Consider the following 122,823-nt stretch of genomic DNA (forward strand, 5'->3'; position numbering starts at 1 on the left):
CCTTGTCATACGTTGCCGCCCCCCTTGTCATACGTTGCCGCCCCCTTGTCATACGTTGCCGCCCCTTGTCATACGTTGCCGCCCCCATGTCATACGTTGCCGCCCCCTTGTCATACGTTACCGCCCCCTTGTCATACGTTGCCGCCCCCTTGTCATACGTTGCCGCCCCCTTGTCATACGTTGCCGCCCCCTTGTCATACGTTACCGCCCCCTTGTCATACGTTGCGCCCCCTTGTCATACGTTGCCGCCCCCTTGTCATACGTTGCCAGCCCCCTTGTCATACGTTGCCGCCCCTTGTCATACGTTACCGCCCCCTTGTCATACGTTGCCGCCCCCATGTCATACGTTGCCGCCCCCTTGTCATACGTTGCCACCCCCTTGTCATACGTTGCCGCCCCCTTGTCATACGTTGCCGCCCCCATGTCATACGTTGCCGCCCCCTTGTCATACGTTGCCGCCCCCTTGTCATACGTTGCCGCCCCCCTTGTCATACGTTGCCGCCCCCTTGTCATACGTTGCCGCCCCTTGTCATACGTTGCCGCCCCCTTGTCATCACGTTGCCGCCCCCCTTGTCATACGTTGCCGCCCCCTTGTCATACGTTGCCGCCCCCTTGTCATACGTTGCCGCCCCCTTGTCATACGTTGCCGCCCCCTTGTCATACGTTGCCGCCCCCTTGTCATACGTTGCCGCCCCCTTGTCATACGTTGCCGCCCCCTTGTCATACGTTGCCGCCCCCTTGTCATACGTTGCCCGCCCCCTTGTCATACGTTGCCGCCCCCTTGTCATACGTTGCCGCCCCCTTGTCATACGTTGCCGCCCCCATGTCATACGTTGCCGCCCCCTTGTCATACGTTGCCGCCCCCTTGTCATACGTTGCCGCCCCCTTGTCATACGTTGCCGCCCCCTTGTCATACGTTGCCGCCCCCTTGTCATACGTTGCCGCCCCCTTGTCATACGTTGCCGCCCCCTTGTCATACGTTGCCGCCCCCTTGTCATACGTTGCCGCCCCCTTGTCATACGTTGCCGCCCCTTGTCATACGTTGCCGCCCCCTTGTCATACGTTGCCGCCCCCTTGTCATACGTTGCCGCCCCCTTGTCATACGTTGCCGCCCCCTTGTCATACGTTGCCGCCCCCTTGTCATACGTTGCCGCCCCCTTGTCATACGTTGCCGCCCCCATGTCATACGTTGCCGCCCCCTTGTCATACGTTGCCGCCCCCTTGTCATACGTTGCCGCCCCCTTGTCATACGTTGCCGCCCCTTGTCATACGTTGCCGCCCCCTTGTCATACGTTGCCGCCCCCTTGTCATACGTTGCCGCCCCCTTGTCATACGTTGCCGCCCCTTGTCATACGTTGCCGCCCCCTTGTCATACGTTGCCGCCCCCTTGTCATACGTTGCCGCCCCCTTGTCATACGTTGCCGCCCCTTGTCATACGTTGCCGCCCCCTTGTCATACGTTGCCGCCCCCTTGTCATACGTTGCCGCCCCCATGTCATACGTTGCCGCCCCTTGTCATACGTTGCCGCCCCTTGTCATACGTTGCCGCCCCCTTGTCATACGTTGCCGCCCCCTTGTCATACGTTGCCGCCCCCTTGTCATACGTTGCCGCCCCCTTGTCATACGTTGCCGCCCCCTTGTCATACGTTGCCGCCCCCATGTCATACGTTGCCGCCCCTTGTCATACGTTGCCGCCCCCTTGTCATACGTTGCCGCCCCTTGTCATACGTTGCCGCCCCTTGTCATACGTTGCCGCCCCCTTGTCATACGTTGCCGCCCCTTGTCATACGTTGCCGCCCCCTTGTCATACGTTGCCGCCCCCTTGTCATACGTTGCCGCCCCCTTGTCATACGTTGCCGCCCCCTTGTCATACGTTGCCGCCCCCTTGTCATACGTTACCGCCCCTTGTCATACGTTGCCGCCCCCTTGTCATACGTTGCCGCCCCCTTGTCATACGTTGCCGCCCCCTTGTCATACGTTGCCGCCCCCTTGTCATACGTTGCCGCCCCCTTGTCATACGTTGCCGCCCCCTTGTCATACGTTGCCGCCCCCTTGTCATACGTTGCCGCCCCCTTGTCATACGTTGCCGCCCCCTTGTCATACGTTGCCGCCCCCTTGTCATACGTTGCCGCCCCCTTGTCATACGTTGCCGCCCCCTTGTCATACGTTGCCGCCCCCTTGTCATACGTTGCCGCCCCCTTGTCATACGTTGCCGCCCCCCTTGTCATACGTTGCCGCCCCTTGTCATACGTTGCCGCCCCCTTGTCATACGTTGCCGCCCCCTTGTCATACGTTGCCGCCCCCTTGTCATACGTTGCCGCCCCCTTGTCATACGTTGCCGCCCCCTTGTCATACGTTGCCGCCCCCATGTCATACGTTGCCGCCCCCTTGTCATACGTTGCCGCCCCCTTGTCATACGTTGCCGCCCCCTTGTCATACGTTGCCGCCCCCTTGTCATACGTTGCCGCCCCCATGTCATACGTTGCCGCCCCCCTTGTCATACGTTGCCGCCCCCTTGTCATACGTTGCCGCCCCCTTGTCATACGTTGCCGCCCCCTTGTCATACGTTGCCGCCCCTTGTCATACGTTGCCGCCCCCTTGTCATACGTTGCCGCCCCCTTGTCATACGTTGCCGCCCCTTGTCATACGTTGCCGCCCCCTTGTCATACGTTGCCGCCCCCTTGTCATACGTTACCGCCCCCTTGTCATACGTTGCCGCCCCCTTGTCATACGTTGCCGCCCCCTTGTCATACGTTGCCGCCCCCTTGTCATACGTTGCCGCCCCCTTGTCATACGTTGCCGCCCCCTTGTCATACGTTGCCGCCCCCTTGTCATACGTTGCCGCCCCCTTGTCATACGTTGCCGCCCCTTGTCATACGTTGCCGCCCCCTTGTCATACGTTGCCGCCCCCTTGTCATACGTTGCCGCCCCCTTGTCATACGTTGCCGCCCCCTTGTCATACGTTGCCGCCCCCTTGTCATACGTTGCCGCCCCCATGTCATACGTTGCCGCCCCCTTGTCATACGTTGCCGCCCCCTTGTCATACGTTGCCGCCCCTTGTCATACGTTGCCGCCCCCTTGTCATACGTTGCCGCCCCTTGTCATACGTTGCCGCCCCCTTGTCATACGTGGCCCTGTCAACGTTGCCGCCCCCTTGTCATACGTTGCCGCCCCCTTGTCATACGTTGCCGCCCCCTTGTCATACGTTGCCGCCCCCTTGTCATACGTTGCCGCCCCCTTGTCATACGTTGCCGCCCCCTTGTCATACGTTGCCGCCCCCTTGTCATACGTTGCCGCCCCCTTGTCATACGTTGCCGCCCCCTTGTCATACGTTGCCGCCCCCATGTCATACGTTGCCGCCCCCTTGTCATACGTTGCCGCCCCCATGTCATACGTTGCCGCCCCCTTGTCATACGTTGCCGCCCCTTGTCATACGTTGCCGCCCCCTTGTCATACGTTGCCGCCCCCTTGTCATACGTTGCCGCCCCCTTGTCATACGTTGCCGCCCCCTTGTCATACGTTACCGCCCCCTTGTCATACGTTGCCGCCCCCTTGTCATACGTTGCCGCCCCCTTGTCATACGTTGCCGCCCCCTTGTCACACGTTGCCGCCCCCTTGTCATACGTTGCCGCCCCCTTGTCATACGTTGCCGCCCCCATGTCATACGTTGCCGCCCCCTTGTCATACGTTGCCGCCCCTTGTCATACGTTGCCGCCCCCTTGTCATACGTTGCCGCCCCCTTGTCATACGTTGCCGCCCCTTGTCATACGTTACCGCCCCCTTGTCATACGTTGCCGCCCCCTTGTCATACGTTGCCGCCCCCTTGTCATACGTTGCCGCCCCCTTGTCACACGTTGCCGCCCCCTTGTCATACGTTGCCGCCCCCTTGTCATACGTTGCCGCCCCCCATGTCATACGTTGCCGCCCCCTTGTCATACGTTGCCGCCCCTTGTCATACGTTGCCGCCCCTTGTCATACGTTGCCGCCCCCTTGTCATACGTTGCCGCCCCCTTGTCATACGTTGCCGCCCCCTTGTCATACGTTGCCGCCCCCTTGTCATATGTTGCCGCCCCCTTGTCATACGTTACCGCCCCCCTTGTCATACGTTGCCGCCCCCTTGTCATACGTTGCCGCACCCATGTCATACGTTGCCGCCCCCTTGTCATACGTTGCCGCCCCTTGTCATACGTTGCCGCCCCCTTGTCATACGTTGCCGCCCCTTGTCATACGTTGCCGCCCCCTTGTCATACGTTGCCGCCCCTTGTCATACGTTGCCGCCCCCTTGTCATACGTTGCCGCCCCCATGTCATACGTTGCCGCCCCCTTGTCATACGTTGCCGCCCCCATGTCATACGTTGCCGCCCCCTTGTCATACGTTGCCGCCCCTTGTCATACGTTGCCGCCCCCTTGTCACACGTTGCCGCCCCCCTTGTCATACGTTGCCGCCCCCTTGTCATACGTTGCCGCCCCTTGTCATACGTTACCCGCCCCCTTGTCATACGTTGCCGCCCCCATGTCATACGTTGCCGCCCCCTTGTCATACGTTGCCGCCCCTTGTCATACGTTGCCGCCCCCTTGTCATACGTTGCCGCCCCCTTGTCATACGTTGCCGCCCCCTTGTCATACGTTGCCGCCCCCATGTCATACGTTGCCGCCCCCTTGTCATACGTTGCCGCCCCCATGTCATACGTTGCCGCCCCCTTGTCATACGTTGCCGCCCCTTGTCATACGTTGCCGCCCCCTTGTCATACGTTGCCGCCCCCTTGTCATACGTTGCCGCCCCCTTGTCATACGTTACCGCCCCCTTGTCATACGTTGCCGCCCCCTTGTCATACGTTGCCGCCCCCTTGTCATACGTTGCCGCCCCCTTGTCACACGTTGCCGCCCCCTTGTCACACGTTGCCGCCCCCTTGTCATACGTTGCCGCCCCCATGTCATACGTTGCCGCCCCCTTGTCATACGTTGCCGCCCCTTGTCATACGTTGCCGCCCCCTTGTCATACGTTGCCGCCCCCTTGTCATACGTTGCCGCCCCTTGTCATACGTTGCCGCCCCCTTGTCATACGTTGCCGCCCCCTTGTCATACGTTGCCGCCCCCTTGTCATACGTTGCCGCCCCCTTGTCACACGTTGCCGCCCCCTTGTCATACGTTGCCGCCCCCTTGTCATACGTTGCCGCCCCCATGTCATACGTTGCCGCCCCCTTGTCATACGTTGCCGCCCCTTGTCATACGTTGCCGCCCCTTGTCATACGTTGCCGCCCCCTTGTCATACGTTGCCGCCCCCTTGTCATACGTTGCCGCCCCCTTGTCATATGTTGCCGCCCCCTTGTCATATGTTGCCGCCCCTTGTCATACGTTACCGCCCCCTTGTCATACGTTGCCGGCCCCTTGTCATACGTTGCCGCACCCATGTCATACGTTGCCGCCCCCTTGTCATACGTTGCCGCCCCTTGTCATACGTTGCCGCCCCCTTGTCATACGTTGCCGCCCCTTGTCATACGTTGCCGCCCCCTTGTCATACGTTGCCGCCCCCTTGTCATACGTTGCCGCCCCCTTGTCATACGTTGCCGCCCCCATGTCATACGTTGCCGCCCCCTTGTCATACGTTGCCGCCCCCATGTCATACGTTGCCGCCCCCTTGTCATACGTTGCCGCCCCTTGTCATACGTTGCCGCCCCCTTGTCATACGTTGCCGCCCCCTTGTCATACGTTGCCGCCCCCTTGTCATACGTTGCCGCCCCTTGTCATACGTTACCGCCCCCTTGTCATACGTTGCCGCCCCCTTGTCATACGTTGCCGCCCCCTTGTCATACGTTACCGCCCCCTTGTCACACGTTGCCGCCCCCTTGTCATACGTTGCCGCCCCCTTGTCATACGTTGCCGCCCCCATGTCATACGTTGCCGCCCCCTTGTCATACGTTGCCGCCCCTTGTCATACGTTGCCGCCCCCTTGTCATACGTTGCCGCCCCCTTGTCATACGTTGCCGCCCCTTGTCATACGTTACCGCCCCCTTGTCATACGTTGCCGCCCCCTTGTCATACGTTGCCGCCCCCTTGTCATACGTTGCCGCCCCCTTGTCACACGTTGCCGCCCCCTTGTCATACGTTGCCGCCCCCTTGTCATACGTTGCCGCCCCCTTGTCATACGTTGCCGCCCCCATGTCATACGTTGCCGCCCCCTTGTCATACGTTGCCGCCCCCTTGTCATACGTTGCCGCCCCTTGTCATACGTTGCCGCCCCCTTGTCATACGTTGCCGCCCCTTGTCATATGTTGCCGCCCCCTTGTCATACGTTGCCGCCCCCTTGTCATACGTTGCCGCCCCTTGTCATATGTTGCCGCCCCCTTGTCATACGTTGCCGCCCCCTTGTCATACGTTGCCGCCCCCTTGTCATACGTTGCCGCCCCCATGTCATACGTTGCCGCCCCCTTGTCATACGTTGCCGCCCCTTGTCATACGTTGCCGCCCCCTTGTCATACGTTGCCGCCCCCTTGTCACACGTTGCCGCCCCCTTGTCATACGTTGCCGCCCCCTTGTCATACGTTGCCGCCCCCTTGTCATACGTTGCCGCCCCCATGTCATACGTTGCCGCCCCCTTGTCATACGTTGCCGCCCCCTTGTCATACGTTGCCGCCCCTTGTCATACGTTGCCGCCCCCTTGTCATACGTTGCCGCCCCTTGTCATATGTTGCCGCCCCCTTGTCATACGTTGCCGCCCCCTTGTCATACGTTGCCGCCCCTTGTCATATGTTGCCGCCCCCTTGTCATACGTTGCCGCCCCCTTGTCATACGTTGCCGCCCCCTTGTCATACGTTGCCGCCCCTTGTCATATGTTGCCGCCCCCTTGTCATACGTTGCCGCCCCCTTGTCATACGTTGCCGCCCCCTTGTCATACGTTGCCGCCCCCATGTCATACGTTGCCGCCCCCTTGTCATACGTTGCCGCCCCTTGTCATACGTTGCCGCCCCCTTGTCATACGTTGCCGCCCCCTTGTCATACGTTGCCGCCCCCTTGGCCGTCACTTGTTGCGTTCCTTTGCATTGATAGAGCGCGGAAAGTGATCTCAAATGTACATTATGGAGCTCCAGAGCTTTCAGAGTCCACAAACTCCATGGATGAGCTACACAGAGGTCAATATTTAGAAAAGCTGCGATCAATCAACTCAGATCAATATGTTATACCTAAATCATGACTCTTCCAGATATCTCCAAGCCACTGGTCCCATGGTTCACAAGTCACAATTTTGATTAAACGCTCCACGGCTGAATAAAACTGAAGTTAATTCTACAGCGTGCGCAGAACAGATTATATATATATATATATATATATATATATATATATATATATATATATATATATATATGTATATATATATATATATAAAAGTATATGTCCATCACGCTCTTATTTCCGGGTTTCTCGGTATCGGATAGAACTTTATCTTCTTTATTTTCCCGGTTGCTGCATCAACTGCCACATAAACCTTCACCATTGTGATAATAGTAAAGAGTGCGATATCATTCATGAAGTTTTGAGCCTCTTTGAGCCGTGTTTCCTCGTAAATCGAAGCAGAAAAACTCCGGTATAGAATGGGCTTGTATAGGGGGACACGCACTGATGACGGCCAAGAGCCTGGAGGAGCCTGGGGGAGCGTGGGAGGAGCCTGGGGGAGCGTGGGGGAGCGTGGGGGGAGCGTGGGGGGGCGTGGGGGGCGGCAGTGTGACGTCACGTGAGTGCTCTCTACAGGAGGTGGAGCGGCTGGTGCAGCGGTAACAACCTGGAGTACAACGCCCAGAAGACAGTGGAGATGATGGTGCAGTTCTACACGGCCTTCACCTCCTCCGTCACCTCCTCCATCACCTCCTCCATCACCTCCTCCATCACCTCCTCCATCACCTCCTCCGTCACCTCCTCCATCACCTCCTCCATCACCTCCTCCATCACCTCCTCCGTCACCTCCTCCATCACCTCCTCCGTCACCTCCTCCATCACCTCCTCCATCAGCGTGTGGTTACGCTGGAGCCACAGACAGGGACAAAAAGAGACTACAGTGCCCTCTGCTGAGAAGATGATCGGCTGCAGACTTCATCTCTGCAGGAGGCCACTCCCCTCAGGCAGGAGGACACTCCCCTCAGGCAGGAGGCCACTCCCCTCAGGCAGGAGGCCACTCCCCTCAGGCAGGAGGCCACGCCCCTCAGGCAGAAGACCACTCCCCTCAGACAGGAGGCCACTCCCCTCAGGCAGGAGGCCACGCCCCTCAGGCAGAAGACCACTCCCCTCAGGCAGAAGGCCACGCCCCTCAGGCAGGAGACCACTCCCCTCAAGCAGGAGGCCACTCCCCTCAGGCAGGAGGCCACGCCCCTCAGGCAGGAGGCCACTCCCCTCAGACAGGAGGCCACTCCCCTCAGGCAGGAGGCCACTCCCCTCAGGCAGAAGACCACTCCCCTCAGACAGGAGGCCACTCCCCTCAGGCAGGAGGCCACGCCCCTCAGGCAGGAGGCCACTCCCCTCAGGCAGGAGGCCACGCCCCTCAGGCAGGAGGCCACTCCCCTCAGACAGGAGGCCACTCCCCTCAGGCAGGAGGCCACGCCCCTCAGGCAGAAGACCACTCCCCTCAGGCAGGAGGCCACGCCCCTCAGGCAGGAGGCCACTCCCCTCAGGCAGGAGACCACTCCCCTCAGGCAGGAGGCCACTCCCCTCAGGCAGGAGGCCACGCCCCTCAGGCAGAAGACCACTCCCCTCAGGCAGGAGGCCACGCCCCTCAGGCAGGAGGCCACTCCCCTCAGGCAGGAGGCCACGCCCCTCAGGCAGAAGACCACTCCCCTCAGACAGGAGGCCACTCCCCTCAGGCAGGAGGCCACGCCCCTCAGACAGGAGGCCACTCCCCTCAGGCAGGAGGCCACGCCCCACAGGCAGGAGGCCACGCCCCTCAGGCAGGAGGCCACTCCCCTCAGGCAGGAGGCCACGCCCCTCAGGCAGGAGGCCACTCCCCTCAGGCAGAAGACCACTCCCCTCAGACAGGAGGCCACTCCCCTCAGACAGGAGGCCACTCCCCTCAGGCAGGAGGCCACGCCCCTCAGGCAGAAGACCACTCCCCTCAGGCAGGAGGCCACTCCCCTCAGGCAGAAGACCACTCCCCTCAGACAGGAGGCCACTCCCCTCAGACAGGAGGCCACTCCCCTCAGACAGGAGGCCACTCCCCTCAGACAGGAGGCCACTCCCCTCAGGCAGAAGACCACTCCCCTCAGACAGGAGGCCACTCCCCTCAGGCAGAAGACCACTCCCCTCAGGCAGGAGGCCACTCCCCTCAGGCAGAAGACCACTCCCCTCAGACAGGAGGCCACTCCCCTCAGACAGGAGGCCACTCCCCTCAGGCAGAAGACTACTCCCCTCAGACAGGAGGCCACTCCCCTCAGACAGGAGGCCACTCCCCTCAGACAGGAGGCCACTCCCCTCAGACAGGAGGCCACTCCCCTCAGGCAGAAGACCACTCCCCTCAGACAGGAGGCCACTCCCCTCAGGCAGAAGACCACTCCCCTCAGACAGGAGGCCACTCCCCTCAGGCAGAAGACCACTCCCCTCAGACAGGAGGCCACTCCCCTCAGGCAGAAGACCACTCCCCTCAGGCAGGAGGCCACTCCCCTCAGGCAGAAGACCACTCCCCTCAGACAGGAGGCCACTCCCCTCAGACAGGAGGCCACTCCCCTCAGGCAGAAGACCACTCCCCTCAGACAGGAGGCCACTCCCCTCAGGCAGAAGACCACTCCCCTCAGGCAGGAGGCCACTCCCCTCAGGCAGAAGACCACTCCCCTCAGACAGGAGGCCACTCCCCTCAGACAGGAGGCCACTCCCCTCAGACAGGAGGCCACTCCCCTCAGGCAGAAGACCACTCCCCTCAGACAGGAGGCCACTCCCCTCAGACAGGAGGCCACTCCCCTCAGACAGGAGGCCACTCCCCTCAGACAGGAGGCCACTCCCCTCAGACAGGAGGCCACTCCCCTCAGGCAGAAGACCACTCCCCTCAGACAGGAGGCCACTCCCCTCAGGCAGAAGACCACTCCCCTCAGACAGGAGGCCACTCCCCTCAGGCAGAAGACCACTCCCCTCAGACAGGAGGCCACTCCCCTCAGGCAGAAGACCACTCCCCTCAGGCAGGAGGCCACTCCCCTCAGGCAGAAGACCACTCCCCTCAGACAGGAGGCCACTCCCCTCAGACAGGAGGCCACTCCCCTCAGGCAGAAGACCACTCCCCTCAGGCAGGAGGCCACTCCCCTCAGACAGGAGGCCACTCCCCTCAGGCAGAAGACCACTCCCCTCAGGCAGGAGGCCACTCCCCTCAGGCAGAAGACCACTCCCCTCAGACAGGAGGCCACTCCCCTCAGACAGGAGGCCACTCCCCTCAGGCAGAAGACCACTCCCCTCAGGCAGAAGACCACTCCCCTCAGGCAGGAGGCCACTCCCCTCAGGCAGAAGACCACTCCCCTCAGACAGGAGGCCACTCCCCTCAGACAGGAGGCCACTCCCCTCAGGCAGAAGACCACTCCCCTCAGGCAGGAGGCCACGCCCCTCAGGCAGGAGGCCACTCCCCTCAGACAGGAGGCCACTCCCCTCAGGCAGGAGGCCACGCCCCTCAGGCAGAAGACCACTCCCCTCAGGCAGGAGGCCACGCCCCTCAGGCAGGAGGCCACTCCCCTCAGGCAGGAGACCACTCCCCTCAGGCAGGAGGCCACTCCCCTCAGGCAGGAGGCCACGCCCCTCAGGCAGAAGACCACTCCCCTCAGGCAGGAGGCCACGCCCCTCAGGCAGGAGGCCACTCCCCTCAGGCAGGAGGCCACGCCCCTCAGGCAGAAGACCACTCCCCTCAGACAGGAGGCCACTCCCCTCAGGCAGAAGACCACTCCCCTCAGACAGGAGGCCACTCCCCTCAGGCAGGAGGCCACGCCCCTCAGACAGGAGGCCACTCCCCTCAGGCAGGAGGCCACGCCCCACAGGCAGGAGGCCACGCCCCTCAGGCAGGAGGCCACTCCCCTCAGGCAGGAGGCCACGCCCCTCAGGCAGGAGGCCACTCCCCTCAGGCAGAAGACCACTCCCCTCAGACAGGAGGCCACTCCCCTCAGACAGGAGGCCACTCCCCTCAGGCAGGAGGCCACGCCCCTCAGGCAGAAGACCACTCCCCTCAGGCAGGAGGCCACTCCCCTCAGGCAGAAGACCACTCCCCTCAGACAGGAGGCCACTCCCCTCAGGCAGAAGACCACTCCCCTCAGACAGGAGGCCACTCCCCTCAGGCAGAAGACCACTCCCCTCAGGCAGGAGGCCACTCCCCTCAGGCAGAAGACCACTCCCCTCAGACAGGAGGCCACTCCCCTCAGACAGGAGGCCACTCCCCTCAGACAGGAGGCCACTCCCCTCAGGCAGAAGACCACTCCCCTCAGACAGGAGGCCACTCCCCTCAGGCAGAAGACCACTCCCCTCAGACAGGAGGCCACTCCCCTCAGGCAGAAGACCACTCCCCTCAGACAGGAGGCCACTCCCCTCAGACAGGAGGCCACTCCCCTCAGGCAGAAGACCACTCCCCTCAGACAGGAGGCCACTCCCCTCAGACAGGAGGCCACTCCCCTCAGACAGGAGGCCACTCCCCTCAGACAGGAGGCCACTCCCCTCAGACAGGAGGCCACTCCCCTCAGACAGGAGGCCACTCCCCTCAGGCAGAAGACCACTCCCCTCAGACAGGAGGCCACTCCCCTCAGGCAGAAGACCACTCCCCTCAGACAGGAGGCCACTCCCCTCAGGCAGAAGACCACTCCCCTCAGACAGGAGGCCACTCCCCTCAGGCAGAAGACCACTCCCCTCAGGCAGGAGGCCACTCCCCTCAGGCAGAAGACCACTCCCCTCAGACAGGAGGCCACTCCCCTCAGACAGGAGGCCACTCCCCTCAGGCAGAAGACCACTCCCCTCAGGCAGGAGGCCACTCCCCTCAGACAGGAGGCCACTCCCCTCAGGCAGAAGACCACTCCCCTCAGGCAGGAGGCCACTCCCCTCAGGCAGAAGACCACTCCCCTCAGACAGGAGGCCACTCCCCTCAGACAGGAGGCCACTCCCCTCAGGCAGAAGACCACTCCCCTCAGGCAGAAGACCACTCCCCTCAGGCAGGAGGCCACTCCCCTCAGGCAGAAGACCACTCCCCTCAGACAGGAGGCCACTCCCCTCAGACAGGAGGCCACTCCCCTCAGGCAGAAGACCACTCCCCTCAGACAGGAGGCCACTCCCCTCAGGCAGAAGACCACTCCCCTCAGGCAGGAGGCCACTCCCCTCAGGCAGAAGACCACTCCCCTCAGACAGGAGGCCACTCCCCTCAGACAGGAGGCCACTCCCCTCAGGCAGAAGACCACTCCCCTCAGACAGGAGGCCACTCCCCTCAGACAGGAGGCCACTCCCCTCAGACAGGAGGCCACTCCCCTCAGACAGGAGGCCACTCCCCTCAGGCAGAAGACCACTCCCCTCAGACAGGAGGCCACTCCCCTCAGGCAGAAGACCACTCCCCTCAGACAGGAGGCCACTCCCCTCAGGCAGAAGACCACTCCCCTCAGACAGGAGGCCACTCCCCTCAGGCAGAAGACCACTCCCCTCAGGCAGGAGGCCACTCCCCTCAGGCAGAAGACCACTCCCCTCAGACAGGAGGCCACTCCCCTCAGACAGGAGGCCACTCCCCTCAGGCAGAAGACCACTCCCCTCAGACAGGAGGCCACTCCCCTCAGGCAGAAGACCACTCCCCTCAGACAGGAGGCCACTCCCCTCAGGCAGAAGACCACTCCCCTCAGACAGGAGGCCACTCCCCTCAGGCAGAAGACCACTCCCCTCAGACAGGAGGCCACTCCCCTCAGGCAGAAGACCACTCCCCTCAGGCAGGAGGCCACTCCCCTCAGGCAGAAGACCACTCCCCTCAGACAGGAGGCCACTCCCCTCAGACAGGAGGCCACTCCCCTCAGGCAGAAGACCACTCCCCTCAGACAGGAGGCCACTCCCCTCAGACAGGAGGCCACTCCCCTCAGACAGGAGGCTACGGTCCATCTGGACCAGAACCTCCTGCCACAAATGTACAACTGTAAATTTCTGTACATATTAAGCCTATTTTTTTAACTTTATTTTTACTTATTTCTTATATCTGGTTGTTGTTATGACTTTGTTCATTGTTCATTGTTTTATTGTTTTGTGTTGCCCTGTATCACCAGGACAAGTTCCAATGTTTGTGAATTTTGTTCAATGACAATAAACCTGTGATTCTGAGTTTGAACTGGTTCTTTAGATGAGAAATATAATGATGTCATGTTTTCTCTAAAGACTGAACCTGAAGTCGAGGAGGGAGCGTTCTACACCACCGTCAGCTACAGCAGAAGTACACGCCCCAGGTAAGGACTAAAGCAGGACTAAAGCAGGACTAAAGCAGGTCTAAAGCAGCACTAAAGCAGGACTAAAGCAGGTCTAAAGCAGGACTAAAGCAGGACTAAAGCAGGACTAAAGCAGGACTAAAGCAGGACTAAAGCAGGACTAAAGCAGGACTAAAGCAGGACTAAAGCAGGTCTAAAGCAGGACTAAAGCAGGACTAAAGCAGTTCTAAACCAGGACTAAAGCAGGACTAAAGCAGGACTAAAGCAGGACTAAAGCAGGACTAAAGCAGGACTAAAGCAGGACTAAAGCAGGACTAAAGCAGGTCTAAAGCAGGACTAAAGCAGGACTAAAGCAGTTCTAAACCAGGACTAAAGCAGGACTAAAGCAGGACTAAAGCAGGACTAAAGCAGGACTAAAGCAGGACTAAAGCAGGTCTAAAGCAGTTCTAAACCAGGACTAAAGCAGGTCTAAAGCAGGTCTAAAGCATGACCATACAATGCCTCCTTTTGTTGTCTGCTCAGGTCAGAGAGAGCGAGGAGACCGTGACCTACAGCTCAGTGAGATGAACTAAAGCCTCTGAGGATCAGCTCAACGCAACTGACGTCAATTGATTGATTCACCAGCACACAACCAACACAACTCAACACAACCGACTCAACCAACACAACTCAACACAACCAACACAACTCAACACAACCAACACAACCGACACAACCAACACAACCGACACGACCGACACGACCGACACGACCGACTCAACCAACACAACCAACACAACCAACACAACCGACACGACCAACACAACGCAACACAACCAACACAACCGACACAACCGACACGACCAACACAACCACCTCAACACAAAACTGAGGACATGTCAGCTCTGTTCTTTTACGTCACAATCATCAAACCAAACCAAGCACAAGCCACTGTTTCCTGAAAACCTTTGGACCAGAGTTGAGCAAACAAGTGTATTTGAAAGGTTTTGTGATTTATTTGAATTTATTTAAAATGTGTTTTTGTGTTTCAGAATAGGATCATAACAGTGCCTGGCTAGCTCGCAGTTAGCCCACAGTTTTGCTACGTTCCTATGAGGGGTCAAAGTAACAAAAATTAAATTGAACTATGTTTGATGTAAAATCTCAATCATTGAACGTTAATGTGTTAATAATGTTGTTATGAATCGTTTGACTTGGTTAATTTTGATTTCCTAATCACGTAATTACAATCAAATGTAATGTTTTTTATAATTTAATGTAACATGTTCATCATTCAACGTTCGCGTCTACACCATTCATCTATCCAGAGCGTTCGCGTCTACACCATTCATCTATCCAGAGCGTTCGCGTCTACACCATTCATCTGTCCAGAGCGTTCGCGTCTACACCATTCATCTATCCAGAGCGTTCGCGTCTACACCATTCATCTGTCCAGAGCGTTCGCGTCTACACCATTCATCTATCCAGAGCGTTCGCGTCTACACCATTCATCTGTCCAGAGCGTTCGCGTCTACACCATTCGTCTGTCCAGAGCGTTCGCGTCTACACCATTCGTCTGTCCAGAGCGTTCGCGTCTACACCATTCTTCTGTCCAGAGCGTTCGCGTCTACACCATTCATCTATCCAGAGCGTTCGCGTCTACACCATTCGTCTGTCCAGAGCGTTCGCGTCTACACCATTCGTCTGTCCAGAGCGTTCGCGTCTACACCATTCGTCTGTCCAGAGCGTTCGCGTCTACACCATTCATCTGTCCAGAGCGTTCGCGTCTACACCATTCATCTGTCCAGAGCGTTCGCGTCTACACCATTCATCTGTCCAGAGCGTTCGCGTCTACACCATTCGTCTGTCCAGAGCGTTCGCGTCTACACCATTCGTCTGTCCAGAGCGTTCGCGTCTACACCATTCATCTGTCCAGAGCGTTCGCGTCTACACCATTCATCTGTCCAGAGCGTTCGCGTCTACACCATTCGTCTGTCCAGAGCGTTCGCGTCTACACCATTCGTCTGTCCAGAGCGTTCGCGTCTACACCATTCATCTGTCCAGAGCGTTCGCGTCTACACCATTCATCTGTCCAGAGCGTTCGCGTCTACACCATTCATCTATCCAGAGCGTTCGCGTCTACACCATTCATCTGTCCAGTGCAGAGTGGGTCAATATGGCATCAGTTAAATACTTTAAAATTAACGACATATTGAACCATTCAAATAATCAAACATTTTAACAAAAATGAGAAAAGACAGAATGAACATTATATATTTACATTTCAATTCGACATAAAACAAACCAACAACATGTTGTTTTATTTCATATCGACATAAAAATGCATCAAACACAAATATATACGACTTTTTAAGTTTGTTTTTGGCGCTTTGTCCTCCTAACGTCACTTCCACTTCCGTAAAACGAGCCGCCCCTGAAAACCGGCGGCGGAGACCCCGCGGCCGCTATACGTCACGGGCCGCCATTTTGTGTCCGGAGTTACCGCCAGCGCACCGCAGCAGCCTGTTTTCTTTACTTTTCTTTTATTTAAGCAGCTCTACTGCGGACCCCCGGGACCCCACGCTCACGACTGATCCGTGCGGGTACGTGCGCGTCTTTGTGCCGTGTAATGTCGCTTATGCGCCGGGTTCGGAGCACGTTTGGCCGCTGACTGTGGAGAGCACGTCGTGTGCGCTTTGTACCCGGCTTTCCGGAAAGCTGGGCCTTTGGAGCCTTTGCCGCGCGTCCTCCTGCACCAAACTGCCCCAGAGCAGCCCGCGCGCTCCAGGGGCCGCAGCCCGCGCGCTCCAGGGGCCGCAGCCCGCGCGCTCCAGGGGCCGCAGCCCGCGCGCTCCAGGGGCCGCAGCCCGCGCGCTCCAGGGGCCTCGCCATGTGGAGTTTGTGTGTGTGTTTAGCGCGTTAGCCCCGCTCGGAGCCCATGTGGAGCAGTGCGGCCTGTGGAGCCTGTGTCTCCAGAGGCTCCAGAGGCGTGGTGTGTGAGGAGCTGCAGGGAGAGGAGAGCTGCAGAGAGAGGAGGGAGAGAGCTGCAGGGAGGAGCAGGAGGGAGAGAGCTGCAGGGAGGAGCTGCAGGGAGGAGCAGGAGGGAGAGAGCTGCAGGGAGGAGCTGCAGGGAGGAGCAGGAGGGAGAGAGCTGCAGGGAGGAGCAGGAGGGAGAGAGCTGCAGGGAGGAGCAGGAGGGAGAGAGCTGCAGGGAGGAGCAGGAGGGAGAGAGCTGCAGGGAGGAGCTGCAGGGAGGAGCAGGAGGGAGAGAGCTGCAGGGAGGAGCAGGAGGGAGAGAGCTGCAGGGAGGAGCTGCAGGGAGGAGCAGGAGGGAGAGAGCTGCAGGGAGGAGCAGGAGGGAGAGAGCTGCAGGGAGGAGCAGGAGGGAGAGAGCTGCAGGGAGGAGCAGGAGGGAGAGAGCTGCAGGGAGGAGCTGCAGGGAGGAGCAGGAGGGAGAGAGCTGCAGGGAGGAGCAGGAGGGAGAGAGCTGCAGGGAGGAGCAGGAGGGAGCTGACTCTGCAGAGCCATTTAAAGAGTTTAAACTTTCACTCCTTTTGTCTCTGCTGCTCCTTCTTTTCCTCAAACTCTGACAAAGTCCTGGACACGTTTGGACTGTTTTTCTCTGAACAGGAAGTCCTCCCGGCTCCTCCCACATTCTCCCGGCTCCTCCCACATTTCACTCATGGATGAATGGAGCTGTCGTTATGTCACATGTGCAGAAGAGATGAAGCTGGAGAACGTTTGTCTCTGGTTCACAAAATGTGACAGTCCATTACACCAAATGTGTTATGGACTGTTTCTGCTGAGGGGGCGTGTCCTGTTTCTGCTGAGGGGGCGTGTCCTGTTTCTGCTGGAGGGGGCGTGTCCTGTTTCTGCTGAGGGGGCGTGTCCTGTTTCTGCTGAGGGGGCGTGTCCTGTTTCTGCTGGAGGGGGGCGTGTCCTGTTTCTGCTGGAGGGGGGCGTGTCCTGTTTCTGCTGAGGGGGCGTGTCCTGTTTCTGCTGGAGGGGGGCGTGTCCTGTTTCTGCTGGAGGGGGGCGTGTCCTGTTTCTGCTGAGGGGGCGTGTCCTGTTTCTGCTGGAGGGGGGCGTGTCCTGTTTCTGCTGGAGGGGGGCGTGTCCTGTTTCTGCTGGAGGGGGGCGTGTCCTGTTTCTGCTGGAGGGGGCGTGTCCTGTTTCTGCTGGAGGGGGGGCGTGTCCTGTTTCTGCTGGAGGGGGGGCGTGTCCTGTTTCTGCTGGAGGGGGGCGTGTCCTGTTTCTGCTGAGGGGGGGCGTGTCCTGTTTCTGCTGAGGGGGGGCGTGTCCTGTTTCTGCTGAGGGGGGCGTGTCCTGTTTCTGCTGAGGGGGGGCGTGTCCTGTTTCTGCTGAGGGGGCGTGTCCTGTTTCTGCTGAGGGGGCGTGTCCTGTTTCTGCTGGAGGGGGCGTGTCCTGTTTCTGCTGGAGAGGGGGCGTGTCCTGTTTCTGCTGGAGGGGGCGTGTCCTGTTTCTGCTGGAGGGGGCGTGTCCTGTTTCTGCTGGAGGGGGGCGTGTCCTGTTTCTGCTGGAGGGGGCGTGTCCTGTTTCTGCTGGAGGGGGCGTGTCCTGTTTCTGCTGGAGGGGGGCGTGTCCTGTTTCTGCTGAGGGGGCGTGTCCTGTTTCTGCTGAGGGGGCGTGTCCTGTTTCTGCTGGAGGGGGCGTGTCCTGTTTCTGCTGAGGGGGGGCGTGTCCTGGGGGGGGCGTGTCCTGGAGGGGGCGTGTCCTGTTTCTGCTGGAGGGGGCGTGTCCTGTTTCTGCTGGAGGGGGGGCGTGTCCTGTTTCTGCTGGAGGGGGCGTGTCCTGTTTCTGCTGGAGGGGGCGTGTCCTTTTTCTGCTGGAGGGGGCGTGTCCTTTTTCTGCTGGAGGGGGCGTGTCCTTTTTCTGCTGGAGGGGGCGTGTCCTTTTTCTGCTGGAGTGGGCGTGTCCTTTTTCTGCTGGAGGGGGCGTGTCCTGTTTCTGCTGGAGGGGGCGTGTCCTTTTTCTGCTGGAGGGGGCGTGTCCTTTTTCTGCTGGAGGGGGCGTGTCCTTTTTCTGCTGGAGGGGGCGTGTCCTTTTTCTGCTGGAGGGGGCGTGTCCTTTTTCTGCTGGAGGGGGCGTGTCCTTTTTCTGCTGGAGGGGGGCGTGTCCTGTTTCTGCTGGAGGGGGCGTGTCCTTTTTCTGCTGGAGGGGGCGTGTCCTGTTTCTGCTGGAGGGGGCGTGGCCTGTGTTTACATGATTCTGAAAAAAACGTTTTTTATAACATTGTGTTTTGAGGTGTTGGACGAGCTCTGTCCACCTCCTGAGGGGCGGTGTCCTCCTGAGGGGCGGTGTCCTCCTGAGGGGCGGTGTCCTCCTGAGGGGCGGTGTCCTCCTGAGGGCGCGGTGTCCTCCTGCGGGGGTCATGGGTCAGCGGGTGTCATGGGTCAGCGGGGTCAGCGGGTGTCATGGGTCAGCGGGTGTCATGGGTCAGCGGGGGTCATGGGTCAGCGGGGTCATGGGTCAGCGGGGGTCATGGGTCAGCGGGGGTCATGGGTCAGCGGGGGTCATGGGTCAGCGGGGGTCATGGGTCAGCGGGGGTCATGGGTCAGCGGGGGTCATGGGTCAGCGGGGGTCATGGGTCAGCGGGGTACTTGTAGCCTAGTAGCCGAGGCAAAACTCTGTTGGTTCCTGACAATTGGTGCGTCCATTGCACTGCAGGATTGACCCATCTTGTTTTCGTGCGTCATGTATGTCATGTATGTCATGTATGTCATGTATGTCATGTATGTCATGTATGTCATGTATGTCATGTATGTCATGTATGTCATGTATGTAGCCTCGGCTGCTAGCGCGCTGCTAGTAGCACGTAAACACACCTGAAACATGGCAGATTTCGGCTAATATTGGAGTCATCCTGCCGCGGCTACAAATAGCCCTACATAATGTATTTTGCACATTTTTTGTGGCAGTAGAACAGGCTGTGAAATAGATGGGGGCCCGTAGGCCCTCAAATGGCCGGCGGGCCCCGGGTTTGAATTAGGAGGGGCCCCCCGTATCAAAATTCCTTGAAAAAAATCAAGATTTAACCAGTAATTTGTCCATATTTGGGGCATTTTCATGGCTTAAGTTTCAATTTGACAGAAATGCCACTTCACAGTATCCTCGCTTCTCATTGGCCGAGCTGTATCCGTGATCTAATTTCGATAAAAGCGGTGCATCTGATTGGCCGCTGCGTTCGGTTGTACTTGGAAATGTTTGTTCTAACTTTGCCCCAAACGTGAAATCTCTGTTGGCGACGTCAATCTACAATTCAGTCTTTTTAAAGTTGTTTGCAACAAAAGCTGTGTCAATGTAGAAGTATCCAAGGGCCCCAAGGGCCCCGCCCTTTCAGGCTGAGAAATAGATTTTCAAAGTTAGGCCCCAGCAATTTCAGGGGCCCACAAGTGCGCGGCATCGCAGCGTCATAATAACAAGATAAATGTGTTTTAAAGCTGGTTATTAGCACGTAAAACAATTTAAACACTTTTATCTTTTATTTGATATGAAGAGCACGAATACTGAATCATCTAAACCAGAGATCATGATCTTTAAAACAGTTTAATTCAATATAATCATGTTTCTTAGATACAAAATGAATACTGTTTACAGCATTTGACACAAGGAGATCTTATATGTTCTGTTCTGTTATAATAAATATTCTAGAGCTGCAGCTATCGATTCTTTTAGTAATGAACCGGTTAAAGTTTGAATGGACGATTTTTTTTGACCCAAATCTGAGTCTTATTTCCTCGTGGCGTGGACGGCCGATTAGTCCTGCCACGTGTCAATCATCAAACGCACCTGTCGCTCACCTGCAGCCGCGTGTGGCTCGTCCCACATTTCCACGTGTCTAAGCGCATTGATCTATCATAATATAGTTCCCTCAGTGTACGGGGCAAAATGAAGACGGAGAAAGACTGTTTTAGCTGTCTCATAAGACCTGGAAATCTGCGGGAGACGAGAGATGTGATTCTAGTCGCACCTGTAATAGATCCATGTGTCGCACCTGTAATAGATCCATGAGTCGCACCTGTAGTAGATCCACGAGTCGCACCTGTAGTAGATCCATGTGTCGCACCTGTAATAGATCCATGTGTCGCACCTGTAATAGATCCATGAGTCGCACCTGTAATAGATCCATGAGTCGCACCTGTAATAGATCCATGTGTCGCACCTGTAATAGATCCATGTGTCGCACCTGTAGTAGATCCATGTGTCGCACCTGTAATAGATCCATGTGTCGCACCTGTAATAGATCCATGAGTCGCACCTGTAGTAGATCCATGTGTCGCACCTGTAGTAGATCCATGTGTCGCACCTGTAGTAGATCCATGTGTCGCACCTGTAGTAGATCCATGTGTCGCACCTGTAATAGATCCATGTGTCGCACCTGTAATAGATCCATGTGTCGCACCTGTAATAGATCCATGAGTCGCACCTGTAATAGATCCATGAGTCGCACCTGTAATAGATCCATGTGTCGCACCTGTAATAGATCCATGTGTCGCACCTGTAATAGATCCATGTGTCGCACCTGTAATAGATCCATGTGTCGCACCTGTAATAGATCCATGTGTCGCACCTGTAACAGATCCATGAGTCGCACCTGTAACAGATCCATGTGTCGCACCTGTAATAGATCCATGTGTCGCACCTGTAATAGATCCATGTGTCGCACCTGTAATAGATCCATGTGTCGCACCTGTAATAGATCCATGTGTCGCACCTGTAATAGATCCATGTGTCGCACCTGTAATAGATCCATGAGTCGCACCTGTAATAGATCCATGAGTCGCACCTGTAATAGATCCATGTGTCGCACCTGTAATAGATCCATGTGTCGCACCTGTAATAGATCCATGTGTCGCACCTGTAATAGATCCATGTGTCGCACCTGTAACAGATCCATGTGTCGCACCTGTAACAGATCCATGTGTCGCACCTGTAACAGATCCATGTGTCGCACCTGTAACAGATCCATGAGTCGCACCTGTAATAGATCCACGTGTCGCACCTGTAACAGATCCACGTGTCGCACCTGTAACAGATCCACGTGTCGCACCTGTAACAGATCCATGAGTCGTGCTTCAGCTCCGTGGGAAACAAAAGCGCCACAGATTCACCTGTTTTTAATGAAATATGTAAATTAAACAAAGCATCAAAGCAATAAAATAATAAATTAAGCTTTTTTGTAATCAAATTATTCGATTAACTCGAATAATCGTTGCAGCCCTAAAATATTCTGATTCATAATCTTCTTCAGGAACAAATCAAGTGTCAGTATTGTTCAAATAGAAGCTGTGAGAGTTCTGGTCAATACCACCACCTGTCTCACCGCTCCATATACTGTCTGTCTCACCGCTCCATATACTATCTGTCTCACCGCTCCATATACTGTCTGTCTCACCGCTCCATATACTGTCTGTCTCACCGCTCCATATACTGTCTGTCTCACCGCTCCATATACTGTCTGTCTCACCGCTCCATATACTGTCTGTCTCACCGCTCCATATACTGTCTGTCTCACCGCTCCATATACTGTCTGTCTCACCGCTCCATATACTGTCTGTCTCACCGCTCCATATACTGTCTGTCTCACCGCTCCATATACTGTCTGTCTCACCGCTCCATATACTGTCTGTCTCACCGCTCCATATACTGTGTCTCACCGCTCCATATACTGTCTGTCTCACCGCTCCATATACTGTCTGTCTCACCGCTCCATATACTGTCTGTCTCACCGCTCCATATACTGTCTGTCTCACCGCTCCATATACTGTCTGTCTCACCGCTCCATATACTGTCTGTCTCACCGCTCCATATACTGTCTGTCTCACCGCTCCATATACTGTCTGTCTCACCGCTCCATATACTGTCTGTCTCACCGCTCCATATACTGTCTGTCTCACCGCTCCATATACTGTCTGTCTCACCGCTCCATATACTGTCTGTCTCACCGCTCCATATACTGTCTGTCTCACCGCTCCATATACTGTCTGTCTCACCGCTCCATATACTGTCTGTCTCACCGCTCCATATACTGTCTGTCTCACCGCTCCATATACTGTCTGTCTCACCGCTCCATATACTGTCTGTCTCACCGCTCCATATACTGTCTGTCTCACCGCTCCATATACTGTCTGTCTCACCGCTCCATATACTGTCTGTCTCACCGCTCCATATACTGTCTGTCTCACCGCTCCATATACTGTCTGTCTCACCGCTCCATATACTGTCTGTCTCACCGCTCCATATACTGTCTGTCTCACCGCTCCATATACTGTCTGTCTCACCGCTCCATATACTGTCTGTCTCACCGCTCCATATACTGTCTGTCTCACCGCTCCATATACTGTCTGTCTCACCGCTCCATATACTGTCTGTCTCACCGCTTCATATACTGTCTGTCTCACCGCTTCATATACTGTCTGTCTCACCGCTCCATATACTGTCTGTCTCACCGCTCCATATACTGTCTGTCTCACCGCTCCATATACTGTCTGTCTCACCGCTCCATATACTGTCTGTCTCACCGCTCCGTATACTGTCTGTCTCACCGCTCCGTATACTGTCTGTCTCACCGCTCCGTATACTGTTTGTCTCACCGCTCCGTATACTGTCTGTCTCACCGCTCCGTATACTGTCTGTCTCACCGCTCCGTATACTGTCTGTCTCACCGCTCCGTATACTGTCTGTCTCACCGCTCCGTATACTGTCTGTCTCACCGCTCCGTATACTGTCTTGTCTCACCGCTCCGTATACTGTCTTGTCTCACCGCTCCGTATACTGTCTGTCTCACCGCTCCGTATACTCTCTGTCTCACCGCTCCATATACTGTCTGTCTCACCGCTCCATATACTGTCTGTCTCACCGCTCCATATACTGTCTGTCTCACCGCTCCATATACTGTTTGTCTCACCGCTCCATATACTGTCTGTCTCACCGCTCCATATACTGTCTGTCTCACCGCTCCATATACTGTCTGTCTCACCGCTCCAAATACTGTCTGTCTCACCGCTCCATATACTGTCTGTCTCACCGCTCCATATACTGTCTGTCTCACCGCTCCATATACTGTTTGTCTCACCGCTCCATATACCGTCTGTCTCACCGCTCCATATACTGTCTGTCTCACCGCTCCATATACTGTCTGTCTCCTGTCTCACCGCTCCATATACTGTCTGTCTCACCGCTCCATATACTCTCTGTCTCACCGCTCCATATACTGTCTGTCTCACCGCTCCATATACTGTTTGTCTCACCGCTCCATATACTGTCTGTCTCACCGCTCCATATACTGTCTGTCTCACCGCTCCATATACTGTCTGTCTCACCGCTACTGTCTGTCTCACCGCTCCATATACTGTCTGTCCCACCGCTCCATATACTGTCTGTCTCACCGCTCCAAATACTGTCTGTCTCACCGCTCCATATACTGTCTGTCTCACCGCTCCATATACTGTCTGTCTCACCGCTCCATATACTGTCTGTCCCACCGCTCCATATACTGTCTGTCTCACCGCTCCATATACTGTCTGTCCCACCGCTCCATATACTGTCTGTCTCACCGCTCCATATACTGTCTGTCTCACCGCTCCATATACTGTCTGTCTCACCGCTCCATATACTGTCTGTCTCACCGCTCCATATACTGTCTGTCTCACCGCTCCATATACTGTCTGTCCCACCGCTCCATATACTGTCTGTCTCACCGCTCCAAATACTGTCTGTCTCACCGCTCCATATACTGTCTGTCTCACCGCTCCATATACTGTCTGTCTCACCGCTCCATATACTGTCTGTCCCACCGCTCCATATACTGTCTGTCTCACCGCTCCATATACTGTCTGTCCCACCGCTCCATATACTGTCTGTCTCACCGCTCCATATACTGTCTGTCTCACCGCTCCATATACTGTCTGTCTCACCGCTCCATATACTGTCTGTCTCACCGCTCCATATACTGTCTGTCTCACCGCTCCATATACTGTCTGTCTCACCGCTCCATATACTGTCTGTCTCACCGCTCCATATACTGTTTGTCTCACCGCTCCATATACTGTCTGTCTCACCGCTCCATATACTGTCTGTCTCACCGCTCCATATACTGTCTGTCTCACCGCTCCATATACTGTCTGTCTCACCGCTCCATATACTGTCTGTCTCACCGCTCCATATACTGTCTGTCCCACCGCTCCATATACTGTCTGTCCCACCGCTCCATATACTGTCTGTCTCACCGCTCCATATACTGTCTGTCCCACCGCTCCATATACTGTCTGTCTCACCGCTCCAAATACTGTCTGTCTCACCGCTCCATATACTGTCTGTCTCACCGCTCCATATACTGTCTGTCTCACCGCTCCATATACTGTCTGTCCCACCGCTCCATATACTGTCTGTCTCACCGCTCCATATACTGTCTGTCCCACCGCTCCATATACTGTCTGTCCCACCGCTCCATATACTGTCTGTCTCACCGCTCCATATACTGTCTGTCTCACCGCTCCATATACTGTCTGTCCCACCGCTCCATATACTGTCTGTCCCACCGCTCCATATACTGTCTGTCTCACCGCTCCATATACTGTCTGTCTCACCGCTCCATATACTGTCTGTCTCACCGCTCCATATACTGTCTGTCTCACCGCTCCATATACTGTCTGTCCCACCGCTCCATATACTGTCTGTCTCACCGCTCCATATACTGTCTGTCCCACCGCTCCATATACTGTTTGTCTCACCGCTCCATATACTGTCTGTCTCACCGCTCCATATACTGTCTGTCTCACCGCTCCATATACTGTCTGTCTCACCGCTCCATATACTGTCTGTCTCACCGCTCCATATACTGTCTGTCTCACCGCTCCATATACTGTCTGTCCCACCGCTCCATATACTGTCTGTCTCACCGCTCCATATACTGTCTGTCTCACCGCTCCATATACTGTCTGTCTCACCGCTCCATATACTGTCTGTCTCACCGCTCCATATACTGTCTGTCTCACCGCTCCATATACTGTCTGTCTCACCGCTCCATTTGACGCTCGCCAACCTAGATTTCACTTTTGGTGCAAAATTAGTCCGGGCATTTCCGAGTACACCCTACGGGCCCCGGGGCCCTGTCTATTTTGCAGCCTGGTGTGCGTGTACTGTGTATCTGTGTACCGTGTGTTTGTATCCGTGTACCCCTGCGCGTGTACCGTGTATTGGATTAAAGCAACGATTTGCTTTTTGGTTTCCATGGAAACGCCCTGACTGAGACCGCTCCGCAGGACCGGATCTGGACTTGTAAAAACGTTTCGGTTCAGGTCCAAAAGAAACGAAACCCGGTGATTCGGTTCTGGACTCATAACAAATCTAGCTCTCACATTCTATATCCTTTACGTTCTAGAATCTAAACCATCTTAAAACTTCCATAAATCGCCAAATTTGCGTTGGAAAAGACGTAAACTCTGACATGGCTGTCACTGGCCCGGAGCATCAGCGACGCACGAGTCTTCACCGCCGCAGAAGTTGAAGCCGGCGAAATTAGACGCGAGACCGAACACTGAGGCGGCTGTAAGATCAAGGGCTTTATTTGAAGCGTTTCAAGCCGCCGCTTGTGCCGCTTGTGCCGCTTGTGCCGCTCCGTGAGTTAACTTAAGACATTGTTAAAGGAGCAGGTTGTGCTCTGGTTTGGGTGTAAATATTGTAACTTCTCGCTCAGGTCAGTGAGGCTGGTTTAATGTCACAAGTTGTCACTTTATTTCTTGAACAGAGTTGGTTACTGTTGGCCGTAACCATGGTGATGGAACAGGAACATCAGAAACCACCTGGTCTCCTGAGCCGCTCTTAGCTCCGCCCCAGAGACCACACACACACACTAGAGACTAGAGACACTACAATATGAATGAAATAACTGTTATGTTGTGATGTAGCATTTATTTAGGTGGGTTAATGTGCAATATACATATTTATACATCTAAGTAAATACTAAGTCAAAGTAATATTGTTTTAATTGCTGGATTAATTCATTGGAGCTTATATTTTGTAATAGTATTTGTATTCTACAGTTGTTAAATATGGTCTTGTGTTTAATGCTGTTAATATGATGTATTGTGTAAAATATTGTCATTTTTTTGATACTGCTAAAGTTGATTGATTTATAGTGATTCTAGTCGAGTTATGAGGTTTTTACATGACTTTGATGCCAATGGATCTGAAAATTAAAGAGTGTAAATGTATCTAAAGCATTAAACTTCATGTGTGGGAAACAGCCCAGTCAAACCAGTAACACACTTACACACCAGTAACACACTTACACACCAGTAACACACTTACACACCAGTAACACACCTACACACCAGTAACACACTTACACACCAGTAACACACTTACACACCAGTAACACACTTACACACCAGTAACACACCTACACACCAGTAACACACTTACACACCAGTAACACACTTACACACCAGTAACACACTTACACACCAGTAACACACCTACACACCAGTAACACACTTACACACCAGTAACACACTTACACACCAGTAACACACTTACACACCAGTAACACACCAGTAACACACTTACACACCAGTAACACACTTACACACCAGTAACACACTTACACACCAGTAACACACTTACACACCAGTAACACACTTACACACCAGTAACACACACCAGTAACACACTTACACACCAGTAACACACTTACACACCAGTAACACACCTACACACCAGTAACACACCTACACACCAGTAACACACCTACACACCAGTAACACACCTACACCTACACACCAGTAACACACCTACACACCAGTAACACACTTACACACCAGTAACACACTTACACACCAGTAACACACTTACACACCAGTAACACACTTACACACCAGTAACACACTTACACACCAGTTACACACCAGTAACACACTTACACACCAGTAACACACTTACACACCAGTAACACACTTACACACCAGTAACACACTTACACACCAGTAACACACTTAGACACCAGTAACACACTTACACACACAGTAACACACTTACACACCAGTAACACACTTACACACCAGTAACACACTTACACACCAGTAACACACTTACACACCAGTAACACACTTACACACCAGTAACACACTTACACACCAGTAACACACCTACACACCAGTAACACACTTACACACCAGTAACACACTTACACACCAGTAACACACTTACACACCAGTAACACACTTACACACCAGTAACACACCTACACACCAGTAACACACCTACACACCAGTAACACACTTACACACCAGTAACACACTTACACACCAGTAACACACTTACACACCAGTAACACACCTACACACCAGTAACACACCTACACACCAGTAACACACTTACACACCAGTAACACACTTACACACCAGTAACACACTTACACACCAGTAACACACTTACACACCAGTAACACACTTACACACCAGTAACACACTTACACACACAGTAACACACTTACACACCAGTATCACACTTACACACACAGTAACACACTTACACACCAGTAACACACTTACACACCAGTAACACACCTACACACCAGTAACACACTTACACACCAGTAACACACTTACACACCAGTAACACACTTACACACCAGTAACACACTTACACACCAGTAACACACTTACACACCAGTAACACACCTACACACCAGTAACACACTTACACACCAGTAACACACTTACACACCAGTAACACACTTACACACCAGTAACACACTTACACACCAGTAACACACTTACACACCAGTAACACACCTACACACCAGTAACACACCTACACACCAGTAACACACTTACACACCAGTAACACACCTACACACCAGTAACACACTCGACTTGCTCTTGTTCCTCAAGTGTCTGAACTGTTAAGTTATAGTTAAGCTGCTTGTGATTTGTAAATTGTATTTTCTGTTAAAAACAGTGAATAAATCAGACAAGTTGACTTTATTTCACTGTAGTTAATCCTTGTGTTTGACAGTCGTCCTTGTTCAAGTGTCTAGTGTTCTGTAAAAATGGCCTGTGTTCAGGTCCCGACTCATTAGATCCGGACCTGAACCTGAACGTAGCTTTAGCGCTGCATCCCGGACTGAGAACACCTTCTTCTTGTGTTCAGAGATGGCCACTGATCATGTGAACGGGAACGGCACCGAGGAGCCCATGGAAGCCTCCTCCTCGTCCACCCAGCGCTCCGAGAGCTACCCCGCCCTGCTGGAGGCGGGGCTCCCAGAGGCGGTGGCGGAGAAGCTGGATGACCTTTACGTGGCAGGTCTGGTGGCTCATAGCGACCTGGACGAGCGCGCCATCGAGGCTCTGAAGGAGTTTAACGAAGAAGGAGCGCTGCAAGTCCTGCTGCAGTTCAAGGAGAGCGACCTTTCACACGTGCAGGTCAGTGAGCGCCTAAAACACCACGCAAGAGGCTCATTTACACACGTGCAGGTCAGTGAGCGCCTAAAACGCCACGCAAGAGGCTCATTTACACACGTGCAGGTCATTTACACACGTACAGGTCATTTACACACGTACAGGTCATTTACACACGTACAGGTCACTTACACACGTACAGGTCACTTACACACGTACAGGTCACTTACACACGTACAGGTCATTTACACACGTACAGGTCACTTACACACGTACAGGTCACTTACACACGTACAGGTCACTTACACACGTACAGGTACAGGTCATTTACACACGTACAGGTCAGTGTGAGTCCGTCTTAAACCTCATGTTCCGTCTGTAGAACAAAAGTGCCTTCCTGTGTGGCGTGATGAAGACGTTCCGACAGAGGGAGAAGAGCGGGACAAAGGTCTCGGACACAAACAAAGGTCCAGACGAGGCAAAGATCAAGGAGCTGCTGGACCGGACCGGCTACACTCTGGACGTGACGACGGGTCAGAGGAAGTACGGCGGTCCACCACCCGAGAGCGTGTACGCGTGTGCACAGCCGCCTGCAGGGACGGAGGTGAGGTCACCACACAAGGTCATGCAGCACTAAAACTGGGCTGAACAATGACGGGGGACAGAACAATGACGGGGGACAGAACAATGACGGGGGACAGAACAGTGACGGGGGACAGAACAGTGACGGGGGACAGAACAGTGACGGGGGACAGAACAATGACGGGGCGGCAGGACAATGACGGGGGACAGAACAATGACGGGGGACAGAACAATGACGGGGGACAGAACAGTGACGGGGGACAGAACAGTGACGGGGACAGAACAGTGACGGGGGACAGAACAGTGACGGGGGACAGAACAGTGACGGGGCGGCAGGACAATGACGGGGGACAGAACAATGACGGGGACAGAACAATGACGGGGGACAGAACAGTGACGGGGGACAGAACAGTGACGGGGGACAGAACAGTGACGGGGGACAGAACAATGTGACGGGGGACAGAACAATGTGACGGGGGACAGAACAATGTGACGGGGGACAGAACAATGTGACGGGGGGACAGAACAATGTGACGGGGGACAGAACAATGACGGGGCGGCAGGACAATGACGGGGGACAGAACAATGACGGGGGACAGAACAATGACGGGGCGGCAGGACAATGACGGGAGACACCTTTGACCCTTCGTAGGTCTGTGTAGAAGTGTGTAGTGTCTGTAGAAGTGTGTGTGTGTGTGTGTAGAAGTGTGTGTGTGTGTGTGTGTAGAAGTGTGTGTGTGTAGAAGTGTGTGTGTGTGTGTAGAAGTGTGTGTGTGTAGAAGTGTGTGTGTGTGTGTGTGTGTGTGTAGAAGTGTGTGTGTGTAGAAGTGTGTGTGTGTGTGTGTGTGTAGAAGTGTGTAGTGTAGAAGTGTGTGTGTGTAGAAGTGTGTGTGTGTGTGTGTAGAAGTGTGTGTCTGTAGAAGTGTGTGTCTGTAGAAGTGTGTGTGTGTGTGTAGAAGTGTGTCTGTAGAAGTGTGTGTGTAGAAGTGTGTGTGTGTGTAGAAGTGTGTCTGTAGAAGTGTGTCTGTAGAAGTGTGTGTGTGTAGAAGTGTGTGTCTGTAGAAGTGTGTGTCTGTAGAAGTGTGTGTCTGTAGAAGTGTGTGTCTGTAGAAGTGTGTGTCTGTAGAAGTGTGTGTCTGTAGAAGTGTGTGTCTGTAGAAGTGTGTGTGTGTAGAAGTGTGTGTGTGTAGAAGTGTGTGTCTGTAGAAGTGTGTGTGTGTGTGTGTAGAAGTGTGTGTGTGTAGAAGTGTGTGTGTGTAGAAGTGTGTGTGTGTGTAGAAGTGTGTGTGTGTGTAGAAGTGTGTGTCTGTAGAAGTGTGTCTGTGTCTGAAGTTCAGGCCTTTGTCTGCTTCTGCTGCAGATTTTCGTGGGGAAGATTCCTCGGGACCTGTTCGAGGACGAGCTGGTTCCTCTGTTTGAAAAGGCCGGTCCGATCTGGGACATGCGGCTCATGATGATGCCTCTGAGCGGAATCAACCGCGGCTACGCCTTTGTCACCTTCTGCTCCAAGGAGGCCGCCATGGAGGCCGTCAGACTGGTGAGAGAAAGATTACTCCCCTTAAAGTTCTGCTTCATAAGCCTTGATGAACATCTCAGTCAGAGGTTATAAAGGTCATGACTTTGTTTATTGTCTTGGTTATAATAACTCTATGTGTAAAAACCTATAAAAGTCCTGTTTCTCTTAACATATCAAAGCTTTTCATCTGAACATCTGTTTAGTTTGTATGTTCTGATCAGCTCCTTCCATGTTGCGAGCACAGATTTGACCCAGGGATTCTTCACTTCCTCCGTCAGACTCAAGCGTCTGTCATCTGCAGTAAAACCTGTACAGGAACTTCCGGCACCACAAGACTCTCAGTATAAGACCTGTACAGGAACCTCAGGCACCACAAGACTCTCAGTAGAAGACCTGTACAGGAACCTCAGGCACCACATGACTCTCAGTATAAGACCTGTACAGGAACCTCAGGCACCACATGACTCTCAGTATAAGACCTGTACAGGAACTTCCGGCACCACATGACTCAGTATAAGACCTGTACAGGAACCTCAGGCACCACATTACTCTCAGTATAAGACCTGTACAGGAACCTCAGGCACCACATGACTCTCAGTATAAGACCTGTACAGGAACCAGCGGCACCACATGACTCTCAGTATAAGACCTGTACAGGAACCTCAGGCACCACATGACTCTCAGTATAAGACCTGTACAGGAACTTCCGGCACCACATGACTCAGTATAAGACCTGTACAGGAACCTCAGGCACCACATGACTCTCAGTATAAGACCTGTACAGGAACCAGCGGCACCACATGACTCTCAGTATAAGACCTGTACAGGAACCAGCGGCACCACATGACTCTCAGTATAAGACCTGTACAGGAACCCCCGGCACCACATGACTCTCAGTATAAGACCTGTACCTGGGGTCGGAGCTCGGTGGGTCGGAGCTCGGTGGGTCGGAGCTCGGTGGGCGGAGCTCAGGGGGGCGGAGCTCATGGGGGCGGAGCTCAGGGTTCTGGCGTTATGTTGTAGTTGACGTGCTTTTGTCGTGTGGCGAATGAAGACGGCGTAAACAAAGGTTTAAACAGACTTGACAAAGTCCTGTAGGAACTGAATCATCCACAATCTGCAGCAGGTCTTGGATCAGCTGAGATGTGAGTCCAGCTTATCACAGTTTGCTGCATGTCCTTCCCTCTCTCATCCCCATTTCACACTACTGTTAAACCCTGTGAGTCCACCTAACCGCTTTTGTCTCTTGTCTCAGTACAACAACTACGAGATCCGCCCGGGAAAACACATCGGCGTCTGCATCTCTGTGGCCAACAACCGTCTGTTTGTGGGTTCAATTCCCAAGAGCAAGACAAAGGAGCAGATCCAGGAGGAGTTCGCCAAAGTCACAGGTGATGCTTTCAGAGTTTACATTCAGCTGAAAGTGCAGTGTCTTGACTGTGTTTCTGCTGGTGTCCACCAGAGGGCCTGACGGACGTGATCCTGTACCATCAGCCCGACGACAAGAAGAAGAACCGCGGCTTCTGTTTCCTGGAGTTTGAGGACCACAAATCTGCGGCGCAGGCTCGACGCAGACTCATGAGCGGGAAAGTCAAAGTTTGGAACAACGTGACTGTGACGGTGGAGTGGGCCGACCCCATCGAGGACCCCGATCCCGAGGTCATGGCCAAGGTCAGGGCGTAGACACACGCACGCACACAGAGTACTAACCGGAACCAAACCTTTAGAACCCACAGGCGGGTGGGGGGGGCTGCACACTTAAGCGTCAGTTCTGTCTGTCCAAAACACGCTAAATCTACTGTTACACGCTCCTGCGCGCCGCGTCCCCTCCCTCTCCTCACGTGGTGCGTTTTAGGCAAAACATCTTTTGAAATTGAAATTATATTTATATTCATACACCGTCCGCCTGTGCAATATTTCATTAAAAAATCCGTAAACCAAGTAATAAAATGGCGGCCTAATGCTGCACTGACATAAGTCATAAGTGTGTCAAGACATTTACAGATGGACTGATGTCAACTTTTATTCATTCATTCTCTACCTACCGCTTGTTCCCTTTCGGGGTTGCGGGGGACTGGAGCCTATCCCAGTGACTTTGGGCCTTAGACGGGGTACACCCTGGACAGGGAGGAGCCCGAGAACCCATGGTAACACGGAGAGAACATGCAGACTCCACCCAGAGAGATCATGTGATGTTTGTCTGGTCCGGGAATCGAACCCATGATCTCCTTCTTGGGAGGCTAGCCGCCTTTGCCACCGTGCACCGGTCAACTTTTAATTCAGTTCCACTTTTAATATCAGCTGATCATTGTTTACATTACCCTATATGTGACGCCCAAGTTTCTAGAATAAGTTAAATTGGCTGTAAAATAAAATGGACCCAAGCTTTGATCAATCTGTTAAGTCCCAGTTTGCTCTGGCAACGCCTAACCCTTTGCCCCGACTTTGGTCCCGCTTTGGTCCCCCTTTGCCCCGACTTTGGTCCCGCTTTGGTCCCCCTTTGCCCCGACTTTGGTCCCGCTTTGGTCCCCCTTTGCCCCGACTTTGGTCCCGCTTTTCCCTCTGTTTATGGAATGTGAGGGTTGAACTGAACTCGCTTGTCGTTTCCAGGTGAAGGTGCTCTTCGTGAGGAACCTGGCGAATGACGTGACTGAAGAGGCTTTGGAGACGGCCTTCGGTGAGTTCGGGAAACTGGAGCGAGTTAAGAAGCTCAAAGACTACGCCTTCATCCACTTTGAGGAGCGCGACGGAGCTGTGAAGGTGCAGAGTGTTTTCTTCAGGGTTCTGGGCCTAAACTGTTCTGAGATTCTTGTTTTAACAGCATTTTGTGTCTTTGGTTCAGGCGCTGGAGGAGATGAACGGGAAGGAGCTGGAAGGAGAACAGATCGAGATCGTGTTCGCCAAACCTCCAGATCAGAAGAGAAAAGAGCGTAAGGCCCAGAGACAAGCAGCCAAGACCCAGATGTGAGTTCAGACCGGACAAACTGTAAATATGTGCTGCACATGTGTACCGAGACCCAGAGAGCGCTGCCATGACGACGGACTCACGGCGACGGACCCACGGCGACGGACTGTAGTGAGGCCCACACGTGAGGCCGCTCTAGTGCATCTGAGGACTGTAACGTGACTAAACATGTATGTAACGTGTAGTGAGGCCCACACGTGAGGCCGCTCTAGTGCATCTGAGGACTGTAACGTGACTAAACATGTATGTAACGTGTAGTGAGGCCCACACGTGAGGCCGCTCTAGTGCATCTGAGGACTGTAACGTGACTAAACATGTATGTAACGTGTAGTGAGGCCCACACGTGAGGCCGCTCTAGTGCATCTGAGGACTGTAACGTGACTAAACATGTATGTAACGTGTAGTGAGGCCCACACGTGAGGCCGCTCTAGTGCATCTGAGGACTGTAACGTGACTAAACATGTATGTAACGTGTAGTGAGGCCCACACGTGAGGCCGCTCTAGTGCATCTGAGGACTGTAACGTGACTAAACATGTATGTAACGTGTAGTGAGGCCCACACGTGAGGCCGCTCTAGTGCATCTGAGGACTGTAACGTGACTAAACATGTATGTAACGTGTAGTGAGGCCCACACGTGAGGCCGCTCTAGTGCATCTGAGGACTGTAACGTGACTAAACATGTATGTAACGTGTAGTGAGGCCCACACGTGAGGCCGCTCTAGTGCATCTGAGGACTGTAACGTGACTAAACATGTATGTAACGTGTAGTGAGGCCCACACGTGAGGCCGCTCTAGTGCATCTGAGGACTGTAACGTGACTAAACATGTATGTAACGTGTAGTGAGGCCCACACGTGAGGCCGCTCTAGTGCATCTGAGGACTGTAACGTGACTAAACATGTATGTAACGTGTAGTGAGGCCCACACGTGAGGCCGCTCTAGTGCATCTGAGGACTGTAACGTGACTAAACATGTATGTAACGTGTAGTGAGGCCCACACGTGAGGCCGCTCTAGTGCATCTGAGGACTGTAACGTGACTAAACATGTATGTAACGTGTAGTGAGGCCCACACGTGAGGCCGCTCTAGTGCATCTGAGGACTGTAACGTGACTAAACATGTATGTAACGTGTAGTGAGGCCCACACGTGAGGCCGCTCTAGTGCATCTGAGGACTGTAACGTGACTAAACATGTATGTAACGTGTAGTGAGGCCCACACGTGAGGCCGCTCTAGTGCATCTGAGGACTGTAACGTGACTAAACATGTATGTAACGTGTAGTGAGGCCCACACGTGAGGCCGCTCTAGTGCATCTGAGGACTGTAACGTGACTAAACATGTATGTAACGTGTAGTGAGGCCCACACGTGAGGCCGCTCTAGTGCATCTGAGGACTGTAACGTGACTAAACATGTATGTAACGTGTAGTGAGGCCCACACGTGAGGCCGCTCTAGTGCATCTGAGGACTGTAACGTGACTAAACATGTATGTAACGTGTAGTGAGGCCCACACGTGAGGCCGCTCTAGTGCATCTGAGGACTGTAACGTGACTAAACATGTATGTAACGTGTAGTGAGGCCCACACGTGAGGCCGCTCTAGTGCATCTGAGGACTGTAACGTGACTAAACATGTATGTAACGTGTAGTGAGGCCCACACGTGAGGCCGCTCTAGTGCATCTGAGGACTGTAACGTGACTAAACATGTATGTAACGTGTAGTGAGGCCCACACGTGAGGCCGCTCTAGTGCATCTGAGGACTGTAACGTGACTAAACATGTATGTAACGTGTAGTGAGGCCCACACGTGAGGCCGCTCTAGTGCATCTGAGGACTGTAACGTGACTAAACATGTATGTAACGTGTAGTGAGGCCCACACGTGAGGCCGCTCTAGTGCATCTGAGGACTGTAACGTGACTAAACATGTATGTAACGTGTAGTGAGGCCCACACGTGAGGCCGCTCTAGTGCATCTGAGGACTGTAACGTGACTAAACATGTATGTAACGTGTAGTGAGGCCCACACGTGAGGCCGCTCTAGTGCATCTGAGGACTGTAACGTGACTAAACATGTATGTAACGTGTAGTGAGGCCCACACGTGAGGCCGCTCTAGTGCATCTGAGGACTGTAACGTGACTAAACATGTATGTAACGTGTAGTGAGGCCCACACGTGAGGCCGCTCTAGTGCATCTGAGGACTGTAACGTGACTAAACATGTATGTAACGTGTAGTGAGGCCCACACGTGAGGCCGCTCTAGTGCATCTGAGGACTGTAACGTGACTAAACATGTATGTAACGTGTAGTGAGGCCCACACGTGAGGCCGCTCTAGTGCATCTGAGGACTGTAACGTGACTAAACATGTATGTAACGTGTAGTGAGGCCCACACGTGAGGCCGCTCTAGTGCATCTGAGGACTGTAACGTGACTAAACATGTATGTAACGTGTAGTGAGGCCCACACGTGAGGCCGCTCTAGTGCATCTGAGGACTGTAACGTGACTAAACATGTATGTAACGTGTAGTGAGGCCCACACGTGAGGCCGCTCTAGTGCATCTGAGGACTGTAACGTGACTAAACATGTATGTAACGTGTAGTGAGGCCCACACGTGAGGCCGCTCTAGTGCATCTGAGGACTGTAACGTGACTAAACATGTATGTAACGTGTAGTGAGGCCCACACGTGAGGCCGCTCTAGTGCATCTGAGGACTGTAACGTGACTAAACATGTATGTAACGTGTAGTGAGGCCCACACGTGAGGCCGCTCTAGTGCATCTGAGGACTGTAACGTGACTAAACATGTATGTAACGTGTAGTGAGGCCCACACGTGAGGCCGCTCTAGTGCATCTGAGGACTGTAACGTGACTAAACATGTATGTAACGTGTAGTGAGGCCCACACGTGAGGCCGCTCTAGTGCATCTGAGGACTGTAACGTGACTAAACATGTATGTAACGTGTAGTGAGGCCCACACGTGAGGCCGCTCTAGTGCATCTGAGGACTGTAACGTGACTAAACATGTATGTAACGTGTAGTGAGGCCCACACGTGAGGCCGCTCTAGTGCATCTGAGGACTGTAACGTGACTAAACATGTATGTAACGTGTAGTGAGGCCCACACGTGAGGCCGCTCTAGTGCATCTGAGGACTGTAACGTGACTAAACATGTATGTAACGTGTAGTGACGCCGCTCTTAACCTCTTCCCATCCTCCTGAGGCCGGTGCATTTTCTATATCTCAAATATTCTCTTACATCATCACTTTTATTTCCTGGTCAATACCATAAGTTATACATCATTTTAAAGATTATTTTCTCAACAAAACAAATATTTCATTGATTTACATTGAATAATTTGCCCCAAGAAGCAATTGCCAATAGTTTGTGAGAAAGTCTCAACTTTTACAAACTCATGTCCTGTTTGTGTTTATGACGGAGGAAACGGCTTTAATTCTGTTCATCCTTGTGCTCAGTCTGTCCGTAAAGAACCATTGAACAACAATATACACTTGTGTTTTTACTGAAGTTTTCACATTTCCAGATATTGTCAAGTAAACAAACTTTTCCTCGTTTGACCTATAAGATGGTGTTTGGCATCGATCTCTTCCTCAGACTGTTTCCTACAGAATGAGACCGTCCACTCCCGGGTTTGTTCTCTACAGCCTCTGGAGGAAAAAAATGCGGCGGTTCCGACGCGCGAAGCTAACGTGTTTGTAGCCACATAGCTAACGTCAGCAGTGACTGAGCGGACTTTGATTGACTTATTATTCTAGCCAATAAAAATAGCTTTCGAAAGAGGGGCGGGACTTAGGGGTCCCACACACAGAATCCTCTAATTCTCCTGCGTAACTGTAAAGAGAAGAGGGGACTAGAATTTGCGCGTAACGTTTTCTGATTTTATTAGCCTTTTGAACGCGCATTTTGTTAAATATATGTATTATATCAATACAAAAATAGAATAAAAATATTTTTATTTTTATTTTTAACCTCTATATGGGAAATTCATGGTTAAACTCATATTTACACATTTTCACATACATTGTTTTTAGCAGTTATAATAGGTATTAGTGGCCTACAAAACATCTAAATGTATGTTTTATGATCATAGAGGAGCTAAAATTGTAATAAAACAGTTTGGCACATATTTGGATCACTTGTTCCCAATATACTTTTTGATACAAAAAGGTCAAAGCACCAAAATGCTTCTGTTCTAGAGATCTGAAACTTGACACAGTTGTTGTCATGACAACAGCATGTGCAGTGAACAGCATAAACACAATGAAGTATGTCCTGCTCAGGACCTTTACAAATGGACAATATTCAGGCGAGACTAAAAAAGGATGTTTTGTTCATGTTTGTGCTTCTGTGGTGTAAGTTCTGAAGCCCTGACAGTGTCATAGTGTCATGTGCACATCTGCAGAAACTAGAAGGCCTAAGCTTTCTAATGATGCATCACACTCACATGTGGAACATAAGATCCTCTCTGACCAGTGTGCACAGGTCTGACCAGTGTGCACAGGTCTGACCAGTGTGCACAGGTCTGACCAGTGTGCACAGGTCTGACCAGTGTGCACAGGTCTGACCAGTGTGCACAGGTCTGACCAGTGTGCACAGGTCTGACCAGTGTGCACAGGTCTGACCAGTGTGCACAGGTCTGACCAGTGTGCACAGGTCCAAAGAGGCGGGTGGAAACAGGTTAAAGGAGAAGCCGGTTTGTGACTGAATTTACAGAATGTCTTAAATGTTAAACTTTGTTCTGTTTCTCAGGTACGACGACTTCTACTATTACCCTCCTCCGCACCACATGACTCCCCCTGCTCGTGGGCGTGGTCGCGGCGGTAACCGTGGCGGTTACGGTTACCCTCAGGACTTCTACGGTTATGACGACTATGATTACTACTACAGCGACTACCACAGCGGTTACCGCGGCTATGACGACTACTCTTACGGCTACGAAGACTTCCAGTCTCCGCCCAGAGGCCGCGGCGCACGCTCTAGGGGAGGATCCTCGCCAGCGAGGGGGCGGGGCATCGCGCCAGGAGCTCCCAGAGCCAGGGCGGGCTTCCAGCAGCGAGGGGCGGGGCTGCGGGGCAGGGGAGCCCCGCGCGGACTGCCCCCCAGAGGCCGAGGCGCGGTACGTGGTGTGCGCGGCGCTCGTGGTGCGAATGTGGCCGGAAAACGCAAAGCCGATGGCTACAACCAGCCAGATTCCAAACGGCGGCAGACAAATGCTCAGAACTGGGGCTCTCAGCCCATCGCCCAGCAACCGCTGCATGGCGAGCACGGTAACTATTCCGGATACAAATCCGACCAGCAGGAGTTCTATCAGGACTCTTTCGGGCAGCAGTGGAAGTGACAGGGCCAGGCCCATGTACATATTTTAATATGGACTCCACCTGCCGAACTGCTCCTCATTTTACTTTGCTTTTTTAAAATGGCCTTTTCCACAAGTCCAATTTTTAGCGGGAGTATGTGCTGGCTGAGTGTCGGCTCTAGTGTATGTTTTTACATGGTTCATGTTGAGTAACAGCATTGTCCTTCTGTATTTAAAAAAGTGTGATGTTTAAACGTGGACCTGGAGGTCCTTCGGGCTTTACATTGGCTTGTATTCTTTGCTGTCTGTTGCTTAAATAAACTACACGCACACGTGTGCAAAACTCAAATTGTGTTCAAATTCCTGTTTGGCTTCTTCAAATTCCTCAAATTCTCCTGGAGTGTCCTGCATGTGTCCTCTGCAGTGTGCACTGCATGTGTCCTCTGCAGAGTGCACTGCATGTGTCCTCTGCAGTGTGTCCTGCATGTGTCCTCTGCAGTGTGCACTGCATGTGTCCTCTGCAGTGTGCACTGCATGTGTCCTCTGCAGAGTGCACTGCATGTGTCCTCTGCAGAGTGCACTGCATGTGTCCTCTGCAGAGTGCACTGCATGTGTCCTCTGCAGAGTGCACTGCATGTGTCCTCTGCAGAGTGCACTGCATGTGTCCTCTGCAGAGTGCACTGCATGTGTCCTCTGCAGAGTGCACTGCATGTGTCCTCTGCAGTGTGTCCTGCATGTGTCCTCTGCAGAGTGCACTGCATGTGTCCTCTGCAGTGTGCACTGCATGTGTCCTCTGCAGCGTGCACTGCATGTGTCCTCTGCAGTGTGCACTGCATGTGTCCTCTGCAGCGTGCACTGCATGTGTCCTCTGCAGTGTGTCCTGCATGTGTCCTCTGCAGTGTCCATCTGTCCATCAAAACCAGACAGAGCATTTGGTCCCAAACGATCGAGTTGTAGTCGCTTTAGTTTGAGTTCCAGAAGATGAGCCAGAACTGGACTAATCTGCATGTTTCATCCCCATAACTGTCCTGCAGCTGTTCTCGGACGCTCACGGGGTTAAAACACTCTTCTAAAGGGTTTAAGACTCCTCTAAAGGGTTTAAGACTCCTCTAAAGGGTTTAAGACTCTCCTAAAGGGTTTAAGACTCTCCTAAAGGGTTTAAGACTCCCCTAAAGGGTTTAAGACTCCTCTAAAGGGTTTAAGACTCCTCTAAAGGGTTTAAGACTCTCCTAAAGGGTTTAAGACTCCTCTAAAGGGTTTAAGACTCTCCTAAAGGGTTTAAGACTCTCCTAAAGTGTTTCCTGAACCTTTCATTTGAGAGTCAAATATTCATCATTGAAACATTATTTTTGGAGGAATGAAAGTGATTTCGAGCGTCTGAGAACATCTGCTTCTGCTTCTGCTTCTGCATGTTCTGCTCTGTGATCTCTCCTCCTGCCCTTCTCCTCCTGCCCTTCTCCTCCTGCTCTTCTCCTCCTGCTCTTCTCCTCCTGCTCTTCTCCTCCTGCCCTTCTCCTCCTGCTCTTCTCCTCCTGCTCTTCTCCTCCTGCTCTTCTCCTCCTGCTCTTCTCCTCCTGCTCTTCTCCTCCTGCCCTTCTCCTCCTGCCCTTCTCCTCCTGCTCTTCTCCTCCTGCCCTTCTCCTCCTGCCCTTCTCCTCCTGCTCTTCTCCTCCTGCCCTTCTCCTCCTGCTCTTCTCCTGCTCCTGCTCTTCTCCTGCTCCTGCTCTTCTCCTCCTGCCCTTCTCCTCCTGCCCTTCTCCTCCTGCTCTTCTCCTCCTGCTCTTCTCCTCCTGCCCTTCTCCTCCTGCTCTTCTCCTCCTGCTCTTCTCCTCCTGCTCTTCTCCTCCTGCTCTTCTCCTCCTGCTCTTCTCCTCCTGCTCTTCTCCTCCTGCCCTTCTCCTCCTGCCCTTCTCCTCCTGCTCTTCTCCTCCTGCCCTTCTCCTCCTGCCCTTCTCCTCCTGCTCTTCTCCTCCTGCCCTTCTCCTCCTGCTCTTCTCCTGCTCCTGCTCTTCTCCTGCTCCTGCTCTTCTCCTCCTGCCCTTCTCCTCCTGCCCTTCTCCTCCTGCTCTTCTCCTCCTGCCCTTCTCCTCCTGCCCTTCTCCTCCTGCTCTTCTCCTGCTCCTCCTGTTCCTCTTCTCCTCCTGCTCCTCTCTTCCTCCTGCTCTTCTCCTCCTGCTCTTCTCCTCCTGCCCTTCTCCTCCTGCTCTTCTCCTCCTGCCCTTCTCCTCCTGCTCTTCTCCTCCTGCTCTTCTCCTCCTGCCCTTCTCCTCCTGCTCTTCTCCTCCTGCTCTTCTCCTCCTGCTCTTCTCCTCCTGCCCTTCTCCTCCTGCTCTTCTCCTCCTGCTCTTCTCCTCCTGCTCTTCTCCTCCTGCTCTTCTCCTCCTGCTCTTCTCCTCCTGCCCTTCTCCTCCTGCCCTTCTCCTCCTGCTCTTCTCCTCCTGCCCTTCTCCTCCTGCCCTTCTCCTCCTGCCCTTCTGCTCTTCTCATCTCCTCCTGCTCCTTCTCCTCCTGCTCTTCTCCTCCTGCTCCTCTCTTCCTCCTGCTCTTCTCCTGCTCCTCCTTCTGCTCCTGCTCCTCCTCCTGCTCCTCTCTTGCTCCTCCTGCTCCTCCTCCTGCTCCTCTGCATGTTCTGCTCCTTCTGTCTTTGCTCTCGTGTTGGTCGTTGTTCTAATTGTGTGTTTTGTCACTGGCTATAGCAGGACTCGGCTGTGCCCTCCTCCTGCCCTGAAGACTCCTCATGAAGCTCCTCCTCCACGTGGCTCCTCCCACACCGGCACGCTATTGGACCAGGGGTAAGGTCACCTGACTCCGCGGGCCAAAGGGAGACGAGCGTCGGCCCCCGGCGAGCGCTCCTTTACGGTCGCTCTACCTCAGTGAAGTGCGTCCCAAACGTGGCAGAGTGGTTAGCCCTCACCCCACAGCGGGAGGGTTTTGGGTTCGAGTCCCAGAGTTTATCGTCTGCTCCAAAAACATGTCCGATAGTTCTGAGTCTGGAGCTTTTATCCCGAAGCCTCAATGAAACACGTCAGCTTCACGTTTACGCCGTTATGTGTTTAAACGTGTTTAAAGTCTGTTCAGACTCTAATCCAACTAAGTTGAATAAAATGATTAAATCAGTTAAATTTGTGACTTGTTTTTTCTCAGTTGAAGAACAAAAGTGTCTCGTTTGTAGCTGGTTCCCTGAGGTTAACCACTCTGCCACTGCTTCACCTGGAGCTGTCCCTGGTTCTGAACATTTCACTCAAACCATCCAAACGTCTTCCAGTCCTCAGTGTGAACCGCCCGGGTGGCTCGGGGGGTGGGTCGGGTTTGACCGGCCCGGGTGGCTCGGGGGGTGGGTCGGGTTTGACCGGCCCGGGTGGGTCGGGTTTGACCGGCCCGGGTGGCTCGGGGGGTGGGTCGGGTTTGACCGGCCCGGGTGGGTCGGGTTTGACTGAACCTAGTCTGAGAGAAACACGTCCAGTTAGAAAAGTATTTTCAACAAAACAAGAAGGACTTTCAGATGTCATAAGCATTTACTGCGTTTCACTTTGAGCTGAAGCGTCTCAAGTTTGACCTTTATAACTTTGAGAGAATTCAAGATGAAATCGGCTTCGAGAGTTTCACAAATGAGTCGTAACTTTGACTCCTGAGACGAACTGGGATGGATCTGGATCTGGTCTTGGATCTGGATCTGGATCTGGTCCTTGATCTGGTCCTTGATCTGGTCCTTGATCTGGTCCTGGATCTGGACCTGGATCTGGATCTGGTCCTGGATCTGGTCCTTGATCTGGTCCTTGATCTGGTCCTGGATCTGGTCTTGGATCTGGTCCTTGATCTGGTCTTGGATCTGGTCCTTGATCTGGTCCTGGATCTGGTCTTGGATCTGGTCCTTGATCTGGTCTTGGATCTGGTCCTGGATCTGGTCCTGGATCTGGTCCTGGATCTGGACCTGGACCTGGATCTGGTCCTGGATCTGGTCCTTGATCTGGTCCTTGATCTGGTCCTGGATCTGGACCTGGATCTGGTCCTTGATCTGGTCCTTGATCTGGTCCTGGATCTGGTCCTGGATCTGGTCCTGGATCTGGTCCTGGATCTGGTCCTGGATCTGGTCCTTGATCTGGTCCTGGATCTGGTCTTGGATCTGGTCCTTGATCTGGTCTTGGATCTGGTCTTGGATCTGGTCCTGGATCTGGTCCTGGATCTGGTCCTGGATCTGGTCCTGGATCTGGTCCTGGATCTGGACCTGGTCCTTGATCTGGTCCTTGATCTGGTCCTGGATCTGGACCTGGATCTGGTCCTGGATCTGGTCCTGGATCTGGTCCTTGATCTGGTCCTTGATCTGGTCCTGGATCTGGTCCTGGATCTGGTCCTGGATCTGGTCCTTGATCTGGTCCTTGATCTGGTCCTTGATCTGGTCCTTGATCTGGTCCTGGATCTGGTCCTTGATCTGGTCCTGGATCTGGTCCTGGATCTGGTCTTGGATCTGGTCCTTGATCTGGTCTTGGATCTGGTCCTGGATCTGGTCCTGGATCTGGTCCTGGATCTGGTCCTTGATCTGGTCCTGGATCTGGTCCTTGATCTGGTCCTGGATCTGGTCTTGGATCTGGTCTTGGATCTGGTCCTGGATCTGGTCCTGGATCTGGTCCTTGATCTGGTCCTGGATCTGGTCCTGGATCTGGTCTTGGATCTGGTCCTTGATCTGGTCTTGGATCTGGTCCTGGATCTGGTCCTGGATCTGGTCCTGGATCTGGTCCTGGATCTGGTCCTTGATCTGGTCCTGGATCTGGTCCTTGATCTGGTCCTGGATCTGGTCTTGGATCTGGTCCTGGATCTGGTCCTTGATCTGGTCCTTGATCTGGTCCTGGATCTGGACCTGGATCTGGTCCTTGATCTGGTCCTTGATCTGGTCCTGGATCTGGACCTGGATCTGGTCCTTGATCTGGTCCTTGATCTGGTCCTGGATCTGGTCCTGGATCTGGTCCTTGATCTGGTCCTGGATCTGGTCCTGGATCTGGTCCTGGATCTGGTCCTGGATCTGGTCCTTGATCTGGTCCTTGATCTGGTCCTGGATCTGGTCCTTGATCTGGTCCTGGATCTGGTCCTTGATCTGGTCCTGGATCTGGTCCTGGATCTGGTCTTGGATCTGGTCTTGGATCTGGTCCTGGATCTGGTCCTTGATCTGGTCCTTGATCTGGTCCTGGATCTGGACCTGGATCTGGTCCTTGATCTGGTCCTGGATCTGGTCCTGGATCTGGACCTGGATCTGGTCCTGGATCTGGTCCTTGATCTGGTCCTTGATCTGGTCCTGGATCTGGTCCTTGATCTGGTCCTTGATCTGGTCCTGGATCTGGTCCTTGATCTGGTCCTTGATCTGGTCCTGGATCTGGTCCTTGATCTGGTCCTTGATCTGGTCCTGGATCTGGTCCTGGATCTGGTCCTGGATCTGGTCCTGGATCTGGTCCTGGATCTGGTCTGTGCTTTTCACCCTTGAATATCTAAATGTTTTAATTAAACTTGTAAAATATGATTTTGTAAATCTTTTGAATCTGTTTTTTTAAATAACATTTTAAACAAAGTGGATTTAGCAGAAAATCTAAAGCTTTGACCTGTTTTAACTTTGTAGATGTTTTTTAAATTGGTCAAAACCATTTCATCTTTTCAGAATCATGTGAAACGACCTGAACGTCTCTAAACTTCTGTTTCTTTAGCAACATTTGTGTTTAATCTAACGCTTATGGACTTTATTTTGAAGCTCAAATGTTTTATTTTGAAGCTCAAATGTTTTATTTTGAAGCTCAAATGTTTTATTTTGAAGCTCAAATGTTTTATTTTGCTAACGAGAGTGTTTTTACATCTCGTAAACTGTTTTATATTGTACAGAGACAAAACTTATTTTTCTAATAAAGTTTTTGACACAGACTTGTTTTTGATGCTTTTTTAATACATAAAATCTTTCATTGAATAAATGTAAAGAGTTATTTATAGAATAAAAACAAATGCATTTGCTCTTTTCACAATAAAAGTGACGACACTTTTGTCACTGACGTTTTTCATGAGTTTCAATAGAATTTAACAAATGTTTTTAAATTTAACTTTTACAAACGACAAACTCGACACGAGCTTCAAAAAAAAGCTTAAATCACAGAAGAAGCATCGGCGGAGCTGCACCTCCTCCACCACCTCCTCCACCTCCTCCACCTCCTTCACCACCTCCTCCTTCACCACCTCCTCCTTCAGCTCCTTCACCTCCAGCTCCTTCACCACCTCCTCCTTCAGCTCCTTCACCTCCTCCACCTCCTTCACCACCTCCTCCTTCACCACCTCCTCCTTCAGCTCCTTCACCACCTCCATCTCCTTCACCACCTCCTCCTTCAGCTCCTTCACCTCCTCCATCTCCTTCACCACCTCCTCCTTCAGCTCCTTCACCTCCAGCTCCTTCACCACCTTCACCTCCTCCAGCTCCTTCACCTCCTCCATCTCCTTCACCACCTCCTCCTTCAGCTCCTTCACCACCTCCTCCTTCAGCTCCTTCACCTCCAGCTCCTTCACCACCAGCTCCTTCAGCTCCTTCACCACCTCCTCCTTCAGCTCCTTCACCTCCAGCTCCTTCAGCTCCTTCACCTCCAGCTCCTTCACCACCAGCTCCTTCAGCTCCTTCACCACCTCCTCCTTCAGCTCCTTCACCACCTCCTCCTTCAGCTCCTTCACCTCCAGCTCCTTCACCACCAGCTCCTTCAGCTCCTTCACCACCTCCTCCTTCAGCTCCTTCACCTCCAGCTCCTTCACCACCAGCTCCTTCAGCTCCTTCACCACCTCCTCCTTCAGCTCCTTCACCTCCAGCTCCTTCAGCTCCAGCTCCTTCAGCTCCTTCACCACCTCCTCCTTCAGCTCCTTCACCTCCAGCTCCTTCACCACCACCTCCTCCAGCTCCTTCACCACCACCTCCTTCAGCTCCTTCACCACCACCACCTTCACCTCCTCCAGCTCCTTCACCTCCTCCAGCTCCTTCACCACCACCTCCTCCAGCTCCTTCACCACCACCTCCTTCAGCTCCTTCACCACCACCACCTTCACCTCCTCCAGCTCCTTCACCTCCTCCATCTCCTTCACCACCTTCACCTCCTCCAGCTCCTTCACCTCCTCCATCTCCTTCACCACCTCCTCCTTCAGCTCCTTCACCTCCAGCTCCTTCACCACCACCTCCTCCAACTCCTTCACCACCACCACCTTCACCTCCTCCAGCTCCTTCACCTCCTTCAGCTCCTTCACCACCTCCTCCTTCAGCTCCTTCACCTCCAGCTCCTTCACCACCTCCTCCTTCAGCTCCTTCACCTCCAGCTCCTTCACCACCAGCTCCTCCAGCTCCTTCACCACCACCACCTTCACCTCCTCCAGCTCCTTCACCTCCTCCATCTCCTTCACCACCTCCTCCTTCAGCTCCTCACGTCTCCATAGGATAGAACTGGTATTCTTCCTGTTTTAAGGAAGTGCAGGATTTTCAAAATAACATTAGACAGTTTCTAACGCTGTAGTTCTGAAACGTTTCGCTCTTTAAACTGCACTTTATGAAGAGCCAGCGCCATTTACTTTGAGTTCAAATGAATGATGAAAAATATAAAATACATTAGTAACTGGTACTACTGTAGTTTTCTCCTTATGTATTTTTACTTTGAAGTTCAGTTTTGGCTCGTGTACTTTTATCGCTGTTTGACTTTTTAGGACAAAGCTGTAAATGTAACTTTGCTCCTGATATTATCAGATGTTTCTATGAACTTTTAAGTTTAAAATATCCTCCACACTTTAAAAAGTCTATACATACAGTGTTTAGGATGATTAAAAGTAAATAGATAAAAAGTATTATATTCTGGCGGAAGTTGCGTCCGAGTATGTGACGTGTTTCCGGTGTGGATTAAAAACACTGCTTCTGTCAGTTTACGGCTGTAAAACTCTTTAACTTGGACTAAAGTGTATAAAAGTACACGTTACTTTACTTTATTTGTACTCGAGTCTCTCCGTGGCGCCGCGTTCACGATGGACCCGGCTTTGGAGCTCTTTTCTCGGCTTTAAAGGCGCGTTTGAGCCGCGGTTTGGCCGCATTCTGCCTCGCTAAGCGCTTTAGTCCCGGTATGTCCTGGTCTGGTCCGGTATGTCCTGTTCTGGTCCGGTATGTCCTGGTCTGGTCCGGTATGTCCTGTTCTGGTCCGGTATGTCCTGTTCTGGTCCGGTATGTCCTGTTCTGGTCCGGTATGTCCTGGTCTGGTCCGGTATGTCCTGTTCTGGTCCGGTATGTCCTGTTCTGGTCCGGTATGTCCTGGTCTGGTCCGGTATGTCCTGGTCTGGTCCGGTATGTCCTGTTCTGGTCCGGTATGTCCTGTTCTGGTCCGGTATGTCCTGGTCTGGTCCGGTATGTCCTGGTCTGGCCCGGTATGTCCTGTTCTGGTCCGGTATGTCCTGGTCTGGCCCGGTTCTGGAAGTGTGTGTATAATTATTTTGTGTTTTTATTACCAAAACTTTTATTGTTACACTGAATGTGTCATTTATTTCTTGTATTTGAACTTTGTGAACAACAGAGTCAAAATTCATGGCCTTCATGGTGTCATTGTGTGTCCAGGTCCTCCTAAACCATGGCCTTCATGGTGTCATTGTGTGTCCAGGTCCTCCTAAACCATGGCCTTCATGGTGTCATTGTGTGTCCAGGTCCTCCTAAACCATGGCCTTCATGGTGTCATTGTGTGTCCAGGTCCTCCTAAACCATGGCCTTCATGGTGTCATTGTGTGTCCAGGTCCTCCTAAACCATGGCCTTCATGGTGTCATTGTGTGTCCAGGTCCTCCTAAACCATGGCCTTCATGGTGTCATTGTGTGTCCAGGTCCTCCTAAACCATGGCCTTCATGGTGTCATTGTGTGTCCAGGTCCTCCTAAACCATGGCCTTCATGGTGTCATTGTGTGTCCAGGTCCTCCTAAACCATGGCCTTCATGGTGTCATTGTGTGTCCAGGTCCTCCTAAACCATGGCCTTCATGGTGTCATTGTGTGTCCAGGTCCTCCTAAACCATGGCCTTCATGGTGTCATTGTGTGTCCAGGTCCTCCTAAACCATGGCCTTCATGGTGTCATTGTGTGTCCAGGTCCTCCTAAACCATGGCCTTCATGGTGTCATTGTGTGTCCAGGTCCTCCTAAACCATGGCCTTCATGGTGTCATTGTGTGTCCAGGTCCTCCTAAACCATGGCCTTCATGGTGTCATTGTGTGTCCAGGTCCTCCTAAACCATGGCCTTCATGGTGTCATTGTGTGTCCAGGTCCTCCTAAACCATGGCTGGGCTGCTGGTCCGTCTGAAGCTGCTGGAAAAGGCTCTGAAGCTGGACGTGCTGCGGGAGGCGGCGCAGCAGTTTCCTCTCTCCTGCTTCCTCATGGGGGCGCTGCTCACACTCACCCTGCTGCTCAACAGGTGACACGCCCCGAGAATTACAGCCTCTGGTCAGGGTGGAGACAGGGGGAGACGAGTGTCTCTGGTCAGGGTGGAGACAGGGGGAGACGAGTGTCTCTGGTCAGGGTGGAGACAGGGGGAGACGAGTGTCTCTGGTCAGGGTGGAGACAGGGGGAGACGAGTGTCTCTGGTCAGGGTGGAGACAGGGGGAGACGAGGGCCTCTGGTCAGGGGAAGGTCTGCAGTGCTTTATAAAAGTGGTGTAATACCCTCTGCAGACAGTAGATGGAGCCAAAGCCCAGTCAGTCCCTGTGGAAACAGCAGAGATCAAATGTGATTTAGTTCTAAAACATGTGATGCCAAACTAAAGGTACAAGAACAGTTCTGTGACCGTCCCAGCAGCCAATCAGATTGCTCCGTGTCATTTCTTTTAGGTTCTTCTCATGTACCTCCACAGCCTTATGGTCTTTTTGGTTCTTCTCATGTACCTCCACAGCCTTATGGTCTTTTAGGTTCTTCTCATGTGCCTCCACAGCCTTATGGTCTTTTAGGTTCTTCTCATGTACCTCCACAGCCTTATGGTCTTTTTGGTTCTTCTCATGTACCTCCACAGCCTTATGGTCTTTTAGGTTCTTCTCATGTACCTCCACAGCCTTATGGTCTTTTAGGTTCTTCTCATGTACCTCCACAGCCTTATGGTCTTTTAGGTTCTTCTCATGTGCCTCAACAGCCTTATGGTCTTTTTGGTTCTTCTCAGGTACCTCCACAGCCTTATGGTCTTTTGGGTTCTTCTCATGTACCTCCACAGCCTTATGGTCTTTTTGGTTCTTCTCATGTACCTCCACAGCCTTATGGTCTTTTAGGTTCTTCTCATGTACCTCCACAGCCTTATGGTCTTTTAGGTTCTTCTCATGTACCTCCACAGCCTTATGGTCTTTTTGGTTCTTCTCATGTACCTCCACAGCCTTATGGTCTTTTAGGTTCTTCTCATGTACCTCCACAGCCTTATGGTCTTTTTGGTTCTTCTCATGTACCTCCACAGCCTTATGGGCTTTTAGGTTCTTATCATGTGCCTCAACAGCCTTATGGTCTTTTTGGTTCTTCTCAGGTACCTCCACAGCCTTATGGTCTTTTGGGTTCTTCTCATGTACCTCCACAGCCTTATGGGCTTTTAGGTTCTTCTCATGTGCCTCCACAGCCTTATGGTCTTTTTGGTTCTTCTCTGGTACCACCACAGCCTTATGGTCTTTTAGGTTCTTCTCATGTACCTCCACAGCCTTATGGTCTTTTAGGTTCTTCTCATGTACCTCCACAGCCTTATGGTCTTTTAGGTTATTCTCATGTACCTCAACAGCCTTATGGTCTTTTAGGTTCTTCTCATGTACCTCCACAGCCTTATGGTCTTTTTGGTTCTTCTCAGGTACCACCACAGCCTTATGGTCTTTTAGGTTCTTCTCATGTACCTCCACAGCCTTATGGGCTTTTAGGTTCTTCTCATGTGCCTCCACAGCCTTATGGTCTTTTTGGTTCTTCTCAGGTGCCTCCACAGCCTTATGGTCTTTTTGGTTCTTCTCAGGTGCCTCCACAGCCTTATGGTCTTTTTGGTTCTTCTCAGGTGCCTCCACAGCCTTATGGTCTTTTAGGTTCTTCTCATGTGCCTCCACAGCCTTATGGTCTTTTTGGTTCTTCTCAGGTGCCTCCACAGCCTTATGGTCTTTTTGGTTCTTCTCAGGTGCCTCCACAGCCTTATGGTCTTTTAGGTTCTTCTCATGTACCTCCACAGCCTTATGGTCTTTTAGGTTCTTCTCATGTACCTCCACAGCCTTATGGTCTTTTTGGTTCTTCTCATGTACCTCCACAGCCTTATGGTCTTTTAGGTTCTTCTCATGTACCTCCACAGCCTTATGGGCTTTTAGGTTCTTATCATGTGCCTCAACAGCCTTATGGTCTTTTTGGTTCTTCTCAGGTACCTCCACAGCCTAATGGTCTTTTGGGTTCTTCTCATGTACCTCCACAGCCTTATGGGCTTTTAGGTTCTTCTCATGTGCCTCCACAGCCTTATGGTCTTTTTGGTTCTTCTCTGGTACCACCACAGCCTTATGGTCTTTTAGGTTCTTCTCATGTACCTCCACAGCCTTATGGTCTTTTAGGTTCTTCTCATGTACCTCCACAGCCTTATGGTCTTTTAGGTTATTCTCATGTACCTCAACAGCCTTATGGTCTTTTAGGTTCTTCTCATGTACCTCCACAGCCTTATGGTCTTTTTGGTTCTTCTCAGGTACCACCACAGCCTTATGGTCTTTTAGGTTCTTCTCATGTACCTCCACAGCCTTATGGGCTTTTAGGTTCTTCTCATGTGCCTCCACAGCCTTATGGTCTTTTTGGTTCTTCTCAGGTGCCTCCACAGCCTTATGGTCTTTTTGGTTCTTCTCAGGTGCCTCCACAGCCTTATGGTCTTTTTGGTTCTTCTCAGGTGCCTCCACAGCCTTATGGTCTTTTAGGTTCTTCTCATGTGCCTCCACAGCCTTATGGTCTTTTTGGTTCTTCTCAGGTGCCTCCACAGCCTTATGGTCTTTTTGGTTCTTCTCAGGTGCCTCCACAGCCTTATGGTCTTTTTGGTTCTTCTCAGGTGCCTCCACAGCCTTATGGTCTTTTTGGTTCTTCTCAGGTGCCTCCACAGCCTTATGGTCTTTTAGGTTCTTCTCATGTGCCTCCACAGCCTTATGGTCTTTTTGGTTCTTCTCAGGTGCCTCCACAGCCTTATGGTCTTTTTGGTTCTTCTCAGGTGCCTCCACAGCCTTATGGTCTTTTTGGTTCTTCTCAGGTGCCTCCACAGCCTTATGGTCTTTTTGGTTCTTCTCAGGTACCTCCACGTCCTGATGGTCTTCTGGTCGTTCTTGGCTGGACTTGTCACGTTTTACTGCTCCCTGAGTCCAGACACTCTGCTGCCGAGCGTTTGGTTCTGCTCCAGACCTCGACACACGGTCAGTTTAGCAGAACCAGAACCATTAAACAGAACCAGGACCAGTTTAGCAGAACCTTTTGGACTCTGCTGGTGTTAAAGTGTGTTTCTCGCCAGCGTCAGGAGCCGGAGCTGTTCCCGTCTGGACTCTGCTGTGCCGTTTGTGGGAAGAACAAGTGCAAAAGACACCGGTATGTTGGGACCTGCAGGTCATTCACACGGGTCATTAACACGGGTCATTAACACAGGTCATTAACACAGGTCATTCACACGGGTCATTAACACAGGTCATTCACACGGTTCATTAACACGGGTCGATTAACACAGCTCAATAACACGGGTCATTAACGCGGGTCAATAACACAGGTCATTAACGCGGGTCATTAACACGGGTCATTAACACGGTTGATTAACGCGGGTCAATAACACAGGTCATTAACGCGGGTCATTAACGCGGGTCATTCACACGGTTCATTAACACGGGTCGATTAACACAGTTCATTAACACAGTTCAATAACACGGGTCATTAACACGGTTCATTCACGCGGGTCATTAACGAGGGTCAATAACACGGGTCATTAACGCGGGTCATTAACGCGGGTCATTCACACGGGTCATTAACACGGGTCATTAACACGGGTCATTAACACGGTTGATTAACGCGGGTCAATAACACAGGTCATTAACGCGGGTCATTAACGCGGGTCATTCACACGGTTCATTAACACGGGTCGATTAACACAGTTCATTAACACAGTTCAATAACACGGGTCATTAACACGGGTCATTAACACGGTTGATTAACGCGGGTCAATAACACAGGTCATTAACGCGGGTCATTAACACGGGTCATTAACACGGTTGATTAACGCGGGTCAATAACACAGGTCATTAACGCGGGTCATTAACGCGGGTCATTCACACGGTTCATTAACACGGGTCGATTAACACAGTTCATTAACACAGTTCAATAACACGGGTCATTAACACGGTTCATTCACGCGGGTCATTAACGAGGGTCAATAACACGGGTCATTAACACGGTTGATTAACGCGGGTCAATAACACAGGTCATTAACGCGGGTCATTAACGCGGGTCATTCACACGGTTCATTAACACGGGTCGATTAACACAGTTCATTAACACAGTTCAATAACACGGGTCATTAACACGGTTCATTCACGCGGGTCATTAACGAGGGTCAATAACACGGGTCATTAACACGGTTGATTAACACGGGTCATTAACACGGGTCATTAACACGGTTGATTAACACGGGTCATTAACACGGTTGATTAACACGGTTCATTAACACAGTTCATTAACACGGTTGATTAACACGGTTCATTAACACGGGTCATTAACACGGTTGATTAACACGGTTCATTAACACGGTTCATTAACACGGTTCATTAACACGGTTGATTAACACGGTTCATTAACACGGGTCATTCACACGGTTGATTAACACGGTTCATTAACACAGTTCATTAACACGGTTGATTAACACGGTTCATTAACACGGGTCATTCACACGGTTGATTAACACGGGTCATTAACACGGTTGATTAACACGGTTCATTAACACAGTTCATTAACACGGTTGATTAACACGGTTCATTAACACGGGTCATTAACACGGTTGATTAACACGGTTCATTAACACAGTTCATTAACACGGTTGATTAACACGGTTCATTAACACGGGTCATTCACATGGTTGATTAACACGGGTCATTAACACGGTTGATTAACACGGTTCATTAACACAGTTCATTAACACGGTTCATTAACACGGGTCATTCACACGGTTGATTAACGCGGGTCATTAACACGGTTGATTAACACGGTTCATTAACACAGTTCATTAACACGGTTGATTAACACGGTTCATTAACACGGGTCATTAACACGGTTGATTAACACGGTTCATTAACACAGTTCATTAACACGGTTGATTAACACGGTTCATTAACACGGGTCATTAACACGGTTGATTAACACGGTTCATTAACACGGGTCATTAACACGGTTGATTAACACGGTTCATTAACACGGGTCATTAACACGGTTGATTAACACGGTTCATTAACACGGGTCATTCACATGGTTGATTAATACGGTTCATTAACTTTGTTTGTTCCTCAGGCCGACGCTGCGTTTAGAGAACCATCAGCCCTGGTTAGATCTGAAGGTTCACTCCAAAGTGGACTCTTCCATTGCAGAGGTGGGGTCACAGGTCAGGGGTCACAGGTCAGGGGTCACAGGTCAGGGGTCTCACGTGCTCCTCTGTTCTTCTGCAGGTGTTCGAGCTGGTGCTGGAGAACTTTGTGTTCCCCTGGTACAGGTGAGAACTGTAGAGCGCTGAAGGCTGTGAGTCGTTATTTACAAGACTAAAGCAGGACTAAAGCGGGACTAAAGCAGGACTAAAGCGGGACTAAAGCGGGACTAAAGCGGGACTAAAGCGGGACTAAAGCGGGACTAAAGCGGGACTAAAGCGGGACTAAAGCGGGACTAAAGCGGGTCTAAAGCGGGACTAAAGCGGGTCTAAAGCGGGTCTAAAGCGGGTCTAAAGCGGGACTAAAGCGGGACTAAAGCGGGACTAAAGCGGGTCTAAAGCGGGTCTAAAGCGGGTCTAAAGCGGGACTAAAGCGGGTCTAAAGCGGGACTAAAGCGGGTCTAAAGCGGGACTAAAGCGGGACTAAAGCGGGACTAAAGCGGGGACTAAAGCGGGACTAAAGCGGGTCTAAAGCGGGTCTAAACCGGGTCTAAACCGGGTCTAAAGCGGGTCTAAACCGGGACTAAGCACGTTTAAAGCAGTACATTTGTGTGTTGGCGCCTCACTGTGGCCACGTCCCTCACTGCAGTTGTACATTTGTGTTTCAGAGACATCTCGGATGATGACGACTGTGTGGATGAAATCAGAATGACCTTCAGGTTCTTTGCCTCAGTCCTGGTCCGCAGAGCTCAGAAGGTGATGCAGCGTCTGCCATGATCCCATGTTCTAATGCGTGTGAAGGGGCCCCTCCACAGATCCGACCTGTAACTCTTGTGTAAACACTTGTGTCTCTGTCTCAGGTGGATGTTCCTGCTGTTTTTGCAGATAAAATGATGAAAGCTGCAATGAAACACCTCGAGGTTGTGACTGCAGCCAGAGAGAAAGGTCTAAACCAGGACTAAACCAGGACTAAACCAGGACTAAACCAGGACTAAACCAGGTCTAAACCAGGACTAAACCAGGACTAAACCAGGTCTAAACCAGGTCTAAACCAGGACTAAACCAGGACTAAACCAGGACTAAACCGTAGTACTTGTGTTCTAGTCTCTCGTGTGGAGGATCTACAAAAAGCCGCTCTGTTGGAGTACGGTTCTCAGCTCCACTTCGCCCTCCGCAGTCGCAGAGAGGAACTGCAGTACCTCAGGACTCTCACTCAGATGCTGTTCCCCTTCGTCCTCCCTCCAAAGGCCACGGACTGCAGGTGTGTCAGATGCCCCTCCCTGTGTCAGATGCCCCTCCCTGTGTCAGATGCCCCTCCCTGTGTCAGATGCCCCTCCCCCTGTGTCAGATGCCCCTCCCCTGTGTCAGATGCCCCTCCCCTGTGTCAGATGCCCCTCCCTTGTGTCAGATGCCCCTCCCTGTGTCAGATGCCCCTCCCTGTGTCAGATGCCCCTCCCTGTGTCAGATGCCCCTCCCCCTGTGTCAGATGCCCCTCCCTGTGTCAGATGCCCCTCCCTGTGTCAGATGCCCCTCCCTGTGTCAGATGCCCCTCCCTGTGTCAGATGCCCCTCCCTGTGTCAGATGCCCCTCCCTGTGTCAGATGCCCCTCCCTGTGTCAGATGCCCCTCCCTGTGTCAGATGCCCCTCCTTGTGTCAGATGCCCCTCCTTGTGTCAGATGCCCCTCCCTGTGTCAGATGCCCCTCCCCTGTGTCAGATGCCCCTCCCCTGTGTCAGATGCCCCTCCCTGTGTCAGATGCCCCTCCCTGTGTCAGATGCCCCTCCCCTTGTGTCAGATGCCCCTCCCCTTGTGTCAGATGCCCCTCCCCTTGTGTCAGATGCCCCTCCCCTTGTGTCAGATGCCCCTCCCCTGTGTCAGATGCCCCTTCCCCTGTGTCAGATGCCCCTCCCCCTGTGTCAGATGCCCCTCCCCCTGTGTCAGATGCCCCTCCCCCTGTGTCAGATGCCCCTCCCCTGTGTCAGATGCCCCTCCCCTGTGTCAGATGCCCCTCCCTTGTGTCAGATGCCCCTCCCTGTGTCAGATGCCCCTCCCTGTGTCAGATGCCCCTCCCTGTGTCAGATGCCCCTCCCCCTGTGTCAGATGCCCCTCCCTGTGTCAGATGCCCCTCCCTGTGTCAGATGCCCCTCCCTGTGTCAGATGCCCCTCCCTGTGTCAGATGCCCCTCCCTGTGTCAGATGCCCCTCCCTGTGTCAGATGCCCCTCCCCTGTGTCAGATGCCCCTCCCTGTGTCAGATGCCCCTCCCTGTGTCAGATGCCCCTCCTTGTGTCAGATGCCCCTCCCTGTGTCAGATGCCCCTCCCTGTGTCAGATGCCCCTCCCCTGTGTCAGATGCCCCTCCCCTGTGTCAGATGCCCCTCCCTGTGTCAGATGCCCCTCCCTGTGTCAGATGCCCCTCCCCTTGTGTCAGATGCCCCTCCCCTTGTGTCAGATGCCCCTCCCCTTGTGTCAGATGCCCCTCCCCTTGTGTCAGATGCCCCTCCCCTGTGTCAGATGCCCCTCCCCCTGTGTCAGATGCCCCTCCCCCTGTGTCAGATGCCCCTCCCCCTGTGTCAGATGCCCCTCCCTGTGTCAGATGCCCCTCCCTGTGTCAGATGCCCCTCCCTGTGTCAGATGCCCCTCCCTGTGTCAGATGCCCCTCCTTGTGTCAGATGCCCCTCCCTGTGTCAGATGCCCCTCCCTGTGTCAGATGCCCCTCCCTGTGTCAGATGCCCCTCCCCTTGTGTCAGATGCCCCTCCCCTTGTGTCAGATGCCCCTCCCTGTGTCAGATGCCCCTCCCTGTGTCAGATGCCCCTCCCTGTGTCAGATGCCCCTCCCTGTGTCAGATGCCCCTCCCTGTCTCCTGCAGGTCTCTGTCTCTGCTCTTGAGGGAAGTCATGGCTGGATCTGTGTTTCTCCCGACGATGGACTTCCTGTCTGACCCTGTGAGGAGCGTTTGTTCATTTGTCTGTGTCATGTCTGTGTCATGTCTGTGTCATGTCTGTGTCATGTCTGTGTCATGTCTGTGTCATGTCTGTCATTGTCATGTCTGTGTCATTGTCTGTGTCATGTCTGTGTCATGTCTGTGTCAGTGTCATGTCTGTGTCATGTCTGTGTCAGTGTCATGTCTGTGTCAGTGTCATGTCTGTGTCAGTGTCATGTCTGTGTCTGTGTCATGTCTCTGTTATGTCAGTGTCATGTCTGTGTCATGTCTGTGTCAGTGTCTGTCAGTGTCATGTCTGTGTCTGTGTCATGTCTCTGTTATGTCAGTGTCATGTCAGTGTCATGTCTGTGTCATGTCTGTGTCAGTGTCATGTCAGTGTCATGTCTGTGTCTGTGTCATGTCTCTGTTATGTCAGTGTCATGTCTGTGTCATGTCTGTGTCATGTCTGTGTCAGTGTCTGTCAGTGTCATGTCTGTGTCAGTGTCTGTGTCATGTCTGTGTCATGTTTGTGTCTGTGTCATGTCTGTGTCTGTCATGTCTGTGTCATGTCAGTGTCATGTCTGTGTCAGTGTCATGTCTGTGTCATGTCTGTGTCTGTGTCATGTCTGTGTCATGTCTGTGTCTGTGTCATGTCTGTGTCATCTCTGTGTCATGTCAGTGTCATGTCAGTGTCATGTCAGTGTCATGTCAGTGTCTGTGTCATGTCTGTGTCTGTGTCATGTCTGTGTCATGTCAGTGTCTGTGTCATGTCTGTGTCATGTCTGTGTCATGTCTGTGTCATGTCTGTGTCATGTCTGTGTCATGTCTCTGTCTGTGTCATGTCTGTGTCATGTCTATGTCTGTGTCATGTCTATGTCTGTGTCATGTCTGTGTCTGTGTCTGTGTCATGTCTGTGTCATGCCTGTGTCATGTCTGTGTCTGTGTCATGTCTGTGCCATGTCTGTGTCATGTCTGTGTCATGTCTGTGTCAGTGTCATGTCTGTGTCATGTCTGTGTCATGTCTGTGTCAGTGTCATGTCTGTGTCATGTCTGTGTCTGTGTCATGTCTGTGTCATGTCTGTGTCTGTGTCATGTCTGTGTCATGTCAGTGTCATGTCTGTGTCATGTCTGTGTCATGTCTGTGTCATGTCTGTGTCATGTCTGTGTCATGTCTGTGTCTGTGTCATGTCTGTGTCAGTGTCATGTCTGTGTCATGCCTGTGTCTGTGTCTGTGTCTGTGTCATGTCTGTGTCATGCCTGTGTCTGTGTCTGTGTCTGTGTCATGTCTGTGTCATGTCTGTGTCATGTCAGTGTCATGTCAGTGTCATGTCAGTGTCATGTCAGTGTCATGTCAGTGTCATGTCAGTGTCATGTCAGTGTCATGTCTGTGTCATGTCTGTGTCATGTCTGTGTCATGTCTGTGTCATGTCAGTGTCATGTCAGTGTCATGTCTGTGTCATGTCTGTGTCATGCCTGTGTCTGTGTCTGTGTCATGTCTGTGTCATGTCTGTGTCTGTGTCATGTCTGTGTCATGTCTGTGTCATGTCTGTGTCTGTGTCATGTCTGTGTCATGTCAGTGTCATGTCAGTGTCATGTCAGTGTCATGTCAGTGTCATGTCAGTGTCATGTCAGTGTCATGTCAGTGTCATGTCTGTGTCATGTCTGTGTCAGTGTCATGCCTGTGTCTGTGTCGTGTCTGTGTCATGTCTGTGTCATGTCTGTGTCATGTCTGTGTCTGTGTCATGTCTGTGTCAGTGTCATGTCTGTGTCATGCCTGTGTCTGTGTCTGTGTCATGTCTGTGTCATGCCTGTGTCTGTGTCTGTGTCTGTGTCATGTCAGTGTCTGTGTCTGTGTCATGTCAGTGTCTGTGTCTGTGTCTGTGTCTGTGTCATGTCAGTGTCAGTGTCAGTGTCAGTGTCTGTGTCATGTCAGTGTCAGTGTCAGTGTCATGTCTGTGTCTGTGTCATGTCTGTGTCATGTCAGTGTCATGTCTGTGTCATGTCTGTGTCATGTCTGTGTCATGTCTGTGTCATGTCTGTGTCATGTCTGTGTCAGTGTCATGTCTGTGTCATGCCTGTGTCTGTGTCTGTGTCTGTGTCATGTCTGTGTCATGTCTGTGTCATGTCTGTGTCATGCCTGTGTCTGTGTCTGTGTCATGTCTGTGTCATGTCTGTGTCATGTCAGTGTCATGTCAGTGTCATGTCAGTGTCATGTCAGTGTCATGTCTGTGTCATGTCTGTGTCATGTCTGTGTCATGTCAGTGTCATGTCTGTGTCATGTCTGTGTCATGTCTGTGTCAGTGTCATGCCTGTGTCATGCCTGTGTCTGTGTCTGTGTCATGTCTGTGTCATGTCTGTGTCTGTGTCATGTCTGTGTCATGTCTGTGTCTGTGTCATGTCTGTGTCATGTCAGTGTCATGTCTGTGTCATGTCAGTGTCATGTCAGTGTCATGTCAGTGTCATGTCAGTGTCATGTCTGTGTCATGTCTGTGTCATGTCTGTGTCAGTGTCATGCCTGTGTCTGTGTCGTGTCTGTGTCATGTCTGTCTGTGTCATGTCTGTGTCTGTGTCATGTCTGTGTCTGTGTCATGTCAGTGTCTGTGTCTGTGTCATGTCTGTGTCTGTGTCATGTCTGTGTCATGTCTGTGTCATGTCTGTGTCTGTGTCTGTGTCTGTGTCATGTCAGTGTCTGTGTCTGTGTCATGTCAGTGTCTGTGTCTGTGTCTGTGTCTGTGTCATGTCAGTGTCTGTGTCTGTGTCTGTGTCATGTCAGTGTCAGTGTCAGTGTCTGTGTCATGTCAGTGTCAGTGTCAGTGTCATGTCTGTGTCTGTGTCATGTCTGTGTCATGTCTGTGTCATGTCTGTGTCATGTCTGTGTCATGTCTGTGTCATGTCTGTGTCTGTGTCATGTCTGTGTCAGTGTCATGTCTGTGTCATGCCTGTGTCTGTGTCTGTGTCTGTGTCATGTCTGTGTCATGCCTGTGTCTGTGTCTGTGTCTGTGTCATGTCTGTGTCATGTCTGTGTCATGTCAGTGTCATGTCAGTGTCATGTCAGTGTCATGTCAGTGTCATGTCTGTGTCATGTCTGTGTCATGTCTGTGTCATGTCTGTGTCATGTCAGTGTCATGTCTGTGTCATGTCTGTGTCATGTCTGTGTCAGTGTCATGCCTGTGTCATGCCTGTGTCTGTGTCTGTGTCATGTCTGTGTCATGTCTGTGTCTGTGTCATGTCTGTGTCATGTCTGTGTCTGTGTCATGTCTGTGTCATGTCAGTGTCATGTCAGTGTCATGTCAGTGTCATGTCAGTGTCATGTCAGTGTCATGTCTGTGTCATGTCTGTGTCATGTCTGTGTCAGTGTCATGCCTGTGTCTGTGTCGTGTCTGTGTCATGTCTGTCTGTGTCATGTCTGTGTCTGTGTCATGTCTGTGTCTGTGTCATGTCAGTGTCTGTGTCTGTGTCATGTCTGTGTCTGTGTCATGTCTGTGTCATGTCTGTGTCATGTCTGTGTCATGTCTGTGTCTGTGTCTGTGTCATGTCAGTGTCTGTGTCATGTCAGTGTCTGTGTCTGTGTCTGTGTCTGTGTCATGTCAGTGTCTGTGTCATGTCAGTGTCTGTGTCTGTGTCATGTCAGTGTCTGTGTCTGTGTCATGTCAGTGTCATGTCTGTGTCATGTCAGTGTCATGTCAGTGTCATGTCAGTGTCATGTCAGTGTCATGTCTGTGTCTGTGTCTGTGTCTGTGTCTGTGTCATGTCAGTGTCAGTGTCAGTGTCAGTGTCTGTGTCATGTCAGTGTCAGTGTCATGTCTGTGTCTGTGTCATGTCTGTGTCATGTCAGTGTCATGTCAGTGTCAGTGTCAGTGGTTCTGATGCTCGTCTCCTCAGGACACGGTGAACCTGTTGGTGCTGCTCTTTGTGGACGACGCTCTGGTCAGTTTCACTTTTTTCTCAAGTATTTTATTCGATCTCATGAAAAACAACAATCGATTTAAATCAAAGACATTTGTTTGAATAAGTTCATTTCATTTGTGACTTTGTTTCATCGTGTTTCAGCCTGAAGCGTCCTATGAGCCTCCGTCGCCTCTCGTCCCGTTTCTCCACCGCTTCAGCACCGCCTCCGACAAGAAGTGTTCTGTGAGTCATCCCTGTCTGCCCCGCCCACCTGTCTGCCCCGCCCACCCGTGTGTCTGCCCCGCCCACCCGTGTGTCTGCCCCGCCCACCCGTGTGTCTGCCCCGCCCACCCGTGTGTCTGCCCCGCCCGCCAGTGCCTTTGCCCCGGGGCGGCTGTGGCAGTGATACCTCGTGTGTTTCAGGTGCTGAAGCTGGAGCTGAAGCAGATCCGAGAACAACAGGATCTTCTCTTTAGATTCATGAACTTCCTCAAACAAGAAGGAGCTGTTCACGTCCTGCAGTTCTGCCTCACTGTCGGTAATACTACTGACAATACTACTGACAATACTACTGACAATACTACTGACAATACTACTGACAATACTACTGACAATACTACTGACACAATACTACTGACACAATACTACTGACACAATACTACTGACAATACTACTGACAATACTACTGACAATACTACTGACAATACTACTGACAATACTACTGACAATACTACTGACAATACTACTGACAATACTACTGACACAATACTACTGACACAATACTACTGACACAATACTACTGACACAATACTACTGACAATACTACTGACAATACTACTGACAATACTACTGACACAATACTACTGACACAATACTACTGACACAATACTACTGACACAATACTACTGACACAATACTACTGACAATACTACTGACAATACTACTGACAATACTACTGACAATACTACTGACAATACTACTGACAATACTACTGACAATACTACTGACAATACTACTGACAATACTACTGACACAATACTACTGACACAATACTACTGACACAATACTACTGACAATACTACTGACAATACTACTGACACAATACTACTGACACAATACTACTGACACAATACTACTGACACAATACTACTGACACAATACTACTGACACAATACTACTGACAATACTACTGACAATACTACTGACAATACTACTGACAATACTACTGACAATACTACTGACACAATACTACTGACACAATACTACTGACAATACTACTGACAATACTACTGACAATACTACTGACAATACTACTGACACAATACTACTGACACAATACTACTGACACAATACTACTGACAATACTACTGACAATACTACTGACAATACTACTGACAATACTACTGACACAATACTACTGACACAATACTACTGACACAATACTACTGACACAATACTACTGACAATACTACTGACAATACTACTGACAATACTACTGACACAATACTACTGAGACAATACTACTGACAATACTACTGACAATACTACTGACAATACTACTGACAATACTACTGACACAATACTACTGACACAATACTACTGACACAATACTACTGACACAATACTACTGACAATACTACTGACAATACTACTGACAATACTACTGACAATACTACTGACAATACTACTGACACAATACTACTGACACAATACTACTGACACAATACTACTGACACAATACTACTGACAATACTACTGACAATACTACTGACACAATACTACTGACACAATACTACTGACACAATACTACTGACACAATACTACTGACAATACTACTGACAATACTACTGACACAATACTACTGACACAATACTACTGACACAATACTACTGACACAATACTACTGACACAATACTACTGACAATACTACTGACACAATACTACTGACACAATACTACTGACACAATACTACTGACAATACTACTGACAATACTACTGACAATACTACTGACAATACTACTGACACAATACTACTGACACAATACTACTGACACAATACTACTGACACAATACTACTGACACAATACTACTGACAATACTACTGACACAATACTACTGACACAATACTACTGACACAATACTACTGACACAATACTACTGACACAATACTACTGACACAATACTACTGACACAATACTACTGACACAATACTACTGACAATACTACTGACACAATACTACTGACACAATACTACTGACAATACTACTGACACAATACTACTGACAATACTACTGACAATACTACTGACAATACTACTGACAATACTACTGACAATACTACTGACACAATACTACTGACACAATACTACTGACACAATACTACTGACACAATACTACTGACAATACTACTGACAATACTACTGACAATACTACTGACAATACTACTGACACAATACTACTGACACAATACTACTGACACAATACTACTGACACAATACTACTGACACAATACTACTGACAATACTACTGACAATACTACTGACACAATACTACTGACACAATACTACTGACACAATACTACTGACACAATACTACTGACAATACTACTGACACAATACTACTGACACAATACTACTGACACAATACTACTGACACAATACTACTGACACAATACTACTGACAATACTACTGACAATACTACTGACAATACTACTGACACAATACTACTGACACAATACTACTGACACAATACTACTGACACAATACTACTGACACAATACTACTGACACAATACTACTGACACAATACTACTGACACAATACTACTGACACAAAACTACTGACACAAAACTACTGACACAATACTACTGACAATATACTACTGACAATATACTACTGACAATATACTACTGACAATATACTACTGACACAATACTACTGACAATACTACTGACAATACTACTGACACACATACTACTGACACACATACTACTGACACACATACTACTGACACACATACTACTGACACACAATACTACTGACACACAATACTACTGACACACAAATACTACTGACACACAAATACTACTGACACACAAATACTACTGACACACAAATACTACTGACACACATACTACTGACACAATACTACTGACACACATACTACTGACACACATACTACTGACACACATACTACTGACACACATACTACTGACACAATACTACTGACACAATACTACTGACACAATACTACTGACACAAAACTACTGACACAATACTACTGACACAATACTACTGACAATATACTACTGACAATATACTACTGACACAATACTACTGACACAATACTACTGACACAATACTACTGACAAAATACTACTGACAATACTACTGACACAATACTACTAACACACATACTACTGACACACATACTACTGACACACATACTACTGACACACATACTACTGACACACATACTACTGACACACAATACTACTGACACACAATACTACTGACACACAATACTACTGACACACAATACTACTGACACACAAATACTACTGACACAAATACTACTGACACACATACTACTGACACACAAATACTACTGACACAAATACTACTGACACACATACTACTGACAATATATTACTGACAATATACTACTGACACAATACTACTGACACAATACTACTGACACAATACTACTGACAAAATACTACTGACAATACTACTGACACAATACTACTAACACACATACTACTGACACACATACTACTGACACACATACTACTGACACACATACTACTGACACAATACTACTGACACACAATACTACTGACACACAATACTACTGACACACAATACTACTGACACACAAATACTACTGACACACAAATACTACTGACACACATACTACTGACACACATACTACTGACACAATACTACCACTAGTACTTGATCTGCTGTGGTTTGATCAGAAAAGTGTGTCTGATAAAGCAGAAATCAGGATTCTGTGTTTGATTGTTTGTTTGTTTGTTTGTTTGTTTGTTTGTTTCAGAGGAGTTTAACGACAGGATCCTTCAGCCTGAGCTCTCAGACTCACAGCTCATGTTGCTTCACTCCGAGGTGCTTCACATTTATGAGACGTACTGTTTGGACGAGAGCGTGGATAAGATCAGCTTCGACTCCAGCATCATCGAGCAGATCTGCAAAAGTGAGTCCACTCTGTCGTCCAGGAAACACCTCGTCTACACTTGACCCGTCAAGAGCCTCATCTTGGATCATCCGTCGATGATCCAAGATGATCCAAGATGATCCAAGATGATCCAAGATGATCCAAGATGATCCAAGATGAATCGATTCTTTTTTAGAAGACTAAATTCACGTGATGAAAAGATTGGTACTAATTTAGACTCGGGTGAAGCACATTTATGTTTAATCTTCATTTAATTATGGCTCATGATGATTGTTCTGCTAATGAATTCATGTGTCTCATGATGATTGTTCTGCTCATGACTTCATGTGTCTCATGATGATTGTTCTGCTCATGACTTCATGTGTCACATGATGATTGTTCTGCTCATGACTTCATGTGTCACATGATGATTGTTCTGCTCATGACTTCATCTGTCATGATGATTGTTCTGCTCATGACTTCATGTGTCTCATGATGATTGTTCTGCTCATGACTTCATGTGTCATGATGATTGTTCTGCTCACGACTTCATGTGTCTCATGATGATTGTTCTGCTCATGACTTCATGTGTCATGATGATTGTTCTGCTCATGACTTCATGTGTCACATGATGATTGTTCTGCTCACGACTTCATGTGTCACATGATGATTGTTCTGCTCATGACTTCATGTGTCACATGATGATTGTTCTGCTCATGACTTCATGTGTCACATGATGATTGTTCTGCTCATGACTTCATGTGTCACATGATGATTGTTCTGCTCATGACTTCATGTGTCACATGATGATTGTTCTGCTCATGACTTCATATGTCTCATGATGATTGTTCTGCTCATGACTTCATGTGTCTCATGATGATTGTTCTGCTCATGACTTCATGTGTCTCATGATGATTGTTCTGCTCACGATTTCATGTGTCACATGATGATTGTTCTGCTCATGACTTCATGTGTCACATGATGATTGTTCTGCTCACGACTTCATGTGTCTCATGATGATTGTTCTGCTCATGACTTCATGTGTCTCATGATGATTGTTCTGCTCACGACTTCATGTGTCACATGATGATTGTTCTGCTCATGACTTCAAATCAAATCAAATCAAATCAATTTATTTTTGTAAGGCCCAAAATCACAACAACAGTTGCCTCTGAGGGCCACAGGGAGAAATGAATCAACAATGTCTGTGGGGACGATGGACGATGTCCCAGGTCCTCTGTCCTTAGACTCTCCTTCTCGGCCAGGAAAAACTACAAAAAAAAAAAAAAAGCGTAGAAACCTGGAGGAGTTCCAGTGAAGGAGAGTTCATGTGTCACATGTGCTGGACTTTTATCTGAGATGAGTTAAAGGTGGAATGGACGATTTTTTCCAGCAAATGTTTTATCATATTTCCTCGTGGCGTGGATAAATCATTTGTCCTGCCACGTGTCAATCATAAAACGCACCTGTCGCTCACCTGCAGCCGCGTCAGGCTCGTCCCCACGTTTCCGCGTGTCTAAGCGCATGGATCTATCATAATATAGTTCCCTCAGTGTACGGGGCAAAATGAAGACGGAGAAAGACAGTTGGAGCTGACGCAGAAGTGGACAGAAATCTACGGGAGACGAGAGATGTGATGTGATCCGTTGCGCTAATAAACAAACACACGTGTGTTGTATCAGTCCACACGGGGGAGTGGCATGTGCACGGGGGAGTGGCATGTGCACGGGGGAGTGGCATGTGCACGGGGGTGTGGCATGTACACGGGGGTGTGGCATGTGCACGGGGGTGTGGCATGTGCACGGGGGTGTGGCATGTGCACGGGGGAGTGGCATGAGCACGGGGGAGTGGCATGCGCACGGGGGAGTGGCATGAGCACGGGGGAGTGGCATGAGCACGGGGGAGTGGCATGCGCACGGGGGAGTGGCATGAGCACGGGAGTGGCATGAGCACGGGGGAGTGGCATGAGCACGGGGGAGTGGCATGAGCACGGGGGAGTGGCATGCGCACGGGGGAGTGGCATGAGCACGGGGGAGTGGCATGAGCACGGGGGAGTGGCATGCGCACGGGGGAGTGGCATGAGCACGGGGGAGTGGCATGAGCACGGGGGAGTGGCATGAGCACTTCCGCCTGCGTTCTCAAATCGCCGAAAAATCGTCCATACCGCATGGTTCATCGCGGTTGCCACGGTGATGCACTGGAGCATTTTTAATTCCATTTTTTTCACACCACGAGCGATATTCAAGATGATGATGACATTTGCCTTTGTTTAGCTAATTAACCCTAATTATGATTTAAGGGCAGCAGCGAAGGAGCTTCTGAAGTGCTCAACAAGCTGCTCCTGCTTCATTCAACATCATTGTTCCTTTGGTTCCTCATTGTTCCTTTGGTTCCTCATTGTTCCTTTGGTTCCTCAGGCTCAGCTCAGGCAAAGGAAACAGTTCAAACTGGAATAAATGTGAAGAAACCTCAGCTCGGTTTAATGCCAGACTCTGTCTGTGTCTGATGAAAGGTCCTGGAGAACCAGGTTCTTTGGGTCCTTAGAGCGCCTGAAGAACACTAAGTGTATAACTTGTGACCTGGTTCCTTCCGTTGCAGTTGCCATGGCGCCGCACACGGAGGTGATGCGTCTGCAGAAGATGACGTGTCTGTTTGAGGCGTATGAACACGTTCTGTCTCTGTTGGAGAATGTTTTCACCCCAATGTTCTGCCACAGCGACGAGGTAGGGCCTCTGACTCGCTCTGACTCGCTCTGACGCGAACCGACTCGCTCCGACGCGCTCTGACTCGGTCTGATGCGCTCTGACACGCTCTGACTCGCTCCAACGCGCTCTGACTCGCTCCGACGCGCTCTGACTCGCTCCGACGCGCTTTGTCTTGCTCTGACGCGCTCTGACTCGCTCTGACTCGGTCTGATGCGCTCTGACACGCTCTGACTCGCTCCGACGCGCTTTGTCTTGCTCTGACGCGCTCTGACTCGCTCTGACTCGTTCTGACGCGCTCTGACTCGTTCTGACGCGCTCCGACGCGCTCCGACGCGCTTTGTCTTGCTCTGACGCGCTCTGACTCGTTCTGACGCGCTTTGTCTCGCTCTGACGCGCTCTGACTCGCTCTGACGCGCTCTGACGCGCTCTGACTCGCTCTGACTGGCTCCGACGCGCTCTGACTGGCTCCGACGCGCTCCGACGCGCTCCGACGCGCTCCGACGCGATTTGTCTCGCTCTGACGCGCTCTGACACGCGCCGACGCGCTCCGACGCGCTCTGACTCGCTCCTACGCGCTCTGACTCGCTCTGACGCGCTCTGACCCGCTCTGACTCGCTCTGACCCGCTCTGACCCACTCTGACTCGCTCTGACCCGCTCTGACTCGCTCCGACACGCGCCGACGCGCTCCGACGCGCTCTGACTCGCTCTGACTCGTTCTGACGCACTCTGACTCGCTCCGACGCGCTCCGACTCGCTCCTACGCGCTCTGACTCGCTCTGACGCGCTCTGACTCGCTCTGACTCGTTCTGACGCACTCTGACTCGCTCCGACGCGCTCCGACTCGTTCCGACGCGCTTTGTCTTGCTCTGACTGGCTCCGACTCGCTCTGACGCGCTCTGACTGGCTCCGACGCGCTCTGACTCGCTCTGACGCGCTCCGACGCGCTCCAACGCGCTCCGACGCGCTTTGTCTTGCTCTGACGCGCTCTGACTCGCTCTGACTCGTTCTGACGCACTCTGACTCGCTCCGACGCGCTCCGACTCGTTCCGACGCGCTTTGTCTTGCTCTGACTGGCTCCGACTCGCTCTGACGCGCTCTGACTGGCTCCGACGCGCTCTGACTCGCTCTGACGCGCTCCGACGCGCTCCGACGCGCTTTGTCTTGCTCTGACGCGCTCTGACTCGCTCTGACTCGTTCTGACGCGCTTTGTCTCGCTCTGACGCGCTCTGACGCGCTCTGACTCGCTCTGACCCGCTCTGACCCACTCTGACTCGCTCTGACCCGCTCTGACTCGCTCCGACACGCGCCGACGCGCTCCGACGCGCTCTGACTCGCTCCTACGCGCTCTGACTCGCTCTGACGCGCTCTGACCCGCTCTGACTCGCTCTGACCCACTCTGACTCGCTCTGACCCGCTCTGACTCGCTCCGACGCGCGCCGACGCGCTCCGACGCGCTCCTACGCGCTCTGACTCGCTCCTACGCGCTCTGACTCGCTCTGACGCGCTCTGACTCGCTCTGACGCGCTCTGACCCGCTCTGACTCGCTCCGACTCGCTCCGACGCGCTTTGTCTCGCTCCGACGCGCTCTGACTCGCTCTGACGCGCTCTGACGCGCTGTGACGCGCTGTGACGCGCTCTGACGCGCTCCGACGTGCTCTGACTCGCTCCGACCCGCTCTGACTCGCTCTGACCCGCTCTGACTCGCTCCGACACGCGCCGACGCGCACCTACGCGCTCTGACTCGCTCTGACGCGCTCTGACCCGCTCTGACTCGCTCCGACTCGCTCCGACGCGCTTTGTCTCGCTCTGACGCGCTCTGACGCGCTCTGACGCGCTCTGACGCGCTCTGACTCGCTCTGACCCGCTCTGACCCACTCTGACTCGCTCTGACCCGCTCTGACTCGCTCTGACACGCGCCGACGCGCTCTGACCCACTCTGACTCGCTCTGACCCGCTCTGACTCGCTCTGACACGCGCCGACGCGCTCTGACCCGCTCTGACGCGCTCCGACGCGCTCTGACTCGCTCCGACCCGCTCTGACCCACTCTGACTCGCTCTGACCCACTCTGACTCGCTCTGACCCGCTCTGACTCGCTCCGACACGCGCCGACGCGCTCCGACGCGCTCCTACGCGCTCTGACTCGCTCTGACGCGCTCTGACCCGCTCTGACTCGCTCCGACTCGCTCCGACGCGCTTTGTCTCGCTCTGACGCGCTCTGACGCGCTCTGACTCGCTCTGACCCGCTCTGACCCGCTCTGACTCGCTCCGACACGCGCCGACGCGCTCCGACGCGCTCTGACTCGCTCTGACCCGCTCTGACTCGCTCCGACACGCGCCGACGCGCACCTACGCGCTCTGACTCGCTCTGACGCGCTCTGACCCGCTCTGACTCGCTCCGACTCGCTCCGACGCGCTTTGTCTCGCTCTGACGCGCTCTGACGCGCTCTGACGCGCTCTGACGCGCTCTGACTCGCTCTGACCCGCTCTGACCCACTCTGACTCGCTCTGACCCGCTCTGACTCGCTCTGACACGCGCCGACGCGCTCTGACCCACTCTGACTCGCTCTGACCCGCTCTGACTCGCTCTGACACGCGCCGACGCGCTCTGACCCGCTCTGACGCGCTCCGACGCGCTCTGACTCGCTCCGACCCGCTCTGACCCACTCTGACTCGCTCTGACCCACTCTGACTCGCTCTGACCCGCTCTGACTCGCTCCGACACGCGCCGACGCGCTCCGACGCGCTCCTACGCGCTCTGACTCGCTCTGACGCGCTCTGACCCGCTCTGACTCGCTCCGACTCGCTCCGACGCGCTTTGTCTCGCTCTGACGCGCTCTGACGCGCTCTGACTCGCTCTGACCCGCTCTGACCCGCTCTGACTCGCTCCGACACGCGCCGACGCGCTCCGACGCGCTCTGACTCGCTCCTACGCGCTCTGACTCGCTCTGACGCGCTCCGACTCGCTCTGACTCGCTCCTACGCGCTCTGACTCGCTCTGACGCGCTCTGACCCGCTCTGACTCGCTCTGACCCGCTCTGACCCACTCTGACTCGCTCTGACCCGCTCTGACTCGCTCCGACGCGCGCCGACGCGCTCCGACGCGCTCCTACGCGCTCTGACTCGCTCCTACGCGCTCTGACTCGCTCCGACGCGCTCTGACTCGCTCTGACGCGCTCTGACCCGCTCTGACTCGCTCCGACTCGCTCCGACGCGCTTTGTCTCGCTCTGACGCGCTCTGACTCGCTCTGACGCGCTCTGACGCGCTGTGACGCGCTGTGACGCGCTCTGACGCGCTCCGACGCGCTCTGACTCGCTCCGACCCGCTCTGACTCGCTCTGACCCGCTCTGACTCGCTCCGACACGCGCCGACGCGCACCTACGCGCTCTGACTCGCTCTGACGCGCTCTGACCCGCTCTGACTCGCTCCGACTCGCTCCGACGCGCTTTGTCTCGCTCTGACGCGCTCTGACGCGCTCTGACGCGCTCTGACTCGCTCTGACCCGCTCTGACCCACTCTGACTCGCTCTGACCCGCTCTGACTCGCTCTGACACGCGCCGACGCGCTCTGACTCGCTCCTACGCGCTCTGACCCGCTCTGACTCGCTCCGACATGCGCCGACGCGCTCCGACGCGCTCTGACGCGCTCCGACGCGCTCTGACTCGCTCCGACCCGCTCTGACCCACTCTGACTCGCTCTGACCCACTCTGACTCGCTCTGACCCGCTCTGACTCGCTCCGACACGCGCCGACGCGCTCCGACGCGCTCCTACGCGCTCTGACTCGCTCTGACGCGCTCTGACCCGCTCTGACTCGCTCCGACTCGCTCCGACGCGCTTTGTCTCGCTCTGACGCGCTCTGACGCGCTCTGACTCGCTCTGACCCGCTCTGACCCACTCTGACCCGCTCTGACTCGCTCCGACACGCGCCGACGCGCTCCGACGCGCTCCTACGCGCTCTGACTCGCTCTGACGCGCTCTGACCCGCTCTGACTCGCTCCGACGCGCTTTGTCTCGCTCTGACGCGCTCTGACGCGCTCTGACGCGCTCTGACTCGCTCTGACCCGCTCTGACCCACTCTGACTCGCTCTGACCCGCTCTGACTCGCTCCGACACGCGCCGACGCGCTCCGACGCGCTCTGACTCGCTCCTACGCGCTCTGACTCGCTCTGACGCGCTCCGACTCGCTCTGACTCGCTCCTACGCGCTCTGACTCGCTCTGACGCGCTCTGACCCGCTCTGACTCGCTCTGACCCGCTCTGACCCGCTCTGACTCGCTCTGACCCGCTCTGACTCGCTCCGACACGCGCCGACGCGCTCCGACGCGCTCTGACGCGCTCCGACTCGCTCTGACTCGCTCCTACGCGCTCTGACTCGCTCTGACCCGCTCTGACTCGCTCTGACTCGCTCCTACGCGCTCTGACTCGCTCTGACGCGCTCTGACCCACTCTGACTCGCTCTGACGCGCTCTGACGCGCTCTGACTCGCTCTGACCCGCTCTGACCCACTCTGACTCGCTCTGACCCGCTCTGACTCGCTCTGACACGCGCCGACGCGCTCTGACTCGCTCCTACGCGCTCTGACCCGCTCTGACTCGCTCCGACACGCGCCGACGCGCTCCGACGCGCTCTGACGCGCTCTGACTCGCTCTGACGCGCTGTGACGCGCTCTGACGCGCTCCGACGCGCTCTGACTCGCTCCGACCCGCTCTGACCCACTCTGACTCGCTCTGACCCACTCTGACTCGCTCTGACCCGCTCTGACTCGCTCCGACACGCGCCGACGCGCTCCGACGCGCTCCTACGCGCTCTGACTCGCTCTGACTCGCTCTGACGCGCTCTGACCCGCTCTGACTCGCTCCGACTCGCTCCGACGCGCTTTGTCTCGCTCTGACGCGCTCTGACGCGCTCTGACTCGCTCTGACCCGCTCTGACCCACTCTGACCCGCTCTGACTCGCTCCGACACGCGCCGACGCGCTCCTACGCGCTCTGACTCGCTCTGACGCGCTCTGACCCGCTCTGACTCGCTCCGACGCGCTTTGTCTCGCTCTGACGCGCTCTGACGCGCTCTGACGCGCTCTGACTCGCTCTGACCCGCTCTGACCCACTCTGACTCGCTCTGACCCGCTCTGACTCGCTCTGACCCGCTCTGACTCGCTCCGACACGCGCCGACGCGCTCCGACGCGCTCTGACTCGCTCCTACGCGCTCTGACTCGCTCTGACGCGCTCCGACTCGCTCTGACTCGCTCCTACGCGCTCTGACTCGCTCCTACGCGCTCTGACTCGCTCTGACGCGCTCTGACCCGCTCTGACTCGCTCTGACCCGCTCTGACCCGCTCTGACTCGCTCTGACCCGCTCTGACTCGCTCCGACACGCGCCGACGCGCTCCGACGCGCTCTGACTCGCTCCTACGCGCTCTGACTCGCTCTGACGCGCTCCGACTCGCTCTGACTCGCTCCTACGCGCTCTGACTCGCTCTGACCCGCTCTGACTCGCTCTGACTCGCTCCTACGCGCTCTGACTCGCTCTGACGCGCTCTGACCCACTCTGACTCGCTCTGACCCGCTCTGACCCGCTCTGACTCGCTCTGACCCGCTCTGACTCGCTCCGACACGCGCCGACGCGCTCCGACGCGCTCTGACTCGCTCCTACGCGCTCTGACCCGCTCTGACTCGTATACTTGTTGTTTCTTGCAGTATTTCCGACACCTGCTTCGTGGAGTCGAGTCTCCAACAAGAAACTCCAAAATCAGCAGGTTTGACTTTAAATGTTTTATAAAACTTTAGGCTCCTCAAGTGGCTCCTCAAGTGGCTCCTCAAGTGGCTCCTCAAGTGGCTCCTCAAGTGGCTCCTCGGGGCCCGGCTGGTCTGTGCTGCTGTAAAACATGAATAAACATCTTTGTCACATGTGAATGAGCTTGTGTCACGTAAAGAGCAGGAGCTGAGGACAAACATCAGATTTTGTTATTTTTTAATTTTAAAGCTGATGAAGGACGTTTGTTTGAGATTTCTAATTCTCTCTTTGTCTGCTCCAGTAGATGTCCCTCATAAATGTCTCTTTGTCTGCTCCAGTAGATGTCCCTCATAAATGTCTCTTTGTCTGCTCCAGTACATGTCCCTCACAAATGTCTCTTTGTCTGCTCCAGTACATGTCCCTCACAAATGTCTCTTTGTCTGCTCCAGTACATGTCCCTCATAAATGTCTCTTTGTCTGCTCCAGTAGATGTCCCTCACAAATGTCTCTTTGTCTGCTCCAGTAGATGTCCCTCATAAATGTCTCTTTGTCGGCTCCAGTAGATGTCCTTCATAAATGTCTTTGTCTGCTCCAGTAGATGTCCTTCATAAATGTCTCTTTGTCTGCTCCAGTAGATGTCCCTCATAAATGTCTCTTTGTCTGCTCCAGTAGATGTCCCTCATAAATGTCTCTTTGTCTGCTCCAGTAGATGTCCTTCATAAATGTCTCTTTGTCTGCTCCAGTAGATGTCCCTCATAAATGTCTCTTTGTCTGCTCCAGTAGATGTCCCTCATAAATGTCTCTTTGTCTGCTCCAGTAGATGTCCCTCATAAATGTCTCTTTGTCTGCTCCAGTAGATGTCCTTCATAAATGTCTTTGTCTGCTCCAGTAGATGTCCCTCATAAATGTCTCTTTGTCTGCTCCAGTAGATGTCCCTCATAAATGTCTCTTTGTCTGCTCCAGTAGATGTCCTTCATAAATGTCTCTTTGTCTGCTCCAGTAGATGTCCTTCATAAATGTCTCTTTGTCTGCTCCAGTAGATGTCCCTCATAAATGTCTCTTTGTCTGCTCCAGTAGATGTCCCTCATAAATGTCTCTTTGTCTGCTCCAGTAGATGTCCCTCATAAATGTCTCTTTGTCTGCTCCAGTAGATGTCCTTCATAAATGTCTCTTTGTCTGCTCCAGTAGATGTCCCTCATAAATGTCTCTTTGTCTGCTCCAGTAGATGTCCCTCATAAATGTCTCTTTGTCTGCTCCAGTAGATGTCCTTCATAAATGTCTCTTTGTCTGCTCCAGTAGATGTCCCTCATAAATGTCTCTTGTCCTCAGGAACCCGTCTCGTCGCGGGGAAACGTCTGGCATCAGTCGCATCGGCAGCAGAATCAAAGGCGTGTTCAGGAGCTCCACACTAGAGGGCGCTATGCTGCCGCCCAACGCCATGTTTGAGCCCGACGAGGACGTGGTCAGTGTCAATAAAGCTAGAGGAGGGTTGCCATGGTAATCTACAGTAACACACATGCTACATCTGTAAATATAATAATAATATAATGTCTGGTACTTTCAGTTTGCACAGGTTATGAGGTAACCATGTACTGCACACTGCACTGCTCTGCACTGCACTGCACTGCACAGTACTGCTCTGCACTGCACAGTACTGCTCTGCACTGCACAGTACTGCTCTGCACTGTACTGCTCTGCACAGCACAGTACTGCTCTGCACTGCACAGTACTGCTCTGCACTGCACAGTACTGCTCTGCACTGCACAGTACTGCTCTGCACTGTACTGCTCTGCACAGCACAGTACTGCTCTGCACTGTACTGCACTGCACTGCTCTGCACTGCACAGTACTGCTCTGCACAGCACAGTACTGCACAGCACTGCACTGCACTGCACAGCACTGTACTGCACTGCACTGCTCTGCACTGCACAGTACTGCACTGCACAGTACTGCACTGCTCTGCACTGCACAGTACTGCACTGCACTGCTCTGCACTGCACAGTACTGCACTGCACTGCTCTGCACTGCACAGTACTGCACTGCACTGCTCTGCACTGCACAGTACTGCACTGCACTGTACTGCACTGCACAGTACTGCTCTGCACTGTACTGCTCTGCACTGCACTGCACTGCACAGTACTGCTCCGCTCTGCACTGCTCTGCACAGTACAGTACTGCACTGCACAGTACTGCTCTGCACTGTACTGCTCTGCTCTGCACTGCTCTGCACAGCACAGGAGTAGAGTATCCATAGCAACAGTATCCACGGTTGCTCTAGCTTCATCTGTAGCTCGTGTGCATCAGCTGCTCTTCACTCTGACCCTGTTTCACTCTGGATGCCCTCCAGGTGGAGGAGGCCACCATGGTCCAGGAGGGAGACGACCTGTCAGAGCCTCAGTCCTGGCCTGGTCCTGGTCCTGGTCCTGGTCCTGGTCCTGGTCCTGGTCCTGGTCCTGGTCCTGGTCCTGGGTTGAGTTCTGGATCTGGGAGGAACCTGTCTGCGTGGAACATCTGGATCCCATTTATCGACGTCATGGAAGACGACGTGCGCAAAGAACCAGTCCCAGCGTTTCTCCTCCAAGTCCAGCGCCACGACCGCCGAGGAGGTAAACCAGGACTAAACCAGGTCTAAACCAGGTCTAAACCAGGTCTAAACCAGGACTAAACCAGGACTAAACCAGGACTAAACCAGGACTAAACCAGGACTAAACCAGGACTAAACCAGGACTAAACCAGGACTAAACCAGGACTAAACCAGGACTAAACCAGGTCTAAACCAGGACTAAACCAGGTCTAAACCAGGACTAAAGCAGGACTCTGTTGCAGTGGGCCATGAAGCTGAGAGTTGGTGTGTTCTCAGGAGATACATGGAGTTCTACGTTCTGGAGTCCAAACTCACAGAGTTCCACGGTACTTCTACTTTAACGCTTGTATTTTAAATGTGTCGGTTTGTGTCATCATGACATCATCATGATGACATAATCATGATGACGTCATCATGATGACATCATCATGATGACATCATCATGATGTCATCATGATGATGTCATCATGATGATGTCATCATGATGACATCACACTGGCTCAATTTAACACAAAATAAATAAAGCTTTTTCATTTGTTTTATTTGTCAGATAATAATTCTCCGGTTTGGCCCAGTGTACTGCTTGGTTGCTAGGCAACAGATATGGCATTTCCTTGTGTGAATTTGTAATGTACAATCAGGAAGTAAAATTATAAACAATTATTATTATTTTTTATAATTGTTACTTTTATTATTATTATTATCATCATTATTATTAAATGCCTCACACTCTGTGTCACCAGATCTATGCCACCAGAGGGCGGCATAGATCTGTCTGAAGCCGGGCTCTGGACACAAGCGTCCTCGTCAGAGCGTCAGAGCGTCCTCGTTAGAGCGTCAGAGCGTCCTCGTTAGAGCGTCAGAGCGTCCTCGTTAGAGCGTCAGAGCGTCCTCGTTAGAGCGTCCTCGTCAGAGCGTCCTTGTTAGAGCGTCCTCGTCAGAGCGTCCTCGTCAGAGCGTCAGAGCGTCCTCGTTAGAGCGTCAGAGCGTCCTCGTTAGAGCGTCAGAGCGTCCTCGTTAGAGCGTCCTCGTCAGAGCGTCCTCGTTAGAGCGTCCTCGTCAGAGCGTCCTCGTCAGAGCGTCAGAGCGTCCTCGCCAGAGCGTCCTCGTCAGAGCGTCCTCGTCAGAGCGTCAGAGCGTCCTCGTCAGAGCGTCAGAGCGTCCTCGTCAGAGCGTCCTCGTCAGAGCGTCCTCGTCAGAGCGTCAGAGCGTCCTCGTTAGAGCGTCAGAGCGTCCTCGTCAGAGCGTCCTCGTCAGAGCGTCAGAGCGTCCTCGTTAGAGCGTCAGAGCGTCCTCGTTAGAGCATCCTCGTCAGAGCGTCCTCGTCAGAGCGTCAGAGCGTCAGAGCGTCCTCGCCAGAGCGTCCTCGTCAGAGCGTCCTCGTCAGAGCGTCCTCGTCAGAGCGTCAGAGCGTCCTCGTTAGAGCGTCAGAGCGTCCTCGTTAGAGCGTCAGAGCGTCCTCGTCAGAGCGTCCTCGTCAGAGCGTCCTCGTCAGAGCGTCAGAGCGTCCTCGTCAGAGCATCCTCGTCAGAGCGTCAGAGCGTCCTCGTTAGAGCATCCTCGTCAGAGCGTCCTCGTCAGAGCGTCAGAGCGTCCTCGTTAGAGCGTCAGAGCGTCCTCGTCAGAGCGTCCTCGTCAGAGCGTCAGAGCGTCCTCGCCAGAGCGTCCTCGTCAGAGCGTCCTCGTCAGAGCGTCCTCGTCAGAGCGTCAGAGCGTCCTCGTTAGAGCGTCAGAGCGTCCTCGTTAGAGCGTCAGAGCGTCCTCGTCAGAGCGTCCTCGTCAGAGCGTCCTCGTCAGAGCGTCAGAGCGTCCTCGTTAGAGCGTCAGAGCGTCCTCGTTAGAGCATCCTCGTCAGAGCGTCCTCGTCAGAGCGTCAGAGCGTCCTCGTTAGAGCGTCAGAGCGTCCTCGTCAGAGCGTCCTCGTCAGAGCGTCAGAGCGTCCTCGCCAGAGCGTCCTCGTCAGAGCGTCCTCGTCAGAGCGTCCTCGTCAGAGCGTCAGAGCGTCCTCGTTAGAGCGTCCTCGTCAGAGCGTCCTCGTCAGAGCGTCAGAGCGTCCTCGCCAGAGCGTCCTCGTCAGAGCGTCCTCGTCAGAGCGTCCTCGTCAGAGCGTCAGAGCGTCCTCGTCAGAGCGTCAGAGCGTCCTCGTCAGAGCGTCAGAGCGTCCTCGTCAGAGCGTCCTCGTCAGAGCGTCCTCGTCAGAGCGTCAGAGCGTCCTCGTCAGAGCGTCCTCGTCAGAGCGTCAGAGCGTCCTCGTTAGAGCGTCAGAGCGTCCTCGCCAGAGCGTCCTCGTCAGAGCGTCCTCGTCAGAGCGTCCTCGTCAGAGCGTCAGAGCGTCCTCGTCAGAGCGTCAGAGCGTCCTCGTTAGAGCGTCAGAGCGTCCTCGTTAGAGCGTCAGAGCGTCCTCGTCAGAGCGTCAGAGCGTCCTCGTCAGAGCGTCCTCGTCAGAGCGTCAGAGCGTCCTCGTCAGAGCGTCAGAGCGTCCTCGTCAGAGCGTCCTCGTCAGAGCGTCAGAGCGTCCTCGCCAGAGCGTCCTCGTCAGAGCGTCCTCGTCAGAGCGTCCTCGTCAGAGCGTCAGAGCGTCCTCGTTAGAGCGTCAGAGCGTCCTCGTTAGAGCGTCCTCGTCAGAGCGTCCTCGTCAGAGCGTCAGAGCGTCCTCGTCAGAGCGTCCTCGTCAGAGCGTCAGAGCGTCCTCGTCAGAGCGTCCTCGTCAGAGCGTCCTCGTCAGAGCGTCAGAGCGTCCTCGTTAGAGCGTCAGAGCGTCCTCGCCAGAGCGTCCTCGTCAGAGCGTCCTCGTCAGAGCGTCCTCGTCAGAGCGTCAGAGCGTCCTCGTCAGAGCGTCCTCGTCAGAGCGTCAGAGCGTCCTCGTCAGAGCGTCCTCGTTAGAGCGTCCTCGTCAGAGCGTCCTCGTCAGAGCGTCAGAGCGTCCTCGTCAGAGCGTCCTCGTCAGCGCGTCCTCGTCAGAGCGTCCTCGCCAGAGCGTCCTCGTCAGAGCGTCAGAGCGTCCTCGTCAGAGCGTCCTCGCCAGAGCGTCCTCGTTAGAGCGTCAGAGCGTCCTCGTCAGAGCGTCCTCGCCAGAGCGTCCTCGCCAGAGCGTCCTCGTCAGAGCGTCCTCGTCAGAGCGTCCTCGCCAGAGCGTCCTCGTTAGAGCGTCAGAGCGTCCTCGTCAGAGCGTCCTCGCCAGAGCGTCCTCGTCAGAGCGTCAGAGCGTCCTCGCCAGAGCGTCCTCGTCAGAGCGTCCTCGTCAGAGCGTCCTCGTCAGAGCGTCCTCGTCAGAGCGTCAGAGCGTCCTCGTCAGAGCGTCCTCGTCAGAGCGTCCTCGTCAGAGCGTCCTCGTTAGAGCGTCAGAGCGTCCTCGTCAGAGCGTCCTCGCCAGAGCGTCCTCGTCAGAGCGTCAGAGCGTCCTCGTCAGAGCGTCCTCGCCAGAGCGTCCTCGTTAGAGCGTCAGAGCGTCCTCGTCAGAGCGTCCTCGCCAGAGCGTCCTCGTCAGAGCGTCCTCGCCAGAGCGTCCTCGTCAGAGCGTCAGAGCGTCCTCTTGAGCGTCCTCGTCAGAGCGTCCTCGTCAGCGCGTCCTCGTCAGAGCGTCCTCGCCAGAGCGTCCTCGTTAGAGCGTCAGAGCGTCCTCGCCAGAGCGTCCTCGCCAGAGCGGCTCGTCAGAGCGTCCTCGTCAGAGCGTCCTCGTCAGAGCGTCCTCGTCAGAGCGTCCTCGTCAGAGCGTCCTCGCCAGAGCGTCCTCGCCAGAGCGTCCTCGTTAGAGCGTCAGAGCGTCCTCGCCAGAGCGTCCTCGCCAGAGCGTCCTCGTTAGAGCGTCAGAGCGTCCTCGCCAGAGCGTCCTCGTCAGAGCGTCCTCGTCAGAGCGTCCTCGTCAGAGCGTCCTCGTCAGAGCGTCAGAGCGTCCTCGTCAGAGCGTCCTCGCCAGAGCGTCCTCGTTAGAGCGTCAGAGCGTCCTCGTCAGAGCGTCCTCGTCAGAGCGTCCTCGCCAGAGCGTCCTCGTCAGAGCGTCCTCGTTAGAGCGTCCTCGTCAGAGCGTCCTCGTCAGAGCGTCAGAGCGTCCTCGTCAGAGCGTCCTCGACAGAGCGTCCTCGTCAGAGCGTCAGAGCGTCCTCGTCAGAGCGTCCTCGTCAGAGCGTCCTCGTCAGAGCGTCAGAGCGTCCTCGTCAGAGCGTCCTCGTCAGAGCGTCAGAGCGTCCTCGTCAGAGCGTCCTCGTCAGAGCGTCCTCGTTAGAGCGTCAGAGCGTCCTCGCCAGAGCGTCCTCGCCAGAGCGTCCTCGTTAGAGCGTCAGAGCGTCCTCGTCAGAGCGTCCTCGTCAGAGCGTCCTCGTCAGCGCGTCCTCGACAGAGCGTCCTCGTCAGAGCGTCCTCGTCAGAGCGTCCTCGTCAGAGCGTCCTCGTCAGAGCGTCCTCGTTAGAGCGTCAGAGCGTCCTCGTCAGAGCGTCCTCGTCAGAGCGTCCTCGTCAGAGCGTCCTCGTCAGAGCGTCCTCGCCAGAGCGTCCTCGCCAGAGCGTCCTCGTCAGAGCGTCCTCGTTAGAGCGTCCTCGTCAGAGCGTCCTCGTCAGAGCGTCAGAGCGTCCTCGTCAGAGCGTCCTCGTCAGAGCGTCAGAGCGTCCTCGTCAGAGCGTCCTCGTCAGAGCGTCCTCGTCAGAGCGTCAGAGCGTCCTCGTCAGAGCGTCCTCGTCAGAGCGTCCTCGTCAGAGCGTCAGAGCGTCCTCGTCAGAGCGTCCTCGTCAGAGCGTCAGAGCGTCCTCGTCAGAGCGTCCTCGTCAGAGCGTCCTCGTTAGAGCGTCAGAGCGTCCTCGCCAGAGCGTCCTCGCCAGAGCGTCCTCGTTAGAGCGTCAGAGCGTCCTCGTCAGAGCGTCCTCGTCAGAGCGTCCTCGTCAGCGCGTCCTCGACAGAGCGTCCTCGTCAGAGCGTCCTCGTCAGAGCGTCCTCGTCAGAGCGTCCTCGTTAGAGCGTCAGAGCGTCCTCGTCAGAGCGTCCTCGTCAGAGCGTCCTCGTCAGAGCGTCCTCGTCAGAGCGTCCTCGTTAGAGCGTCCTCGTCAGCGCGTCAGAGCGTCCTCGTCAGAGCGTCCTCGTCAGAGCGTCCTCGTCAGCGCGTCAGAGCGTCCTCGTCAGAGCGTCCTCGTCAGAGCGTCCTCGTCAGAGCGTCCTCGTCAGAGCGTCCTCGTTAGAGCGTCAGAGCGTCCTCGTCAGAGCGTCCTCGTCAGAGCGTCCTCGTCAGAGCGTCCTCGTCAGAGCCTCCTCGTCAGAGCCTCCTCGTTAGAGCGTCAGAGCGTCCTCGTCAGAGCGTCAGAGCGTCCTCGCCAGAGCGTCCTCGTCAGAGCGTCCTCGTCAGAGCGTCCTCGTCAGAGCGTCCTCGTCAGAGCGTCCTCGTCAGAGCGTCCTCGTTAGAGCGTCAGAGCGTCCTCGTCAGCGCGTCCTCGTCAGAGCGTCCTCGTCAGCGCGTCCTCGACAGAGCGTCCTCGTCCTCGTCAGAGCGTCAGAGCGTCCTCGTCAGAGCGTCCTCGTCAGAGCGTCCTCGTCAGAGCGTCCTCGTCAGCGCGTCCTCGACAGAGCGTCCTCGTTAGAGCGTCAGAGCGTCCTCGTTAGAGCGTCAGAGCGTCCTCGTCAGAGCGTCCTCGTTAGAGCGTCAGAGCGTCCTCGTCAGAGCGTCCTCGTCAGAGCGTCCTCGTTAGAGCGTCAGAGCGTCCTCGTCAGAGCGTCCTCGTCAGCGCGTCCTCGTCAGAGCGTCCTCGTCAGAGCGTCCTCGTTAGAGCGTCCTCGTCAGAGCGTCCTCGTCAGAGCGTCAGAGCGTCCTCGTCAGAGCGTCCTCGTCAGAGCGTCCTCGTCAGAGCGTCAGAGCGTCCTCGTCAGAGCGTCCTCGTCAGAGCGTCCTCGTCAGAGCGTCAGAGCGTCCTCGTCAGAGCGTCCTCGTCAGAGCGTCCTCGTTAGAGCGTCAGAGCGTCCTCGTCAGAGCGTCCTCGTCAGAGCGTCAGAGCGTCCTCGTCAGAGCGTCCTCGTCAGAGCGTCCTCGTTAGAGCGTCAGAGCGTCCTCGTTAGAGCGTCAGAGCGTCCTCGTCAGAGCGTCCTCGTCAGAGCGTCCTCGTTAGAGCGTCAGAGCGTCCTCGTCAGAGCGTCAGAGCGTCCTCGTCAGAGCGTCCTCGTCAGAGCGTCAGAGCGTCCTCGCCAGAGCGTCCTCGTTAGAGCGTCAGAGCGTCCTCGTCAGAGCGTCCTCGTCAGAGCGTCAGAGCGTCCTCGTCAGAGCGTCCTCGTCAGAGCGTCAGAGCGTCCTCGTCAGAGCGTCCTCGTCAGAGCGTCCTCGTTAGAGCGTCAGAGCGTCCTCGTCAGAGCGTCCTCGTCAGCGCGTCCTCGTCAGAGCGTCCTCGTCAGAGCGTCAGAGCGTCCTCGTCAGAGCGTCAGAGCGTCCTCGTCAGAGCGTCCTCGTTAGAGCGTCAGAGCGTCCTCGTTAGAGCGTCAGAGCGTCCTCGTCAGAGCGTCCTCGTCAGAGCGTCAGAGCGTCCTCGTCAGAGCGTCCTCGTTAGAGCGTCAGAGCGTCCTCGTCAGAGCGTCCTCGTCAGAGCGTCCTCGTTAGAGCGTCAGAGCGTCCTCGTCAGAGCGTCCTCGCCAGAGCGTCCTCGTTAGAGCGTCAGAGCGTCCTCGTCAGAGCGTCCTCGTCAGAGCGTCCTCGTCAGAGCGTCCTCGTCAGAGCGTCAGAGCGTCCTCGTCAGAGCGTCCTCGTTAGAGCGTCAGAGCGTCCTCGTCAGAGCGTCCTCGTCAGAGCGTCAGAGCGTCCTCGTCAGAGCGTCTTCGTCAGAGCGTCCTCGTCAGAGCGTCAGAGCGTCCTCGTCAGAGCGTCCTCGTCAGAGCGTCAGAGCGTCCTCGTCAGAGCGTCCTCGTCAGAGCGTCCTCGTCAGAGCGTCCTCGCCAGAGCGTCCTCGTTAGAGCGTCAGAGCGTCCTCGTCAGAGCGTCCTCGCCAGAGCGTCCTCGTCAGAGCGTCAGAGCGTCCTCGTCAGAGCGTCCTCGTCAGAGCGTCCTCGTCAGAGCGTCCTCGCCAGAGCGTCCTCGTCAGAGCGTCAGAGCGTCCTCGTCAGAGCGTCCTCGTCAGAGCGTCCTCGCCAGAGCGTCCTCGTTAGAGCGTCAGAGCGTCCTCGTCAGAGCGTCCTCGCCAGAGCGTCCTCGTCAGAGCGTCAGAGCGTCCTCTTGAGCGTCCTCGTCAGAGCGTCCTCGTCAGAGCGTCCTCGTCAGAGCGTCCTCGCCAGAGCGTCCTCGTTAGAGCGTCAGAGCGTCCTCGTCAGAGCGTCCTCGTCAGAGCGTCCTCGTCAGAGCGTCCTCGTCAGAGCGTCAGAGCGTCCTCGCCAGAGCGTCCTCGTCAGAGCGTCCTCGCCAGAGCGTCCTCGCCAGAGCGTCCTCGCCAGAGCGGCTCGTCAGAGCGTCCTCGTCAGAGCGTCCTCGCCAGAGCGTCCTCGCCAGAGCGTCCTCGTTAGAGCGCCAGAGCGTCCTCGTTAGAGCGTCAGAGCGTCCTCGTCAGAGCGTCCTCGTCAGAGCGTCCTCGCCAGAGCGTCCTCGCCAGAGCGTCCTCGTTAGAGCGTCAGAGCGTCCTCGTCAGAGCGTCCTCGTCAGAGCGTCCTCGTCAGAGCGTCCTCGTCAGAGCGTCCTCGTCAGAGCGTCCTCGTTAGAGCGTCAGAGCGTCCTCGTCAGAGCGTCCTCGCCAGAGCGTCCTCGTCAGAGCGTCAGAGCGTCCTCGTCAGAGCGTCCTCGTCAGAGCGTCCTCGTCAGAGCGTCCTCGCCAGAGCGTCCTCGTTAGAGCGTCAGAGCGTCCTCGTCAGAGCGTCCTCGTCAGAGCGTCAGAGCGTCCTCTTGAGCGTCCTCGTCAGAGCGTCCTCGTCAGAGCGTCCTCGTCAGAGCGTCCTCGCCAGAGCGTCCTCGTTAGAGCGTCAGAGCGTCCTCGTCAGAGCGTCCTCGTCAGAGCGTCCTCGTCAGAGCGTCCTCGTTAGAGCGTCAGAGCGTCCTCGTCAGAGCGTCCTCGCCAGAGCGTCCTCGCCAGAGCGTCCTCGCCAGAGCGTCCTCGTTAGAGCGTCAGAGCGTCCTCGTCAGAGCGTCCTCGTCAGAGCGTCCTCGCCAGAGCGTCCTCGCCAGAGCGTCCTCGTTAGAGCGTCAGAGCGTCCTCGTCAGAGCGTCCTCGTCAGAGCGTCCTCGTCAGAGCGTCAGAGCGTCCTCGTCAGAGCGTCCTCGTCAGAGCGTCCTCGTCAGAGCGTCCTCGTCAGAGCGTCCTCGTTAGAGCGTCAGAGCGTCCTCGTCAGAGCGTCCTCGTCAGAGCGTCCTCGTTAGAGCGTCCTCGTCAGAGCGTCCTCGTCAGAGCGTCAGAGCGTCCTCGTCAGAGCGTCCTCGTCAGAGCGTCAGAGCGTCCTCGTCAGAGCGTCCTCGTCAGAGCGTCCTCGTTAGAGCGTCAGAGCGTCCTCGTCAGAGCGTCCTCGCCAGAGCGTCCTCGTTAGAGCGTCAGAGCGTCCTCGTCAGAGCGTCCTCGTCAGAGCGTCCTCGTCAGCGCGTCCTCGTCAGAGCGTCAGAGCGTCCTCGCCAGAGCGTCCTCGTCAGAGCGTCCTCGTCAGCGCGTCCTCGTCAGAGCGTCCTCGTCAGCGCGTCCTCGACAGAGCGTCCTCGTTAGAGCGTCAGAGCGTCCTCGTCAGCGCGTCCTCGACAGAGCGTCAGAGCGTCCTCGTCAGAGCGTCCTCGTCAGAGCGTCCTCGTCAGAGCGTCCTCGACAGAGCGTCCTCGTTAGAGCGTCAGAGCGTCCTCGTCAGAGCGTCCTCGTCAGAGCGTCCTCGTCAGAGCGTCCTCGTCAGAGCATCCTCATCAGCGCGTCCTCGTCAGAGCGTCCTCGTTAGAGCGTCAGAGCGTCCTCGTCAGAGCGTCCTCGTCAGAGCGTCCTCGTCAGCGCGTCCTCGACAGAGCGTCCTCGTCAGAGCGTCCTCGTTAGAGCGTCAGAGCGTCCTCGTCAGAGCGTCCTCGTCAGAGCGTCCTCGTTAGAGCGTCAGAGCGTCCTCGTCAGAGCGTCCTCGTCAGAGCGTCCTCGTCAGCGCGTCCTCGTCAGAGCGTCAGAGCGTCCTCGTTAGAGCGTCAGAGCGTCCTCGTCAGAGCGTCCTCGTCAGAGCGTCCTCGTCAGAGCGTCCTCGTTAGAGCGTCAGAGCGTCCTCGTCAGAGCGTCCTCGTCAGAGCGTCCTCGTCAGAGCGTCAGAGCGTCCTCGTCAGAGCGTCCTCGTCAGAGCGTCCTCGTTAGAGCGTCAGAGCGTCCTCGCCAGAGCGTCCTCGTCAGAGCGTCCTCGTCAGAGCGTCCTCGTCAGAGCGTCAGAGCGTCCTCGTCAGAGCGTCCTCGTCAGAGCGTCCTCGTCAGAGCGTCCTCGTCAGAGCGTCAGAGCGTCCTCGTCAGAGCGTCCTCGTCAGAGCGTCCTCGTCAGAGCGTCCTCGCCAGAGCGTCCTCGTTAGAGCGTCAGAGCGTCCTCGTCAGAGCGTCCTCGCCAGAGCGTCCTCGTCAGAGCGTCAGAGCGTCCTCGTCAGAGCGTCCTCGTCAGAGCGTCCTCGCCAGAGCGTCCTCGTCAGAGCGTCAGAGCGTCCTCGTCAGAGCGTCCTCGCCAGAGCGTCCTCGTTAGAGCGTCAGAGCGTCCTCGTCAGAGCGTCCTCGCCAGAGCGTCCTCGTCAGAGCGTCAGAGCGTCCTCTTGAGCGTCCTCGTCAGAGCGTCCTCGTCAGAGCGTCCTCGTCAGAGCGTCCTCGTCAGAGCGTCCTCGCCAGAGCGTCCTCGTCAGAGCGTCAGAGCGTCCTCGTCAGAGCGTCCTCGTCAGAGCGTCCTCGTCAGAGCGTCAGAGCGTCCTCGTCAGAGCGTCCTCGTCAGCGCGTCCTCGTCAGAGCGTCCTCGCCAGAGCGTCCTCGTCAGAGCGTCCTCGCCAGAGCGTCCTCGCCAGAGCGTCCTCGCCAGAGCGTCCTCGCCAGAGCGGCTCGTCAGAGCGTCCTCGTCAGAGCGTCCTCGCCAGAGCGTCCTCGCCAGAGCGTCCTCGTTAGAGCGCCAGAGCGTCCTCGTTAGAGCGTCAGAGCGTCCTCGTCAGAGCGTCCTCGTCAGAGCGTCCTCGCCAGAGCGTCCTCGCCAGAGCGTCCTCGTTAGAGCGTCAGAGCGTCCTCGTCAGAGCGTCCTCGTCAGAGCGTCCTCGTCAGAGCGTCCTCGTCAGAGCGTCCTCGTCAGAGCGTCCTCGTTAGAGCGTCAGAGCGTCCTCGTCAGAGCGTCCTCGCCAGAGCGTCCTCGTCAGAGCGTCAGAGCGTCCTCGTCAGAGCGTCCTCGTCAGAGCGTCCTCGTCAGAGCGTCCTCGCCAGAGCGTCCTCGTTAGAGCGTCAGAGCGTCCTCGTCAGAGCGTCCTCGTCAGAGCGTCAGAGCGTCCTCTTGAGCGTCCTCGTCAGAGCGTCCTCGTCAGAGCGTCCTCGTCAGAGCGTCCTCGCCAGAGCGTCCTCGTTAGAGCGTCAGAGCGTCCTCGTCAGAGCGTCCTCGTCAGAGCGTCCTCGTCAGAGCGTCAGAGCGTCCTCGTCAGAGCGTCCTCGTCAGAGCGTCCTCGTCAGAGCGTCCTCGCCAGAGCGTCCTCGTTAGAGCGTCAGAGCGTCCTCGTCAGAGCGTCAGAGCGTCCTCTTGAGCGTCCTCGTCAGAGCGTCCTCGTCAGAGCGTCCTCGTCAGAGCGTCCTCGCCAGAGCGTCCTCGTTAGAGCGTCAGAGCGTCCTCGTCAGAGCGTCCTCGTCAGAGCGTCCTCGTCAGAGCGTCCTCGTTAGAGCGTCAGAGCGTCCTCGTCAGAGCGTCCTCGCCAGAGCGTCCTCGCCAGAGCGTCCTCGCCAGAGCGTCCTCGTTAGAGCGTCAGAGCGTCCTCGTCAGAGCGTCCTCGTCAGAGCGTCCTCGCCAGAGCGTCCTCGCCAGAGCGTCCTCGTTAGAGCGTCAGAGCGTCCTCGTCAGAGCGTCCTCGTCAGAGCGTCCTCGTCAGAGCGTCAGAGCGTCCTCGTCAGAGCGTCCTCGTCAGAGCGTCCTCGTTAGAGCGTCAGAGCGTCCTCGTCAGAGCGTCCTCGCCAGAGCGTCCTCGTTAGAGCGTCAGAGCGTCCTCGTCAGAGCGTCCTCGTCAGCGCGTCCTCGTCAGAGCGTCAGAGCGTCCTCGCCAGAGCGTCCTCGTCAGAGCGTCCTCGTCAGCGCGTCCTCGTCAGAGCGTCCTCGTCAGCGCGTCCTCGACAGAGCGTCCTCGTTAGAGCGTCAGAGCGTCCTCGTCAGCGCGTCCTCGACAGAGCGTCAGAGCGTCCTCGTCAGAGCGTCCTCGTCAGAGCGTCCTCGTCAGAGCGTCCTCGACAGAGCGTCCTCGTTAGAGCGTCAGAGCGTCCTCGTCAGAGCGTCCTCGTCAGAGCGTCCTCGTCAGAGCGTCCTCGTCAGAGCGTCCTCGTCAGCGCGTCCTCGTCAGAGCGTCCTCGTCAGCGCGTCCTCGACAGAGCGTCCTCGTCAGAGCGTCCTCGTTAGAGCGTCAGAGCGTCCTCGTCAGAGCGTCCTCGTCAGAGCGTCCTCGTTAGAGCGTCAGAGCGTCCTCGTCAGAGCGTCCTCGTCAGAGCGTCCTCGTCAGCGCGTCCTCGTCAGAGCGTCAGAGCGTCCTCGTTAGAGCGTCAGAGCGTCCTCGTCAGAGCGTCCTCGTCAGAGCGTCCTCGTTAGAGCGTCAGAGCGTCCTCGTCAGAGCGTCCTCGTCAGAGCGTCCTCGTCAGAGCGTCAGAGCGTCCTCGTCAGAGCGTCCTCGTCAGAGCGTCCTCGTCAGAGCGTCAGAGCGTCCTCGTCAGAGCGTCCTCGTCAGAGCCTCCTCGTTAGAGCGTCAGAGCGTCCTCGTCAGCGCGTCCTCGTCAGAGCGTCCTCGTCAGCGCGTCCTCGACAGAGCGTCCTCGTCCTCGTCAGAGCGTCAGAGCGTCCTCGTCAGAGCGTCCTCGTCAGAGCGTCCTCGTCAGAGCGTCCTCGTCAGCGCGTCCTCGACAGAGCGTCCTCGTTAGAGCGTCAGAGCGTCCTCGTTAGAGCGTCAGAGCGTCCTCGTCAGAGCGTCCTCGTTAGAGCGTCAGAGCGTCCTCGACAGAGCGTCCTCGACAGAGCGTCCTCGTTAGAGCGTCAGAGCGTCCTCGTCAGAGCGTCCTCGTCAGAGCGTCCTCGTCAGCGCGTCCTCGTCAGCGCGTCCTCGTCAGAGCGTCCTCGTTAGAGCGTCAGAGCGTCCTCGTCAGAGCGTCCTCGTCAGAGCGTCCTCGTCAGAGCGTCCTCGTCAGAGCGTCAGAGCGTCCTCGTCAGAGCGTCCTCGTCAGAGCGTCCTCGTCAGAGCGTCCTCGTCAGAGCGTCAGAGCGTCCTCGTCAGAGCGTCCTCGTCAGAGCGTCCTCGTCAGAGCGTCAGAGCGTCCTCGTCAGAGCGTCCTCGTCAGAGCGTCCTCGTCAGAGCGTCCTCGTCAGAGCGTCCTCGTTAGAGCGTCAGAGCGTCCTCGTCAGCACGTCATCGTCAGAGCGTCCTCGTCAGCGCGTCCTCGACAGAGCGTCCTCGTCCTCGTCAGAGCGTCAGAGCGTCCTCGTCAGAGCGTCCTCGTCAGAGCGTCCTCGTCAGCGCGTCCTCGACAGAGCGTCCTCGTTAGAGCGTCAGAGCGTCCTCGTTAGAGCGTCAGAGCGTCCTCGTCAGCGCGTCCTCGTCAGCGCGTCCTCGTCAGAGCGTCCTCGTCAGAGCGTCAGAGCGTCCTCGTCAGAGCGTCCTCGTCAGAGCGTCCTCGTCAGCGCGTCCTCGTCAGCGCGTCCTCGTCAGAGCGTCCTCGTTAGAGCGTCAGAGCGTCCTTGTCAGAGCGTCCTCGTCAGAGCGTCCTCGTCAGAGCGTCCTCGTCAGCGCGTCCTCGTCAGAGCGTCCTCGTCAGAGCGTCAGAGCGTCCTCGTCAGCGCGTCCTCGTCAGCGCGTCCTCGACAGAGCGTCCTCGTCCTCGTCAGAGCGTCAGAGCGTCCTCGTCAGAGCGTCCTCGTCAGAGCGTCCTCGTCAGCGCGTCCTCGACAGAGCGTCCTCGTTAGAGCGTCAGAGCGTCCTCGTCAGAGCGTCCTCGTCAGCGCGTCCTCGTCAGAGCGTCCTCGTTAGAGCGTCAGAGCGTCCTCGACAGAGCGTCCTCGTCAGAGCGTCCTCGTCAGCGCGTCCTCGTCAGCGCGTCCTCGTCAGAGCGTCCTCGTTAGAGCGTCAGAGCGTCCTCGTCAGAGCGTCCTCGTCAGAGCGTCCTCGTCAGAGCGTCCTCGTCAGAGCGTCCTCGTCAGCGCGTCCTCGTCAGAGCGTCCTCGTTAGAGCGTCAGAGCGTCCTCGTCAGAGCGTCCTCGTCAGAGCGTCCTCGTCAGCGCGTCCTCGACAGAGCGTCCTCGTCAGAGCGTCCTCGTTAGAGCGTCAGAGCGTCCTCGTCAGAGCGTCCTCGTCAGAGCGTCCTCGTTAGAGCGTCAGAGCGTCCTCGTCAGAGCGTCCTCGTCAGAGCGTCCTCGTCAGCGCGTCCTCGTCAGAGCGTCAGAGCGTCCTCGTTAGAGCGTCAGAGCGTCCTCGTCAGAGCGTCCTCGTCAGAGCGTCCTCGTCAGAGCGTCCTCGTCAGAGCGTCCTCGTTAGAGCGTCAGAGCGTCCTCGTCAGAGCGTCCTCGTCAGAGCGTCCTCGTCAGAGCGTCAGAGCGTCCTCGTCAGAGCGTCCTCGTCAGAGCGTCCTCGTTAGAGCGTCAGAGCGTCCTCGCCAGAGCGTCCTCGTCAGAGCGTCCTCGTCAGAGCGTCAGAGCGTCCTCGTCAGAGCGTCCTCGTCAGAGCGTCCTCGTCAGAGCGTCCTCGTCAGAGCCTCCTCGTTAGAGCGTCAGAGCGTCCTCGTCAGCGCGTCCTCGTCAGAGCGTCCTCGTCAGCGCGTCCTCGACAGAGCGTCCTCGTCCTCGTCAGAGCGTCAGAGCGTCCTCGTCAGAGCGTCCTCGTCAGAGCGTCCTCGTCAGAGCGTCCTCGTCAGCGCGTCCTCGACAGAGCGTCCTCGTTAGAGCGTCAGAGCGTCCTCGTTAGAGCGTCAGAGCGTCCTCGTCAGAGCGTCCTCGTTAGAGCGTCAGAGCGTCCTCGACAGAGCGTCCTCGACAGAGCGTCCTCGTTAGAGCGTCAGAGCGTCCTCGTCAGAGCGTCCTCGTCAGAGCGTCCTCGTCAGAGCGTCAGAGCGTCCTCGTCAGAGCGTCCTCGTTAGAGCGTCAGAGCGTCCTCGTCAGAGCGTCCTCGTCAGAGCGTCCTCGTCAGAGCGTCCTCGTCAGAGCGTCCTCGTTAGAGCGTCAGAGCGTCCTCGTCAGCACGTCATCGTCAGAGCGTCCTCGTCAGCGCGTCCTCGACAGAGCGTCCTCGTCCTCGTCAGAGCGTCAGAGCGTCCTCGTCAGAGCGTCCTCGTCAGAGCGTCCTCGTCAGCGCGTCCTCGACAGAGCGTCCTCGTTAGAGCGTCAGAGCGTCCTCGTTAGAGCGTCAGAGCGTCCTCGTCAGCGCGTCCTCGTCAGCGCGTCCTCGTCAGAGCGTCCTCGTCAGAGCGTCAGAGCGTCCTCGTCAGAGCGTCCTCGTCAGAGCGTCCTCGTCAGCGCGTCCTCGTCAGCGCGTCCTCGTCAGAGCGTCCTCGTTAGAGCGTCAGAGCGTCCTTGTCAGAGCGTCCTCGTCAGAGCGTCCTCGTTAGAGCGTCAGAGCGTCCTCGTCAGAGCGTCCTCGTCAGAGCGTCCTCGTCAGAGCGTCAGAGCGTCCTCGTCAGAGCGTCCTCGTCAGAGCGTCAGAGCGTCCTCGTCAGCGCGTCCTCGTCAGAGCGTCCTCGTCAGCGCGTCCTCGACAGAGCGTCCTCGTCCTCGTCAGAGCGTCAGAGCGTCCTCGTCAGAGCGTCCTCGTCAGAGCGTCCTCGTCAGCGCGTCCTCGACAGAGCGTCCTCGTTAGAGCGTCAGAGCGTCCTCGTTAGAGCGTCAGAGCGTCCTCGTCAGAGCGTCCTCGTCAGCGCGTCCTCGTCAGAGCGTCCTCGTTAGAGCGTCAGAGCGTCCTCGACAGAGCGTCCTCGTCAGAGCGTCCTCGTCAGCGCGTCCTCGTCAGCGCGTCCTCGTCAGAGCGTCCTCGTTAGAGCGTCAGAGCGTCCTCGTCAGAGCGTCCTCGTCAGAGCGTCCTCGTCAGCGCGTCCTCGTCAGAGCGTCCTCGACAGAGCGTCAGAGCGTCCTCGTCAGAGCGTCCTCGTCAGCGCGTCCTCGTCAGAGCGTCCTCGTTAGAGCGTCAGAGCGTCCTCGACAGAGCGTCCTCGTCAGAGCGTCCTCGTCAGCGCGTCCTCGTCAGCGCGTCCTCGTCAGAGCGTCCTCGTTAGAGCGTCAGAGCGTCCTCGTCAGAGCGTCCTCGTCAGAGCGTCCTCGTCAGCGCGTCCTCGTCAGAGCGTCCTCGACAGAGCGTCAGAGCGTCCTCGTCAGTGTACGGCTTTATTGTTATTACATGGACATTATATTCTAATGAGCTCTCATTTGTCCTGGTCCTGTGCTCGTCCTGGTCCTGGTCTTGGTCCTGGTTCTGGTCCAGGTCCATTCCCAGATGCTCAGCTTCCTTCTAAACGGATCCTGGGACCAAAGAACTATGAGTTCCTGGAGTCCAAGAGGCCTGAGTTTGAAGAGTACCTGCAGGTGAGAACTGAGAGAACTGAAGCCTCATGTTCAGTCAGTGCTTCAGGGTTTATGTCTGGTTCATGGTCTGGTTTATGTCTGGTTCATGGTCTGGTTTATGGTCTGGTTTATGTCTGGTTCATGGTCTGGTTTATGGTCTGGTTTATGGTCTGGTTTATGTCTGGTTTATGGTCTGGTTTATGGTCTGGTTTATGTCTGGTTTATGGTCTGGTTTATGTCTGGTTCATGGTCTGGTTTATGGTCTGGTTTATGTCTGGTTTATGGTCTGGTTTATGGTCTGGTTTATGGTGTCCTTTATGTCTGGTTTATGGTCTGGTTTATGGTCTGGTTTATGGTCTGGTTTATGGTCTGGTTTATGGTCTGGTTTATGGTGTGCTTTATGTCTGGTTTATGGTCTGGTTTATGGTCTGGTTTATGGTCTGGTTTATGTCTGGTTTATGGTCTGGTTTATGGTCTGGTTTATGGTCTGGTTTATGTCTGGTTTATGGTCTGGTTTATGGTCTGAATGTGGACTATAATGTTTTTCTCTTGTTGGACGTCAGAACTTGCTGCAGGTTCCTGAGCTCAGTAACAGTCAGCTCCTCGCAGACTTCCTGTCTCCTCACAGCATCGAGTCACAGTTCCTCGACAGGATGCTCCCCGACGTAAACCTGGGTAGGACACACCCTTTAGATATAACCTGGGTAGGACACACCCTTTAGATGTAACCTGGTTAGGGTGACACACCCTTTAGATATAACCTGTGTAGGACACACCCTTAGATGTAACCTGTGTAGGACACACCCTTTAGATGTAACCTGGGTAGGACACACCCTTTAGATGTAACCTGGTTAGGGTGACACACCCTTTAGATATAACCTGTGTAGGACACACCCTTTAGATGTAACCTGTGTAGGACACACCCTTTAGATGTAACCTTGGTAGGACACACCCTTTTAGATGTAAGTTGTGTAGGACACACCCTTTTAGATGTAACCTGGGTAGGACACACCCTTTAGATATAACCTGGATAGGACACACCCTTTAGATGTAACCTGGGTAGGACACACCCTTTAGATGTATCCTGGGTAGGACACACCCTTTAGATGTAACCTGGGCAGGACACACCCTTTAGATGTAACCTGGGTAGGACGCACTTTGACCCTTTAGATTTAACCTCGGTGGCATGGTTTCCCCGCCCACTAAACCCATGTTCAATAGGCTCCTCCCACTAAACCCATGGTGCTGCACCTGGTACAGAGGTCTCTCCAGGCTCATGTAGATGTGGTGTTTCAATTCAATTCAATGTATTTTTGTAACGTCCAAAATCACAACAACAGTTTCCTCTGAGGGCGACAGTGAGAAATGAATCAACAATGTCTGTGGTGGCGAGGGACGATGTCCCAGAGTCCTCTGTCCTTAGCTCCTCCTTCTGTCCTTAGCTCCTCCTTCTGTCCTTAGCTCCTCCTTCTGTCCTTAGCTCCTCCTTCTGTCCTTAGACCCTCCTTCTGTCCTTAGACCCTCCTTCTGTCCTTAGACCCTCCTTCTGTCCTTAGACCCTCCTTCTGTCCTTAGCTCCTCCTTCTGCAGGAAAAACTACAAAAACCCTCCTTGGGACAAAGTATAAACCTGTGTTAGTTCCAGATGAAGGAGGATGTGACTCTCACAGACGTGAGGGAGACTGGAGCTGGAGCCACTCTTCAGGCAGATGAGGGACCGTCCACACGGGGCAGGGACACTTCACCAGGAGAGGGACATCTGGGTCCACAGGTCCTCAGGAGTGAGACAAAGAAGGCGGTGAACAGTTTGCAAGTGGAATTAAAAAATAAATATTGTTTGATAGAATAAGTCAGAAGAAGAGGACAGAGCTCATACTTCCCCCAGAGTTGCTGCTAGGGCAGCGGAGCTGAAGCTGTGGGTTTATGTTTCTGTTCCTAACTAGTCTGACCATAAGTCATTTCAAAGAGGAACGTTTAAGCCTGGACTTAAATGAAGAGACTGTGTCGCCTCTTTAACATGGACAGGACTCCACCTCCTACTGTGCTTTTAGAGACTCTTGGCACCACCAGAAGTCCAGCATTGAGAGTGAAGAGCTCTGATTGGATGAGATGGTTCTATAGCATCTTTGAGGTGGGAGGGGCCATGTCATTTATGGCTTTGTAAATCAGGAGGAGGAGTTTAAATGTGATTCTAAACTGGACAGGAGCCAGTGAAGAGACTCCAGCACCGGCGTAATGTGCTCTCTTTTAGTTGCTGTTTGTAATCTTGCTGCTGCATTTTGAACCAGTTAAAGCTTTTTATGGAGCTTTTAGGACCTGCTGTGAGCAGGAGTTACAGGAGAATCGAGACGTTACAAATGCAGGAGACGTTTCAGCTTCACTTTTAGGCCGGATTCTTCTGATTTTGGCTCTTGTTGCGCAAATGGAAAGAGTCTGTTTTACTGATGTGATTTATATGAGCTTTAAATGAGAGCTCCTGGTCCAATCAGACTCTGAGGTTTCTTACAGTAGAACTGGAGGCTTCAGTGGGACTATCTGCACAATGACCTTCAGCACAATGACCTTCAGCACAATGACCTCCTGCACAATGACCTTCAGCACCATGACCTCCAGCACAATGACCTCCAGCACAATGACCTTCAGCACAATGACCTTCAGCACAATGACCTCCAGCACAATGACCTCCTGCACAATGACCTCCAGCACAATGACCTCCTGCACAATGACCTTCAGCACAATGACCTCCAGCACAATGACCTTCAGCACAATGACCTTCAGCACAATGACCTCCTGCACAATGACCTTCAGCACAATGACCTCCTGCACAATGACCTCCTGCACAATGACCTCCAGCACAATGACCTCCTCCACGATGACCTCCTGCACAATGACCTCCTGCACAATGACCTCCTGCACAATGACCTCCAGCACAATGACCTCCTCCACGATGACCTCCTGCACAATGACCTCCTGCACAATGACCTCCTGCACAATGACCTCCTGCACAATGACCTCCAGCACAATGACCTCCTCCACAATGACCTCCTGCACAATGACCTCCTGCACAATGACCTCCTGCACAATGACCTCCAGCACAATGACCTCCAGCACAATGACCTCCAGCACAATGACCTCGGTTTGTTCAGGGTTAAGAAGCAGATCATTAAGTGTCCTCCAGGTTTTTATCTCCTTCACACGAGCTCTAAGTCTGTCTCCTTGATCGCTCTGATCAGGTTCATTGATAAATACAGCTGAGTGTTAATGCCATGTGACCTGATCATGTGACCTGATCATGTGACCTAACGGCAGCATGTAAAGAGGAAACAGAATTGGACCGAGTACTGACCCCTGTGGCACACCGTAAATTACTTTAGAACAAGGTGAGGAGCTCTGGTTTACGTGAACAAACTGGTACCAATCAGATAAATAGGATGTAAAGCAGCTGAGGGCGGGGCCTCTGAGGGCGGGGCCTCTGACACCTACATCACATTCTAACCTCTGCAGTAGAATGTTGTGGTCGATGGTCAAACGTTTCCTGACAGTATCTGCTGCTTCTTCTCAGGTAAAATCTTCAAGTCCGTCCCTGGGAAACTCATGAAAGAGGTGAGCAATCTGACCAACTGAACCTTCTGGACATGTCTTCAACTGAACCTTCTGGACATGTCTTCAACTGAACCTTCTGGACATGTCTTCAACTGAACCTTCTGGACATGTCTTCAACTGAACCTTCTGGACATGTCTTCAACTGAACCTTCTGGACATGTCTTCAACTGAACCTTCTGGACATGTCTTCAACTGAACCTTCTGGACATGTCTTCAACTGAACCTTCTGGACATGTCTTCAACTGAACCTTCTGGACGTGTCTTCAACTGAACCTTCTGGACATGTCTTCAACTGAACCTTCTGGACGTGTCTTTTGTCTCCACAGAAAGGGCAGAACCTGGATCCGTTCCTTCAGTCGTTCTTTAACTCGTGTGAATCTCCCAAACCCAAACCGAGTCGCAACGAGCTCACGGTGTTGAGTCCTACTGCACACACGGACAAGAAGGTACAAATACTACTGCAAATACTCACTCTGAAGTACTTTTACTGGACACGCCGAGTCCTACTGCACACAGGGACAAGAAGGTACAAATACTACTGCAAATACTCACTCTGAAGTACTTTTACTGGACACGCCGAGTCCTACTGCACACAGGGACAAGAAGGTACAAATACTACTGCAAATACTCACTCTGAAGTACTTTTACTGGACACGCCGAGTCCTACTGCACACACGGACAAGAAGGTACAAATACTACTGCAAATACTCACTGTGAAGTACTTTTACTGCACACGCCGAGTCCTACTGCACACACGGACAAGAAGGTACAAATACTACTGCAAATACTCACTCTGAAGTACTTTTACTGGACACGCCGAGTCCTACTGCACACAGGGACAAGAAGGTACAAATACTACTGCAAATACTCACTCTGAAGTACTTTTACTGGACACGCCGAGTCCTACTGCACACAGGGACAAGAAGGTACAAATACTACTGCAAATACTCACTCTGAAGTACTTTTACTGGACACGCCGAGTCCTACTGCACACAGGGACAAGAAGGTACAAATACTACTGCAAATACTCACTCTGAAGTACTTTTACTGGACACGCCGAGTCCTACTGCACACAGGGACAAGAAGGTACAAATACTACTGCAAATACTCACTCTGAAGTACTTTTACTGCACACGCCGAGTCCTACTGCACACACGGACAAGAAGGTACAAATACTACTGCAAATACTCACTGTGAAGTACTTTTACTGCACACGCCGAGTCCTACTGCACACAGGGACAAGAAGGTACAAATACTACTGCAAATACTCACTGTGAAGTACTTTTACTGCACACGCCGAGTCCTACTGCACACACGGACAAGAAGGTACAAATACTACTGCAAATACTCACTGTGAAGTACTTTTACTGCACACGCCGAGTCCTACTGCACACACGGACAAGAAGGTACAAATACTACTGCAAATACTCACTCTGAAGTACTTTTACTGCACACGCCGAGTCCTACTGCACACACGGACAAGAAGGTACAAATACTACTGCAAATACTCACTCTGAAGTACTTTTACTGCACACGCCGAGTCCTACTGCACACACGGACAAGAAGGTACAACTACTACTGCAAATACTCACTGTGAAGTACTTTTACTGCACACGCCGAGTCCTACTGCACACACGGACAAGAAGGTACAACTACTACTGCAAATACTCACTGTGAAGTACTTTTACTGCACACGCCGAGTCCTACTGCACACAGGGACAAGAAGGTACAAATACTACTGTAAATACTCACTCTGAAGTACTTTTACTGCACACGTTGAATCTGTTCTGGGGTTTCAGCTTTTCACTACTTTGTACCACAACAACGCATGTGACCTCGGTGACCTCTCGGACAGGAAGTGCCCTCAGAAGTACTTCCTGGAGCAGCGCGGCATGTTCGACCACATGATGTTTGTGGGTGAGTGTCACAAGTGTCTTTAAACTCATTCATTTAAATAATTCCAGCTTCTTCCTCTTCTCTGGGTCGCGGGGGCTCAGAGTGTTCAGAGTCCCCGCCTCCTTACATCACTTCCTGTTTGTGTTTCAGCTCGGGTAGTGTTCAGAGTCCCCGCCTCCTTACATCACTTCCTGTTTGTGTTTCAGCTCGGGTAGTGTTCAGAGTCCCCGCCTCTTTACATCACTTCCTGTTTGTCTTTCAGCTCGGGTAGTGTTCAGAGTCCCCGCCTCCTTACATCACTTCCTGTTTGTGTTTCAGCTCGGGTAGTGTTCAGAGTCCCCGCCTCCTTACATCACTTCCTGTTTGTGTTTCAGCTCGGGTAGTGTTCAGAGTCCCCGCCTCCTTACATCACTTCCTGTTTGTCTTTCAGCTCGGGTAGTGTTCAGAGTCCCCGCCTCCTTACATCACTTCCTGTTTGTCTTTCAGCTCGGGTAGTGTTCAGAGTCCCCGCCTCCTTACATCACTTCCTGTTTGTGTTTCAGCTCGGGTAGTGTTCAGAGTCCCCGCCTCCTTACATCACTTCCTGTTTGTCTTTCAGCTCGGGTAGTGTTCAGAGTCCCCGCCTCCTTACATCACTTCCTGTTTGTCTTTCAGCTCGGGTAGTGTTCAGAGTCCCCGCCTCCTTACATCACTTCCTGTTTGTGTTTCAGCTCGGGTAGTGTTCAGAGTCCCCGCCTCTTTACATCACTTCCTGTTTGTCTTTCAGCTCGGGTAGTGTTCAGAGTCCCCGCCTCCTTACATCACTTCCTGTTTGTCTTTCAGCTCGGGTAGTGTTCAGAGTCCCCGCCTCCTTACATCACTTCCTGTTTGTGTTTCAGCTCGGGTAGTGTTCAGAGTCCCCGCCTCCTTACATCACTTCCTGTTTGTGTTTCAGCTCGGGTAGTGTTCAGAGTCCCCGCCTCTTTACATCACTTACTGTTTGTCTTTCAGCTCGGGTAGTGTTCAGAGTCCCCGCCTCCTTACATCACTTCCTGTTTGTCTTTCAGCTCGGGTAGTGTTCAGAGTCCCCGCCTCCTTACATCACTTCCTGTTTGTGTTTCAGCTCGGGTAGTGTTCAGAGTCCCCGCCTCTTTACATCACTTCCTGTTTGTCTTTCAGCTCGGGTAGTGTTCAGAGTCCCCGCCTCCTTACATCACTTCCTGTTTGTCTTTCAGCTCGGGTAGTGTTCAGAGTCCCCGCCTCCTTACATCACTTCCTGTTTGTGTTTCAGCTCGGGTAGTGTTCAGAGTCCCCGCCTCCTTACATCACTTCCTGTTTGTGTTTCAGCTCGGGTAGTGTTCAGAGTCCCCGCCTCTTTACATCACTTCCTGTTTGTCTTTCAGCTCGGGTAGTGTTCAGAGTCCCCGCCTCCTTACATCACTTCCTGTTTGTCTTTCAGCTCGGGTAGTGTTCAGAGTCCCCGCCTCCTTACATCACTTCCTGTTTGTGTTTCAGCTCGGGTAGTGTTCAGAGTCCCCGCCTCTTTACATCACTTCCTGTTTGTCTTTCAGCTCGGGTAGTGTTCAGAGTCCCCGCCTCCTTACATCACTTCCTGTTTGTCTTTCAGCTCGGGTAGTGTTCAGAGTCCCCGCCTCCTTACATCACTTCCTGTTTGTGTTTCAGCTCGGGTAGTGTTCAGAGTCCCCGCCTCCTTACATCACTTCCTGTTTGTGTTTCAGCTCGGGTAGTGTTCAGAGTCCCCGCCTCTTTACATCACTTACTGTTTGTCTTTCAGCTCGGGTAGTGTTCAGAGTCCCCGCCTCCTTACATCACTTCCTGTTTGTCTTTCAGCTCGGGTAGTGTTCAGAGTCCCCGCCTCCTTACATCACTTCCTGTTTGTGTTTCAGCTCGGGTAGTGTTCAGAGTCCCCGCCTCTTTACATCACTTCCTGTTTGTGTTTCAGCTCGGGTAGTGTTCAGAGTCCCCGCCTCCTTACATCACTTCCTGTTTGTCTTTCAGCTCGGGTAGTGTTCAGAGTCCCCGCCTCCTTACATCACTTCCTGTTTGTGTTTCAGCTCGGGTAGTGTTCAGAGTCCCCGCCTCCTTACATCACTTCCTGTTTGTGTTTCAGCTCGGGTAGTGTTCAGAGTCCCCGCCTCTTTACATCACTTCCTGTTTGTCTTTCAGCTCGGGTAGTGTTCAGAGTCCCCGCCTCCTTACATCACTTCCTGTTTGTCTTTCAGCTCGGGTAGTGTTCAGAGTCCCCGCCTCCTTACATCACTTCCTGTTTGTCTTTCAGCTCGGGTAGTGTTCAGAGTCCCCGCCTCCTTACATCACTTCCTGTTTGTCTTTCAGCTCGGGTAGTGTTCAGAGTCCCCGCCTCCTTACATCACTTCCTGTTTGTGTTTCAGCTCGGGTAGTGTTCAGAGTCCCCGCCTCCTTACATCACTTCCTGTTTGTCTTTCAGCTCGGGTAGTGTTCATAGTCCCCGCCTCCTTACATCACTTCCTGTTTGTGTTTCAGCTCGGGTAGTGTTCAGAGTCCCCACCTCCTTACATCACTTCCTGTTTGTCTTTCAGCTCGGGTAGTGTTCAGAGTCCCCGCCTCCTTACATCACTTCCTGTTTGTGTTTCAGCTCGGGTAGTGTTCAGAGTCCCCGCCTCCTTACATCACTTCCTGTTTGTCTTTCAGCTCGGGTAGTGTTCAGAGTCCCCCCCCCCCCCCCCCCCCCCCCCCCCCCCCCCCCCCCCCCCCCCCCCCCCCCCCCCCCCCCCCCCCCCCCCCCCCATCACTTCCTGTTTGTCTTTCAGCTCGGGTAGTGTTCAGAGTCCCCGCCTCCTTACATCACTTCCTGTTTGTGTTTCAGCTCGGGTAGTGTTCAGAGTCCCCGCCTCCTTACATCACTTCCTGTTTGTCTTTCAGCTCGGGTAGTGTTCAGAGTCCCCGCCTCCTTACATCACTTCCTGTTTGTCTTTCAGCTCGGGTAGTGTTCAGAGTCCCCGCCTCCTTACATCACTTCCTGTTTGTCTTTCAGCTCGGGTAGTGTTCAGAGTCCCCGCCTCCTTACATCACTTCCTGTTTGTCTTTCAGCTCGGGTAGTGTTCAGAGTCCCCGCCTCCTTACATCACTTCCTGTTTGTCTTTCAGCTCGGGTAGTGTTCAGAGTCCCCGCCTCCTTACATCACTTCCTGTTTGTGTTTCAGCTCGGGTAGTGTTCAGAGTCCCCGCCTCCTTACATCACTTCCTGTTTGTGTTTCAGCTCGGGTAGTGTTCAGAGTCCCCGCCTCCTTACATCACTTCCTGTGCGCTCTCAGAATTGTGGCTAAACGTTCATTCGAGTCGTATCTGGATCATCTCATGAACCACAAACTGGAGCAGCTTCTGCAGGAACATCGCCTCGTGTCTCTCATCACGCAACTCCGAGGTCTGGACATGCCCCTGTTTGACACCATTTTTACCTGTTTCAGACAGTGTTTTAAACGTGTTTTTACATGTTTCAGATGCAGTGTTTTAAAGGTGTTTTTACATGTTTTAAACTTGTTTTTACATGTTTCAGATGTAGTGTTTTAAAGGTGTTTTTACATGTTTTAAACGTGTTTTAACATGTTTCAGATGCAGTGTTTTAAACGTGTTTTTACATGTTTCAGATGTAGTGTTTTAAAGGTGTTTTTACATGTTTTAAACGTGTTTTTACATGTTTCAGATGTAGTGTTTTAAATGTGTTTTTACATGTTTTAAACGTGTTTTTACATGTTTCAGATGTAGTGTTTTAAATGTGTTTTTACATGTTTCAGATTTAGTGTTTTAAAGGTGTTTTTACATGTTTTAAACGTGTTTTTACATGTTTCAGATGTAGTGTTTTAAAGGTGTTTTTACATGTTTTAAACGTGTTTTTACATGTTTCAGATGTAGTGTTTTAAATGTGTTTTTACATGTTTCAGATTTAGTGTTTTAAAGGTGTTTTTACATGTTTTAAACGTGTTTTTACATGTTTCAGATGCAGTGTTTTAAACGTGTTTTTACATGTTTCAGATGTAGTGTTTTAAAGGTGTTTTTACATGTTTTAAACGTGTTTTTACATGTTTCAGATGTAGTGTTTTAAACGTGTTTTTACATGTTTCAGATGCAGTGTTTTAAACGTGTTTTTACATGTTTTAAAGGTGTTTTTACATGTTTCAGATGTAGTGTTTTAAAGGTGTTTTTACATGTTTTAAACGTGTTTTTACATGTTTCAGATGCAGTGTTTTAAACGTGTTTTTACATGTTTCAGGTGTAGTGTTTTAAAGGTGTTTTTACATGTTTTAAACGTGTTTTTACATGTTTCAGATGTAGTGTTTTAAATGTGTTTTTACATGTTTTAAACGTGTTTTTACATGTTTCAGATGCAGTGTTTTAAACGTGTTTTTACATGTTTCAGATGTAGTGTTTTAAAGGTGTTTTTACATGTTTCAGATGCAGTGTTTTAAACGTGTTTTTACATGTTTTAAACGTGTTTTTACATGTTTCAGATGCAGTGTTTCAAAGGTGTTTTTACATGTTTCAGATGCAGTGTTTTAAAGGTGTTTTTACATGTTTCAGATGCAGTGTTTTAAACGTGTTTTTACATGTTTCAGATGCAGTGTTTTAAACGTGTTTTTACATGTTTTAAACGTGTTTTTACATGTTTCAGATGCAGTGTTTTAAGCGTGTTTTTACATGTTTCAGATGCAGTGTTTTAAACGTGTTTTTACATGTTTCAGATGCAGTGTTTTAAACGTGTTTTCACATGTTTCAGATGCAGTGTTTTAAAGGTGTTTTTACATGTTTCAGATGCAGTGTTTAAAGGTGTTTTTACATGTTTCAGATGCAGTGTTTTAAAGGTGTTTTTACATGTTTCAGACAGTGTTTAAAGGTGTTTTTACATGTTTCAGACAGTGTTTAAAGGTGTTTTTACATGTTTCAGATGCAGTGTTTTAAAGGTGTTTTTACATGTTTCAGATGCAGTGTTTAAAGGTGTTTTTACATGTTTCAGACAGTGTTTAAAGGTGTTTTTACATGTTTCAGACAGTGTTTAAAGGTGTTTTTACATGTTTCAGATGCAGTGTTTAAAGGTGTTTTTACATGTTTCAGACAGTGTTTAAAGGTGTTTTTACATGTTTCAGATGCAGTGTTTAAAGGTGTTTTTACATGTTTCAGACAGTGTTTAAAGGTGTTTTTACATGTTTCAGATGCAGTGTTTAAAGGTGTTTTTACATGTTTCAGATGCAGTGTTTAAAGGTGTTTTTACATGTTTCAGACAGTGTTTAAAGGTGTTTTTACATGTTTCAGACAGTGTTTAAAGGTGTTTTTACATGTTTCAGATGCAGTGTTTAAAGGTGTTTTTACATGTTTCAGACAGTGTTTAAAGGTGTTTTTACATGTTTCAGACAGTGTTTAAAGGTGTTTTTACATGTTTCAGACAGTGTTTAAAGGTGTTTTTACATGTTTCAGACAGTGTTTAAAGGTGTTTTTACATGTTTCAGATGCAGTGTTTAAAGGTGTTTTTACATGTTTCAGACAGTGTTTAAAGGTGTTTTTACATGTTTCAGATGCAGTGTTTAAAGGTGTTTTTACATGTTTCAGACAGTGTTTAAAGGTGTTTTTACATGTTTCAGACAGTGTTTAAAGGTGTTTTTACATGTTTCAGACAGTGTTTAAAGGTGTTTTTACATGTTTCAGATGCAGTGTTTAAAGGTGTTTTTACATGTTTCAGATGCAGTGTTTAAAGGTGTTTTTACATGTTTCAGATGCAGTGTTTAAAGGTGTTTTTACATGTTTCAGATGCAGTGTTTTAAAGGTGTTTTTACATGTTTCAGACAGTGTTTAAAGGTGTTTTTACATGTTTCAGATGCAGTGTTTAAAGGTGTTTTTACATGTTTCAGACAGTGTTTAAAGGTGTTTTTACATGTTTCAGACAGTGTTTAAAGGTGTTTTTACATGTTTCAGACAGTGTTTAAAGGTGTTTTTACATGTTTCAGATGCAGTGTTTTAAAGGTGTTTTTACATGTTTCAGACAGTGTTTAAAGGTGTTTTTACATGTTTCAGATGCAGTGTTTAAAGGTGTTTTTACATGTTTCAGACAGTGTTTAAAGGTGTTTTTACATGTTTCAGACAGTGTTTAAAGGTGTTTTTACATGTTTCAGATGCAGTGTTTAAAGGTGTTTTTACATGTTTCAGATGCAGTGTTTAAAGGTGTTTTTACATGTTTCAGATGCAGTGTTTAAAGGTGTTTTTACATGTTTCAGATGCAGTGTTTTAAAGGTGTTTTTACATGTTTCAGACAGTGTTTAAAGGTGTTTTTACATGTTTCAGATGCAGTGTTTAAAGGTGTTTTTACATGTTTCAGACAGTGTTTAAAGGTGTTTTTACATGTTTCAGACAGTGTTTAAAGGTGTTTTTACATGTTTCAGACAGTGTTTAAAGGTGTTTTTACATGTTTCAGATGCAGTGTTTAAAGGTGTTTTTACATGTTTCAGATGCAGTGTTTAAAGGTGTTTTTACATGTTTCAGACAGTGTTTAAAGGGGTTTTTACATGTTTCAGACAGTGTTTAAAGGTGTTTTTACATGTTTCAGATGCAGTGTTTAAAGGTGTTTTTACATGTTTCAGATGCAGTGTTTTAAACGTGTTTTTACATGTTTCAGACAGTGTTTAAAGGTGTTTTTACATGTTTCAGATGCAGTGTTTTAAAGGTGTTTTTACATGTTTCAGACAGTGTTTAAAGGTGTTTTTACATGTTTCAGATGCAGTGTTCTGTGAGGTCTCGGAGCAGCGCAGTCTTGAGGACAAACAGATCCGAGCGAAGCAAACGTTTGAGGAGATGATGAAGTATCTGCCAGGTCAGTACGTCCAGCTGCTCGTGGCTCTTTCTCTTGTTGGGGCGGAGCTCAGACACTTTATTCCACTGGATTATTGTTGTTTCAATGTGAGCTGGCCCCAAGCCCCCCCCAGGTTTAGTCTTGGTTTAGTCTTGGTTTAGTCCTGGTTTAGACCTGGTTTAGACCTGGTTTAGACCTGGTTTAGTCCTGGTTTAGACCTGGTTTAGACCTGGTTTAGACCTGGTTTGGTCCTGGTTTAGTCCTGGTTTAGTCCTGGTTTAGACCTGGTTTAGTCCTGGTTTAGTCCTGGTTTAGTCCTGGTTTAGTCCTGGTTTAGACCTGGTTTAGACCTGGTTTAGACCTGGTTTAGTCCTGGTTTAGACCTGGTTTAGACCTGGTTTAGACCTGGTTTAGTCCTGGTTTAGACCTGGTTTAGACCTGGTTTAGACCTGGTTTAGACCTGGTTTAGACCTGGTTTAGTCCTGGTTTAGACCTGGTTTAGACCTGGTTTAGTCCTGGTTTAGACCTGGTTTAGTCCTGCTTTAGTTCTGGTTTAGTCCTGGTTTAGACCTGGTTTAGACCTGGTTTAGACCTGGTTTAGACCTGGTTTAGTCCTGGTTTAGACCTGGTTTAGACCTGGTTTAGTCCTGGTTTAGTCCTGGTTTAGACCTGGTTTAGTCCTGGTTTAGACCTGGTTTAGTCCTGGTTTAGACCTGGTTTAGACCTGGTTTAGTCCTGGTTTAGACCTGGTTTAGACCTGGTTTAGTCCTGGTTTAGACCTGGTTTAGACCTGGTTTAGACCTGGTTTAGTCCTGGTTTAGACCTGGTTTAGACCTGGTTTAGACCTGGTTTAGTCCTGGTTTAGACCTGGTTTAGACCTGGTTTAGACCTGGTTTAGACCTGGTTTAGACCTGGTTTAGTCCTGGTTTAGACCTGGTTTAGACCTGGTTTAGTCCTGGTTTAGTCCTGGTTTAGACCTGGTTTAGTCCTGGTTTAGACCTGGTTTAGTCCTGGTTTAGTCCTGGTTTAGACCTGGTTTAGTCCTGGTTTAGACCTGGTTTAGTCCTGGTTTAGACCTGGTTTAGACCTGGTTTAGTCCTGGTTTAGTCCTGGTTTAGTCCTGGTTTAGTCCTGGTTTAGACCTGGTTTAGTCCTGGTTTAGACCTGGTTTAGTCCTGGTTTAGTCCTGGTTTAGACCTGGTTTAGTCCTGGTTTAGACCTGGTTTAGACCTGGTTTAGACTTGGTTTAGACCTGGTTTAGACCTGGTTTAGACCTGGTTTAGTCCTGGTTTAGACCTGGTTTAGACCTGGTTTAGTCCTGGTTTAGACCTGGTTTAGTCCTGGTTTAGTCCTGGTTTAGACCTGGTTTAGTCCTGGTTTAGACCTGGTTTAGTCCTGGTTTAGTCCTGGTTTAGTCCTGGTTTAGACCTGGTTTAGTCCTGGTTTAGTCCTGGTTTAGACCTGGTTTAGTCCTGGTTTAGACCTGGTTTAGACCTGGTTTAGACCTGGTTTAGACCTGGTTTAGTCCTGGTTTAGACCTGGTTTAGACCTGGTTTAGACTTGGTTTAGACCTGGTTTAGACCTGGTTTAGACCTGGTTTAGTCCTGGTTTAGACCTGGTTTAGACCTGGTTTAGTCCTGGTTTAGACCTGGTTTAGTCCTGGTTTAGTCCTGGTTTAGACCTGGTTTAGACCTGGTTTAGACCTGGTTTAGTCCTGGTTTAGTCCTGGTTTAGTCCTGGTTTAGTCCTGGTTTAGACCTGGTTTAGTCCTGGTTTAGACCTGGTTTAGTCCTGGTTTAGTCCTGGTTTAGACCTGGTTTAGTCCTGGTTTAGTCCTGGTTTAGACCTGGTTTAGACCTGGTTTAGACCTGGTTTAGACCTGGTTTAGACTTGGTTTAGACCTGGTTTAGACCTGGTTTAGACTTGGTTTAGACCTGGTTTAGACCTGGTTTAGACCTGGTTTAGTCCTGGTTTAGACCTGGTTTAGTCCTGGTTTAGACCTGCTTTAGACCTGGTTTAGACCTGTTTTTTTAGTTCATTTTATTTTCCTCAGATTTCGTGGTTAAACTCATCGGAGACGAAGCGAAATATGAAGGAGTGAGACTTCTGTTCAACACGATTCAGCAGCCGCTGCTCAACAAACAGGTCTGAAACAAACAAACAAACAAACAAACAGGTCTGAAACAAACAAACAGGTCTGAAACAAACAAACAGGTCTGAAACAAACAAACAAACAAACAAACAGGTCTGAAACAAACAAACAGGTCTGAAACAAACAAACAGGTCTGAAACAAACAAACAAACAAACAGGTCTGAAACAAACAAACAAACAAACAAACAGGTCTGAAACAAACAAACAAACAAACAAACAGGTCTGAAACAAACAAACAAACAAACAGGTCTGAAACAAACAAACAAACAAACAGGTCTGAAACAAACAAACAAACAAACAAACAGGTCTGAAACAAACAAACAAACAAACAAACAGGTCTGAAACAAACAAACAGGTCTGAAACAAACAAACAAACAAACAAACAGGTCTGAAACAAACAAACAAACAGGTCTGAAACAAACAAACAAACAAACAAACAGGTCTGAAACAAACAAACAAACAAACAGGTCTGAAACAAACAAACAGGTCTGAAACAAACAAACAAACAAACAAACAGGTCTGAAACAAACAAACAAACAAACAGGTCTGAAACAAACAAACAAACAAACAAACAAACAGGTCTGAAACAAACAAACAAACAAACAGGTCTGAAACAAACAAACAAACAAACAAACAAACAAACAGGTCTGAAACAAACAAACAGGTCTGAAACAAACAAACAAACAAACAAACAGGTCTGAAACAAACAAACAGGTCTGAAACAAACAAACAAACAAACAAACAGGTCTGAAACAAACAAACAAACAGGTCTGAAACAAACAAACAAACAAACAGGTCTGAAACAAACAAACAAACAAACAGGTCTGAAACAAACAAACAAACAGGTCTGAAACAAACAAACAAACAGGTCTGAAACAAACAAACAAACAAACAGGTCTGAAACAAACAAACAAACAGGTCTGAAACAAACAAACAGGTCTGAAACAAACAAACAGGTCTGAAACAAACAAACAAACAAACAGGTCTGAAACAAACAAACAAACAAACAGGTCTGAAACAAACAAACAAACAAACAAACAAACAGGTCTGAAACAAACAAACAGGTCTGAAACAAACAAACAAACAAACAGGTCTGAAACAAACAAACAAACAAACAGGTCTGAAACAAACAAAAAAACAAACAGGTCTGAAACAAACAAACAAACAAACAGGTCTGAAACAAACAAACAAACAAACAGGTCTGAAACAAACAAACAAACAAACAAACAGGTCTGAAACAAACAAACAAACAAACAGGTCTGAAACAAACAAACAAACAAACAAACAGGTCTGAAACAAACAAACAGGTCTGAAACAAACAAACAAACAAACAAACAAACAAACAGGTCTGAAACAAACAAACAAACAGGTCTGAAACAAACAAACAAACAGGTCTGAAACAAACAAACAAACAAACAAACAGGTCTGAAACAAACAAACAAACAAACAGGTCTGAAACAAACAAACAAACAAACAGGTCTGAAACAAACAAACAAACAAACAGGTCTGAAACAAACAAACAAACAAACAGGTCTGAAACAAACAAACAAACAGGTCTGAAACAAACAAACAAACAAACAGGTCTGAAACAAACAAACAAACAAACAAACAAACAGGTCTGAAACAAACAAACAAACAAACAAACAGGTCTGAAACAAACAAACAAACAGGTCTGAAACAAACAAACAAACAAACAAACAGGTCTGAAACAAACAAACAAACAGGTCTGAAACAAACAAACAGGTCTGAAACAAACAAACAGGTCTGAAACAAACAAACAAACAGGTCTGAAACAAACAAACAAACAAACAGGTCTGAAACAAACAAACAGGTCTGAAACAAACAAACAGGTCTGAAACAAACAAACAAACAAACAGGTCTGAAACAAACAAACAAACAAACAGGTCTGAAACAAACAAACAAACAAACAGGTCTGAAACAAACAAACAAACAGGTCTGAAACAAACAAACAGGTCTGAAACAAACAAACAGGTCTGAAACAAACAAACAAACAGGTCTGAAACAAACAAACAAACAAACAGGTCTGAAACAAACAAACAAACAAACAGGTCTGAAACAAACAAACAAACAAACAGGTCTGAAACAAACAAACAGGTCTGAAACAAACAAACAAACAGGTCTGAAACAAACAAACAAACAAACAGGTCTGAAACAAACAAACAAACAGGTCTGAAACAAACAAACAGGTCTGAAACAAACAAACAAACAAACAGGTCTGAAACAAACAAACAAACAAACAAACAGGTCTGAAACAAACAAACAAACAAACAAACAAACAGGTCTGAAACAAACAAACAGGTCTGAAACAAACAAACAGGTCTGAAACAAACAAACAAACAAACAAACAGGTCTGAAACAAACAAACAGGTCTGAAACAAACAAACAGGTCTGAAACAAACAAACAAACAAACAGGTCTGAAACAAACAAACAAACAAACAAACAGGTCTGAAACAAACAAACAAACAAACAAACAGGTCTGAAACAAACAAACAAACAAACAGGTCTGAAACAAACAAACAAACAAACAGGTCTGAAACAAACAAACAAACAAACAAACAGGTCTGAAACAAACAAACAAACAAACAGGTCTGAAACAAACAAACAGGTCTGAAACAAACAAACAAACAAACAAACAGGTCTGAAACAAACAAACAAACAGGTCTGAAACAAACAAACAAACAAACAAACAGGTCTGAAACAAACAAACAAACAAACAGGTCTGAAACAAACAAACAGGTCTGAAACAAACAAACAAACAAACAAACAGGTCTGAAACAAACAAACAAACAAACAGGTCTGAAACAAACAAACAAACAAACAAACAAACAGGTCTGAAACAAACAAACAAACAAACAGGTCTGAAACAAACAAACAAACAAACAAACAGGTCTGAAACAAACAAACAGGTCTGAAACAAACAAACAAACAAACAAACAGGTCTGAAACAAACAAACAGGTCTGAAACAAACAAACAAACAAACAAACAGGTCTGAAACAAACAAACAAACAGGTCTGAAACAAACAAACAAACAAACAGGTCTGAAACAAACAAACAAACAAACAGGTCTGAAACAAACAAACAAACAGGTCTGAAACAAACAAACAAACAGGTCTGAAACAAACAAACAAACAAACAGGTCTGAAACAAACAAACAAACAGGTCTGAAACAAACAAACAGGTCTGAAACAAACAAACAGGTCTGAAACAAACAAACAAACAAACAGGTCTGAAACAAACAAACAAACAAACAGGTCTGAAACAAACAAACAAACAAACAAACAAACAGGTCTGAAACAAACAAACAGGTCTGAAACAAACAAACAAACAGGTCTGAAACAAACAAACAGGTCTGAAACAAACAAACAAACAAACAGGTCTGAAACAAACAAACAAACAAACAGGTCTGAAACAAACAAAAAAACAAACAGGTCTGAAACAAACAAACAAACAAACAGGTCTGAAACAAACAAACAAACAAACAGGTCTGAAACAAACAAACAAACAAACAAACAGGTCTGAAACAAACAAACAAACAAACAGGTCTGAAACAAACAAACAAACAAACAAACAGGTCTGAAACAAACAAACAGGTCTGAAACAAACAAACAAACAAACAAACAAACAAACAGGTCTGAAACAAACAAACAAACAGGTCTGAAACAAACAAACAAACAGGTCTGAAACAAACAAACAAACAAACAAACAGGTCTGAAACAAACAAACAAACAAACAGGTCTGAAACAAACAAACAAACAAACAGGTCTGAAACAAACAAACAAACAAACAGGTCTGAAACAAACAAACAAACAAACAGGTCTGAAACAAACAAACAAACAGGTCTGAAACAAACAAACAAACAAACAGGTCTGAAACAAACAAACAAACAAACAAACAAACAGGTCTGAAACAAACAAACAAACAAACAAACAGGTCTGAAACAAACAAACAAACAGGTCTGAAACAAACAAACAAACAAACAAACAGGTCTGAAACAAACAAACAAACAGGTCTGAAACAAACAAACAGGTCTGAAACAAACAAACAGGTCTGAAACAAACAAACAAACAGGTCTGAAACAAACAAACAAACAAACAGGTCTGAAACAAACAAACAGGTCTGAAACAAACAAACAGGTCTGAAACAAACAAACAAACAAACAGGTCTGAAACAAACAAACAAACAAACAGGTCTGAAACAAACAAACAAACAAACAGGTCTGAAACAAACAAACAAACAGGTCTGAAACAAACAAACAGGTCTGAAACAAACAAACAGGTCTGAAACAAACAAACAAACAGGTCTGAAACAAACAAACAAACAAACAGGTCTGAAACAAACAAACAAACAAACAGGTCTGAAACAAACAAACAAACAAACAGGTCTGAAACAAACAAACAGGTCTGAAACAAACAAACAAACAGGTCTGAAACAAACAAACAAACAAACAGGTCTGAAACAAACAAACAAACAGGTCTGAAACAAACAAACAGGTCTGAAACAAACAAACAAACAAACAGGTCTGAAACAAACAAACAAACAAACAAACAGGTCTGAAACAAACAAACAAACAAACAAACAAACAGGTCTGAAACAAACAAACAGGTCTGAAACAAACAAACAAACAGGTCTGAAACAAACAAACAAACAAACAGGTCTGAAACAAACAAACAGGTCTGAAACAAACAAACAAACAGGTCTGAAACAAACAAACAAACAAACAGGTCTGAAACAAACAAACAAACAAACAGGTCTGAAACAAACAAACAAACAAACAGGTCTGAAACAAACAAACAAACAAACAAACAAACAGGTCTGAAACAAACAAACAAACAAACAGGTCTGAAACAAACAAACAAACAAACAAACAGGTCTGAAACAAACAAACAGGTCTGAAACAAACAAACAAACAAACAAACAGGTCTGAAACAAACAAACAAACAGGTCTGAAACAAACAAACAAACAGGTCTGAAACAAACAAACAAACAAACAAACAGGTCTGAAACAAACAAACAAACAAACAGGTCTGAAACAAACAAACAAACAAACAAACAGGTCTGAAACAAACAAACAAACAAACAGGTCTGAAACAAACAAACAAACAAACAGGTCTGAAACAAACAAACAAACAGGTCTGAAACAAACAAACAAACAGGTCTGAAACAAACAAACAAACAAACAGGTCTGAAACAAACAAACAAACAAACAAACAAACAGGTCTGAAACAAACAAACAAACAAACAAACAGGTCTGAAACAAACAAACAAACAAACAGGTCTGAAACAAACAAACAAACAAACAAACAGGTCTGAAACAAACAAACAAACAAACAAACAGGTCTGAAACAAACAAACAGGTCTGAAACAAACAAACAGGTCTGAAACAAACAAACAAACAAACAGGTCTGAAACAAACAAACAAACAAACAAACAGGTCTGAAACAAACAAACAAACAAACAAACAGGTCTGAAACAAACAAACAAACAAACAGGTCTGAAACAAACAAACAAACAAACAAACAGGTCTGAAACAAACAAACAAACAAACAAACAAACAGGTCTGAAACAAACAAACAAACAAACAAACAGGTCTGAAACAAACAAACAGGTCTGAAACAAACAAACAAACAAACAAACAGGTCTGAAACAAACAAACAAACAGGTCTGAAACAAACAAACAAACAAACAAACAGGTCTGAAACAAACAAACAAACAAACAGGTCTGAAACAAACAAACAGGTCTGAAACAAACAAACAAACAAACAAACAGGTCTGAAACAAACAAACAAACAGGTCTGAAACAAACAAACAAACAAACAGGTCTGAAACAAACAAACAAACAAACAAACAAACAGGTCTGAAACAAACAAACAAACAAACAGGTCTGAAACAAACAAACAAACAAACAAACAAACAAACAGGTCTGAAACAAACAAACAGGTCTGAAACAAACAAACAAACAAACAAACAGGTCTGAAACAAACAAACAGGTCTGAAACAAACAAACAAACAAACAAACAGGTCTGAAACAAACAAACAAACAGGTCTGAAACAAACAAACAAACAAACAGGTCTGAAACAAACAAACAAACAAACAGGTCTGAAACAAACAAACAAACAGGTCTGAAACAAACAAACAAACAGGTCTGAAACAAACAAACAAACAAACAGGTCTGAAACAAACAAACAAACAGGTCTGAAACAAACAAACAAACAGGTCTGAAACAAACAAACAGGTCTGAAACAAACAAACAGGTCTGAAACAAACAAACAAACAAACAGGTCTGAAACAAACAAACAAACAAACAGGTCTGAAACAAACAAACAAACAGGTCTGAAACAAACAAACAAACAAACAGGTCTGAAACAAACAAACAGGTCTGAAACAAACAAACAAACAAACAGGTCTGAAACAAACAAACAAACAAACAGGTCTGAAACAAACAAACAAACAAACAGGTCTGAAACAAACAAACAAACAAACAGGTCTGAAACAAACAAACAAACAAACAGGTCTGAAACAAACAAACAAACAAACAAACAGGTCTGAAACAAACAAACAAACAAACAGGTCTGAAACAAACAAACAAACAAACAAACAGGTCTGAAACAAACAAACAGGTCTGAAACAAACAAACAAACAAACAGGTCTGAAACAAACAAACAAACAGGTCTGAAACAAACAAACAAACAGGTCTGAAACAAACAAACAAACAAACAAACAGGTCTGAAACAAACAAACAAACAAACAGGTCTGAAACAAACAAACAAACAAACAGGTCTGAAACAAACAAACAAACAAACAGGTCTGAAACAAACAAACAAACAAACAGGTCTGAAACAAACAAACAAACAGGTCTGAAACAAACAAACAAACAAACAGGTCTGAAACAAACAAACAAACAAACAAACAGGTCTGAAACAAACAAACAAACAAACAAACAGGTCTGAAACAAACAAACAAACAGGTCTGAAACAAACAAACAAACAAACAAACAGGTCTGAAACAAACAAACAAACAGGTCTGAAACAAACAAACAGGTCTGAAACAAACAAACAGGTCTGAAACAAACAAACAAACAGGTCTGAAACAAACAAACAAACAAACAGGTCTGAAACAAACAAACAGGTCTGAAACAAACAAACAGGTCTGAAACAAACAAACAAACAAACAGGTCTGAAACAAACAAACAAACAAACAGGTCTGAAACAAACAAACAAACAAACAGGTCTGAAACAAACAAACAAACAGGTCTGAAACAAACAAACAGGTCTGAAACAAACAAACAGGTCTGAAACAAACAAACAAACAGGTCTGAAACAAACAAACAAACAAACAGGTCTGAAACAAACAAACAAACAAACAGGTCTGAAACAAACAAACAAACAAACAGGTCTGAAACAAACAAACAGGTCTGAAACAAACAAACAAACAGGTCTGAAACAAACAAACAAACAAACAGGTCTGAAACAAACAAACAAACAGGTCTGAAACAAACAAACAAACAGGTCTGAAACAAACAAACAGGTCTGAAACAAACAAACAAACAAACAGGTCTGAAACAAACAAACAAACAAACAAACAGGTCTGAAACAAACAAACAAACAAACAAACAAACAGGTCTGAAACAAACAAACAGGTCTGAAACAAACAAACAAACAGGTCTGAAACAAACAAACAAACAAACAGGTCTGAAACAAACAAACAGGTCTGAAACAAACAAACAAACAGGTCTGAAACAAACAAACAAACAAACAGGTCTGAAACAAACAAACAAACAAACAGGTCTGAAACAAACAAACAAACAAACAGGTCTGAAACAAACAAACAAACAAACAAACAGGTCTGAAACAAACAAACAAACAAACAGGTCTGAAACAAACAAACAAACAAACAAACAGGTCTGAAACAAACAAACAGGTCTGAAACAAACAAACAAACAAACAAACAGGTCTGAAACAAACAAACAAACAGGTCTGAAACAAACAAACAAACAGGTCTGAAACAAACAAACAAACAAACAAACAGGTCTGAAACAAACAAACAAACAAACAGGTCTGAAACAAACAAACAAACAAACAAACAGGTCTGAAACAAACAAACAAACAAACAAACAGGTCTGAAACAAACAAACAAACAAACAGGTCTGAAACAAACAAACAAACAAACAGGTCTGAAACAAACAAACAAACAGGTCTGAAACAAACAAACAAACAAACAGGTCTGAAACAAACAAACAAACAAACAGGTCTGAAACAAACAAACAAACAGAAACAAACAAACAGGTCTGAAACAAACAAACAAACAAACAGGTCTGAAACAAACAAACAAACAAACAGGTCTGAAACAACAAACAAACAAACAAACAGGTCTGAAACAAACAAACAAACAGAAACAAACAAACAGGTCTGAAACAAACAAACAGGTCTGAAACAAACAAACAGGTCTGAAACAAACAAACAAACAGGTCTGAAACAAACAAACAAACAAACAGGTCTGAAACAAACAAACAAGTCTGAAACAAACAAACAGGTCTGAAACAAACAAACAAACAAACAGGTCTGAAACAAACAAACAAACAAACAGGTCTGAAACAAACAAACAAACAGGTCTGAAACAAACAAACAAACAGGTCTGAAACAAACAAACAGGTCTGAAACAAACAAACAGGTCTGAAACAAACAAACAAACAAACAGGTCTGAAACAAACAAACAAACAAACAGGTCTGAAACAAACAAACAAACAAACAGGTCTGAAACAAACAAACAAACAAACAAACAGGTCTGAAACAAACAAACAGGTCTGAAACAAACAAACAAACAAACAGGTCTGAAACAAACAAACAGGTCTGAAACAAACAAACAAACAAACAAACAGGTCTGAAACAAACAAACAACAGGTCTGAAACAAACAAACAAACAAACAGGTCTGAAACAAACAAACAGGTCTGAAACAAACAAACAAACAAACAAACAGGTCTGAAACAACAAACAAACAGGTCTGAAACAAACAAACAAACAGGTCTGAAACAAACAAACAAACAGGTCTGAAACAAACAAACAAACAAACAGGTCTGAAACAAACAAACAGGTCTGAAACAAACAAACAAACAGGTCTGAAACAAACAAACAGGTCTGAAACAAACAAACAAACAGGTCTGAAACAAACAAACAAACAAACAGGTCTGAACAAACAAACAAACAAACAAACAGGTCTGAAACAAACAAACAAACAAACAACAAACAGGTCTGAAACAAACAACAAACAAACAGAACAAACAAACAAACAGGTCTGAAACAAACAAACAAACAAACAGGTCTGAAACAAACAAACAGGTCTGAAACAAACAAACAAACAGGTCTGAAACAAACAAACAAACAAACAGGTCTGAAACAAACAAACAGGTCTGAAACAAACAAACAAACAGGTCTGAAACAAACAAAACAAACAGGTCTGAAACAAACAAACAAACAAACAGGTCTGAAACAAACAAACAAACAAACAGGTCTGAAACAAACAAACAAACAAACAGGTCTGAAACAAACAAACAAACAAACAAACAGGTCTGAAACAAACAACAAACAGGTCTGAAACAAACAAAACAGGTCTGAAACAAACAAACAAACAAACAAACAGGTCTGAAACAAACAAACAAACAGGTCTGAAACAAACAAACAAACAAACAGGTCTGAAACAAACAAACAAACAAACAAACAAACAGGTCTGAAACAAACAAACAAACAAACAAACAGGTCTGAAACAAACAAACAAACAAACAGGTCTGAAACAAACAAACAAACAAACAAACAGGTCTGAAACAAACAAACAAACAAACAGGTCTGAAACAAACAAACAAACAAACAAACAGGTCTGAAACAAACAAACAAACAGGTCTGAAACAAACAAACAAACAAACAGGTCTGAAACAAACAAACAAACAAACAACAGGTCTGAAACAAACAAACAAACAAACACAGGTCTGAAACAAACAAACAAACAAACAAACAGGTCTGAAACAAACAAACAAACAGGTCTGAAACAAACAAACAAACAGGTCTGAAACAAACAAACAGGTCTGAAACAAACAAACAAACAGGTCTGAAACAAACAAACAAACAAACAGGTCTGAAACAAACAAACAAACAAACAAACAGGTCTGAAACAAACAAACAAACAAACAAACAAACAGGTCTGAAACAAACAAACAGGTCTGAAACAAACAAACAAACAGGTCTGAAACAAACAAACAAACAAACAGGTCTGAAAACAAACAAACAGGTCTGAAACAAACAAACAAACAAACAGGTCTGAAACAAACAAACAAACAAACAGGTCTGAAACAAACAAACAACAAACAGGTCTGAAACAAACAAACAAACAAACAGGTCTGAAACAAACAAACAAACAAACAGGTCTGAAACAAACAAACAAACAAACAAACAGGTCTGAAACAAACAAACAACAAACAGGTCTGAAACAAACAAACAAACAAACAGGTCTGAAACAAACAAACAGGTCTGAAACAAACAAACAAACAAACAAACAGGTCTGAAACAAACAAACAAACAGGTCTGAAACAAACAAACAAACAGGTCTGAAACAACAACAAACAAACAGGTCTGAAACAAACAAACAAACAGGTCTGAAACAAACAAACAAACAAACAGGTCTGAAACAAACAAACAAACAAACAGGTCTGAAACAAACAAACAAACAAACAGGTCTGAAACAAACAAACAAACAAACAGGTCTGAAACAAACAAACAAACAAACAGGTCTGAAACAAACAAACAAACAGGTCTGAAACAAACAAACAGGTCTGAAACAAACAAACAAACAAACAGGTCTGAAACAAACAAACAAACAAACAGGTCTGAAACAACAACAAACAAACAAACAGGTCTGAAACAAACAAACAGGTCTGAAACAAACAAACAGGTCTGAAACAAACAAACAGGTCTGAAACAAACAAACAAACAACAGGTCTGAAACAAACAAACAGGTCTGAAACAAACAAACAGGTCTGAAACAAACAACAAACAAACAAACAGGTCTGAAACAAACAAACAAACAACAAACAGGTCTGAAACAAACAAACAAACAAACAGGTCTGAAACAAACAAACAAACAAACAGGTCTGAAACAAACAAACAGGTCTGAAACAAACAAACAGGTCTGAAACAAACAAACAAACAGGTCTGAAACAAACAAACAAACAAACAGGTCTGAAACAAACAAACAAACAAACAGGTCTGAAACAAACAAACAACAACAAACAGGTCTGAAACAAACAAACAAACAAACAGGTCTGAAACAAACAAACAAACAAACAAACAAACAGCTGAACAAACAAACAGGTCTGAAACAAACAAACAAACAAACAGGTCTGAAACAAACAAACAGGTCTGAAACAAACAAACAAACAAACAAACAGGTCTGAAACAAACAAACAAACAGGTCTGAAACAAACAAACAAACAAACAGGTCTGAAACAAACAAACAAACAGGTCTGAAACAAACAAACAAACAAACAGGTCTGAAACAACAAACAAACAGGTCTGAAACAAACAAACAAACAGGTCTGAAACAAACAAACAAACAAACAGGTCTGAAACAAACAAACAAACAGGTCTGAAACAAACAAACAAACAAACAGGTCTGAAACAAACAAACAGGTCTGAAACAAACAAACAACAGGTCTGAAACAAACAAACAGGTCTGAACAAACAAACAAACAGGTCTGAAACAAACAAACAAACAAACAACAGGTCTGAAACAAACAAACAAACAAACACAGGTCTGAAACAAACAAACAACAACAAACAAACAGGTCTGAAACAAACAAACAGACAACAAACAACAAACAAACAGGTCTGAAACAAACAAACAAACAAACAGGTCTGAAACAAACAAACAGGTCTGAAACAAACAAACAAACAGGTCTGAAACAAACAAACAGGTCTGAAACAAACAAACAAACAGGTCTGAAACAAACAAACAAACAAACAGGTCTGAAACAAACAAACAGGTCTGAAACAAACAAACAAACAAACAAACAAACAAACAGGTCTGAAACAAACAAACAAACAAACAGGTCTGAAACAAACAAACAAACAAACAAACAGGTCTGAAACAAACAAACAGGTCTGAAACAAACAAACAGGTCTGAAACAAACAAACAAACAGGTCTGAAACAAACAAACAGGTCTGAAACAAACAAACAAACAACAAACAGGTCTGAAACAAACAAACAAACAGGTCTGAAACAAACAAACAAACAAACAAACAGGTCTGAAACAAACAAACAAACAAACAGGTCTGAAACAAACAAACAAACAAACAAACAGGTCTGAAACAAACAAACAAACAAACAAACAGGTCTGAAACAAACAAACAAACAAACAAACAGGTCTGAAACAAACAAACAAACAAACAGGTCTGAAACAAACAAACAAACAAACAAACAGGTCTGAAACAAACAACAACAAACAAACAGGTCTGAAACAAACAAACAAACAAACAGGTCTGAAACAAACAAACAAACAAACAGGTCTGAAACAAACAAACAAACAAACAGGTCTGAAACAAACAAACAAACAAACAAACAGGTCTGAAACAAACAAACAGGTCTGAAACAACAAACAAACAAACAGGTCTGAAACAAACAAACAAACAAACAGGTCTGAAACAAACAAACAGGTCTGAAACAAACAACAAACAAACAAACAGGTCTGAAACAAACAAACAAACAAACAGGTCTGAAACAAACAAACAGGTCTGAACAAACAAACAAACAAACAAACAAACAAACAGGTCTGAAACAAACAAACAAACAGGTCTGAAACAAACAAACAAACAAACAGGTCTGAAACAAACAACAACAAACAAACAAACAGGTCTGAAACAAACAAACAAACAAACAGGTCTGAAACAAACAAACAAACAAACAGGTCTGAAACAAACAAACAAACAAACAAGGTCTGAAACAAACAAACAAACAAACAGGTCTGAAACAAACAACAAACAGGTCTGAAACAAACAAACAAACAAACAGGTCTGAAACAAACAAACAAACAGGTCTGAAACAACAAACAAACAAACAAACAAACAAACAGGTCTGAAACAACAAACAAACAAACAAACAGGTCTGAAACAAACAAACAAACAGGTCTGAACAAACAAACAGGTCTGAAACAAACAAACAAACAAACAGGTCTGAAACAAACAAACAAACAAACAAACAAACAGGTCTGAAACAAACAAACAAACAGGTCTGAAACAAACAAACAAACAGGTCTGAAACAAACAAACAAACAGGTCTGAAACAAACAAACAAACAGGTCTGAAACAAACAAACAGTCTGAAACAAACAAACAAACAGGTCTGAAACAAACAAACAAACAGGTCTGAAACAAACAAACAAACAAACAGGTCTGAAACAAACAAACAAACAAACAGGTCTGAAACAAACAAACAAACAAACAAACAAACAGGTCTGAAACAAACAAACAGGTCTGAAACAAACAAACAAACAAACAGGTCTGAAACAAACAAACAGGTCTGAAACAAACAAAACAAACAAACAGGTCTGAAACAAACAAACAGGTCTGAAACAAACAAACAAACAAACAGGTCTGAAACAAACAAACAACAAACAGGTCTGAAACAAACAAACAAACAGGTCTGAAACAAACAAACAAACAGGTCTGAAACAAACAAACAAACAGGTCTGAAACAACAAACAAACAAACAGGTCTGAAACAAACAAACAAACAGGTCTGAAACAAACAAACAAACAAACAGGTCTGAAACAAACAACAAACAGGTCTGAAACAAACAAACAAACAGGTCTGAAACAAACAAACAGGTCTGAAACAAACAAACAAACAGGTCTGAAACAAACAAACAAACAAACAAACAGGTCTGAAACAAACAAACAAACAAACAGGTCTGAAACAAACAAACAACAAACAAACAAACAGGTCTGAACAAACAAACAAACAAACAAACAGGTCTGAAACAAACAAACAAACAAACAGGTCTGAAACAACAAACAAACAGGTCTGAAACAAACAAACAAACAGGTCTGAAACAAACAAACAGGTCTGAAACAAACAAACAAACAGGTCTGAAACAAACAAACAAACAAACAGGTCTGAAACAAACAAACAGGTCTGAAACAAACAAACAGACAAACAAACAGTCAAACAAACAAACAGGTCTGAAACAAACAAACAAACAAACAGGTCTGAAACAAACAAACAAACAAACAGGTCTGAAACAAACAAACAAACAAACAAACAAACAGGTCTGAAACAAACAAACAGGTCTGAAACAAACAAACAGGTCTGAAACAAACAAACAAACAAACAACAAACAGGTCTGAAACAAACAAACAAACAACAGGTCTGAAACAAACAAACAAACAAACAGGTCTGAAACAAACAAACAAACAAACAGGTCTGAAACAACAAACAAACAAACAAACAGGTCTGAAACAAACAACAAACAAACAGGTCTGAAACAAACAAACAAACAAACAAACAGGTCTGAAACAAACAAACAAACAAACAGGTCTGAAACAAACAAACAAACAAACAGGTCTGAAACAACAAACAAACAAACAAACAGGTCTGAAACAAACAAACAAACAAACAAACAGGTCTGAAACAAACAAACAAACAAACAGGTCTGAAACAAACAAACAAACAAACAGGTCTGAAACAAACAAACAAACAAACAGGTCTGAAACAAACAAACAGGTCTGAAACAAACAAACAAACAAACAGGTCTGAAACAAACAAACAAACAACAAACAAACAGGTCTGAAACAAACAAACAGGTCTGAAACAAACAAACAAACAAACAACAGGTCTGAAACAAACAAACAGGTCTGAAACAAACAAACAGGTCTGAAACAAACAAACAAACAACAACAGGTCTGAAACAAACAAACAGGTCTGAAACAAACAAACAGGTCTGAAACAAACAAACAAACAAACAGGTCTGAAACAAACAAACAAACAACAACAGGTCTGAAACAAACAAACAACAAACAAACAAACAGGTCTGAAACAACAAACAAACAAACAGGTCTGAAACAAACAAACAAACAAACAAACAGGTCTGAAACAAACAAACAAACAAACAAACAGGTCTGAAACAAACAAACAAACAAACAAACAGGTCTGAAACAAACAAACAGGTCTGAAACAAACAAACAAACAAACAGGTCTGAAACAAACAAACAAACAAACAGGTCTGAAACAAACAAACAAACAAACAGGTCTGAAACAAACAAACAAACAAACAGGTCTGAAACAAACAAACAGGTCTGAAACAAACAAACAAACAAACAAACAGGTCTGAAACAAACAAACAAACAGGTCTGAAACAAACAAACAAACAAACAGGTCTGAAACAAACAAACAAACAAACAAACAACAGGTCTGAAACAAACAAACAAACAAACAGGTCTGAAACAAACAACAACAAACAAACAAACAGGTCTGAAACAAACAAACAGGTCTGAAACAAACAAACAAACAAACAGGTCTGAAACAAACAAACAGGTCTGAAACAAACAAACAAACAAACAGGTCTGAAACAAACAAACAAACAGGTCTGAAACAAACAACAAACAAACAGGTCTGAAACAAACAAACAAACAAACAGGTCTGAAACAAACAACAAACAGGTCTGAAACAAACAAACAAACAGGTCTGAAACAAACAAACAAACAAACAGGTCTGAAACAAACAAACAGGTCTGAAACAAACAAACAAACAGGTCTGAAACAAACAAACAAACAAACAAACAGGTCTGAAACAAACAAACAAACAAACAGGTCTGAAACAAACAAACAAACAAACAGGTCTGAAACAAACAAACAAACAGAACAAACAAACAGGTCTGAAACAAACAAACAGGTCTGAAACAAACAAACAAACAGGTCTGAAACAAACAAACAAACAAACAGGTCTGAAACAAACAAACAAACAGGTCTGAAACAAACAAACAAACAAACAGGTCTGAAACAAACAAACAAACAAACAGGTCTGAAACAAACAACAAACAAACAGGTCTGAAACAAACAAACAAACAGGTCTGAAACAAACAAACAGGTCTGAAACAAACAAACAAACAGGTCTGAAACAAACAAACAAACAAACAAACAGGTCTGAAACAAACAAACAAACAAACAGGTCTGAAACAAACAAACAACAACAAACAAACAGGTCTGAAACAAACAAACAAACAAACAAACAGGTCTGAAACAAACAAACAAACAAACAAACAGGTCTGAAACAAACAAACAAACAAACAAACAGGTCTGAAACAAACAAACAAACAGGTCTGAAACAAACAAACAGGTCTGAACAAACAAACAAACAGGTCTGAAACAAACAAACAACAAACAGGTCTGAAACAAACAAACAAACAAACAGGTCTGAAACAAACAAACAAACAAACAACAAACAGGTCTGAAACAAACAAACAGGTCTGAAACAAACAAACAAACAGGTCTGAAACAAACAAACAACAGGTCTGAAACAAACAAACAGGTCTGAAACAAACAAACAAACAAACAAACAGGTCTGAAACAAACAAACAGAACAAACAAACAAACAGGTCTGAAACAAACAAACAAACAAACAGGTCTGAAACAAACAAACAAACAAACAGGTCTGAAACAAACAAACAGGTCTGAAACAAACAAACAGGTCTGAAACAAACAAACAAACAAACAGGTCTGAAACAAACAAACAAACAAACAGGTCTGAAACAAACAAACAAACAAACAAACAGGTCTGAAACAAACAAACAAACAAACAAACAAACAGGTCTGAAACAAACAAACAGGTCTGAAACAAACAAACAAACAAACAGGTCTGAAACAAACAAACAGGTCTGAAACAAACAAACAAACAAACAAACAGGTCTGAAACAAACAAACA

At 50.2% G+C, this 122,823-nt stretch overlaps 2 protein-coding genes across 2 annotated transcripts; both read left to right on the forward strand.

Annotated features, from left to right (window-relative positions):
- Nucleotides 1-15,822: 15,822 nt before the first annotated feature.
- Nucleotides 15,823-39,505, forward strand: LOC140372540 (heterogeneous nuclear ribonucleoprotein Q-like). Its single transcript, XM_072459672.1, has 9 exons — nt 15,823-15,966; nt 28,538-28,809; nt 29,168-29,389; nt 30,728-30,904; nt 32,139-32,274; nt 32,346-32,554; nt 33,494-33,643; nt 33,726-33,847; nt 38,610-39,505. Exons 2-9 carry the CDS (start codon nt 28,540-28,542, stop codon nt 39,196-39,198), a joined length of 1,875 nt encoding a protein of 624 aa, XP_072315773.1. The 5' UTR covers nt 15,823-15,966; nt 28,538-28,539; the 3' UTR covers nt 39,199-39,505.
- An 8,937-nt stretch (nt 39,506-48,442) lies between these two features.
- LOC140372539 (sorting nexin-14-like) lies at nt 48,443-105,849 on the forward strand. The gene is made up of 26 exons (XM_072459671.1): nt 48,443-48,587; nt 51,429-51,549; nt 51,645-51,718; nt 53,678-53,756; nt 53,833-53,876; nt 54,416-54,503; nt 54,608-54,692; nt 54,852-55,008; nt 56,614-56,689; nt 60,550-60,594; nt 60,718-60,798; nt 60,979-61,093; nt 64,614-64,769; nt 67,329-67,453; nt 73,132-73,190; nt 74,498-74,630; nt 75,516-75,774; nt 75,995-76,078; nt 91,301-91,401; nt 91,944-92,055; nt 94,942-94,982; nt 95,309-95,428; nt 96,782-96,899; nt 100,116-100,280; nt 103,617-103,712; nt 105,745-105,849. Exons 1-26 carry the CDS (start codon nt 48,451-48,453, stop codon nt 105,840-105,842), a joined length of 2,769 nt encoding a protein of 922 aa, XP_072315772.1. The 5' UTR covers nt 48,443-48,450; the 3' UTR covers nt 105,843-105,849.
- The last annotated feature ends 16,974 nt before the right edge of the window (nt 105,850-122,823 follow it).

Source organism: Eucyclogobius newberryi, unplaced genomic scaffold (assembly GCF_026437365.1).
Source record: "Eucyclogobius newberryi isolate DKJ021-1_F unplaced genomic scaffold, fEucNew1.0.hap1 SCAF_248, whole genome shotgun sequence".
Taxonomy (NCBI): domain Eukaryota; kingdom Metazoa; phylum Chordata; class Actinopteri; order Gobiiformes; family Gobiidae; genus Eucyclogobius; species Eucyclogobius newberryi.

Bases quoted from the DNA above. Each gene is read 5' to 3' on its own strand.
- LOC140372540 (XM_072459672.1), top strand. From the start codon at position 28,540: ATGGCCACTGATCATGTGAACGGGAACGGCACCGAGGAGCCCATGGAA. The intron at 29,390-30,727 runs GTGAGGTCACCA...CTTCTGCTGCAG, and splicing joins AGCCGCCTGCAGGGACGGAG to ATTTTCGTGGGGAAGATTCC. The intron at 32,555-33,493 runs GTCAGGGCGTAG...TGTCGTTTCCAG, and splicing joins ATCCCGAGGTCATGGCCAAG to GTGAAGGTGCTCTTCGTGAG.
- LOC140372539 (XM_072459671.1), top strand. From the start codon at position 48,451: ATGGCTGGGCTGCTGGTCCGTCTGAAGCTGCTGGAAAAGGCTCTGAAG. The intron at 73,191-74,497 runs GTTTGACTTTAA...TCTTGTCCTCAG, and splicing joins AGAAACTCCAAAATCAGCAG to GAACCCGTCTCGTCGCGGGG. The intron at 94,983-95,308 runs GTGAGCAATCTG...TTGTCTCCACAG, and splicing joins CTGGGAAACTCATGAAAGAG to AAAGGGCAGAACCTGGATCC.